General features: G+C 35.1%; 2 protein-coding genes across 21 annotated transcripts; both read right to left on the reverse strand.

Moving 5' to 3' along the window:
- Positions 1–3,400: 3,400 nt before the first annotated feature.
- Positions 3,401–21,635, reverse strand: rap2ab (RAP2A, member of RAS oncogene family b). Of its 2 annotated transcripts, none has more exons than XM_058791881.1 (2): positions 20,863–21,635; positions 3,401–6,808 (listed from the first exon to the last, which is right to left on the reverse strand). In XM_058791881.1, the coding sequence occupies exons 1-2, from the start codon at positions 21,174–21,176 to the stop codon at positions 6,571–6,573; spliced, it is 552 nt and encodes a 183-aa protein (XP_058647864.1). In that variant the 5' UTR covers positions 21,177–21,635; the 3' UTR covers positions 3,401–6,570. The 2 variants fall into 2 exon arrangements, with proteins under 2 accessions (XP_058647864.1, XP_058647872.1); XM_058791889.1 differs by lacking the exon at positions 3,401–6,808 and adding an exon at positions 12,079–12,316.
- A 1,749-nt stretch (positions 21,636–23,384) lies between these two features.
- mbnl2 (muscleblind-like splicing regulator 2) lies at positions 23,385–102,660 on the reverse strand. Of its 19 annotated transcripts, none has more exons than XM_058781743.1 (10): positions 102,396–102,660; positions 86,762–87,445; positions 46,609–46,773; positions 45,610–45,810; positions 44,111–44,365; positions 38,880–38,933; positions 38,397–38,550; positions 36,309–36,344; positions 34,576–34,628; positions 23,385–28,164 (listed from the first exon to the last, which is right to left on the reverse strand). In XM_058781743.1, the coding sequence occupies exons 2-10, from the start codon at positions 86,933–86,935 to the stop codon at positions 28,141–28,143; spliced, it is 1,116 nt and encodes a 371-aa protein (XP_058637726.1). In that variant the 5' UTR covers positions 86,936–87,445; positions 102,396–102,660; the 3' UTR covers positions 23,385–28,140. The 19 variants fall into 19 exon arrangements, with proteins under 19 accessions (XP_058637726.1, XP_058637883.1, XP_058637450.1 ...); XM_058781900.1 differs by having other exon boundaries at positions 23,385–28,155; positions 102,396–102,659; XM_058781467.1 differs by having other exon boundaries at positions 23,385–28,155; positions 34,576–34,670; positions 102,396–102,659.
- Positions 102,661–109,572: the final 6,912 nt, after the last annotated feature.

The following is a 109,572-nucleotide window of genomic DNA, read 5'->3' on the forward strand; positions in this document are numbered from 1 at the left end:
ATATATAATATTTTGCATTTAAAACCCCGAGATGCAGGGAGGAAAAAGCATTTTTAAAAGCTAAACTTGTTTTAACTTGAGCACCATGTTTTTGGCAAAAACATGAGACGCGAGTGCAATGGTCAAACATGTCTGTCTATCGTGAGTTTACATCAATGGAAATGCAAAAACACGATGGAACTCATCAGAGGAACTCATTTTAGTGTTACTTGTATCACATTTGTGCCGACATAATTTAAATTCAAGTAAATGTTTTGGCGGTGCAAATTTTCCTTCTGTTTTGTATGAAAAAAACATTTAAGTCAGAGTATGACCCATGTTCATTTTTGGCGAATGAAAATAAGGCCGCGTCCGTGAGAGGGGTTGACATTGGTGGCACCACACATTTTAAAGAGTATTTTTATAACCAGAATTTGTTTTGTTAAGACATATTTAGACTATTGCGAATTTTATGGAACGTTTCTTTACAACCCCTAAAGAAATATTCTTTTCAGCATTTTGACGGCCCACATAATGACAGTGACATTTAAAAAATTGTGGAGAGATTTCTGACAAGAACACTGAGGCTTTACACGCACATAAAGTCTTTATTGAATAGGACATTTACGCTTTGAAAGTCTAATAGTACAGTTTATGTCAGTTTGGTTTTCTTTGAGGAAGATGGATGTTCTCTTGTACTCTGTGTGAATCGTTCATTTTTTTGCTGTGATTGAATAAACTGCGCTTCTCTTCCCATCAGACACATCCAAACACACACAACCATCTCTTGTGTCCTTGTCTCCATTACTGTACTAACATCCCTGATTTACTGAACGGCATCTCCAGATACCATCACAATCCAGTTTACAAGCCATTACAGTGACCGTTCAATACAAGCACTACTAGAAACTAAGAAAATAGGAGCAATAGCAATATCCAAACTATCCGAAACAAACCTATATCTGCTACTCCTTTTTTAAAACACAGGAGACTTAAAGTCAACATGGAATCAGAATTGACTCATTTTGCTTTCTTATAGCCTACATGTTTCTGGTTTAATCACCAGTGCAATGCTTGTCTTTGTAATCCAGCAGCTCAGATCATGTGAATTTGATTAGAAATGCTTGAGTTCTCTGACTTTTTGAGACATTGTTGAGGAGACTCCATTTAATGCCACTGCTGTGTGGGAGAACAACTGAGACATTAAAGAGCGTTTGAGAGAATGCAGAGCCTCTACAAACACCGTACAGCTCCTTCTTCTATACAAAAAACCCAATTTACCATAAACAGAGATAACGAAAACCATTATGTTATCATCCTGTTTCCATGACACCCAGCGATGTCGCCTCGGGCGAATCTTGTCCTCTATAGACCTGCTTTTCACATGCTGTTCCATCACTGCAGGATCTCAGAGGAGGATGAAAGCCTGCTGTAGTGGGTGGTGTGAAATCTCCTGTCAAACGTCTCACTCACGCCACAAGATAACAGCGCATTCACTCCAAACACCGCTAATGCAACATTAAAGAGAAGCTTTACGTTCGGCTCTGGAGAAATTCAATACCTTAATTCTGTTATGAGGGAAATGTGTGAAGTATATTTACTTATGACGCACATCATTGTTATTGCTAACTAAAACTCATTTCAATTATCATACATTTATCATTTACAAAAATAATTTGGTTAATTACAATAAATATGCCTAGATAGAAAAAATATTAAAAACTCATTTTTAGTAACATTACTAAAACGCAAACTAAAATGAAAACTGACAATATAAAAATAAATGTGAATTCAGAATATTAATAAATACTATAAATATAGTATAATATTAATAAATATAAAGTATGAATAATACGAAAATAACACTGATATATGATTCTTGATTCTGATTGGTTGACAGAAACTCCAAAGTGATACATTAAAGGTTAGATGGAGTTAAATATACCTGCTTGAATGGGAAAATACTACAATCTCAGAAACTGTTTTTCAGCATTATAATAAAACACCATAGATTCAGGAATACAATATGGCAACAATATACTCATAAACTGCGCAGCTTTAGCTGAAATCACACGCATGCATTTCCATGAAAAAGATTGGCTCTAACAGCCAGACAAACTCAAACTTGCGTCTTCAGCTGTGAATAAGATGTCTTTATTGTAGTGTTGAATGAACCCATATTCACAATCCATTTACCATGTGGAAGAGGGTAAATGTTCACTTAAAAAAATATAAGATCAATGATGAAAGTTAAAAAGGCAAACCCTTAGTTCGCATGGCAAGGCATATTCACCCATAAATGATCGTCTGGAGGATCCTTGAGTGATTGTGTATTTTTTGTGTGTGTGTATATTCCTCTTGTTCAGGCTCATCTGCTGTAATATTCACAAACAATGATGTTTTAGCCATGCATATGACCGCTAAATCAACATACTGTAAGTTTGGCATCTTTTATATAAACTACACACAGCCGTCTTGAATTGTTTTCTTTACATTTTTTTTTTTTTTTACACATTTGTACATTTCTGGATTCGTGAACCACATGATCGTATGGATCACAGATGTGATGGTTTAAATAAGAATTGCTCTGTAATACCAAATGACCATAATACCAAAATGACAATATAGATAAAGAAACGTTATTATCTTGTACTCTATGATTAAATAAACAGAAATAAAATGGCAAAACATATCCTCATGAACTTTAATAACAGATTTGGTAGCCTGTAACTCTCCTGAGAAAGGTATGATGAAATGATTTTGCTTATTATTATTTCTTGTCATTTTTGCTCAAGCAGATGAATCGAGGGACGCTTCTATTGATAGTAAAGTGCCCCGCATAAACTATATTTGTTTTCCTCCATGTGTTTCTGTACAACATTCACGTGTTTGTCTGCATTATGATTATTCCTGTTCCAAAATATCGTTAAATTAATAATCACATCTAGTACAGGCTTCAAGATTAAAGGCACTTTCCACAAATAGGGTACAAAATAGAGTTTGAAATGCTGAAAAATCGTGTTCCTCCACCTCAGGTGGTCAAACTAAATATTATATTAAATATTTTATTTTAGTTATTTAATAACTACAATTAATTTTAAATAAATCTTTAATTTAATTTAATTTTTAGACATAAACTACATAAAAATATTTAAACTATTGCCTATTTTAACTAATATTAATAGTATTTTTTTCCTATATTTAACTGAATATCAATTCAACAGATGTTATATGATTTTAACAAGACCTCTGAGATGCAGCAGGCTAAAATCACTGTTTTAAAGGGTTGTACAGACGTTTATGCTTTTAAAACCTTGAAAGAATAGTTTATCTAACTAGTAGTGCTGTCAAATGATTAATCGCATATATATATATATATATATATATGCGATTAATCATTTGATTTGATTATATATATATATATATATATATACACACATAATAAATATATACAGTACACATATACATATATTATGTAAACAAAAACTATTATTTTTAATGCAATTAATCGTGATTAACTGTTTGACAGCACTACTAACTAGTTGTTTTTTTTTTGTCTTTATTATAGTCATTTAAAGCTGCGGTCCGTAAGTTTTGCCTCTTTGTCGCCATCTATGTTTGAAAACCTGGAATTGCAAGCTGCTTGCGGAATTATCTCGCTTGTGTGGGTTGTGCTCCGGCACGGCTCCAGCGCGGATGAATCTAATGTTTTGAAGTGAATGTGTAGCAGTCAGTCACTCACCGGTGTGGATGTTTACTGTACTTCGCAATCACAGATTCTAGCCTATGTCTTGGAATATATGACCCATATAATAATTTTCACCGTATATTGCCATCTAAACAAGTAAGTAACAAGTCTGCCACGTTTGTTCTGACCAACTGAGGAAAAAAGCATTCGAATTTCATATTAAGAAATTCTTTTAACCCAAAAAAGCTAATTATTCTCCCTTCAAACTGGTTTTCTTTAAAATACAAATCGTGTGTAATCCCAGGCTGTAATCAGAAGCACATTAAAAACTGAAATATAATTTCATTTCATTCACATGTGTTTCATAAACACATAATCCTTTCTGGATTACAATCCGCCATCAAAATGATACATTTAATTATTCTAGCTGCTGTGAGAAAAGGCTATAAACGATCCGCCACCTGCAGGATCCTTACATGCCATAGCCTACTAGCCGGGACAACTTCTTTATGTTTACAGACGTGACGTAATGACACAGTGCCATGCTCGAGTTTCCTGCGGAAACCTACCCGTACCACTCAAATTAGAAAACATTATTATAAGATAACCGATGTGAATTGGGCTATAGTAAGGCGATAGTTTTGAACACTGGCTGGATATGTACTTGCTCAAATATTGATTTTGGATCATTTTTAACCAAAAAAAGTTACGGACTGCAGCTTTAATAACTCAATTAAATTGAATAATTTAAATGGAATAAGTCACTTTGGATAAAAGCGTCTGCTAAATGGCTAAATGTAAATAGAACAATTAATATTTAATCATTACAATTAAATTAATTGTATTTATTGTATAAATGTATTTATCACATATTTTTTAAATAATATTAATTAATAATTAATAATAAATAATAATGAATAATTTTCTGCATTTAATCAAATAGTAATTCAACAGATATTGTATGATTTTAACCGCTGTATATAGTCTCTGAGGTGTGACAGGACAAAATCGTCATTTTCAAGGGTTCACATTTGAGATGTTTAAAACTACCTACTTTGAATGTTAGGTTAATTTAACAGTTTATCTAACTAGTTCTTTATGTCTTTATTGCTTCAAATAAAAGTAACAGGACATCTGGACTCTTTTTGTGGAAAGTGCCGATAGCTTTTCATGACAAATACTGTTCCCACCCAATTCAAAGCTATTCTAAAGCAAATCCCATGATTGTTTTACTACATTATTACAAAATACATAATTCAGTATTTGCAACATTCTATATCGAGGTGCTAATTAGAAACCACAACATAATCAGCTGAATATTCCCAGCAGTTTCATAAATCAAAACAGACACGACATTACAAAAGAAAAGTGCTTCTCAGCATCCTATTTGGCTTCCTCAAAGAAAATGTCCCTCAAAGTAAAGCCCCTCATCGCTGCAATGGGACACCGCGCACACATCGATCCCCTCATGAACATTTCAAACCCCGACGTCTGAGAGTCCCTCGGAGGAAACGTCACCTTCGCTGACAGCGGGCCGTTTGGAAGAACAAAACTAGCTCATTCTGGCTCTTTATTAAAGTAATGGCAGTTTAAGACATCAGGTTCTATATGTGCAAACTAAATGGCGAAATCAACGCGATTGAGTCTCTTGCGAACAGCGTCAAACTTAGAATGAAAACATGCGGGGAAAAGAAAGACTCAAGTTTGGTGCATTTTTAACCCCTTTGACCTTTTTTTTTTTTACAGTTTCTTGTTAATTTATTAATCATAATCGTGTTGAATTAAGGCATTTACACACTAGACAAAGCTTTGCACTTTGTGATCCATTTTGGAGGGAAACGTCGGGTCATAAGCGGGAAAACAGCAAACTGGATTTCGCCTCACTTGAGATTCCAAGAGCTGAACGGATGCTAAAAATCATCGCAACATCACTTTTGCAAACCCTCGTGATATACAGTAAGGTTCTCTCAAAGTTGATCACACATTCTTTCCAGTTGCATTAATAGAACATCCATTCAAAGTTGCATGGACTTATTTCTGCAAGTTAGTTTCAGAAATAACTCTTCTTATAAGAGTTATTTTTGAAAGTTAGTTCAATAATGTTTGCAAAATGATAAAATGGAACATTCTATTAATGTTTTCTGTAACATTCGCATAACCAAGAAAAAATGGGGAGCTAACAAAAGTATGTTTTAAGAACGTTTTGAGAACGTTCCCATCACATTGTGAAAACGTTATTTCTGAATGTTATCTGAACGTTCAATAATGTTTGCAAAATGATAAAATGAAATGTTCCCCTAATGTTTTCTGTAACATTCCCATAACCAAGAAAAAACAGGCAGCTAACAAAAAAAGTTGTGAAAAGAATGTTTAGCTAATGTTCCCATTACGTTATGAAAAACTAAAATTCTCAAAGGTCTCTGAACATTCAAAACATTCAGTGTTTTAATGTTTTAAAAATATTCTTTCTTGGTTATGCGAACATTCCATTCTGCAAACATTAAAGGAATGTTAGTTTTGAATGTTCTCTAACATTCCAAATCAAACAGTAACATTTAAACAATGTTAGAGGAACATCCAACTAAAACGTTTCCATGAATGATGCATAAATAATGTTTGTTTTTTTGTGCAAACATTCTGAGAACATTATTAAAGACCAGAGAACTTTGAACGAACATTCTATTAACGTTACTGGATGAACGTTTGTTAATAAAAAACCTTCTGAGAACCTTCCCTGTTAGCTGTGTATGTCTTTGCAATGCATCATTCCCATTCAAACCAATGGATCTGCAGCATTCTCTAGTGTGTAAACGCCGTTCACGTGGGCATGACGTGTATGAACACCGCTCTAGCGATGATCTCCATGTTGAACCCCTCTAAGAACCTCGTGTGATTGTGAGGGGTTATTGTATATTGCAGGAGGAGCAGCACGGGTCTTCCTTATCCGGCTGAGAGGCGTAGTCCATCTGCCTGACTATCTCAGAGAACAGTTCGTCCACCATGGTTTTGCTCTTGGCCGACGTCTCCATGAACGGGCAGCCCCATTCTTCAGCTAGAGCTTGACCCTCGCTCGACGAAACCTCACGCTCGTTGTCCAGGTCCACCTTGTTTCCCACGAGAATCACGGGCACGCGCTCGTACCTGTGAACATAAGAGACACGAGAATGAGCCAAAGCTTCAGCATTACATGACAAGTCCAAGGTGAAATGTGGCATTTCAGCATTAACTGCAGTTGTTTCCGAACAGGTTTCCCTAATAGTTTTACTGCGTCCATTGCCCTCGTCTGCAATTGGTCAGGCAGACAGACAGTCCCGCCCCCAAACTCATGTCATTGGTTGAGTCAACAGCTGACAAAACAGAACAATGTTTTAAAAGAGTAACAATGTTTCACTCTTCAGAAAGTTAAACTACCGGTGACTCACTTAAAGTGTCTGTGGACATTACACTTGAATTTTAATAAAATATTAATTAAAGTATTTAAATTAATATTTTAATGTACATTCATATACATATATATATATATATATATATATATATATATATATATATATATATATATATATATATATATATACACACACAATTTATTATACTAGTAAAAATACTGTATATGCTTAAAAACAGCATATGCTTTTTCATTGTTTACAGTTTTTCATAAACAGTCTTTCTGTTACTACTTTTACAAATTTTAATCAAACTTTACAAAAATGGGGTCAGATGATCTTCAGACCAATAATAACACATACTGGTCAAAAGTTATAATTATAATATTAAAATGACTCATAACATTTTAACTAGAAATAGCACATCTACTCATAATCTCAAAATCTACTCACAATTAATGCTATATATATATATATATTTTTTATAATAATCTATATAGCTACAAAAAAAATTATATTTTAACTACAGTTTAAATTTAGCTTCAAGCAAAGCTGTTACAATATACATCCTATACTGTAAATCACTCCTTAAGAAATAACTAACTAAATAAATTATTTATTTATTTTTTTTAAATCAATCAGTTAATCAATCCTTTAAATTGGAAAAGAAAATGAAAAAAATGAAGACATATTTTTCACCAAATATCAAGTTGACAAAAATTTGAAGAATTTGAAACTGCATTAGCTGATCTAATTTTCTAATAAAAATAACAATATACTGATACAAAAAAAAGTATGGTGTATTTTACACCATTTTCAACCGAAATAAATGTTTAATTACATACCAAAAATAATTAAATAATTATTGGTAAAATATGCCAATGATCAACTAATGAATAATTAGCTCAAGATGAAACAGTTCAATGTGTTTTCTTTATCAAGATTGATTGAGTTCATAAGAGAGCACTTCGCTCCAGTTATTGAACCGCCATCCGATACCTGAGGTCAAAATCATTAAAGACGACGCAAATTTATTTGTCTTCTTCCCAGCGGCACTAGCTGTGTGTCCCTGATCCGCTGTGAATCACTCCCTCCACAGACTCTGAGTCAGAGCTATCGATCTGTCAGCCGAGGCTCTTTAGAGAAGTGTGTGTCCAGCGCTCATCAGAGCAGCTGAGTCATGAGAGCGGAGGAGTATCGGCTTGATATCAGCTCTAATTAAAGGAGGAGGAAGATCTTCAGCGACTGGAGAGACAGATGATGAACATCTCAGTGACTGCCAGAAGAAAACATCACTGCTCTTTTTAATAGCTCCAGACACTTAAAGGGACAGTTCACCCAAAAAATGAGCATTCTTTCATTTACTTCCCTCGTGGCGCTCAAACCTGTTTGCCTTTCTGTCTTCTGTGGAGCACAAAAGAAGATATTTTGAATAATGTTTTAACCGTCTTTGTCAACACAATGAAAATCAATTTAAGACAACACAAGACTTGTATTATATGGACAAGAAATAGAAAAAAAAAAAAAAAAAATATATATATATATAGAATTTATACATAAATAATTTATATATATATATTTTTCAATTGTAAAAAATATTTATAAATATATTGTCATACCGTATATATATATATATATATATATATATATATATATATATATATATATATATTATAATGTAATAATAAATATATTTTAACGTGTACAATTAATTTTAATAATAATTTTGATTTATTTTAAACGTTTATATTATATTATATATTATTATTATTATTTAATTCCTGTGATCAAAGCTGTATTTTCAGCATCATTACTCCAGTCTTCAGTGTCACATTATCCTTCAGAAATCATTCTAATTTGCTGATTTGCTGCTCAAGAAACATATCTAATTATTATCAATGTTGAAAACAGATGTGTTGCTGAATATTTTTGTGGAAACCGTGATGCATTTTATTTTTCAGGATTCACAGATGAATAGTAAGTTCGATAGAACAGCATTTATTTGAAATATAATTTTTTTGTAACATTATAAATGTCTTTACTGTCAGTTTTGGTCAATTTAAATAATGAATTGAGCACATGTCAATAAGAACTGCTCAGCAGCAGACAATCATTAGCATCCTTCACATCATGTTGCTGCATCTAACAGTTGAGCGTCACACAGCGGGCCGTCAGCGAGGGATCGAGGTGTGAATGCTGAGTGGGAGTAAAGCGGCGCACAGATGAAATGTCATCTATTGGTGGAGAGCAGGAGAAACGCTATTTATATCCAGACTGACTCGAAGGAAGTCTGGGTTCAGTTTTGTCATATTCATGACCATATGCTGCTTCAGCTCATGTACTTCACGCCGTTTACAAGATGAGCGTTTAGCAGCGGGAAACCCCGCGATCTGAGAGAGTGCACTGTTACTGTGAATGCTGACATGTCGTACATTCAGTGTGCACGCGCTTTATGTGCCGCTGATGAAGAAGAGCAATAAAGCAGGCTGGAAAAATACTGGCCATTCAGACAGTTAATGAAGCAACAAAACTACTTTCCCATCATTCTCACTATCAGCAGGACTCACGAGAAGGATCTGATCTATTTAATGTGTGCCTTTTGCTCTTCATTTTGTTTCAGAAGTGCTCACATAAGCATTATAAATTATTATTATATATAAATAATTACTATAATTACATTATATATATATATATATATATATATATATATATCACTGTAAAAAGTGATAAGTTGACTTAACTTAAAAGAATTGAGGAAACCCCTTGCCTTAAAATTATTAAGTAAATAATTAAAAAAAAAAAAGTTAAGTGAACTTGACAATTCACTTATTTTTTAATTATAATTTACTTAATTTTTTAAGTTAAGTCAACTTATCACTTTTACAGTGATATATATATATACACACTGTATAAGTATATATTTTAAAATATGATAAAATAAATTTTAATTTAATTAAAGTTTTAATATTATATGCTGTCAAATGATTAATCGCGATTAATCGCATCCGAAATAAAAGTTTTTGTTTACATAATATGTGTGTACTGTGTATATTTATTTTGTATATATAAATACACACATGCACGTATATATTTTGAAAATATTTACATGTATATATATTTATATTCTTATATTTTATATTATATATAAATATATTTAATATATAAATACAATTTTTCTTAAATATATACATGCATGTGTTTGTATTTATATTTATTATATTTATATACACAGTATACAGAAATATATTATGTAAACAAAACTTTTGGATGCGATTAATCGTTTGACAGCACTAAAAATAACACAAACATCTATCTATCTATCTAGTAAAATTAAATATTACAATTAAAAAACATATATACTTAAAAAATTATAAATACATACCCAAAAAATTATATACATATATTTAATTAAATGTGTGTTAATAAAATATGTAATAATATTAAAATATCATATAACAGAAACCAGACGTTTTGTTTGTTGTTGTGATTCACCAGACAAACTGGTTCTCATTCAGCTCATCTAAAGCTGCTTGCCGACATTTTCCAAAATGTCATGCCATGCATTATCATCTTAATTTCTCACTGATTAAAATAATTGAATACAGTGACAAGATAGTAGCAGTAGTTAAGTGAATGTAATTACCTTGGAGTGTAACGAAGCACAAGCCTTCATGACCCACAACAGCTATTAGAGGGTCAGTGAAGCGTGAGCGTCTGAGTGTGTGTCACGACGCAGTGATTGTGATGTAACCGTGAGCTGCACACACATATGACAAGCTGCATGTTCCACTTCAGCATCTGACAGCAGCTCAATAGCTAATTATTCTTTTATGCTGCTGCGCGAATGCTTTCCTTATTGCCTGAAACCACACGCCACAGCACACGCTTTACTGACTCCCAGAGTGAATCCACACGGCTGTGATTCACAATCAATCACATTTAATGCAATGCATCAGATCTATCAGACTACAAACTCACCCTGAGATTAATAATGCACCCTAATGACAGAAACTGCCAAAGTTTATTAGACCACACACACACACACACAAATATAATTATATATATTTAATTTTCTTTATTTTTCAATTAATTTAAATTTTAATAATTTAAAAATAATTATATTTGATGGAAAATAATGGAAACCGCAAAAGAATTCAAAAACATTTAAAATAAGTTAAAAAGTTATAATATTTATATATCAAATAAAATGAGAACATTACTATTTTAATGCATATTAATTATAATAACTGAATAATATGAAAATAATTATATATGATAAAATAATGATGGAAACTGCAAAAAAAAAAAATTAAAAAATCTAAAATTAATTACATTTATATTATAATTTAAATTATTTTTAATCACTCACACATATAATTACAATTATTTAATAATATGAAAATAATTATATATGATAGAAAATAATGAAAGAAACTGAATTAAGCATTAAGCATCTAAAATTAATTAAATTTATAATATTATAATTGTAGTTAATTTTAATCACACACAGAGACACAATTTTAATTTCAATTATTCAGTAATATAAAAATAATTATATATAATAGAAAATAATAATAGAAACTGCAAAAGAATTAAGAACTCAAAAGAATTTTAAATTAATTATAATTAATACAATATATAATACATATATAATTTGAATTAATTATTTGAAAATAATTATGTTTGATAGAAAATAATGATGGAAACTGCAAAAGAATTAAGAATCTAAAATTAATTAAATTTATAATATTATAATTGTAGTTAATTTTAATCACACACACACACACACATTTTTAATTTCAATTATTCAGTAATATAAAAATAATTATATATAATAGAAAACAATAATAGATTTTAAAATGAATTATAATTTATATAATACACATATCATTTGAATTAATATATTATTTGAAAATAATTATGTCTGATAGAAAATGATGGAAACTGCAGAAGTTTATTAATACTATAATATTGTACATATAGAAACAAAAGAAGTAAGTGTAAGAATGAAGTGTTTATTGAGCGTGATTGCTGGAGAACTGGCTGCGGGTGAAAATGTGATGCAGCACTGAGGCACTGAAAAGCTCTGTCCGTCTGTCAGAGAGTGACGTCCGGTGCATTGAAGGCCTCGCCGGCGCTGTTTCCCAGTAACGCTTCGACCCCCGGCGCTCTCCAACACAAAAACAGATGTGAAGTCTCCAGAGACCCTGCTGGAAGCAGTGCATGCTGGGATGCTTTTGGCTGTAAATGCTGGTAGGACCACACGCTGGTTCAGAGCGAAACAAAGGAACCTAGTTGTTAATGAAAACAAAAAGGGGAATGTTTTTTCCAAAGTTTCCCAAAATAAAAAGCTCTGTCAGAAATTAAAAGCAGAGTTGGCTGAATAAAGTCCAAAAACACTGAACAAAACACAGCCTTCAGAAACTAAACTAGAAGAGTAAAGCAGACTAGACAGGATCACAATAACATTAAATATTAAGAATAAACAAAAATGACACAAAAATTTAAATCATTGTTTAGATTTAGAATGACATGAGAGAGAAATTTTTTTATATCGATTATGCTATTTTACTTATTTTCGTGTAAAGTACTGTGTAATGTGCTTAAGTGTAATGCTTTGTTTATTGTAAAGCACTTTGACCTGCATGCCTTATATAAAAACAATAAATAACAATTAAAATGATTTCATATTTAATTATTATTATTAATAATAATAGAAACATAGAAAGTAAATGGGAAAAAGGTAAAATAACTGTGTTATAGAATTTAATTATTATTAAATAATTTATTATTACATTTAATAATAAATATTAGGAAAAATAGAAAAAAAGTAGAAACTAAATGAAAAAAAAGGAAACTAAAGGGAATTACAGAAATAATAATAATAGGTAATATTTATTTTATTTAATACTTAATATTATTAGTATTATTAGAAAAAATAGACAAAATGGGAACTAAATGGAAAAAATGGGAACTAAAAGGCACTACAGAAATAATAATAATAATAATAATAATAATATTTAATAATGATACTATTATTAAGAAAAAAATTAAACAGAAAATGCTACAGAAATAATAAATTATATTTACTTGTATTCAATATTTAATTTTACACTAAAAAGTGCTATAGAAATAACATTATTATTTTGCCTAATATATAATAATAATACTTATTAGGATTTTTTTTTTTTACATTTATTGTCATGCATGTATTGTTCAAAGTCATCTATAGACTTGCACATTATAATAAAGGATAATAAAACACTCTGTTGTGTAAATGATTCGTTCAATTCATCGACAGTCAAAAGACTCTCACTGGTCAAATAATAATCTAGAGAAAGGGTCACTGAACAAATCTTTTTAGTGAAATCTTTGAGTCACTGCAATGAATCAAAATCACCACCACTACATTATCTTCACAGTCATACAGGTTCAACGACACGAGAGCGAACAAATGAGGACAGAATTGTGCTTTTGTGGATGAACTATCACTATAAATACACCTCACAAAAGCAAAAGGCCACTATAAAGGAAGTTACGTGAAAAACAATATAAAGTCCCTGAACTGACATGAAAATACAAGCGTTAGAGCAAGTAAAAGGTCACAACTTGTGCTTGTGCATGTAAAAGGTGGAAAAGTATCAAACCAAACCAATTTTAAAGTCGTACAACATCCATAATCAGCCCGAGTGAACAGAATTAGAGGAAATCTTCTGTTCAGAGTCAAACACAAATGAAGACAGATGACCTGATGTTCATACGCTGCAGCTTCACTCGCGGTCACAGCGGTGCAGTGGAGCGAACAGCAAATTGGACCAGGTTAAAAAGCAATCATTGTCTTCACCAGTCCTCCACACACACACACACACACACACACACACACACTCCATGTGTTTCAGAGCTATAAGAATGTTTTGACAGTAATCTAAGATCCGATTCTTCAGTCCCGACTGTATCAGCAAGAAAGGGATTTGAGATGAGTGTGAAATGTCAATATCTGGCAACACAACCAGCAGGTTTCTCATGATAAACCCTCAGGAAAAAAATCTCATCTTCCATGAAGGAACGTCTCGTGGGAGAAGACAACATCTACTTCCCAAAACCGCTGTTAGACACTGTATGCACTGCATTAAATGAGCATACATTCTATTAGTTATAAAAATGAATTGTAATGACTACAGCAATCCACAGGTGTTAACAACATACTTGTATATACAGTGAGGAAAACAAGTATTTGAACACCCTGCTATTTTGCAAGTTCTCCCACTTAGAAATCATGGAGGGTCTGAAATTGTCATCGAGGTGCATGTCCACTGTGAGAGACATAATCTAAAAAAAAAATCCAGAAATCACAATGTATGATTTTTAACTATTTATTTGTATGATACAGCTGCAAATAAGTATTTGAACACCTGAGAAAATCAATGTTAATATTTGGTACAGTAGCCTTTGTTTGCAATTACAGAGGTCAAACGCTTTCCTGTAGTTTTTCACCAGGTTTGCACACACTGCAGGAGGGATTTTGGCCCACCTCCACACAGATCTTCTCTAGATCAGTCAGGTTTCTGGCCTGTCGCTGAGAAACACGGAGTTTGAGCTCCTCCAAAGATTCTCTATTGGGTTTAGGTCTGAGACTGGCTAGGCCACGCCAGAACCTTGATATGCTTCTTACAGAGCCACTCCTTGGTTATCCTGGCTGTGTGCTTCGGGTCATTGTCATGTTGGAAGACCCAGCCTCGACCCATCTTCAATGCTCTAACTGAGGGAAGGAGGTTGTTCCCCAAAATCTTGCAATACATGGCCCCGGTCATCCTCTCCTTAATACAGTGCAGTCGCCTGTCCCATGTGCAGAAAACACCCCAAAGATGATGCTACCACCCCATGCTTCACAGTAGGGATGGTGTTCTTGGATGGTACTCATCATTCTTCTTCCTCCAAACACGTTTAGTGGAATTATGACCAAAAGTTATATTTTGGTCTCATCTGACCACATGACTTTCTCCCATGACTCCTCTGGATCATCCAAATGGTCATTGGCAAACTTAAGTCGGGCCTGGACATGTGCTGGTTTAAGCAGGGGAACCTTCCGTGCCATGCATGATTTCAAACCATGACGCCTTAGTGTATTACCAACAGTAACCTTGGAAACGGTGGTCCCAGCTCTTTTCAGGTCATTGACCAGCTCCTCCCGTAGTTCTGGGCTGATTTCTCACCTTTCTTAGGATCATTGAGACCCCACGAGGTGAGATCTTGCATGGAGCCCCAGTCCGAGGGAGATTGACAGTCATGTTTAGCTTCTTCCATTTTCTAATGATTGCTCCAACAGTGGACCTTTTTTCACCAAGCTGCTTGGCAATTTCCCCGTAGCCCTTTCCAGCCTTGTGGAGGTGTACAATTTTGTCTCTAGTGTCTTTGGACAGCTCTTTGGTCTTGGCCATGTTAGTAGTTGGATTCTTACTGATTGTATGGGGTGGACAGGTGTCTTTATGCAGCTAACGACCTCAAACAGGTGCATCTAATTTAGGATAATAAATGGAGTGGAGGTGGACATTTTAAAGGCAGACTAACAGGTCTTTGAGGGTCAGAATTCTAGCTGATAGACAGGTGTTCAAATACTTATTTGCAGCTGTATCATACAAATAAATAGTTAAAAAATCATACATTGTGATTTCCGTATTTTTTTTTTTAGATTATGTCTCTCACAGTGGACATGCACCTACGATGACAATTTCAGACCCCTCCATGATTTCTAAGTGGGAGAACTTGCAAAATAGCAGGGTGTTCAAATACTTATTTTCCTCACTGTATATGTGTGTGTACAGTATGTGCAAATGTTTTAGGCCACTATCTTCACCAGCTATAAAATGGTTTTAAGTCAGTTATTTTGCTGTAGTGTGTCAGTAGGACATATATCGGTTTACATTTCCAAACATTCATTTTGCCATTAATTGTAATAATCCAGTGCTCCACACAGAGATCTGATCATCATCAGTCTGTCTGGAATGACATGAAGAAACAGAACAAACCGAGAAGAACTGTGGCAACGTCTCCAAGACGCTTCAAGAAACCTACCTGCAAAGCTCCCTGAAAAAATCTGCGCAAGTGCACCGAGGGCAAAAGGTTCACTTGACACACTGCAGCAAAAGATAGAAAAAACTGACTTTAAAACATTTTTAGCTGTTGAAAATACTAGTGGCCCAAGTCTTTTGCACAGTACTGTATATCAAGTGTTTTGCAAAAACAGATAACTACGTTTTTAACAATTTTCATTGTTCATTCCAATTAATCTCAATCAAACTGCATTGGGTTATTTTGATTAGGTTAAACAAATACAGCTAACTAATGCAATAAAACATAATATAAACAATAAAACAATAAACAATAAAATAAATAACAATAAAAAACATGATTTTTTTAAACTTAAAAAAAATGGAGTTATCTGTTTTTGGAAATAAACACATATACATATATATATATATATATATATATATATATATATATATGCATTACATTGATCAAAAGTGAGAGTAAAGAATGTTACAATGTTACAAAAGGTTTCTATTTCAAATAAGTGCTGTTTTTAAACTTTATTTTCATCAAAGAATCCTGAAAAATAAAATGTATCAGTTTCCACAAAAATATTGTGCAGCACAACTGTTTTTAACATGGATAAAAATCAGAAATGTTTCTTGAGCAGCAAATCAGCATATTAGCATATATATATATTCTGAAGGATCATGTGGCACTGAAGACTGATGATGACTGGGTAATTTTCACTGCAGTGAGATTCATCAAGATTAATTTGAATTGCAAAAAAAACGCCCAAAAAACAAATGATTTGCACACAAATCTTGACAGCACAAAAATATGCTTAATTTACGAGCTATTATTATTATCTGCTTTAGAGGCATTCAGTTAGGTCTGCACGAACTCTGAACGCCTGTCTTTCACATTCATGCATCTCCTGTCGAATTAATGCTTTTAGATAGCAATTAGCATAATTTAACACATTTTACAATAAGTAAATGCTGTTCACAGAACTCCACACTCAGACTATGTGAAACTGCACAGACTGTGTGTGGGCCGCGCTGTATGTATCTGAAACACCTACTGTAGCTAAATTGAATATGACGACGTGCGTTTTGAATCTAAATTGATTATGTGTTTAGCATTTGATATAAAGCAGATGAGCAACGGATCCGCCCACATTTCCTCTTCCCAGGCTCTCGCTGCCAGAAGTCCAGTGTGTCTTTGGGTTAGTGTGCGCTAATGCAGTTGTGATGTTTCTTTGGCTTCCACCGGCACACAATCTCATTTATATTTTGGTGAGTGTGCAAATCTCACCAGAGTTACTGTAGTTATCATCCGCCGGCTCAGCATGTATCTGCCTCCTCCTGCAGATTAACAACCTGTGCCAGAGGTTTAGAGGGCTTTTTGCGGGTTCTGCCATGAAACGGTGCCAATTCAATTCATAGAGAGAGAGATAAAGCTGCACAAAATATAATGTGTCCATCCTGAGTGTGTTTAGTGCTGGGAATTTGGGATTTTATATATTCATTTAATGCATTTTATTGAAGTGATTTTCTACAGAGCTGTGCAAGTTTTATGTCTCATAACTCTCAGCACATTTACTTTACATGCACTAAAATAATTTAAACTCCAATCAATATTAATTTGTTTATTTGGTATCTTGAAGCTGGAAGCTTTTTTTTGCCAATAAATAAATAAATAAATATGTAAATAAATAAATAAATGGTGACTTTTTATGCCACAATCTTGACATTTCAAGTCAGAATTTCAAAATACGAACTCACAATTGTGCGAAAAAGTCAGAATTGTGAGATATAAACTCAGAATTGCGACAAAAAAGTCAGAATTGTGAGAAAAAAGTCAAAATTACAAGAAAAAAGTCTGACTTGCGAGATATAAACTCAAAGTTAAGAGAAAAACTGAGAATTACGAGAAAAGTCTGACTTGCGAGATATAAACTCAGAATTGTGAGAAATAAACTCAGAATTACGAGAAAAAAGTCTGACTTGCGAGATGTAAACTGAGAATTGTGAGAAATAAACTCAGAATTGCGAGAAAAACTCAGAATTACGAGAAAAAAGTCTGACTTGCGAGATATATACTCAGAATTGTGAGAAACTTAGAGTTAAGAGAAAAAGTCTGAAGTTCGAGATATAAACTTAAATCTCAAAAAAAAAAAAAAAAAAATCTCAAAAAAAAAAAAAAAATCTGAATTGTGAGATAAGTCACATTTACCTTTTTTACTTTCTTTTTATACTTTGGCGGAAACAAGCTTCCATAAATTTGGTACATAAAAATAAATATGCACAGTTGCCATAATATCTCAATAAACCCAACATGCATGCGTATAAATCTTGTAGCACCAAATCAGTCCAAGGGCACGTTACAAAAGCCTTAAAGGCTGTTCTGCATGAAACACTGTCAAATTACTGCATTCAAATATGGCAAAAACTCTAAATGACATTTTGTCATGAATGCCTTTGCATTGGTGTGTCATGACTTGATTCACCTGAACAGGTCAACCTCTTCACCAGCTCTACTGTTCATAATCACATCATCATACAACACATAAGAGTGCTTTACTATTCAAATACAACAGTTACTGCACTGGTCACGAAAAACCAGCCAATGCCAAAAGACAATATCAGAAAAATGCATAAATAAGAGCGTTTAATAGCTAAAAGCTTTTCTGATTCAAGATTCTGATGTGTTAATTCAGGCCTTTCAGGTTTTGATGCTGCAGTCATCAATCTTTTGTCTATGTGTGCTTTACCTCACAGTCTGGTTTTAATTGTTCTGTAGGTGTCGTTTATGAAAACAATGTGTTCGAACCTCTTTTAAGAGTTGATCTGGAAAAACAAACAATACAGCATCTGTTTCTAGGCCTTAGGTTAAATTATGGAAAGATTAGAATAGACGCAGCCTCCCATTGGACTTATTATTAACGGCACACTAAAGACAGCATTATATGATTTCACACACACCCAAGTCTTTCCATCTGCTTACAACCCTGCAAACTTGAGCTCACACACAGAAAACAAACTACCTGCTTGTCAGATTGAGCGGTACCATGGTAAAATTATGGTAATGCCATGGCTCTTTAATAGTAGTTACTGTATGTACAACAATATTGAATGATTATTCATATAACACTTACTAATAAAGTAATGTGGCAGTACCATAGTACAACAATCATATCAGATGCTAATACCATGGTGCTTTACTATTTAACATGGTACATGCCTAAATACATCGTAGTACCCCATCAAGTGTGTTTTCACCTTGAATTTACAAAAAAAGTATTATGGCAGTACCATGGTAAAATTATGCTAATACCATGGCAATTTAATAGGCTATTTACCATGGTACATGTCCACAAATTTCTTCCATTGTATTTTAACATTTACTATGGTACAGTACATGACTAAAACATGGCAATATTGTTTTACATAAGTTTATTGTTTTTTTTTTTTTTTGCTTTGAATTTACAAAAAAAAAAAAAAAAGTAATTTGGCAGTACCATGGTAAAAGTATGGTACCACAAGGTAATGCTTCAAAAAATACTATGATGTGTTGATCGTGGAGTCAGATAGCTCCATTACCATCTGGTACTGTGGTAGTACTACGGTAAAATGATGGTATCAGAGGTTAACACCAAGGTACTTCAATATTTACCATGGTACATGTCCAAAAACATTGCAATACCACCATTTTCTGTGAGTTTGTTTTTCACCTTGAATTTACAAAGACATACTGTGACAGTACCATGGTAAAAACTATGGTAATGCCATGGTTCTTTAAAACAGTATGTACTGAATGATTATCAAATTATATAAGACTTCAAAAAGTGATAGCAGTGAATGCTAATACTATGACACTTTAATATGAACCATGTCCAAAAAACATGGCACTATTTCTGTAAGTTTAATGGTTTTCGCCTTTAAGTGACAAAAACACTATGGTAATAGCATTGTAATATTATGGTATGCCATGGTTCTCCAAGGTGCTGCCCATTACGGAGTTCAACCTGCTAAAATGATGGTACCAGATGGTATTACCATGTTAGCCTCAAATAATACCATGGTAGTACCATATGTGACCCTGGAGCACAAAAGCAGTCATAAGCAGAACAGGTATATTTGTAGCAATAGCCAACAATACATTGTTTGGGTCAAAATTATCCATTTTTCTTTTATGTCAAAAATCATAAGGATATTAAGTAAAGATCGTGTTCCATGAAGATATGTTGTAAATTTACTACTGTAAATATATCAAAGCTTAATTTTTGATTAGTAATATGCATTGCTAAGAACTTCATTTGGACAACTTTAAAAGCGATTTTCTCAATATTTAGATTTTTTATTTTTTTTTGCACCCTCAGATTCCAGATTTTCAAATAGTTGTATCTCGGCCAAATATTATGCTATCCTAACAAACCACACATCAATGGAAAATGTATTTATTCAGCTTTCAGACTTCGTTTAAATCTCAATTTCCATTTTGTGGTCCATTGTCACATTTAACTTTTGTTTCACAGGAAAAAAAAAGTCAAAGTCCTTAAGGGAGTTTCCCCCCCTAACCATGGCATGTCCAAAAAAAAAAAAAAAAAAACATGGTACTAGAAACTTAAATTTCTGTAAGTTTATTGGTATTCGCCTAAGTGACAAATGCACTATGATAATAATAGCATTGTAAAATGATGGTATGCCATGGTTCAACCTGCTAAAATTATTGCACATTACCATGTTAGCCTCAAAGAATACCATGGTATTTGCGTCTTACCTCTTCACCCTGATGATCTGGTCTCTCATGGGCTTTATATCTTGGAAGCTCTGCTGGTTGACCAGGCTGTAGACCAGGATGAAGCCCTGGCCGTTCTTGATGTAGAGATCCCGCATGGACGCGAACTGCTCCGTCCCCGCCGTGTCCAGGATCTCCAGCACCGACGGCGACGAATCCACCTCGATCTCCTTGCGGTAGAAGTCTTCGATGGTCGGGTCGTACTTCTCGATGAAGGTCCCGGTCACGAACTGGACCGTGAGAGCGGATTTCCCGACCCCTCCGCTGCCCAGCACCACCACCTTATACTCGCGCATTGCGAACGGATGCGAACCGACGTGACGCGCGTAATGGAGCCAGCTAACAGTGTCCAAACCGATCAGATGCGACGGGAAACTTGCCTTGAATATCGCAGAAGTCGAGCAGACGCGGAGCCATGGCTGGCTGTATTGCAACACTCACCATAGAGACAAATAACAGAGACGCACAAAGAGCCAATGCGCGGACTTCATGGCATCTCTAACCACCTCGAATAACCAGAACCCAACAGCTGTTTGGAGAAGTAATCGTTTAACATGCATTTGCGTGCACTTTAGGTTATAAAAGCGCGTCGCGCCCCGTCAGGGCGAGCATGTGAGGCATCACGCGTCCCCTCCGAGCGTCATTTGGAGATCCTTAAGGACGCTGCTGCATTCCAGAATAGCTATTCTTCTGCATCTTCCAGCATCCTCAACCGCCATACTCTCGGGTGGAGACCTTCTGAAGCCAGCGCACACCGTCTCGGCTCGAGGATAGGAGTTTTGTTGCAGGATTGATGCGCTGGACGACCAATGGGCGCGGAGGAGCGCTGTAAGCCACGCCCGCTTGTCTTAATAAGGCAATGGTGAATGTGGTGGGCGGTACTTCCGCTCTTAACTGCGACACGAATGGTTACAGCGCCAGCTGAGCGACCAATGAAGGACGGCGGCAGTGAGCGTGACGATGAACGATGCTGGGGATGCTGTTCCTATGGCAACAGCGCGTCGCCTGCATCAGCACCTGAAATAGAAAGCAACAGGGATGCGGCCATTGTGTGCGCTGATGGAGGCTGGAGGTCTGCAGTGGTTCTTAAGTATTTGAATGCTTGAATGTCATTCATTAGATCAGTTGATGCTCTTGCATGCTCCACTTGGACAAAGTCACTTAAGTCACATTGTTCATTTTTTTAAACACTGCATTCAGTATTTTAGCATTTCAAACTGATCAGTGTTTTGCTTGAATAGTGTGCTTTCTTAACACAAACAAGTGGCATTTATTTATTTATTTAAAATGTTGTTATCCAATACAATGACATTCATACATTTTTAAGCATTTCTTTATGTAATCTACAGGGTTGTGCAGTTCTTACCTCTTAATAAATTATCCATCTCCACTCGTCAGGCCTACAGCTTTCATTAGAAAGCGACAGCAAACATGACGCTGGCTTGAGTTACATCAGCGGTAAATCATATCTATAATGCATCAGCAGTTCACCGAGTATAAATCCAAGTGAGTCTTGTACAAAGAACAATAAATTCTCCTAATATATCAAATGATGTTACAACAAAGTGCATTGATGTAGGGATTAGTTCAGCCAAAAATACATAAATAAATATTTTTTGAAAAATCAGTCATTATTTATTCACCATAATGTCCTTCCAAACCTGTTTGTTTTATTCCTCCATGCAACACAAATCAGAACTGGCTGGTTGTTTTGCATGCAATTAAAATTAATGTACTTTGGCTTTCAAGCTTCAAAAAGGACCATAAATGTAATGTAAAAATATGTAAACACTATAATACTATTAATATTAATTTTTGCATTGGCTATTCATTTTAATTGTAAGAAGTAATAACCTAAATTCAGAATGATAACTAGAGTGTAGGCTTGCACAACTAAGACCACTTAGTTTTAAATTATTCAAACAATACCATGGTATTCATGTCACAGTAATATTGTACCATGGTATGATGATGGTATCAGATTATGATGGTATAATATTGAATGATAACCATATTCATATACCAAAGTATCACCATTACATACAGCATTTTATCAGTAAAAAAAATATATATTTTTTTTTAAATTTTAAACATTTTCACTGTCAATAATAGGGTTATTATTATTAGTTAACTAAAAAATAAATAAATGCCAACTGAAAAAAAAATAAAAATTTCTCTTTTTATTTTATTTTCAATTATATAAATAAAACTACTAAAAATGACAAGCAACAAAATAATGAAAAACTCCATTACTGAAATTTTAACTGAAATTTAAATGAAGATGGAAAATATAAAATAAATCATTAAAAATATATAAAAAAAAAAAATATATATATATAATGGCACCGGTCGACAACAGAACTGTGCAAAAAGTGGATGGAAACTTGGCTTCTCCAAAAAACACCATGGTACAATCCCAAAACCAATGTATTACCACGGTACTCGTAGTTTCACACATGCTCATGCCAATGAAACACAATCAAGCATTAAAACACACACACCTGTCCTTTTTTTCTTTCTTTATTCATTTTGTCTCAATAGATTTTACACTATTTTTCTGGAACCAAAAACATTTGACTATATGACATAAAATAGCACATAATATATATGCACAAATAAAACATTTAAAATGGTTACATGAAAACTAATATTATCCAAAGAGGGCTTGGTTTATAATTTTCTTCTCGTATTATCTCTTTGAATGTGTGTGTATGTGTGTGGATGGGCTACTGCATTACTGATGGAAGTCAAGCAGCACAGCGTAAATACCCACAATCCCTTGAGAACGGTGTCTCGTCGCAAACAGGAAAGGGCATTGAAAAGCATCAACACCGTCAAACCTTTTGGCCTCTCAGTGACAATGCTTTAAAATAATAATAATCATAAAAAACTCTTACATTAGTTACAGGTATAGTATATATTCATATATAAATGGAGGTGAGAAGTAAGTTCAGTAGACCTGTTGACACCCTAGTACATATTAATAGCTCTGAAACACAAAAGCTTAAACAATGGACTAAAGGTAAGGCAAAGTGTTTGGATACGCTGTGTCTGCTCAGTATATCAACTGATTCCAAAGTGCTTTTTCACCATCAGTCAACAACTGTTTTGTCCCACAACTCTGTACATTTCGTTTGGGGTGTAAAAAATCCCAAATTAAGGACAACCGTTACTTTCATCACATGTGCAGGTTTTTTTTTTTTTTTTAATAGTGTAGATAGAAACATTCAATATATTTCTTTTTTTTATTTTCTCAGGTTAAATTGAAAATAACTTCTTAATTTGACATAAAATACCATGCAAGATGCTTACTGAATATTTAGCTCTCTGGCTTATCTAAAGCAATAAAACAACCGTCATTGATTCGTGTTGCCATACCATATTCATTGTGCATCGGTTTTTGAAATGAACATCCTACGGTTACATGAAATCAAAGTGCAATCGTTAATTCGTTTAAGTTGTTGAACAAACCAGGACAACTTTCATAAATAATATTAAAAAAAACGATCTTCACGAGTACTTGAGATCCTTTGTCAATCTAAAACGGGGAAGGGGACGGGGCGCGGGTTAACCCAACACTAGAGTCGTTTCTTAAGTTACGTCACACTATCGTATCTGTGAGTATTTACTACTATCTTAAATGTTACACCAATAAAGAGGCCGTTAAATGCTACCGAAAAATCTCCTGGTAATATAATCTCGACATAAAATAGGAAATGTTCCAATATCTGCTTTACAATCTAACGTTTTACAGTGCTCTAGGAAAAAAAAAAAAAAAAAAGAAAAAAAAAAAAAATCAACTTAACAATTACATCATTTACAAAAATACCAAAATTTAGTATTCGCAACTTTTTAGGTTGCCACAGCAACAACTTAATATTATTATTATTATTATTATGAAATAACTATCATACTACAGAGTTTTGTTTTGTTTGTTTTTTTGACTTTTTTTTTTACATTTTAGTGTTTTTTTTTTTTTTTTGGTAAAACATTACCTATACAATAAACATTTTTACATAACACAAGCAATTCTATAGCCTCGCTTACGCTACGACGCGGCGTCCCGAACGAGAGAGATCTAGAAGCGGCTCCTGATTGGCCGAGGACCGCTGCGCGTAGCTAAGCCTGGCTTAATAAATTACATTCATTTTTAAAATAGGTTACACCATTGTTCTGTGTTCTAGTATTTAACAAAACAAAATAAAGAATGAACAGAATGACAATAAAATATATTTAAATCACTTTCCACGTCAAAAATTACATTAAAACTGTAACTTTTGCGACAACAGCGAAAAAAACCCTAAAGGAAAAAAAAATGACATGAATTTAAAAACAAAAATGCTAAGACCAGTGCCATATTCCTGCGAAACAAAACGTCTCTTGGTGGATTGTCTGTGTTAATCAAGCACCATGAAAATACATGATGGTTCTGATTGGATCGGTAACACACTCGCACACGCGCGCAGGCATGCAGATACACACGCTTCACCCATCACACATCAGGGAGGAAAAGAAGGCCGTGCGCGCTACTCCAGGTAAAACACCATCCAAATAAAAACTAAACAATGCTGTTAGATGATTTGTTATAGTAAGAAAATGACAGATGTGTTTGTTAAAGGAGCAGTTCACCCCCAAAAATGAAACCTTGCTGCAAATGTCCTCACCCTCAGGCCATCCGAGATGGAGATGAGTTTGTTTCTTCATCAGATTTGGAGAAATGTAGCACTCCATCACTTGCTCACCAACGGATGCTCTGCAGTGAATGGGTGCCGTCAGAATGAGCTGATAAAAGCATCACAATAATCCACACCACTCCAGTCCATCAGTTAACATCTAGAGAAGAAAAAAGCTGTTTTTGAGAAACGAGTCCATTATTAAGACATTTTTAACGTCAAATTAGTGACGGGTCACGATTTTCGAATATTCGATTAATTGACTTAATTATAGAGTATAGAATGGGTTGTTTCCCCATGTTTTCCGTGCTGATGCGGTGGTGACGCGTTCATGTAAGTATCTTCCCATCTTATATCTATTTTTGGAAATGGAAACGTCCCTAGCCTTATGAGCAGTTGATTTATGCTAATCGACAGACTGTTATGTTAATAAGTGCTGTCATTCGGTTATGTTTATTATATTATTTAATATGTTTCAACACTTTACAATCATTATATGGCTTGAGTTAAGGTAGTCTATCTTCTGAATTAAAGAGTTTATCATACAGATTGAAAGCGTGAATCCGTCTCTCTCTCTCTGTTTATGGGTGTTTGTGCATGCATGCGGGGGAGGGGTGCGATTTTCAAATATTATTTTTGCTTAGAATGCCCATCCCTATATCAAAGCATTGCTTTTGGTTAAAATATGACTCCATAATCCATAACAACACTAACTCCAGTGAAAAAGTCCATCTCCTGTTGTCTCTCACAACAAAATCCAGCCACATGTTTGCTTAGAGCTGTTTTGGCTTGTAAATGGTGCTTAATCTGTTCATATTTCTGAAGATGTTAACTGATGAACTGGAGTGGTGTGGATTATTGTGATGTTTTTATCAGCTGTTTGGACTCTCATTCTGACGGCACCCATTCACTGCAGAGGATTCATTGCTGAGACACTGATGCAATGCTACAATTCTCCAAACCTGATGAAGACACAAACTCATCTGCATCTCGGGTTAGTACATTTTCAGCAAATTTTCATTTTTGGGTGAGCCGTCCCTTTAACAGACAGTCCTCAGACTCAACAACATAACTGGTTAAGAACACACCGCAATGACAATCGTTTACCAAACTCAAAACGTCACGTGTGTTACAGACATTGAGCTCCAAGTTCTTACATTTCCAAATGTCAACTACTCCAAGAAAGCATAAAAGCTAACATCGTACAACAAAACAAACATTCCGCCTATGCCGTCTCGCTCCGATTCTAGCAACATCGATATTGTGTAATGAAACAGACCATGATGTGCATGAAATGCATTTAACTTTTTTTTTTTTTGTTTTCATCACTTGTCTGGCCAAAATCATTTCGGGAGCTTCGCTTTGAATGTTTTTATAACCCCCAACCCCACATAAAGTCATCTTCTCAAGATGCTTGCTGTGTAAAATAGATTTTTTTTTTTTTTTTAGGCACTTCTACTGTTTATCAAATAAAACAGGATTATCGGCGAGAGCGCAGCGCTCTCCATTCACAACGCCTCAAAGATCGTCTACTGCAACATTTTCCCCTCGTTGTCCTCCTCGTCGTTTCCGCTCGCTGGGCACCATGTGAGTGGGACTACGAACAGGCCCCAGACAATTTGGAGAAGAAGTCCGTCTCATGTGTGAGTTTGTTTACAGCAGCTCTCCAGTTTAATGTAAGCCCTTGGCACGGGATAGAAGCCAGAGTCGACTCCCTGATGGCCAGTGTTTCCACAGACACATCGAAATCATTCAGCGTCCATTTAAAAACAAAAAAGGAAGGAGTAAAACACAGTCCTTTAGCAGAGACGCAGACAGAAACGTGGTTGCATGGCACGCGGTTTGCCACATTCGCACTTGCGACGCTGACTGGTTTTTTCGACCGGTATGCGCTTTGTGTCCTTGTAAACCTTTCTTTGGCCAGTGGGGATGAAGAATTGGGAATAATATCTTTCCAAAGATAGTGCGTGTCCAAGAAGGGAGGCGCATTTTGACCAGTAGACAATCTTCTGTGTGTCCGTCATGTGACATTCGGTGTTTTTGTGTATTAAAACAAGAAACAAAATCCCTCTTTCCCCTCTCTAGAGGGTGCATGGGGATGTTTAAGACATACTCTGCAGGAGACGTCCTCCCGTTCAAGACAATCAAGCACTTATTATTAAGCACTATTTCCAACAGTGCAAACCATGTGTGTGTGTGTGTGTGTCTTCGCTCGTCGCTCACTCATTGTGCATTTATATTTAAAACAACCATGGGAGAAAAATACACATTATCTGACAGGTGACCGATCATTCAGATGAAATCTCACTTATGCCTCTATGAAACGTGCTGTACATTAACATATATATATATATATATATATATTTATATATATTTTCTAGTCTTGTTTTTTTAAGTTAGAATCCGGTTGAGTCACTTCTCCGAGCATAACAGGTATACGGTGTGTGTTTTTGTGTTGTGTGTGTTACGCTTTAGCATGCAGGTTGCTGTAGTTCTAAAGGGGAGGAGGGCAGGTCGTATATACACGGGGATCTTTTTGGGTTTCTCAAAGCAGCTTCCTGACACCCCGTTGTTCCTCTTCGGTGGTTTACTTCAAGATGATCTGCACAAACAGAGGGGAAAAAAACACAAAACGGCATCTGAATTTTAGTAAAGGATGGTTAAGTATCACAGTCGATCTTAAGTGCTCTGACTGACAGCTCCGTGACGTCTGCATGGCGTAACAGTGCTGTGTGTGTGTGTGTGTGTGGATGCAGACGGCATGAGCGAGGGATGTGCATGCTAATTACTGAGCGTATGCATGTTAATGTAGTGGACATGAGCTCTCGTTTGTACGGTAGTGACTCAAAAGCTCACTAGAAAGTCGTGTTTAGTGTTCTCAGGTGTGGAAAGCAGCGAATGCAAAGGAGTTGGATAAAAAGTAGGCGTCTTGTTTGCAAGCTTCTGTTGAGGAAGAAAGTGGAAAAATACTTCAAAACTTAATATGCACTGTTGTTTAAAAGTTTGGGGGTTTAAAAGTCTCTTATGTTAACCAAGTACAGAAAATGTTAAAAATATTACTACATAAAAAAAAAAAAAAAGTTTTCTATGTGAATATCTGTTAAAATGTAATTTATTTCTGTGATCAAAGCTGAATTTTCAGCATCATTACTCCAGTCTTCAGTGTCACATGATCCTTCAGAAATCATTCTAATATGCTGATTTGCTGCTCAACAAACATTTCTGATTATTACCAATGTTGAAAACAGATGTGTTGCACAATATTTTTGTGGAAACCGTGACACATTTTATTTTTCAGGATTCTTTGATGAATAAAGTTCAATTTATTTGAATCATTTGTAACATTATAAACGTCTTTACTGTTACTTTTGATCAATTTAATGCATCCTTGCTCAATAAAAGTATTTTTTTTTAAAAAGTGTGAAAATATAAAAATACTGACCCTAAACTTTTGCATATATAATTTATGTATCATTTTAATATAATTTTATGCCAAAATATCAACTTTCCCAATCAATGCTCTCAATGCATGCAGAAAACCTGCATACTGTTCACTTTATTATTCATAGTAGTATACTATTCATATTCAATGTCCTTCTCAAGCAGTCTCTGCTCATTTCTGTTTTGTTTCATGTGGTTACGTAACAGCATTTATTAGAGGTGGGAACCGGGTCACAGTACAGTATTTTGGTCTTTTTGTGTGTGGATGCATTATTATTTTCACCGACTGACATCCATCTGCATTCAGTGTCAGGTTTTCATTCTTCTGCACGCATGCTGTTTTAAATACCAGAGTAAAGTAAACCCATCAAATTGCATCATAAACATCATATGTGACCCTGGAGCACAAAAGCAGTCATAAGTAACAGGTATATTTGTAGCAATAGCCAACAATACATTGTTTGGGTCAAAATTATAGATTTTTCTTTTATGCCAAAAATCATTGGGATATTAAGTAAAGATTATGTTCCGTGAAGATATTTTGTAAATTTCTTACCGTAAATATATCAAAACTTGTAATATGCATTGCTAAGAATTTCATTTGGACAACTTTAAAGGTGATTTCTTTCAATATTTAGATTTTTTTGCTCCCTCAGATTCCAGATTTTCAAATAGTTGTATCTCAGCCAGATATTGTCCGATCATAACAAACCATACATCAATGGAAAGATTATTTATTCAGCTGGTGTATAATTGTATAAATCTCAATTTCAAAAAAATGGACCCTTATGACTGGTTTTGTGGTCCAGGGTCACATATCTCATTTATAAATTTATACTGTTTTATGAAAGCTGGTCTAGTTTCCCAATAACACTAATATTTTGCCTGGATCCAAAACGTCTTGATATGTATTACAGAAGTAGCCCAAGCCAAACAGTAGAAGCGCAGTGATCAGGAAGCATGTGGCACCCGAGCGTCACACCCTAGTTTAGTCACAACACGTGGAAAGTTACTATGAAACACTGTCAGCGTTGTGAGCAGAGCACTGAGGCGAGGCGACAATGTGGAAGCTTGATAGCCAGCTGCACCACGGCATGATGGGAAAGCAAGGCCAGAGAGGGTTCATGCAGGTTACACAGAGCCCAATGAGACGATGGTGATGTAGAGAAGCGACTCTGTGTCGTGTTGGATCGTGATGTTGTATGTGATGTCAATCAGGTTCAGCTAATATAAATGTTGATAATATAACGTTTATTTCAGACTACTGTATTTAAAGACCCCATGAAGTATCTGACAAGCTGTTTTCTGTCTTGGTTTGACGTATTCCCTGTTGATCAACAGCAGAGAAAAACACACAAAGCTGCTTCTGACAGATGGGCAACAAATGAATGAAGTATTAATTAAGACATAATGACAAACTATGACATGCTACTTGCTATTGATAATCAGATGGAATATTTATTATATTTACTTTAAATATAATGATATATTAGGATTAATTATTAATTAAGACCATGACAAACTATGATATGCTACTTGCTATTCATAATCAGATGGAATATTTATTATATTTAATTTAAACAATTACATATTAAAATTAATTATTAGAATTTATATTTTTTATTTATAGATACATCATTTATTTATCAACAGTAAACATGTTAATAATGTAAATACATGTTAAAAAACAAATTATGTATTATGTATTTTTGACTATTTATCAGCGGAAAATGTCATTAAATATAATAATCTAAATATATTTAATTATTTCATGTATATATATATATATATATATATATATATATATATATATATATATATATATATATATATATATATGATAATAACACACACAAAATAACTATTGCAATTTATATAATCATAAATACATACTTTAAAACACATTTTAAAAGAATAACAAATACATTATATAAAGAATATATAACAATCATCTTTTAAAATAATTTACCTCTTTTATTATATATTTTATGCAATAAAATAAGTTCTCATAAATTTCTCATAAATAATATAACTATACAATATATGAATAATATAATTACATAATTACATCTTTACATTTTAAATGTGAATATCTTGTAAAAGTTTTTATTTTTTACGATTTAAAAGTATTTTAAATATATTTTGTTTCTTATTAAAATATCATTATATTTATTATATAAATATACATAATAATATTCTCAATTACATTAATAAAAATGTATGTGATTTTTTTTCCTTTAAGGGCAACGTTTGATATTTTACAGCTATGTGGTTATTTTAAATTCCATTATTTCAAATAAGTAATCGCAGAAAGGCTATAGGGACGTAAGTAAATGAAAGGCTTCATATAATTTGACAGTGGTTTAAAGATTTATACGCTCAGAATGAAATCTGTCTAAACGCTCAGTCGCTGCTCTTTGTGTCCAGGAGGCGGCGCTGCTGCTCTGCGTCTGACCCGTGAACTCTTCACAGACAGGCCAGGGACATCCCGTCGCTTCAGGGTCACACTGAACACTGAGAGAGTCAGTTCAGTAGATTATAACGTGACCCACGTTCATCTGCTTCAAGCTAAAGTCGTCACCTCAGAGCTGCAGCAGTCAAGCGTTTGTTTCGCCTGCGGTCCGTCGCTCTCTCTCTGTCTCGGTCTCTGTGTCTCTCTCTCTCTGCATAATTAAAGTCATGTGTGAGATTAGTGCTGGCAGCGATGAGTCAGCGGCTGTCTGTCTGGGTCTGAGACTGACGCAAACAAACACCACAGAAAAGGCCTCTGTGTTCAAAAACCTGTATAACATCACGCCAAAGAACAAACATCAGGAGTCTCAAGCCATTTTGAATGGAAGCATGTATGATATAAATATTAATGTTTGTATTTTGAAAGTCATGCATTGCGTGTTTCAAACCAACATGAAATTTAAATTGGCTATGTTTACTTCCTTAAATTCTATTTTTGGCCTGTTCATGTTTCCTAAAGAAAATAAATATTTCCGTGTGAGCCACCTGTCATTGAGACTTTTTTTTTTTTTTTTTTACTTCATTTCTTCTTGTTGAAAATCTTGTTTGATTAAAAAAAAAAAAAACATAATATAGCAGAATATAAAATATGAATGAGCAATATATAAATGAATAATATCTAGAAATATAAAATATATACAAATATATTATTATTAAATATATAATATAAATTAAATATATTATTATTAAATATATAATGAATTCTTATGATTATCATTATTATTACAGTTTTAACATTTATTTCTCTGGGGTTTTGACATTTACAGTATTTTAAATTCATTAATAATAATAATAATAATAATGTTCATCATCATTTAAATATACGGTTGTTTTTAAATGGGCAAATAATTAAATATTATTTTTAAACCATTACTACTGATAATATGTTAATAATAAACATGAAATTTTCATTTTGTTTTATTAATAATAATTTAATTATTTAAATATTTAAGAATTAGGTTTAAACAAGAATGAGCTCATATGTAAGCAAAACAATTTGTTTAAATATATTTAAGAATTAGTTTAACAGTAGTTAAACGGTAAATAATTCATTATTATTAACGTTATTATAATAATTTACAATGCTGTTGTTATTCAATTACAAAACATTATTAAAATAATAACAACAACAATTATTATTATTAATGAATGAATTTAAAAATACTGTAAATTTCAAAACCACATCAAAATAAATGTGCAAATTTCACACACAGAGAGCACTCTAGGTTAGGAGTGCAAGGCACTCTTGCATTATGCCAGTAAAAACGGCTGATTCATGTTCAACATCAAGATTTGTGACTCTACACTGAAACCTAATTGGTTATGAAAGATAATCTAATCAAATACACTGCATGAACTATGCTCAGTTTAGCCGGTGCTGTAGTTCACTCTCCTGCCAGGTGGCGCTAAAGAGTCTGGCAGCGTCTGGCAGGAGCCCCTCAGGAAACAGGTTCGGTTTCATGTGACAAGACTACAAATAACCCTGGACGTCCCAGTTCCTGATGCAGGCCTGTGAAACAACAGGAAGCGCCGCTCGCTGACAGGAAGGCTCCGTTTAAGAGCGACGGAAGTGGGAAAGCCCTTAAAGTCTCCTTACGTGACCCTCCGGCGAATAATACCCAAAGAACGGGAGCGGCCCGAGTGTGGTGAGAACTGATAAAAAAAAAAAAGATGACAATCTCTTTTAACATCACAGCTATGTTGGGTGCATTTTTTTTTTGTTGTTGCTTAAAAGCAAGTGTTGTTTTTAAATGAGTAAATAATTAAAATAAATGTCATGACATTATTATTATTATTAGCAGATTTAAAAATAATATTAAGTAAAACATTTTTTTTTTACAACTATTACTACTGATAGTATGTTAATATTAAACATTACATTTTCACATTAATTTCTGTGATTTTGAAATTTACTGTATCATTAAAGTATTATTAATAATAACAAGTATAGGCTTATTAAATATTAAATTCTTAAATATTATTTTTAAATCTTTAACTTAAAATAATTATTATATTTTATAATAATAATAATTATTATTATTATTATTATAAAAATATAATTATTTTAAAAAGTTAAAGATTTAAAAATAATATTTAAGAATTTAATATCAGTGGTTAAACTGTAAATAATTTAATAATAATGTAAAATGCTGTTGCTATTCAATTATTCAACATTATTAAAATAATAATAATTCTTAGTTTAATATATTTATGAATTTAATAACAGTGTTGAACAGTAAATAATTATTATTAATATTAATTTAAAATAATGTTGCTATTTAATTATTCAACATTATTATAGTAATAATAATAATAATTATTATTATTTTAATATATTTATGAATTTAATAACGTGTTAAACAGTAAATAATCTATTATTAATATTAATTTAAAATGCTGTTGCAATTCAGTTATTCAACATTATTAAAATAATAATAATTATTATTGTAATATTTATGAATTTAATAACAGTGCTGAACAGTAAATAATTATTATTAATATTAATTTAAAATGCTGTTGCTATTTAATTATTCAACATTATTAAAGTAATAATAACAACAATTATTATTTTAATATATGTATGAATTTAATAACAGTGTAAAACAGGAAATCATCTATTATTACATATTAATTTCAAATGCTGTTGTTATTCAGTTATTAAACATGATTAAACTCCCTCCTACAGCAGCGCTTTCAGTGCAACTCACCTTCCACCTGCTTTCCCGAAGCCCGAGACGGACACAGAGCGGCCGAGTACATGGAAATCAGACTAGAACGGTGTGAGGCGTGTCTATTTTTAGCCGGTGTGTGTGTGTACGTGTAGATGAGGAAGGATATCTTGACATCAAAACAAAGCAAGGACATGCAGAACAAAACGAGAAAATAATGCAACACAACACAACTACTATTTGCCAATGTGCGAGCTCTGAATAAGCACCGATCTGAGCGCAAGTGCGAGATTTTGCCGGGAGATTGTGCGATCGCCATGGCGACCGCGGAATGAATTTGTAGCAAAGTGCTTATTCGGAGCTCAGGGATTCATGAAAGAAAGCTTTTAAAAGGAGCAAACCTGATTGGCTGGTGCTGTTGTTGCGTAGGGGACACTTGTGGCAGGAGTTGTTGCTGCAGAGACAGTAGCAGGCGTAGCACTGTACATCATGGGTACTTTTTCAGGAAGGGAACCATGGAAGCAATGAACAGGTAGGTGGAGCATTATGGAAACAGGTGTTTGGTTGGTTGGTAGGGTTTTTGTAGTTTGTTTTTTGGTGTTGTCGTTTAGCAATGGTGTATATTACAGAGCAGCGAGCCATCGTTAGGTTAAACCAGCAGATGGCATGCAACCACGATGCAAAGCAAGAGAAGCATGGGAAACAAAACAATAAAACAACAAAAGAAGAGGAGAAAGGCTGATTATAATCACCTCAAGGAAATTTAACAGCATAATCAGTTGTACCCAGAGAAGTCTGGCATGAGCGGTTAGTGCAGGTGATAGATTTACACGAGCTGTCAGCCCGCAACGGGCCACACTTCTTCAAGCATTGATCCTGCCATCTACGGCAAACTACACAGAATGGCCGTTTGTGTGCTCGTTTATGATCGAGTGGGCTCTTTCTCTAGGAAACTGATCAAATTTCCCAATCGACTGTACACAAGACAATGCCTATTATTCACAGCCTGTTTGCTTAGATCTGGTGTTTTCACACAAATAAATGACTTTAAAATGACTGCTTCCAACAATTAACTGATAATAATAAATACAATAATAATAGTCACTGTAAAAAAAAAAATTTGAAAAGTAATAATATATATGAATTTATAAATTATATATAAAAATCTAAACTTTAAAAGACCACTGTGAAAAAGTAAATTAATAATAAAATCCACCAAAATTCATTTATAATGAATGATACATGTAAAATACATAAAATATAAAGAATTACACTTTAAAATATATATATATATATATATATATATATATATATATATATATATATATATATATATATATATATATATATATATATATATATATATATATATATATATATATATATATATAATTATAAAATTTATATGAATTTACTAATTATATATAAATATATAAAACTTTAAAATACCACTGTAAAATAATACAAATATATAAAGTGTCTATATAGCTATAGTAGTAAAACAATTATTATTATTTTTTTAATTTTAAAACTTACAATACACTGAATAATATAAATATGTAAAATAGACATTGATAGCCAGTTTTAAAAAAATTAATTTGAAATAAATTTAAAATAAATACGAATAATATATAAATATATAGAATTCCAATAATTAAAAAAATTCTAATTGAAATTGTTTGAGATAAACTGATTAACATGAATATGTAAGATACATACTTACTATAAATAACAACAACAATAATATTAATAATAACTGTAATTAGAAATAAAATCAAAACAAACTGAAATATATGAATAGATAAAATATACAGAACTACAATAATGATAGATTATTGTAAAGTATATTAAATATGCACTTAAAAACATTAAATTGCAAAACCCCAGAAAGAGAAATGTGAATATTTCAAACAAACAGAGCGCGCTCTTGCAGGTGAACAGAAGCAGAATAAAGCAGAAAACAGATGCGTGATGGTGTAACTGATCAGATTCCATCAACAGGTGCTAATTTGGTATTTTGTGTGACGTGAGAGTCTCTGGAGCTTCAAATCACCTGCAAGAGCGACTAGATCTCTACGTGAGGTGGGGAAAACAGACACAGACAGACAGACAGACAGGAAGAGGAGGAACCTACCAATGCTGCTAGCAGGAGCCATGCACAGAACTGACCCTGTGACCATGCAGTGAAGAGTGGAGAGAGGTTAATAGGGAAGAAAAACATATTAGACACAGAGCCAGAAATTCAGTATTCAGCATGCCATACAAATCCAATTAAGCTTGTCATTATAGATCGCTCGCTCCACCGTGTCGTCATTCCGGTAAAAACTCAGCGTATTCCAGGAAGATACACTGGATCAATATTCGCAAAGGGCCGCAATGAGAGGACAGGAGCTTAGCGTTGTGAAATTAGAGCGCAGGGAAACAGTGTAGGAGAAGAGGAAGAGGGCAACAGGGCTAAAAACCAGCCACACACACACACACAAGAGAGTCATGCGGTGAGCCAACATCCACTCCTTTGGTTAAAATAGACATAGTGCTGTTACAAAAGCCCCAGAGCTGGAGAAGAGGGAGGAATGGGGGCACAAGAGGACGGCTAAAAGGAAATACAACCACCATGTGGGTGTGTGATGACAAAATACACCTACGAGGGGATTAGACAGCCGGACTCGCTCTGAGACCCTACGTATGGAGAGAGCTTTTTCTGTGTTTATTGTTATAAAAATACTGCAGTGGGTACGCCTACAGGTACAGAGCCATAGTAGGCGGAATATATATGGCTATTGTTTACTGTAACGCACTGTGATTAATGTACATGTTGGCTATTAAGTCAAATAAATGACTCATATTTTCAAACTTGGATTACATGCAATATTCTGTATGTTTATATATTAAAGGCATCTAAGAAAAAAATGTTTTCAAATTTATAATGTGTTATTAAATGAAATAAAATGTAAAATATAATATTCATATTATTATAATATTATGATCCTATTTTTTAAAATCATTTAAATTAATTATAATCATTTAAATTTTTAAATCTTGAGTAAATATTATACAAAATTTAATATACATATTCAAATGTTATAGCAATTTCATTGGACAGGCTAATTAATTAGACCATATTCAGCTTCTTTTTTTTTTTTTTAACTAAACAAAATTAGCATCTGCAAATTCTATATTTGCAATAAAGAATGTTTTAAAATATTTAAATTATATATACACACACACTTTTTGTGTTTATTTAAATGTATATATATTTATTTATACACACAGAAATTTGTAATTTCTGCAATTTTGATAGACAAATGTCAAAGTTTATTTAAATTAATCAAACAACTGCAGTGTTATTGTAGTATCACTGAGATACTATTATAGCTTTTATTGCTATTCTGATTCAGTATTATTTTATTTTTAATTTTAAAGTTTCAATTATTTTGTATTTGTCATTTTAGTAGTTTTTGTGTTTCATATATATAAAAAAAAATATATATATATATATATATATATATATATATATATATATATATATATATATATATATATATATATATATATATATATTTATAATAATTTTCATTTCAGTTTTAGTTGGAGTTATTTTAGCACATCAAGTTAAACTTAATTAAAATAAGAAATGTTGCCTTGGCCACTAGCTGAAATAATTAGTTTTATACATATATTTGATTTGAATTTAATTCCATTTTATATATATATATATATAGTTTTACTTTTAGATTCAATTTCAGTTTTAGTCAACTACAATATTTGCAATCAAAAACAGCAATACATATATCTGCATTAAGTATAGGCCAGTAATGATGGAAGTCAGATATATATAATCATTGCGCTCTACCTGTACAGATGTAAATGCGTTTCAGCTTGCAGATCAAAGCACTTCTGTGAGTTTTCTAATTTAATCTATGGCCGGCTATCATTTTTAGATCAAAGTATCCCAACAGTACTGTCCAAATTCAAATCAGCAGTGTTCTCTAAATAACGTCTGTATTTTCACTTAAAAAAAAAAAAAAGTTATGCATTAGTATTCCATGCACACGCGCTGCATGCAAAAGGGACACGTGGCTGTTTAAAAGCCTCGATAATGATGTTACGCCGGGATTGGGGAAGAGAAAAGGGGTGTACCGTTTAGAGGGTGAACCAGGGATTAATACAAAGCAGTGCGGGCGGTGTGTGTGTGTGCGTGTGCATGTGTGTTTGCGCTCACCTGTGGGAAAGAACGCAGCGGTGGGCTGCTGGAGCTGTGCGTTGGCCAAAGCCTGTTGGTAGTGCAAGACACTGGGGTTGAAGAGCGTGGCCCCGTTACTCTTTTCTAGTGCCGGTCTCTTTGGTAGCGGCTGCAGGACTCCATGGGGAAATGCCTGAGCGTGAAAGAGTACATCCACGAGTTAAACGAGTTTTGCACCACTTCTGTATCCATGCACATGTTGACTCGAAGCTGCATCGCTCCGTTTTACACAAGGACGACGACAACCGTCGCTAGATACTTAAGCAAGGCACTTATGTTTATTAAATAAAGCTACTTTACTTTGAAAGACCACACAACATTCTTTCTTCAAAATTCACTACAATGTACTTGGTGACTTTTACTGTTTCTATCAAAACAAAGAAGGCAAATTAAAAACTTCTGTGAGTCGCTACAGTACATTAAAAAGCTACATGCAAAGCAAAAGGTGAAAGGTCATAGTACCAGATCTACAGATGCCTCGAGGGGTCGCTTCATTGCTTTGGCAGTCGACTGAGTCTTTTAATAGCAGGCAGCGAGCACATGATGGCAGTGGGCCAATGGGATTCAAGCGTATTAACATACAGGTAACAGCAAGCAGAGGTGCATCATGGGGACAGCATTGCATTGTGGAATAGGTGAGAAGGAAAAAAACAAAAACAAAAATAATCTGAATGCAGTAATACCACATACAAAACAATAGGCATGCACATAAACGAAAAAACTCGTTTCAAAGAAACATTTCACTACGTTCTGAATTAGTACGAAAGCACAAAGCATCTACAATACCTGTGTTAAAAGCGTCAGAAATCAAGAGTCTCACCATTTACCAATCAAAAGTCAAACACGCTAATGGGATTGTAGATATTAGTGTTATGAAAGCTCGCTGCATAAAACACACCCGATATCCGCTATCGAAGGGTTTCGTGTGCGTGTGGCGAATTAAAATCTACTGATGGTAAGAATGCAACGTTACTTAGTTCTGTTCGGATGCAACGTGAAGTTGCACGGCGTCTATCGAGCGCTAATTAAGAATGGAAATGGCTGCAATCTGCACGGGCCAAGTGGGCAAATTTGACCGGGCCGTGCATCGTGTTTCTGTCAATGCAAATCGCAATCTGCCGCGCTCTTTGGCCGATTTTAACGTGCAGTGAAAATGCTGTGACATTTACCACCACTTAGCAAAAAGGAAACAAAAGGACACCGGAACGCCTTCCCTGACATTCGTTTCTGTCACAATATATGTTGCAATTTCTTACCAACTAGCTACATGTAAAACGTAAAGGTCACGGAACCAAAAGAAAACAACTGATGTGAGTGATCACAGAATGTGGAGCTCTGTTTATTCTTATATTTGAGAAAGTCCAATTTATGTACTTTTACGCTGGACCTTTTAAAAGCATTACGAGTTATTTTTTTTATTGTGGCCCATTTTGATGTCTTTTTGCATTTAAATATTTATATGCAACTAACATTGCACACTGCAATATTCCTCACCAATAAAATGCCATGCAAAAGTACTTGTAATAAGTAAAGATGCGGCTCAATGGAATGACGGGCAGCAAAAAAAAGGACGCTTGAAATGAGATGACGCTGAGGGCCATGCAGAAATGCTTGAAATCAGAATAGCCACACACAAAAAAAAATTAAATAAATAAAAGTAGTAGGAAAAAAATAAAAAATGCATGTTTTTCTTTATATATAATAAAGTCACAGATTACAGTAAAAGGGTACGAGGGAAATATAATGCATCATTTAAAGACATTTTACTGACAGGAAAAACATCTACGTCTGGATTCTCTCAAGCTCTGTTCCAAAACCTAGTGAGCTGCATTGTTGTCTACATAGGCTGCTACCTTCTCAAGCATATATGCAACTTAGTGCACTAGGCACACAGCGCTTCTCATGCAAAGTGCACTCGAGTCACAATTATTCGTTCCAAAATAGTCTGAATTTTCATATACAGCATTCACAAATAATAAATAAAATGTTCATTTTTTTTCATTTGATTATTTTAGTGAGTTTCTGTGTTAAAATAGAACTGCATTCCTCTCATTGTCATCTTAAGTTTTTTCGCTGAGCTTATCGCAATACATTTTGGGATTAAACTCTCCCTGAAGGATTTCTGCTGCATGAATTTATGCAAAACAAGGCATCTTGGAAAGCAGCATAATAATGCACAAATCTTTTGGAACAGTCTTGGCGTCATGTTTACGATACAGTCTAGTGCTATCTAGGAAGAAAGATCAGTAGGTTTAGGAACAGAGCTTGCAAGTATACTTTTAATAAACATCAGAATAAGATGCACTTTAATTGTGCATGTTGAAGGTATTCTTGTAACCAAGAGTTGAATGTTTTGCTCCCCTCCGCCAACATAGAGAACCATTAAAATAAATATGCCACCCACGGGGATTTATCATACAGAATTACATAACCTTCCACTGGCGAAAAAACAAAACAAAACAAAAAACAAAACAAAGAGAAACTAAAAAAGGCAAGAAAATGGAGAAACTATAACTGTATCATTGGACTTTTAAACCCTTTCACTGGGGTCGCATTTGGGATTGATTGCTTCAGCGTTCCTACAGTAACTGGCCCGGTCTGAACCCTAGAAAAAAAATCTGTTTTGTTATCTGCATTACATCATAATCAGGAAAGGACATTGCACCTTAAGGCTAACAGCGTTTTAGCCTGTAGCCAAAGCTGGTGGTTTATCTCAGGTCGCTGAATGCTCGGGAAACCTGGGGCTTTATTTTCACTCTTGTTTTATTGTTATGGCTGGTGAGCCGATACTGTCCTCGCGTCACCCTCTGACCCAGACGCCACAGTGGAAAAAGACAAAAGGTTCAGGGCAAAAACAAAAGCGAAAATGGAGTAAACAGCAAAACGAATGAGGTCAAGCGTGTGAGTGCCATGACAGCAAACGCGGCAAACTAAAACCACACCAGCGTGAGATGTGGAAGCGGGAAAGCTTGCTGCCAAATACTGTGTCTACGCCGCAAGCAAGTGATGCGACTAAACTATATTCATATCGACACACTGCGTTGAGATTGTTCACATTTTAAACAGCAAGCTCACCATGTCGCATGCGTTGTGTCGCATTGTAACCTTGCCGGACCAAACTATATCCTTACAGTTATAATCAATGAAATAAGCGTGGCAGTGCAAGGGAACAATATTTTTCCCATGTTAAATGGCAAACTCATGCATGTTGCATTTGTTGCGTCGCGTTGTAAAATTGTTAAGTAGACAATTTCACTGAATACAACAGGAGCGATCAAGTTGCATTCCTTGCAATGTCGAAACAAAGTATCCACTTTCATTATAATTAACAAAGCTATCTACACTGCATGCACACTATGTCAAGCTTTGTCACATCGCATTGTGTTGCTTGCAGTGTATACAGCTTTAGCAGGAGCAAAACAGTTGTCTTGAGTTGCTTTGCTCGTTACAGTTTAAATAAATTTAAATCGCGCATTATAATCAGTGCTAGAACTGTTCACCACAGTCTAGCGATGCGACAAAACTACATCCCGTCGCATTTTGTTACCAGCTTGCAGCTGAATTAATTTTAATGGGAGAAATCTAGTTTTCTTGTAAGCACACTGTTTGTGTGCAGTGTAGAAAAAAAAAAAAAAAACTATATTGCTCTCATTATAATCAAAAAAGCTGCACTGCAATGCAACAATGCACTGCGACAAAATTGGATTAATTATATTTATTATAATAAAAAAAAGCTATCTGTACCACTAACTTGCAAGTTTTCTTACATCTCACCACTCTCTTCTTCTGTTTATTATAATGGGAGTGATCTAGTGTTGTTGCACCACATTCCTTTCATGCAGTGTAAGCAAAACAAGCTCATTCCCATTATACAAAACAAAACCATCTACAAGCATGCAATATCAAGTTCATTGCGTCACACCACTGGAAATATGGACAGTTTTGCTGATTATAACAGGAGCAGTCTAGATTTGTTGTGTTGCATTGCTGTCTTGCAGCGTTGAAAAAAAGATGCAATCAACAAATCCGTCTACACTGCAAATGTGCAATACTGGTTTTGATGCATCACTCTCTTGCAGCACACAGGGTTTCACTGGTTTTTAAGGGAGCACTGTTGCTTTGTTGCATCGCTCGCTTGCAGTGTAGACAAAACTAGAATGCTCCCATAATCACCAAAACGGTCTATAATGCAAGTAAGCAATGCAACAAAATCGAAGTTGCATGCATGCAGAAATTGCGATGCAACAAAACTTGATGGCAGCTGCTATAATCAAAGGCATATACTGTGCGTTGTGATGGTGACAAGACGCAATAAAACTCATTTGCCGCAGTTTTTTGCATCGCTTACTTGCAGTGTAGAAAAAACCTAGTATGCTCCCATCATAAATCAACAAAACGGTCTAGGCTGCAAGTGAGTGATGCATCAAAAATGCACGCATATTGAGGGATTGCAACGAAACAAAACTTGATAGTGCCTGTTATTATAAAAACTCTATATACTTCAAGTAATGCAATGCAATTAACATTGCATGCATGCAAAGACTGCGATGCAACAAAACATGATCGCACCTATTATAATCGAATCCATATACACTGCGAGTGTAAAACACAACAAAACTCTCTCTCCGCTTTCGCATAACGGTCCACAAAACTCTGTGCGTCATTTGCTTGCAGTGTAGACAAAAAGCTAGAATGTCTAGAATGTCTAGAATGCAAGTAAGCGATGCAATAAAATTGCATGCATTTAGAGATTGTGATGCAACAATAACTGTTATAAATCGAAGCAATATAAATTGCAAGATGCAACAAAATTCGACATCTCTTGCTTAAAGCATTGCACACAACTCTGTTGCAATGTGCCGCTCGCTTGCAGCGTAGACATGCGTTAGAACTTACAAACGAGAGCAGTCTGGCATGCGGCCCAAGATACAGTTTCGCTTGGATAATAGATGAACCTGTGCATTCACGTCAGTTTGGCATGAAGATGTCATCCATCTCCTTAATTTAATCTTGACTGATCTGAGGAGAGCAGGCCTCCCATTGGGCAGAGAAATGGGGAAGAAAGCTGCCCCGTGACCTTGTGCAGTCAAGGGTGTGAGCAAAGAAGCTTTTAAGCCATCGTGCTTATTATATTAATATCCTATTCCTAATAATGATCGCATCAGTACAATACTAGATGGATAAGAAGGGAGAGTGATTTTTATCACACAGCAGTCTTCTCAAGCAGCTTGTCTCTTTGTCTCTCTCTCTTTACTCACCCTGTTTAATAGGACTAAAATCCTCCGGGGACGAGATAAAGGAGTCGACACCGATTTGGCACGCAACCCCGCCCAGATTCTAGAGATGGGTCATGGCTATATAATAATAAAGCAGTGCTCCACATTTAATGTGCTAACATCATCAGATATCTCAATCGCAACCTCCGCGGGCACGTCTCAACATGTGTTGTCAATTGATTTTATCGTGCACAGAACCGAAAACGGTTTCACAATTCTAAGCACTGCATTGGTTACGATTCAATGTGTCGTGACAATGCGGTAAATTAAATTCTGCTGTAAATTAAACGCAGCTGGTGAGGCACGGTGGTGTAATTTGAAAACTTTAACACACATTAATGTTTCGCACAACATGACTCTTTAAATGTAGAACTGTATGCATGTCATTTGAAAATCAATTGTGTGTGATTAGCTCACCATGGCTGCAGCGGCGGCCTGTGCTGCGACGGCGGTCTGGTTGGCCTGATGCTGGGCTGCTTTGATCTTGGCCTGCAGGTGCGCCGGAGGGTGGAAGTACTTGCACTTCTCGCGCGAGCAGCGGCTCTTGATGAAGTCCATGCACACGGTGACCGTGTTGTCGCTCGTGTCGATCATCGGGCTGTCGCTAGGATGGGCGAAGCGGCAGTCGGTCTCGCCGCGTGCACAGTTGCCCCGCTGAAACTCACGACACACCTGGACGCAAACCAACACACGCAGACAAAACAAACAGGGAACACAACAGAAATATGCAAACAGAGACGTGAGTCATTGAAGTTTCAAGGCTTTCATGTATGAGCACAGGTACGTAAATAAACACACCGAGCTGAATATTAACAAAGGCAGCAACAGCCTCTCGGTGTGGGAGGGCCGCAGAGGAACCGAGCCTCTTATTATCACAGACATCAGTCAGTTGCTAAGTGATCGCACATTTAGTGACACACACACAACCTTCAACTGTTATTGTTTCAACCACGCTGATCATCTTGCGAGGCAGCGCTGCATTGAAATGCCTCACACTTCTTTCTATCCTCCTTCTCACACTTTTCCGCAATTAATTCAGCTCCGTCTTTAACATACAGATGAAAGCCTTTGGTTTTCACAAACTTTAAATCTACTTTAGCATTGAAGTTTGAAAATATCCCAGTGACCTTGACTTTGTTCAAATGTTTAATGTTCAGAATCTAACCAAAAATGATTAATCTAATATTTACTCAATGAATTATGACAGGCCTTCTTTCTTGCATACATTTGCATACTGACTTATTATTGGTCTTTATTTTAAATTTGGATCAGATTTTTTTTTTACATTTATTTGAATTATGATTGGTCTTTTATTTTCAATTATTATTTGTCTTTTTTAAACATATAATTGCATACTGAATTACTGCATACTGGTCGTTTTTTTGTTTTGTTTTTGGGTCTATGTTCTTTATTTTGAATTATGATCTGTCTTTTTTACATATAATTAGTCTTTTCTTTCTTCATTTCTTTATATTGAATTACGATTGGTCTTTGTAATTATGACTGATACTCTTTCTTGAACACATTCGCATACTGAATTATGATTGGACTTTTCTTTATTTTAAATTCCGATTGGTCATTTTTTCCAATCATTCATGATTGGTGTTTTTTTTTTTTTTTTTTTTTACATGTAACTGCATTTTTACATAAAATTACATACTGACTTGGCCCTTTCTCCCTTACATTTATTTGCATAATGAATTATGACTGATCTTTTTTTTTTTGGCCCTTTCATTACACTGCACTATGATTGGTCCTTTTTTTTTTTTTTTTTTACATACATATTATTTTTATTTTTTTGTTACATATATTTGCATAGTAAAATGGCTTTCCTACATATTATACTGTTCTTTATTTTGTAATTCTTTTGGATGAATGAAATGACGGCCTCATAATGTCTCGGTGTGAGGTGTTACCTCGAGTTTGTCTGTGCGCAAGAGCTTCTGCGTGGAGGACGAGCTCGGCACGTTGACCGGCGGGCTGCCGGGGACAATGACAGGGGTGCTGGGGAGCATCTCTGTGGGGACCAGGCCCATGCCGTGGCTCATGGGAGTCAGATACGGTGCGTAACTCAGTCCATGGTTCGAGCCCAGACCTTGGCTGACAGGAAATGTAGGCTGTGAAGAAGACAATTAATATGAAAGAATCGCAACTTGCTGAAGAAAAAGAAGCAGTTTACCCAAAAATGAAAATTTTATGAAAATTATTCAAGATGTAGATAAGTTTGTTTCTTCATCAGATTTGGAGAAATGTAGCATTGCATCACTTGCTCAGCAATGGATGCTCTGCAGTGAATGGGTGCCGTCAGAATGAGAGTCCAAACATCACAATAATCCACACCACTCCAGTCCATCAGTTAATGTCTTGAAGAAGCCAAGAGCTGCATGTTTGTAAGAAACAAAGCCATCATTAAGACGTTTTTAACTTTAAACTGTAGCTTCCATCTAAAATACGAGTCTATAATCTCCCTATAATCTATAAGCTTCCTCCAGTGAAAAAGTCCATCTCCTGTTGTCTCTCACATCAAAATCCAGCCACATATTTGTTTAGAACTATTTCGGACTGTTTTGGCTTGATTTCTCTCCAGACCAGACCACTTTTTCACTGTAGGAAGCGTTATTATGGATTATGGACTCATATTTTAGTTAAAAACGTTTCTTACAAACACACAGCTTCTTTTTGTCATGTTTTTATCAGTTGTTTGGACTCTCATTCTGATGGCACCCATTCACTGCAGAGCATCCATTGGTGAGCAAGTGATGCAATGCTACATTTCTCCAAATCTGATAAAGAAACAAACCGATCTACATCTTGGATGGCCTAAGAGTGAGTACATTTTCAGACAATTTGAATAACTATTCCTTTAAGTAAAGTAAATATGCATCTAGACAGGAAGACGGATAGACGGTTCTTACCATTGGTTGCATGGTGGTGCCAGGGATCATGAACTGCATCTGCTGCGCCAGCATCGCTGCTGCAGTCTTCTGCTGGATGAGGTTGTTGCGTCCGTTGATTTCCAGCTGCGTCTTCAGATGCGCCGGTGGGTGAAGGTACTTACAGTTCTCTCTCGTACACCGACCCTGCAGCAAGAAAGATCAGGAAAATTAAGTATCTCAGTTGTTTCTACTGGACAGAAATGAAAACTTTTGCTGATCTCTCTTGTGAAAAAGACCCCAATAATCTCGCATTTATCTCAGAAGAGATCTCAAAAGAGTCTCAACTTCAGCAAAAGTCAGAGATCTCAAGTCTTAATGATCTGAACTGCTATTTACATTAACTTCATAGCTCTATACTCTTACTATTTGACAACTCTTGACTCATTGTATACAGTAAACACATGCTGATTACCTGCAAAAAAAAATGTTTTAATCAACATAGAAACGACACTACAACATACATGAAAAACAAGCAGCAATGCAGTGAGGATGTCTGCTTCATACTGCAATATTTATTAAGGAGGCCAAAGTTAGATGAATATTCTGCACAAGGTCAAGCGTGTGTTTGCATTAAACCTCCGCTGCAGGATATCCAGTGACACGGGAGGCCGAACTGATACCGGGATGTGAGAAACAGTGGAGGAGGGGTTAAAAACGCAGCGGAAGCACATACTGCGGACATGCAGAGACACAGAAAGAGAATCTCACTGCCTCTGCAGATGCTGCGTCGCCCTGCATGTGCTCTACAGCATCAGCTGCTCGCTGGAGGTGTGAGATCTCCACGGTAACCTTGAGCACAAATATCACACGCTCATGCTCCTCACAAAACAAGATAACTGTAGCAAACTGAAGAAAACAACTACAGATGTCATCGATTAAAATAATAATTCATGAATTCATTAAAGATCATTTAAATGTTCAGTTTATAAATATTTGTATTTTTTACAAAACACAAATGACACTATTTCTAAATGTATTTTTAAGGTCTCTGCTAAATAAATAAAAAATAAAGAGACATATTTAAATTATGTATGTTTACATTTTTAGATTTACATAATTACAAATTTCTGTTTCTGAATTTTGCATGTTTGGTTTCTGTTTAATGTCTCTGCTAAATTAAAAATACTGAAAGAAATGTTTTTAATTATATTGTTTTAATAATAATAATAATAATATATATATATATATATATATATATATATATATATATATATATATATATATATATATATATATATATATATATATATATATTCTAACTATTTTATTATATTTTATTTCTATTTTTAATATATATATGCTAAATTAAAAAGAAAAACTCCTGGTATATTGCTTTACTTTGCATAAAAGAAATACATATTTAAATCTAATTGCATGAACTTATTTTTGAAATACTACTGTCAATGTTTTTTTTTTTTTTTACATCAGCAGTGCTTGCAGTCAAGCATCACTATTAATATTGCTGTTTTTAATATCTCTGCTAAATTAAAAAAAAAAATTATTAACTGGTAGATTGGTTTACTTTGCATAAAAGTATAAAAATTACCAATTTAAATCAAAAACCATCTTTTTTGTTATTTGTGGTGTTTGCAAAGTCAAGATCACTATTAATATTGCTTATGCTTTAAAAAAAAAAAAAAAAAAAAAAAAAAGGTTTTCAAATTGTTTTCAATCTTTGCCGATAATTCATTGGAGTGCCGCTACCTTTAAAATACATACATACAGCCAATTTGAACATGTTTTGGATGAAGATACGCAGTTTCATCAATATCAAGCACATTTGCTTGAAACTTGTCAAAAGTATTAATATGAAAGTTATGACACAGATAGAGTTGACTCATCTGTGTGCAAGTCTACTCGTATGTAGAAATACAATTTTATGCATGTATTCTAAAGCTGCTAAATTAAACCAAAAATTAATTAACAATGTAAACAAAACACATGCAAAGAGTTTAAAAAAAAGTGTAAAGGACTGATGCCCATGCATGCATGTACAGCAGCTTTTACATCTTTAATTTCTGCTAACTACACACCATTCTAAATGTCAGATCATATACCGTGAAACTATCCTGACACTATAACAAGCTCATTACTAACCAGATACAATGCCTCATAAATGGCTAAAATGAAAAGCAGGACAAAAGTCTCTGTATAAACCACATGCATTCAGAATGTTTCGTGCATATTTCGCTATAATCAAATTGCATAATTTCGTATTTGATTATAATATGTTTGCATCAAGGGTATAAAGCAGAGACATGACCCATATAGGCTTTTGTGTGCTCTCCGCATTGTTGCAGGGAGGTCACAAATCCCTTGAAAGCATCTTCGAAGCATTGTCAGGAATATGCACGGTCAGCTTATCTGAGGTCTTGCTTGCTTACGGTGGTTTATGACAAGGATAAAAGCGCAAGATGTCCAGGTATCCTTCCTTACTCGGATTACAATGGAGATAGTGTGCTATAAATAACACGAAACTAGATCTAAACGGAGCACGGCTGTCTTTTCAACGATCTCCAAACAGTTAAACAATGCTGAATCAGCTCACCGCATGAGCGGTGCAACGGCACGAGCTGAGATATCTGACTTTTGTTAATGCGGTTGAGGCCTTGGGCGATTGATCAGACCCAAAATACGATGTATTTGCAATCATTTAAAAGCTTTACCTTATTGATTGAAAGTCAAAGCTTTGTGTTTTCGCTCAATTATTCATTAACACATCAACATCTATAGAGATGAGCATCTGAACTTGGTGATTCCACCAAATTATTGGTCTAATACTGTGGATGAACTATAAATGATGATAATATCATTCATTATCAACAGATAATCAATTATAGGCCAAGCTGAAGACAGGTCTAGACACTTAACACCCTCAAATTCCCAAATATGCAGCGCTGTAATCCACAGGATCAGGGTGCCGGTGCAAAGGGGCTATCAATATCCCTGCTGGAATAACAGTGTTGCTCAGCCGTCCAGCCAAAAGCTGAGAGGTGTCAAAGCCAATCAGTCCGGGCCAAAAGACGGGACTCTCGCGGCTGCTGATGGAGTGACGGATGGGGAGGAGAAGCGAAAGACATCCGATAGAGGACTTCCACCGCTATCGGGATTTTCAGGGGTTGTGCAAAGGATTGTATTGGAATATGTATGAGAGGTTTGATTTGCTGTGTGCGGCCTGATTGAGAGGAGACTGCTGATTCAATAATGAAGGTCTATTTTTACAGGCGAACTCGGCAGTAATGGTGCTGATGGAGGACGACCAGAAGCTCTGACCAATCTTCAACGTGCTACACAATACTGCATCGCTGCAATTAATGGAGGAATCAGATTTAGAAATCAAAAATGCCCAAAAAAAGCATTATATAGGAGAAAATCTTTTGAGAAACAATAAAAAAAGAAGTTCAAGTTTCATGGCTAATGTTCAAAGCATGCATGCATCAATGTGCATCATGATATGCCATATGTAGTCATGGCTGATGCTTAATCCAGTTTAATTTATCTCGTCTCCTGAAAAAAAAGAAAAAAGAATCTGAATGTAAACTGAATTGAATTCTAGATGTAGCATTATATACGGATATACATAAATTTGTAAATTTATATGTCTGATAAATTGGCATTCTACAGGCTTATATGTAATTTCCCTATTCTTCAAATACAAACTGGATTAAACAAAGGTGTGTTCATACTGACAGTGACTAAACCGCTTCAGTTTGGCAAGATGCTGTATTGTCAGCTCCCATTTGACTGCTGTATTCGACAGTATCAAGTGAAGGATCACGCAATAAATCAGCAACCTTAACTGTAAATGACTGATTCACTTTGCTTTAGGGATGTAACGATTAACCGCGAGCCGGTTGAAAATCAATTCATATATGTGACGATTCAAATCGGTTGAGATGCTAAACAAAACGCAATTCAATAAGGGGTAGGAGTTTATATGAATATGTCTTTAGAAAAGTTTAGATGGTATTTTTTTCTTTTCATCTTGCCTCTGTATAATGCATATTAAAGTTCATAAGTGCAGTGCTGCTTTGTTTACAGCGGAAACTCTTGAAGCGCCACCTGCTGGCAGAAAGTGAATCTGCGTCTCATTCAGCTCATCTGCTGTTTCATTTCATGCAGATATTTTTTATGTATACAGTAGTTTCACAAAACTGAAGTCAGACCATTCTGTTTTTGCTTCAAATTTCGAAATTATAGTCTAATTTAGATTAAAAACTGCTCATGTTGCATGCATGCAGCATCTTTGTTTGGATCATGATTAAAATGCAGTGGTTGCCTCTAATTTTAAATGGAAAGAGCACAGATAAAGCCTTATTTTGTTTATATGAAGAGATTTCTTTTATTTGTGTTACTTATTTATTTGATTTGGAGCTTGTTTTAAAATTTCAATTTAGTTTTGTTATTTACATTTACATTATATTTACATTTTGTTATTTAGCAGAGGCTTTTATCCAAAGCAACTTACAAATGAGGAGAATAGAAGCAATTAAAACCAACAAAAGAGCAATTTCTCAAAGAAACGTGCTGCATTATAATTTGTCTTAAATCTCATTTTGTAAAAAAAAAAAATAATAATAATAATAATTGTAAATCAAATCAAATTGTGAACTCAAAATCAAGAATCGAATCAAATCGTGAGTTGAGTGAATTGTTACATCCCTACTTCGCTTTGTTGCTGCAAACTGTTGTCAGTGATCACTCATTTACATCCATTTACATTGCGTCCTCACACATACCTGACAATGTAGAGCAACAGACAATCAAACTAATTTAACTTTATAGCATTTAGCAACTTGAAAGAAAAAGAAGAACGATTTTACCAAATATAATCTGAATTTAAGTGAACTGGTTCAAAACTGTGCCCCAGGGCTTCAGACAAAAAAAAAAAAATAGAGTAAGGAGCCATTGGCTCCTATAAGAAAAAAACTTAGGCACCAAATTATTTTTTTAGTTGCCACAGAATAAACACATTTTATTTTTTTTAACATTTTGACATTTCAATCATACTGTCATGTGTTTATGTCTAATCTTTTCTTGAATGTATCAGCATTTTAATCCATCTTGTAGATGAGAATTATTACACAGAATCTGTACCAATATCATGGACCATAAGCATCACTTGGTCATTGAGTGTACACTTTTAAGTATTTGCAATTTAATAAATTTAAGTTAGTCCAACTTAACTTAAAATAAAAAGTGAACACATTTTCAAACTGAGGCACTAAAGCGATTGCGTCTGCTGCGTTAAAGAGCACCAAAACCATATTTATTTTATAAATTTTGTTATGAATTTGGCAGAATGTTAAAGCTGATACTTTGTTTATTAAAAAATAAAGCACAAAACTTATTGTGATTACTGGATGGCAAGTGCGCTGCAAACAGGCTAATATGAAGTTCACGCATTAACAGAACAGCATATAGACTAAGATCTTGATAACAAGAAACCATATTAGTAATAAATAATGTGTGCCAATAATCACACAGCTGACAGCTTTACCTGTTGAAGTTTGTTCAAGTTGTGCACGAAATAGACGCTGTTTTTCTGCACTTTCACTTTGCTCGTCATTTTGATCTCTCTCGTGCTGCACAACTGAGCTGCATTTAGCAGGCATTTTGGCAGAGATGGGACTGTTTGAAACTCTTTTTCCATTAAAACTTTGATGTGCATCGTCTCAGTTTAATACGTGAAAATAACAAAAGATGTGATCGCAAAACAATCAAGAAAAATTTAAGTCACAACATGTAAATATACATAGTCGCCAGTGCCGACCTCAGCAAAAACGTAATTCGCAAATTAATATTTTTGGTCACAAATGCGACCGTTTTAGTCGCAGTCTGGAGCCCTGCACCCTATTTAACTATTTTCAAGATCAAACAGTTTTTGATTTGACTGAATGTGTCACTTTATGCTGTACTTTTCATTTAACGAAGACAGAAAGTTTACTTCTCATGCCACGCCTGGTTAGCACATGTACTTTCAAAGACAGTACCAGTCTGTTTTCTGTAAGTGAAATTGAAACGCAGCCCAGATGTTGCCACTCAGATTGCATTCAAACTACTGTTTGTGTGCCAATTCAGTGAAAAATAAATACATCTGGAGTAATTTTGACCTCAAAGGAAATACACAAACATAATAACTGCCAAAGTCCTTGTGTTAACAATGTTAGCGAACAATATAAGTCAATGTTTGGTTTCATATACCTAACAACAATAATGAAAAATGGGTTTATAGTCTCGTGAGCGGTGGCCCCTCGGACCCTACATGTCTGAACGAATGAGTTAGACAACCATTAATGCACAAAATGTAGAAAACAACACAATCTGCTGAGCTCAAGGGACTACTTGACACAAACATATTTTAAAATGGTGATACAATCTCTCTGATTGACATGAAAATCAAGCAAATGTTGATGTGAAAGGCATTGTACCATTCTCGGTGACACTGCAGTGCGCTCAAGCGACGTGAGTGGTCTAGCTAGCGCTGATTGAAAGTACAGTGGGTCACGACGGGCCCGTCACTCTCCCGCACGGCACTTAAATAAATGGGCTTGATTACGAGGGTACAGCACAGTGAGAGAGCAGGATCAAACAGGCTTAACAGGATGAGCTCCTGGGAATGCTGACAAAGACAGTCTTCTGACATGAGTGTCCTTGTCATCATGTTGGGACTTTCGTCGGACTGTCCCTGTGTGGCGCAGAACTGAATTCAGAATGCCTTTCGATTCAAATTCAGTTCCAGCAGTAGCAAACAGGATGCAGAATTGCGATTTAAATGATAAACAGAACAATAGATAGACAGATAGAATGATAGATAGACAGACGGACAAAACAACAGACACAACGATAGATAAACAAAATGATAGATAGAATGACAGACAGATACAGACAAAATGACAGACAGACAGAATGATAGAACGATAGATGGATGGATGGATGGATGGATGATAGATAGATGACAGACAGATACAGACAATGATAGAATGATTGATAGATAGAACGATAGAACGATAGATAGATATAACGATAGATAGATAGAACGATAGATAGATAGAACGATAGATAGATAGAACGATAGATAGATAGAACGATAGATAGATAGATAGAACGATAGATAGATAGATAGAACAATATATAAATAGAACGATAGATAGAACGATAGAACGGTAGATGGATGGATGGATGATAGATAGATGACAGAATGACAGACAGATACAGACAACGATAGAACGATAGATAGAACGATAGATAGAATGATAGAACGATAGATAGATAGAATAATAGATAGAACAATATATAAATAGAACGATAGATAGAACGATGGGATAGACAAATAAACAGATAGACAGATAGAACGATAGAATGACAGATAGACAGACAAAACAACAGACAGAACGATAGATAAACAAAATGATAGATAGAATGACAGACAGATACAGACAAAATGAAAGAGACAGACAGAATGATAGAACGATAGATATAACTATAGAACGATAGATGGATGGATGGATAGATGATAGATAGATGATAGAATGACAGACAGATACAGACAATGATAGAACGATAGATAGATAGATAGATAGATAGATAGATAGATAGATAGATAGATAGATAGATAAATAAATAGACAGATAGATAGATAGATAGTAGTGACCAATCCCTTTAGCTGTGAACAGGTAATAATGGTGATTTGCTGATGATGGTGATGAGATTTGAACCCGTGTCGCCCACATGAGCACCACACACGCGTGCCGCGTCACACCACAGCTGTTTCAGTGCATTAGGAAAAGTCTTTCAATCAGTCGTGAGCACCGTGAGGGTATCAGGTAACCAGAAAGCTTTTAGACAGATTAACTCCACTTACTGTGAATGATTGCTCTGAACCCCTAAAAGCTCTCAGCCGTTTCAAAGCACCGCACCTGAAACATGGCAAACGCAGCACCAATACCATCAGTGACAGCAAACGCTCCATACAGCCTCCCCACACCAATCCCACTGAGAATTGGGAACGCTGATACTCATTTCATGGAGAGATTAGGATTAAAACCACTTAACCCATTTAAATATCCGTGCCTCAGACTCAAGCCAAGCAATTCCCATCACTTGCCCATGTAAATCAAGCGCATTTTTGAGAAAATTAGCGTTTAGGCGAACATGCTAATTAGGGTATAACTGAGGTCAAACGGAAGTTGGCTGGCGGAATTAATGTCTCTAATAATAGATTTACACTGCAGAATAAAATCCCAGAATCTCTGTAAATTCCCAGAGCGTTTTTACTGTCATCTGTCCAAACACTCACAGGTTTCCGGAGGTGAAATGGCCTTTGTCATGCTCTATTATTTGACTACAGCACCATGATTTCCGCTATGTGGAAAACACGGGCGGAATAGCGGAATCCAGTCATAAAAACAGAATTTTCTGTACACTGTGAAAAGTGACGGTGAATTTAACGGTAAAAGACTGTAAAAATGCTACAGTAAAAATATGCTAAATGGTTAACGGTAAGCTCCCCTACTATATACACGGTGAGAAGCTGTATTGGACATTACAAGCAATTTTACAGTAATATGCCATTTTTGGAAGTGAAAAAGAACATAATTTACAGTGAATAACCATAAATTGACATTCCCAGAATTCCCTGCGTTACATTTCAAATTTGATGTTTTGTTCAAAAAAATTTGGTTTCTTCTTAGTTTTTTCTTATCAGTTGTGAACATTAGTGTTGTATGTTACATCTAATGTTGTTAAATGAATGTTTATTGCAATATTTTAGTTTCATGTGTGTTACCATGATGGTGTTTAGTGTTTGTGTGAATGACACCGTGCACAGTAATTTGGTCTTTTTTACAGTGTAACGCGGAATGTCACAGAATTTGTCAAACTTTGGATGAATCAATCAAAAGCAGGTCATTGCACTTAAATTAAATAGTTATATGGACTAGTATCTGAAAATCATAACCCGCAAAAAGACTATTTAAATATGAATTCATGTGCTGTAAATCTCTGTATCTCCAGAACTGTTCAGAAAGTCACTTCCTGAGCATTTTACCATTTAATTTCAGAGAAACTTTATCATATACACTCAGAAATTAAAAAAGGTATTCACAGTAACTCGTCAAAATAAAAGTTTGGTTCAACTTGAAGACATTGTGCCAGAAATATACAGTATTAGCATACTATTGTTCAGTAGAATGTACTACTACTAAAATTATTAAAACTTTACTTTAAGGAATAAATCACAAAGCATATCTTCCATATTTTCATTTTAATAGTAAATTCCCATTGTTTGGCAAAAAAATAAAGTTTGTTCAATTTTTCTGATGACCAGAAAAATTTAAATACACAATTCAGAATTTCTGAGGAAAAAAATAAAATAAAATCATAAGGCTATTGTAAGAATCAATTTTAATAAATTAAGTTGTGTTTATGCATTCAAATCATTAGACATGTTAAAACACAGAATTTGGTAACAATAAAACATATGTTGAGAAAAAATAAAAAATGTCATAGGGCCCCAAACATGTAATTTTTGTTCAACTTAATAAATTGATGTGAAATTATATAAGTTTCATGATTTGAAAGACTTGTTTTTTGATTAATAAAATTTAAATTTAACCATTTAAAAAGTAGTCCAGAAAAAAAAAAAAAAAAAAGAGATCCAGAAATATTCAAACAGAAAAAAAAACTGAATTTGGGAAAAAATCTAATGGATTTCATAGGGCCCTATTTGACCTCGAATTGTGGCGCATCGGACTCGACTCCGGTTTCCTCGATGTTCCGGCTCACAGTCAAAAGTAACCCGACTGAGCTGGTGGGTGGGAGACAAACACAAGGGCCATTTTCAGAGCAGAAGGAGAATCGAGCCTCAGTTGTGGCCTTCAACACCCAAACATGCATTTGCATTCGGCTCTCAATGGGCCTCTATTCCAGCGGCACAGTCGGCGAGCTGCATTGCTTCTGATGAGGGCGGCACTCAAAACGCCGTCCTGATGGCTCAGCAAGTATTTACAGCTAAATAAAGGCTAGTTTCTCTCATTGTACACACACAAACATTTCTCACAGTCATGAACAAGACATCAGCTGACTGCAAGTCATTTACCAAGCACTTTTATCCAAATAGATTCACAGTACACTTATTGCTGGGATGAACGACATTCGCGAAACATTTATCTTTTGTAGTGTCATGCATTCCAAAGTAAAACTGAATATTCAATGAATGCATTTCTGAATGGAAACCAACATGATTGAAGTTCACCCATCCGATCCACTTACGTTTCCTATTTATAACAGTTGTATTTATTGTTGTATTTATGTCAGTAAATTAACATTAACCAGCATTATCTTACTGCAGGGATTCCCAAACTTTTGTCAGCTGAGATTTTAAGTTAATATTTCAATAACACGCTGCATTTCCATAATGTTGGTTAATGGTCACACGACGTGCAGGTAAACAAATCAAATATTTAATCTTTTTATTAAGTGTTTTTGTTTAGTTTATTTTAAAATGATTTATTTTAATGAATTAATTTATTTATAATTTAACACCATATCAGCATCAGGCTAAATTCATGGCAAACTCAAGAGTGATACAATTAAAAATAATTATAAAAACAATAATACTTGAATTCTATACAATAATTGAACAATAAATAAATAAATAATATAAAAATTAAAACGATAACTATATAAAATATTTTAATTTGATATTGATTATATTTCTAGTATTTCCTCAGAATAAATAAATAAATAAATAACAAATATATATCTTAAAATTCTAGTATTTTCTCATGAGAAAGAAAGAATGAATGAATAACAAACCAAACAAATACATAAATATATATTACCTAATATTATTATAAAAATTATTATTAAATAATATCTTACAATTTTATATTTGAATAAAATTCTAGTATTTCTCAAGAGAATGAATGAATGAATGAATGAATGAGTGAATGAATAACAGCTATATAAAATCTGTCAATTTGATAAAAATTCTAATATTTTCCCAAGAAAAAAAAGAAAGATGTTTTATATCTTCAATGACTTCCTGGTCACTATTTCTGTGCTTTAGCCACTAAAGTGTGAATTTTTATACTTATCTTAACCACAAAACAAAGGTACTATCATTACTCCATCACGACCACGAGGCCTCCACAGTGAACCATCACAAGAAACAGAGACACATGGTCATGCCCTAGTTATCTGGCTATCAGCCTGGAAATATATCTGTCAGTTTATGTTGCTGAAGAGCAACCGGGAAAATTGGATTCAGCAGCAATTGATGGAGTCTAGCTTCCCTTTCATGCCTTCTTGCACACAGACAGCTGAAAAACAGCTCAAAACTGTTCAGAAACGGGTGGAGCAGTGAACCCATGAAGGTGTCTTGTGTCTGTGGCACGTTTTGGGTGGCTGCTCGTCCACAGACCACCAATGAGTCTGCCCTCGCGGTCAAAGGAAACTGAACTAAGTGAACCTGCCTGCAAACAGAACCAACAGGGCTGACGATGAGAAAGTAGGAATGGGAATAAACTTTCCCGGTTCCTCTTCCGGAGTTCTGATCCATTTCACCAGCTCCATTTCCCAACGCATCATATGGAATACGACCTACACGAGCGCTGTTCACCGACATCACTTCCTGCTTTCACATGAGGGGTAACGTATAGAGTGAAACCGAATCTAATGCAGGAATTGAAACATTACACTAATTCTTCAGTCTCATACAGACTACTGGTCTGTAAGCCAGATCGAGCAACTCATTTCCACATAAAACATATATCAGCCCATAAATAAAAGCATAACGCAATTATTAAATTATATTTTGCATAAAACAAATTCATATTCTCATAGCACTAATGTGTCGAAATTTTATGCAAAAATAATCCCCATTATTCACAATGTTTACTCTCATTAGATCATAATTAAAAAACAAATTTTTATTTAAATCAGTGAAAAAGCTGTACAACTAACTACCATACATGCATACTTTAAATATTAATAAATATTGAATAAAATTATATAAATTATATACTAATTTAAACATAATATATTTACATAATAAAATATTATTTTAAATGAATAAATAAATATAATTATTTATTTAAAAAGCAATAAAATAAAAATACCTTTAAAATACTATTAAAATTAATTGTGCTAAAATTGAATTAATATCTTTTTAAATAAAACAACAAATATTAAACTTATTTTATTCTTAAGGTGCATTGGACATAGACAGATTTATATACAGATCTATATACAATCAGGGCCTAGAATTAACATGTGAAAAGCACCATCAATAGCAAGTATGTATATACGCATGTATGTATAAATAAATAAATACATACGTACATACATACACACATACATAAATGTCACAGGGCAGTTGACCATTAACTTTAAGGAACTGCGACATTATGCATTATGTCTGCAATATGCAATAGGTCTGCATGCACCACTGGAACAATGGCTTTACCTGTTTTTATTCTGATATTAACAATAAATGAAAGAGAAATCAAAATAACGCAAAAGACAGTTTGGAAATATTTATGGCCTGTTAATTTCCTCTGCAGCTGAGACAAAAAAGCTGTCAGATTGTCTGCTGAGATGTTTGTATTACTCCAGTTATCTGCAGATGTGTGAAGTGAGAGTTTATTAGACTCGATGCAGGATCAGCTGCTTCCAGATCACTGCTTCCCCAAAGTGAGCTTCACTGTAGCGGAAAAGGCAATTACAAATAATGAGGTGAGAGAGACTTATGGGGAAATACAGCCTGACGCTGATGGTTTAGTTAATATTACTAATGCACATAAGTCAATCTTACATCTATCTAATATACTAGTCTGCATTGCTGTTTACAATACAAAGTGGTCTAATTTTAAATATTCAATGCATGAATAATAAGCTCTGCAGATTTGTAACTTTAAAAAAAAAACATTAAAATTCAAAATTAAATATTAAAAATACATTAAAATTATATAAACAATAAGTACAGCTAAACACTAAACAATACAGACTTGTAATTAAAAAAAAAAAACATTGATATATAAAATATTAAAAAACTGCAAACTAAAAGCTCAACTAAACAATTTTAAATATTTTATAAAGTATTTTTATATTTTAAATATTATTTTTGCCATGAGTTTGTAACAAATTTGTAGCTTTAAAGAAAATATAAAAAAAATTTAAATAAATACATCAATAAGGTCATTTGCGAGCAGTGAATTTTTGTATTTTAATTATCATTGTTAGTTACATTGTTGTAACTTATAAAACATTTATAAATAAAATATTTAAATAAACAAATAAATAAATGCATTTGCGTGCATTTGTTTTTTTTTGCAGTAATATTTTACCAAAATATTTATATTTTAAATATTGTTGCTATGAGTTTTTGATCTGAATGCAAACCGCCGTGTCGTTTATCTTTGCATGCACCTGCAGCTTTGACAAAAAAATATACAAATGAGTGCAATAAACAAAGCGATAAAATGCACAGACTATGACATCATGTGAACACGCCTGAAATGCATTCAAAGCCGTTTCTCCTGCCGGTAATTATGCATGCATTGCACTCCACCGCAATAATCCCACAGACGGGCAGCCGGCTCTGACACATCAGAGATTAATGCGCAAGAAAGACTAGATCCTGAGCTCCTGAGCCTGAGAGAGACATTCAGAAAGACATCTGCTTTTTAAAACACCCTTTCTCACACAACCTGTCCTCCGCAGGGTCACGTCACGCAGGGAATCTGCACGTGCTCAATTCCGACGCAAAGCTCCTCAGATTTCACCTTTACACACGGATTGGACATGGACGTCCTCTGCTCCGTGTAGGAGTTGCAGTGGAAAGCGGAGGCTGAATAAAAGAGTAACAAAAGCTTCATGTGCTACTCGTTTAGTGCATCTCAACTCGCTCACTTTTAAGTATGCTGATGCATCAAAGCACAAGCTGAAGTCTAAAGGTCTGGAAAAACACGCACGCCTGTGTGATGACAGTCAACCTTGTGTTGAGCCGGAGCGAGCGAATGCCAGAAGACTATATTAGCACTGATTAAAGGAGTGCAAAGCAAAGAATGAGAATTCTGGCATCATTTACTCACTCTCGTGTCTTGGCCACTCTTTGCAATATAATCAAAGCCAATGAACTCCAAAACAACCGCAATACTGGAGCAAACTAAAGCAGCATTGTGGTGATTCTGGCGGGCAAAAGGTGACGCTTGTTTCCAGTCCTCCAGCCTAAAAGGAGTCTTTTCTGATAAATTGTCAGTTACAAAAATGATAAATATTCTGAGCATGTTTGCATGCAATGTGAATGAGAAATGTACAAATGAGTGAATGAATGAATTAACGATTCAATGAACAAATGAATGAATGCATGACTAAACAAATGACTACATTAAATTATAAACAAAAAAATATGACTGAAAGCATGAATGCACAAATGCATTAAGCAAATGAACTCAAATTAATGAATACATCAATAAATGAATGCATCTACAGTATGAGCAAATACAAAATAAAATGCATATTAAATGATGATTAAATTAAATCAAAATTAATCAAATCATGAAAAATGTATGAAGACACAAAGGACACAAATGAACTGAAATGGGTGAATAAATAAATAGTATATTAATGAATTAATAAATACACAAATAAAAAATAAATGAATGCACAAATAAAAAATGATTCAATTAATTCAAAAATAATAAAAATCATTAAACAAATGCATAACACAAGAAAAAAGGCATTAATGTATAAATGAACTGAAATGAGTCAATAAATGAGTAAATTCAAGTATAAATTGTTGAACGAATAAATGAACAAATAACAAATCAACAAAAATGAAAGAATGCATGACTAAAAAACGATTTAATGAATTAAAATAACATTTTAAAATGAATTAAAATAAAAGCATTAACCACTTGAAAAAACAAATGTATGAATGCAAAAATGAACTGAAATGAATGAATGAATTTGTTTATTAATTGTATGCATTTTAGAATTTATGAATAAATCAACAAAATTAATTAATGCCCGACTAAAAAAAAAAAAAAAAGATTAAATTAGTTCAAAAATAATAAAAGCATGAAAATAATGACAATGCATGAACACACTAATGCATTAATAAGCAAATGAACTTCAAACAGCATGAACAAATGAATGAATGGTGAGCGAGTGCTAGAGGAGCCCATCTGATCCAGCACACTGTAAATCTGATCATCTGTGAAGTGCTGAGATGTGACGCCCACCCAGGAGAGCCACAGTAATCCAACACACAAATAAACTCTCTAACACATGCAAAACAGCTACTATAGAAATTATCCGTTTCAGATGGATGCAGAAAATGTCAATTTTGGCCGATATGGAAATTGTTATCCATAAATTGTGCATTGCCAGAATTGATCTCTATGCATCTCTCAGCATGGATCATGACGAACCTGGGTGAGAAAATCTGTGATGCACATGATGCATTTTGCCGATGGGTGGGTGTCAGAGCTGCGAATCTGTCACAGATGAACATTGACAACACTTCTGACAGGAGGCTTTTATAATGGAAACAGCAGTTTGTGGATGTAAACGAGTCATGTGTCGAGTGCCTCACTTCACTGCAGTTCACTGGAATTAAGTAGTTAGGCGTAAACTAACAACGTTTTGCAAATTTGCGAGGGCTTACGGGGTAAATTGTGATGACTGAGACAGTGTCTAAAAACAGCCTCAAATGCAAGGACCGAAGCTGCATGTCACTCAATAAACATCAGTAGAATGGGTAAATTACACAAAAACTGCTACTGTATATAAATTTTTTTGGATGATGAGTTGAACAGAGACATAAAATGATTTCATTTAAGATGTTTGGAGAAATAAAAATGGCTGGAGCAGATCTGCAGCAGGCCAAAAATAGGAAAGCAGGCGCCTCCAGTGTAGAGTTACAACAGCAATCATTATAGACAGCGTTAAAAAACGAAATTAATCAAAGGATAAATTTAAATTAAATGTAATTAAAATCATACAAAAACTATATTTTGGGTACTTAATTTGGGTAAAATAAAATGTAGAAATATTAAATTAAATGGAGGTTGTTCTATAAATGATATATATATGTATAGATATATGTGTGTGTGTGTGTGTGTGTGTGTGTATATATATATATATATATATATACACACACACACACATATAGGTCTCAAGATAATCATAAATCTAATGTGCTAGATTTAATTTGTTTGCTTTCAAGCTTTCTTTAAAAGAATGAACAAAATTATTTGTCTTTGTGTTTTCAAAATTTGGAAAATTAGGGACTGTTTTTTTACCATTAAAAATAACTAAAATATATTATAATAAATAAAAATGTGTTTTAATTACTACTACTACTACTACTACTACTACTACTAATAATAATAATAATTTAATACATTATTATTATTATTAACTAATACATTAAAATATATATATTTTTTTATTAATGCAATAATATTTTGAATAATTTATTAAACATTACGTAAATAAATAACTTTTATATAAACTTAAATAACTACTTTTTATAATTATTATTAATTGATAATACATTTTATTATGATTAAATATTTAATAAATTATTATTAATTTTCCTAATAAATTTAAAAATATGTTGTAATTATTATTAATCAAACTGTATTTTTGAATCATTTAATATATATTATTCAAATAATTAATAAAAACAATAAAATAAAATATTACATAATTTTTTAAATCATTATTATTAATAATATAAATAATAATAAGGTCATTTCAATATGGAAAATATAATATTTTCAGTAGATGTAAAAAAAAAAAAAAAACTAGAAGTGAGGAAAAGAGCAGCATGAACATCCTGCCTGGTATCTCCATTTGTGTTTTACAGCAGAAAGAAAATCATACGAGTGTGGAACGACAGGAAGATGAGTAAATGATGATAAAGTTGGGTGGGCTATCCCTTTAATGCATTCACAAAAGGTCCATCCCACGCATTTCTAATCAATGCTTTTATCCCTGACAGACAGTGTTTTCAACTGGAACAACAGTATATCACAGCGAACGCGTCAGCAGCATGAATACAACATGTATCTCCTGACATTTTATGGCCTTCATCACCATATTCTGCTGTGTTTTTGCTGATGAGTCTCACGTCACACGGACAGAGCGAGGCCAACAGCAGTCTCTTAACACGACTGAAGTGCCTGCAAATGATAGGAAGCGTGCAACAGGCCATGCGCATCGGTATGACTCATCCGCTTCAAGAGCTTCACTGTCACATCAGCGGCTCTCACCAACGTCAATACACGGCCACATGATCATATCAAAATACATCACAAACAGAGTTTAGGAAAGACTAGTACAACAGTATATACTGTCCACCTGCTAGAGATTGAACTGCAGCTATCGGGACCATTTTACAAAGAAACATGGAAAAATTTGAAATATATTAAAAAAGAATATAAATAGTATTATTAATAAAAAACAACAAAAATAATTTATTAAATAATAATAATAATAAAAATAAAAAATAAATTATTTTATTATTAATAATGACAAAACAACAACAAATAGTTGTTGTTAGTATTATTGTTAAATAATTTATGTGTATTTTTTTTTTTAGTATTTGTATTATTTTACAATAGTGAAATCACTGTTGATTAATCATTTATTGAAACTGCCAAATTTTTATTACATTTTTAAAAGATTTTAACGTATTTTATTCAATGTGTTACACACACGCACACAAAAAATGTTATAGAAACAATTTTTACTCAGAAATTGCTAGTAAATTGCACAATTATTAAAGAAATGGCAAGTAACACATTGAAATGAATGTGAAACTTTGATATAGAAAGATTAAAAAAATATTAGTGCTGTCAATCGATTAAAAAATTTAAATCGCGTTAATCACAGTCATGGACTGTGTTTAATCATGATTAATCACAAATTTTAAATACTAGGATTTACCTGTAAATGTGTTGAAATCAAGAAATGCATGACAAACTAGTTTAAGGAAACAGAACCTTTCACACTTCCTCCAGGTATGAGACATAATCCTTATTATTCTTTTATCATTATTCTTTTGTTTTTATTCAGCCATTATCAGCCTTTAAACTGGCAATAAAACGTTTACCAAGCCACATCGCTTCAATCCCAGTATACATTTACCCAACTATTATCAAAAGTATTTCTAAATAAATACAACAAAACATTTTCTTTCGACCTCACGTGAAGTATTATGACAAAATGCATTATGAAGAAGAATTGGACCTGTTCTGCAGCTGCATTAGAGCTAATATTAGCATCATGCTTCATAAGACAATTTATGAGATTAATAGTACACTTTTACTCAGAACTCACTTCAAACCACCATCGAGTGTTTGTAATAACTTCCTTTTGCGATCACATGTGGAATTTGGTCGTTTACTGTTGTTAAAATATGCTATTTATAGCCTTTCATATCCCTGCACAAATTAGCATTGCAGATGTACACATTCTCCTCAAGAAAATCACATACAAATATCCTATCGTAATCGTGTGTTTATTATCTTATATAATCTATAGTGGCTGTTGTCATGTTTATTTCTGCTGCTCTGCTGAAACTCACGTTGTTTGTGATGTTACCGCCTCTCCGTTCTTAAGTTGCCATGGATACATTCCAAGTATAATACACATTAGCAAAAGGATCTATTTTCATTTTCACTTGTCTATATACACTTTGGGCGGCTGTGGTACACTATAAAAGTAGCCCAAAAAAACCACAACCCACGTCTGTAATTTTTTCCCGCGACTCTATTTTCAAAACAGCCCCCTCAAGCCGTTACCCAGGCAACCTGGTTCGCTGTAACTTACCCTCATCACACAATGATAGATGACCATCCGCGCTGCGATGACGGCAAGAAGTTGGGGTCAAACCTTATCAAACGATTAATTTACATATTATATTATTATTATAATATTATTATATATATAAAAAAATAAAATAATAATAATTTATTAGCGTACTAGCCATTCATTTGTAAGTAATTGTGAAATTTACTAGCAATTTATGTATTTTTGCAACATTATAAATGTCCTAAATGTCACTTTTGATCAATTGATTGCATCCTTGCTGAATAAAAGTATTGCTTTCTTAAAAAAATATATATATATATTTTTTTTTTCATTTCAATGTTTGAGTGATAATTGTTTATAATTTCTTTCGGTGTAACGCTCGTGTTAAAATCCCAAAATAAACTTTTATAGTGGGAGTATCTCGTGCACAACTCGCGCTCTTCCTCACGCTGACAGCTCTGTGTCTGTAACGCTATACACACGCTGCCAATTAGCATCCCGCACCTGTCGAGCCGGTTCAGGGGTGCGGGCATCTGTTGGGTGAGAAATTGGCCACAGTCGACCCGGCTTTCATCCTTGAACCTGCCAAACCCCTGCTGCGTCCCAAGGCCGGCCGCGACCTCCAGAGCTCTGCTCCACACACCAATTCTCAATGGACACAGTCACATCCCGTTTCCCCGTTCGTTGGGCGATGTGACGTGATACGCCGCTTACGGACTGCTGTGCGATCAGAAGCGGATGAGAACTGGTTTTAATGCATGTTGAATGTATTTGTAATGTAACCTGCTGCCTACATAGACAGCTGCAAGTGTTCTAACTGATAAGACACGGTCAGATTCAGATCAAAAATACTGTTAAATCAGTAATATTATTACAATTTAAAATAGGTGTTTTCTATGTGAATATATTGTAAAATATAGTTTATTGCTGTGATCAAATCTGAATTTTCAGCATCATTGCTCCAGTCTTCAGTGTCACATGATCCTTCAGAAATCATTCTAATATACTGATTTGCTGCTCAACAAACATTTCTGATTATTATCAGTGCTGAAAACAGTTGTGCTGCTGAATATGTTTGTGGAAACCTTAAAAAGATCAGCATTTATTTAAAATAGAAATATACTGACACTTTTGATCAACTTAATGTGTCCTTGATGAATAAAAGTATTACTTATACAATAAATGACAATGAATAATATATATATATATATATATATATATATATATATATATATATATATATATATATATATATATATATATATATATATATATATATATATATATATATAAAATCACAATAAATAATAAAAATTCTAAACATTAATGTATATAACTTGAAATGTTAAAAATGTATGTAAGCAATAAGGTACTCGAGGCCGCGTCGTGTCGCGCCTAACAACGCCCTTCAGCCGTGATTTATTCACGATACAGCACGGCCTCGAGTACCTTATTGCTTTTATAAAACGGTTACCACACAATAAAAAAAAAAATAGTAAAACCAAAAATGTATGTTTTGAAATGTTACTTTTTTGAAGGAAGTTTGTTAAATGCTGTCCTTCTGCTAAAAAATAGTTTCTGACAGCAATTATTAGTAAACGGCAAGAGAATGTTTCGAACATGCCTCTCATCTAATGGAGCTTAAATAAAAACAGAGGGGTCTTATCATCCACTGTGTCGTTTATTGTTTTAACAGCATATATGATATCTTCTCAACAACATCTGCTTATCTCTCAGCATGAGGAAACGTCTGTTTTCTGTCTTTTAGTTTAAAACAGACGGCACAGCACGAGTTTGCAAGCGTCATTACAGTGTAAACTGATGTACATACAGAATCATACCTGAAACAGAAAACTAGTAAATACAGTAATATTCCCTCCTCACTTCGGAAACTGTAGGCTTCCACACAGACGCACACACATCAACATATCTCCGCATGAGTTAATTCTGCCGAAATACATAATACATGGAACAGTTTTGATGCTATATTATTGATTGTTTATGTTGCTAAGGGTGTTGCTCAGTGATACACAGAACTGTTGGGTGAAGCGGTCATAGCCCTGCTGTATAGTGAATAAAACACAGCTGCTGACCAATCAGAATCGAGGAATGGAACTAACCGTTTTATAAATGTAAATATGTAACATAAATGAAATTAACATTAAGCATTGTTAATCAATCTATCTATCTCTACTATTTTTTCATAAATTATTTGACCAATCAATCATGCACAGAATATTTATTATCATAATAAACAGCAGCAGCTGCCCTCATTTCAAGTGTGTCTTCTATCAAAATCAAATGCAAGATTGACGCTAAAAACAAACATCTTCAATAGGTCTAAGACCAATGAGATGACGTTATGAAGGTAAGATGACTGCCAGAAAGCGCTTTGTGCTATTTCTGTAATGCATCTGTCTGCATTGCTAATAATTCCTCAGCGGCCGTGACTTCAGTATAATGAATGAAATGAGCAGCCATTAAACAACAGACCTTGTTTATACTTGTTTTTAAGCGAAGGCTCATATCTATTAACATTTCAAGCAAATCCTGCTGCATTTTGCGTATTTGCATTGTTTTTGAGTTTTAATGGTAGCACATAGATGTAGATGTAAATGACTTGAATGAGACATTAGAAAAGATCTCAGGCTGTCCATTCCGACAGCCATTAACATTGCATGAAATAAACAACCGATAAATGTCTGAACGCTTCAACAATGAATCTCAGAAAGGCATCTCTCACACAGTGTTCAGGTGACAGGCTCGTTTCCCAGCTTTTCCCAGAGGAGGAGACATTTCTCAGCCATGTCAAGCACGAAACATTGCATCCGACAGATATCCGCGGCTGACAAACTAGCCAATCATGAAGATTTCAGTTATGACATCATAAAACACTCGGCATACAAGCGTGAAGCATATTGAACCATCAATCCTGCAATCAAAGCATGAAGTCATTTTTTGCGCTGAAGCTGCACACACACACACCGCTGATGCTTGTTCAGAGCTTGTTACACTAATAACCAGATTTTTACATTTTCAGAAGAAAATAAGAGTGATGTTTGCATATGCAAAAATGCTGCAGTGATGCTTAATTGCTATGTGTGGTTGCTAAGGTGTCAATAAAAACGATATTATCAATAAGTCATGGCAACATCTATTTTTCCATTACTTTAACTCATTAAAGTAACCAAAGTTGAAATGGCTTGTAAAGATTATACTGATTATATTTCAAATGTAAAGCAGCAACTGAACTCAGTTTTTAAGATGAAGAAGTTTTAAATTAATTAAAAGGAATTTTTTTTTACAGTGTAAAAATCAGAGAATTCTTTTTTTATGACTGATATGGATAAAGAATATTTTTTTCATTTTTATATGGTGTTGACACAATAACTAAATGATGATTATTCTAGGACAAAGATATCAAATAAAACCAAAAATATAAAATATGATTAAAATTACAGCCATTTATTCACAAAATATGACTTAACTGAACAACCTTAAAGATGATAACAAATGTGTGAGATAGTGAACAACTTGAATTAAATACAATGATGAATTAAAGAAATACATGCTTTACTACTATTTTTAAGCCATTACATTTATTCAGCATTTTTACATTTATCGGTAAATTAAGTTGAAAAGTATGGAAACCCATTTCCACCAGAAATAGTAGAAATGGTATGGTATAGAAAAAGGTTTCCATAGAAAATGTTGAATGTCAATAAAAAAATAAAATAAATAAAATTAAATAAAAAGTATTGTTCAAACCGATTATTAACCTATGTCCACTTGCTAAATGGTTGCTTACTAAACCAAACAGGTCTGTGAGATTTTTTGACCAGTTTTACCATAGCAATAGTTTTAGAAAGCGGTGCAAGGTTACTCAATTGTTAACTTAGGTATTTGTAATAACTATTATTGAAATAATTAGTATTCAATACAAATTTGATTATTTATCCAAAAAATATACACATTAAATGTGAATACCATCGTTAGGTGGCTTTCTTCAGTTATACACCAAATTAAACCTTAACCCCAAGTGAACAATTGCACTCGTCTTAGCAAACAGCACACTTACTAATCACTAGTGAACTAAATATGCTGACCTAAACATCTGGATCTTCCTGAGCTTGCGGATGCATTATCCCATGTCACATAAGCTGGAATACTGCCACTCGGCTAAACGATATTCACAAAGCGGCTTCCAATTGGGAGTCCAACAGTAACTTAAAGGTTACAGCCTAATTAGACGAGGCTTCTGATTTCAAAGGCTCTCGGCTCATTAAAGCATCTCGGCCTCTCAACGGCAGCTGTGGCATCGTGGTCTATCACTGCCGGTCTCTGGCGAGGGAGACACGCCACAGGATCGGATCTAATCGCAGGAACATTCGGATCTACAACATGGCCTGTTTTGCTGCTCGACGCCTCATTATGCTTCCTAAATATGGCAGGGGATACAGTGGGAAATCAATCATGATTGCAGATTTGATATGTTTTGCTCTGGAATATTTTGGAAATTCATCCGAAATTGCCATAATGTTTTGAGGTCATGCAAGTAATATAAAAGTTGCGTGAAATGGTAACAAGTTCTTGGTCATCTCCATCTAGTCATCAGTTTTGTTTTTTAAATGTAAATAACAAATTAAAAATTTTGCAATTACATTGTAAGTTTGGATGCTGTGCTCGGCACTGCTATTAATTTTTAATCGTCTCTCTAATTAGTATTTTTATCCAATTTAACTTCTTAAAGAAATGTTTAGCATTATTTCCAAATAGATAACTTTTGACCCCAAACTACATATTTATGATACTTTAACTGGTAAATAACTGGAAAATAAATGTTTTGAAGTCATGAATGTAATATAAAAACTGGTCAAAACTGCAATGAGATGCTTCAGGATATTACTTTAAAAAAAATAAAAAAATCTGCTTTACATTCTGAAGCCGTTATGCTTTGCACATCTCTAAATTTCGTTTAACCCAATTTGACTTGTCTATTTAAATGTCTTGTTTTGCATTATTTGCAAACAGGTAACTTTTGACACCAAACAACAAATTTATGAATCATTAACTTAAATTAAATAACTGATAAAAATATATAAATACTGACTGCTATTGAACCGAAACCATAACAAGAGCATTCCAGGAATATTTTGGTCTTGACATCTTTGAACTGAGATTTTTTAAAGATGTAAATAATAAACAGAAGCAACACAAAAGTCAATTCTGCTTTATGTTTTGAAGTGGTTATGCTTTCTTTACACATCAGATTTTATTGTCTCTCCATGTTTAGCCAATTTAACTTCTCAAAGAAATATCTTGTTCAGCATTCATAAGTTCATCTTGTTCATAAGATTAACTGGTAAATAATGTTTCAAGGTTGCGTAAGTAATATAAAACCTGACCGTTTTAATCGCCACTGGATCAAATCCGTAACGAGAGCCTTCAGGAATATTTTGATTTTGATTTATGCTTTGCATATCTCATTAGTTTTTACTGTTTCTACAATTATATTTTTGATCTAATTCATCTTCTCAAATAAATCTCAGAAAGAGTCAACTTTTGACCCCAAACTGCACTTTCGTCCAGAAAAGTTGTCTTTGTTGGAGTCTAACAATGCAATCGTCTCTTCTTGGAAAAAACAAAAACATAAAGAAACTCCCTGAATTGTTCAGTGGATGAAAGGGATGTTTTTCCTGGAAAACCTTGATGTTGACGCCTTTACAGACTTGAAATGTCCAGGTTCAATACAACTAGCAACAGCATTTGGTGCATAAAGTTCATTATCACAGAAAATAATTACCTGAACCTACATTAAAATGTCATGTACAGTAACACACTTACAAGTACACAAGTTCAGCGCTCCGCTGACATGAACTAACAATGAGCAAAACACACAGCATTTATTAATCGTAATTAATGTTAATGTTTATTTAATCTTAGTTACTTTCAACCTTTCCTAATACATTTGTTAATGCACGGTGAATATTAACTAACTGCGTTTATATTAACTAACATTAATTACTGAAAATAAATATTGCTCATTGTTAATTTATTCTAGCTAATGCATAACTGTTAACAAATGAGACCTTGTTTCTGTATTAATCATGCAACTGGAAAAATCACAATACTTTTAAATACTTCTAAAGTGGATAACTTTTGGATAAAATTATTTCTAAATCTGTATAATTTGGTAATTATTTCATAATTCCAGTGAGCTTGCTCTTTGCTCCATGTAAACACAATTTTCTTAGTCACAGGCTTTTGCTCTTATTTACAACAAAGATGAAATAAAAAATAGCTAAATTGTGATAATTAATAAATGCAAAGAATATTAAGAAAATAATTGGAGGAAAAGATGCAACATTGCTAGGTGATTTTTGCTTTGGAACCTTCAGAAAACTGTAACTTGATCTTTCTCGAAATGGACTTTGCTGACTCTATTGACTTCAAACAGGTGGAGCTCAGTCATTGTTTGTCCAACAACTCATACATTATTTTGAAGGTCTTTTAATGGAAAATGTAAAAATAAAAATGACAAATTTTTGGAAAATTTGCTCATTGCGACTCATTTTGCCAGCACAGGTCACAAATAATGTGTTATCTTCTTTATAATTTAGCTTAAAAGTCTAACTTGCTGTCTGAAATCTCATGTAAAGTTTGACAAATGTGACCCTGCACCACAAAACCAGTCATAAGGGTCAATTTTTTCAAATTGAGATTTATACATAATCTGAGTAAATAAGCTTTTTTTTTATTGATGTATGGTTTGTTAGGATAGAATAATATTTGGCTGAGATGCAACTATTTGAAAATCTGGAATCTGAGGGTGCAAAAAAATCACCTTTAAAGCTGTCCAAATAAAGTTCTTAGCAATGCATATTACTAATCAAAAAATAAGTTTTGATACATTTATGTCAATAATTTTGACCCATACAATGTATTGTTGGCTATTACTACAAATATACCTGCTTAAGACTGCTACTTAAGACTGGTTTTGTGGTCCAGGGTCACAAAAAAAAAAAAAAACAAGATCATGCACCAAGCAAAAAAAGGTAGCGTGTTATTAGAAACAGTCCTGAAGCACTTGAAAGAATGTTGACACAGAAGCCAAGAGCCGCTCCAAGGTCTGTTTCTAATATCCTGATATTCCACAACAGATCCTGGCTCCGCGTGGATCACTATGTGAAAGAAACACACACGCAGGTGCACTGCAGCATTAACCAGCAGCAGCTGACAGTGAGAGCAACCAGCAGCGCTAACCAGCTGCAGCTGACGCGAGCGGCTACCGGCTCAGACCGCTTCACGAGTCACTAGGGATGCAACGACATCAAAATCTCACGATACTATAATACTGCGATATGACGTCTCAGTCTTAATTACATTCACACTGGTGTTTTAAGAAGCCAAACAAATTAGAATACAATGATAATAATAACAACTATGACAGTAATAGCCATATACTGTCAATTGCACTGTAAAATAAACGAAAATGAACATTTCATAGGTATGTTATTTTTGCTTTGCACTACAGTAGGGAATTACAATACTACTTTCCTAATTTCTACACTTGAAAGAGAATTTGAATTGAATTTGGAGTGCATTTAAACCGCTAGCTGTCAGCTATTCATATTGCACTTTTAAGCTTTTATTAAACGACAGTAGAGCTTTTATTTTGAAGGAAAACTCCAGCTTCAGCGAAAACGCGTCTCGCTACAATTTTAGTGAAATGCTGTAATCATATGCCACGAAAATAAAGCCTAGCTGGTGGCCTTGCATTCCTAAACTCACAGCACGTGCAATAAACCAGTTCGCTGCATTCATTCACTGTGAACAGAGCCGTTCTGATGCGTGGGAAACACCGGATCACCAGCTGATCGCATGAACGAAGTGTACGCTTCGCTTTGAAACACGCAGCAAAAAAGAACTTGATGAAGGGATCAGTGAAGGATTTTTTTGTTCTCTGATTAACATTAATGACAGGCAGCGAGTTTATTAGGCGGCTGTCTCTTTAACACCGAACGCACACAGATCTAAAAATACTTTTTACACGTGCGTTTTCTTTCTCATCGTTTTACGTTCACTCAAGACAAAAACGGCTGTGTTTATGATGATATACTGATGTAGTTTTCTGCATAATGGTCGATAAATATGAAAATACCTTTTCTGCACGGAACGGTTGGAGAAACCTGCACCGAGACCGCTGTTCTCTGTGCTCGCGCTTGTGCTTCATTTTTGTGCGCTGCACGCAAACAAGGCGCAAGTTCTTTCTGTCCCTGCACTTAAATCGTTTTAAAGTGCCTATATTATGGGTAATGAAAGGTTCATATTTTGGTTTTGGGAGTCAGGTTGGCATGCATGCAAGGTCAAAATACACTTTCATTGTCTTATAATATGCATTTATTTTTAGCTTACTTGCTCAACGACTCGCAAACGATTTGTTTCAACAATTCATTTCATTTTCCAAACCCCTCCTTTACGTGACGCTAATATGCGGTGATTGGTCGATTGGTCTCATTTTCATTTCATCTCGCCTATAATGCCTGATAAAGCAGTGTTTGTGAGCGCAGTGCTGCTTTGTGTACAGCGTTACCAGGGAAACCGCTATTTTTAACGCTCAAAAAGCTGCACCTAGTGGCAAAGAATGAATTTGCATTTTCATTCAGACCAACAAGTGGGTGAGCAATATGTTAATGTTTCATGTTGACGTCAACATGAAACGGATTGGGATTCGTTTTAAAAACGACTCGTTTCAATGATTCAGAGTCGACTCTTTCTTTTGAGAGACAGTATCTTTATACACGGTGCACTTTCGGATTTAAAACTTTGCAGGATGTTTTCATTCACTTAGAGCTGTGTTACACACTGCATGAAAGGTCATTTTCAAAAATCCATAATAGGGGCATTTTAAATCACATTAAAATGCGAACGCAGGAGTCGTTAAGCAGAATCGAAATGCACGTGTCTTATCAGATACCCGCTTCTCTGAAATGTAGAATGTAGGGTTCTCGATACCCAACCCTACCTAGGAGTCATGAGTCTGAGCAGAAAGCGCATTGATGTGGACGCCTCTCCACCCCCACGGCAGAGCAGGAGTGAAGTCACACGGACCAAATGCAGGCCGACGCGTCGGAGGCCCGGCTGCAGAACTCATCAAAGTCTCTCCCCAGCAGAGGCCCGACGTTAAGCTCAAGTCAGCAGTTCATTGTTTTGTGAATGACCCGGGGGGATGGACACCCTGCCGCGCCGAACACATTCCCCCGCATGTTTGCTCTGCCGAGGGTGCGGCTCGCTGCACTGGGAAAAAACACACAACAGGTCCTTCTCAAGTGAAGTCAGACAACTTCAAAAGAGTGACTGTGAAATCAACCCATCTCAAACTGTAGTTGAAATACAGTGAATCTGACCATTTGAATAAGTAGTTAGAAACACTACAAATCATCTATTTAGGAAAATGTTATATTTATTATTAATACAGTTTAATTTACTATTATTTATTTAAAAACAGAACAGTCATTGTCTGTTAAGTTTAAATAGCATTAAAAATTAAAACATACATGAAGAAAACGTTATATATTATAATACACATTATTATATTTTACATTATAAATATACTGAATAATAAAAAAAGTTTTATTTTACATTCATTTACATTTCTTATAATAACTTAATTGGATGCAAATGTAAAATATGAACATTAAATTTACACAAATACAAAAAGCAAACAAGTTATTAATAGAACAGAACCAAAAGACACAATGATAATTTAAGATGTATAAAAATATTCTGATACAAAACTTTATTAAATTATTAAAATAAAGCAGCTAACTGCATTGAATTTGTCTTAATATTAATCAAATAAATAAAAGGTATTGTTTATTTGGTAACACTTTACAATAAGGTGTCATTTGTTAACATTAGTTAATGTATTAATTAACATGAATGAACGATGAACACTACATTTATTACACTCTTTATTAATCTTTGTTAATAAAAACACAGTTGTTCATTGTTTATTCATGTTAGTTCACCGTGCATTAACTAATGTTAACAAACACAAATTGTGATTTTAATGATGCATTAGTAAATGCTGAAATTAACATTAACTAAGATTAATAAATGCTGTAGAAGTATTGTTCATTCTTAGTTCATGTTTACTAATGTAGTTAACTAATGAACCTTACTGTAAAGTGTTACCGTTTATTTATTTCTCATCATATTTATACAATTCATTATTATAAAACATTTTAACGTATTATTATTTATATATACAACAGCGAAGTCCTTATGTATTATAAACAACAGGAGAAATCAATGTAAAAAGCACTAAATGTGAAAATCTAAATTGATAATAATTAATATAAAACAAATTACTTTATAAATGAACAAAAAAAGTTATATTGATATGCTGAACAATAGACATTACAAGCCGTGTAGATAAATATGTATTGTTGTGGTTAATAGCAGATTAAGTACATAATTAAAAAAAAAAAAAATCCTGAAAGTGAAAATGCTTCATAATATATAAATAAATAAATAACTACGGCTAGTCAGGAGAAAAACACAGATTACAATTTACGAGATTTATCACTTGTTGCTTTGTTACACCATTCCAGGACAAGACATGCAATATATCTGGCAAAATAATGAATTCTTCTAGATATCTCTCAAAGAGCAATACACTTGTGTGTACTGATCATGGCACCGATGCTGCACACCCGGCAGGGTCAGAACCAGACAAAACTGTTGATGTTGGCTAGGCAGGCCAGGTTTGAGCCGCCGTGTGTTCAGCTGATGACATGTGAGCTGTTATTAGGACATTTGTGCCTGGACTGTCTCGCTGACGGCTGCAAGCCATGCAAGTGCCTTGTCAAGCGCAGACATCATCACTCCAGAATGAGAAACAACAACGGCCTATTCAGTGTCAGGCTCACCATCACATGACTCTGGCATTTGTATATTATCTAGGAAGATGGGAACGACTCTCCTTTCCATCCCCCACAATTCACAGCACTTCCTGCCTCTGTCAATAGTGTGGACCAGCTGCAGCTCAACCGGCTTCTCAGTAACTAGGTTAGAGAGGACAAATGCATCGAAGTCGGGTACAACGCTGGGAAACTAATCTGCAATTGAAGTTTGCCACGAGCAACTCATAAAATCAAGCAGCCCCTAAAAAATAAATAAATAAATAAATAATAAAAGTTAACTTTCCAATAGTTATCTACCCTAAAAGTGAACTACCTTAAGTAGTTTTTAAATATGCCAATTTATACATCAAAGCAGTATGTGACAAAAAAAAAAAAAAAAAAATGATGACAAATAAAGTGTATAAAATCAAATTAAAATATTAATTCATGAAAATACTCATAATACATACATTTAATTAACCTAAACTAAAAATTAAAAATATACATACTAAATAAAAATTTTAAAAAGTATGCTAAATAAACAAAGGTTATATTTGAAATGTATTTTTTTTTTTTTTAATAATCTTTGGTTAAAGAAAAACAGGACAAATTTAATTAGATTAAAATGCATTAAATATAAAAATTATAACGTGCACAGTTAAATACTTTTAAAATGTTATTGTAATATATCTGAAGTAGGAATGTAAACTGTATAAATATATATGTATTTAAAAAACACAACAAATTATTCAAATAAAGCACACAATTTACTATTATGAAACATTTTAATGCATTATTATTATTTGTTTAAAACATTTATATTTTATTTTTTAAAAGTCATTTTATATTACAAACAAAAGGACAAATGAATGTAAATAGCATTATATATTTTTAAAATCTATATTACTAAATGTACTATAATAGATAATAGTAGCTACATTTTATAATTCAAAAATATCCTGAAAATGAAAATACAAAATAAAGATACATTTAAAAAAATGTAAATAAAGTTTATATATAAATAAATAAATAATAAAAGTTAACTTTCCAATAGTTATCTACCCTAAAAGTGAACTACCTTAAGTAGTTTTTAAATATGCCAATTTATACATCAAAGCAGTATGTGACAAAAAAAAAAAAAAAAAAAATCCTGAAAGTGAAAATGCTTCATAATATATAAATAAATAAATAACTACGGCTAGTCAGGAGAAAAACACAGATTACAATTTACGAGATTTATCACTTGTTGCTTTGTTACACCATTCCAGGACAAGACATGCAATATATCTGGCAAAATAATGAATTCTTCTAGATATCTCTCAAAGAGCAATACACTTGTGTGTACTGATCATGGCACCGATGCTGCACACCCGGCAGGGTCAGAACCAGACAAAACTGTTGATGTTGGCTAGGCAGGCCAGGTTTGAGCCGCCGTGTGTTCAGCTGATGACATGTGAGCTGTTATTAGGACATTTGTGCCTGGACTGTCTCGCTGACGGCTGCAAGCCATGCAAGTGCCTTGTCAAGCGCAGACATCATCACTCCAGAATGAGAAACAACAACGGCCTATTCAGTGTCAGGCTCACCATCACATGACTCTGGCATTTGTATATTATCTAGGAAGATGGGAACGACTCTCCTTTCCATCCCCCACAATTCACAGCACTTCCTGCCTCTGTCAATAGTGTGGACCAGCTGCAGCTCAACCGGCTTCTCAGTAACTAGGTTAGAGAGGACAAATGCATCGAAGTCGGGTACAACGCTGGGAAACTAATCTGCAATTGAAGTTTGCCACGAGCAACTCATAAAATCAAGCAGCCCCTAAAAATAAATAAATAAATAAATAATAAAAGTTAACTTTCCAATAGTTATCTACCCTAAAAGTGAACTACCTTAAGTAGTTTTTAAATATGCCAATTTATACATCAAAGCAGTATGTGACAAAAAAAAAAAAAAAATGATGACAAATAAAGTGTATAAAATCAAATTAAAATATTAATTCATGAAAATACTCATAATACATACATTTAATTAACCTAAACTAAAAATTAAAAATATACATACTAAATAAAAATTTTAAAAAGTATGCTAAATAAACAAAGGTTATATTTGAAATGTATTTTTTTTTTTTTAATAATCTTTGGTTAAAGAAAAACAGGACAAATTTAATTAGATTAAAATGCATTAAATATAAAAATTATAACGTGCACAGTTAAATACTTTTAAAATGTTATTGTAATATATCTGAAGTAGGAATGTAAACTGTATAAATATATATGTATTTAAAAAACACAACAAATTATTCAAATAAAGCACACAATTTACTATTATGAAACATTTTAATGCATTATTATTATTTGTTTAAAACATTTATATTTTATTTTTTAAAAGTCATTTTATATTACAAACAAAAGGACAAATGAATGTAAATAGCATTATATATTTTTAAAATCTATATTACTAAATGTACTATAATAGATAATAGTAGCTACATTTTATAATTCAAAAATATCCTGAAAATGAAAATACAAAATAAAGATACATTTAAAAAAAATGTAAATAAAGTTTATATATAAATAAATACATTTTACATTTATAAAAAATATAAAATCACAGCAGTATTTGTCTCGCACGAAAAAAAAAAAAAAAACACTGTCAATTAATGCAACAATTATATTCATTCAATACAAAAAAGCACAATAAAATGTGAGAAAAAACACTGATGTAACTGGAAAAGACGCAAGTTTTAACTCCCCAAGTTACTCCCAAGAGTGATTCTTTGTTCTTGGATTCAAAAGTCACGGCCTTGAACATGCTGCGGTCAAGCAGGAAATTCGCTGTGCTGTACGTCTATAAAAATGGAACGTGTAGTTCATGGCAGCAGACTCTGGGCCGGATCACGCAGCACAATGCAGCACACACCTGCATTTCCACAGGACACACAGCAGAATCTGTGCAAATGCTGAGGGCAGCAGGACGGCGTCACAATGAGAGCTTGAACGGTACAAATGAGCCCACTGACCAGATTCATTATCAGCTAATGCAGAGCACATGGCTGATTGGAAAACAACTCTGCCTTTTGTGCATCTTCGCAAGGTCATCGCAGTCGGAGGAGCTCACGAGTCTGCGCAGCACCTCCGGCTGCGAGTCAATGAGACAATCTGATGACCGTCGACTCCCAGGGGCCAACGACAGCAGCTCAATGGGCCCCTGTGTTTGAGACTGAATTAATACAGAAAACGCAATCTTCAAGATGCATATACTCGGTTTTAGAGGTCAGAGGACCGAGCCAAACACAACAGCACCCGACTAATGATTGGATTTTGATCTGCAAGCTTTCAAATAACAGGGATAAGAATTATGAAAAATTACTATTAAATATATATTGCAATATCTATGTATTTAAAACTATTTAAATAAAAGAGTAAAATTGAAGTTAAAATGTCAAGGCATGTTATTTTCCACAATTTTTTTTTTTTTAATCAATGAATGGAAGGAAGGATTATTAACAATTATTTTCATTTATATGCACCAATATAACAATATACCTGGAAAAAATTAAAAAAAAACAATTTTCACTAAAACATTTTGATTTAGATAAATTTAGCTAAAATATTCATAGGTACATTGTTTAAATAGTTTTTCCATTAAATGAAAAAAAGGGAGGGATAATTACTAATTATTTATGGAAAAATTATAATTTAATTATTTTTATTTATATGCACCACTATAACAATATACGGGGGGAAAAAAACATTTTCCGATAAAAAAAAAAGTTGATTTAGTTCAATTTAGTTACAATATTCAAGGTATGTTTTCCAAATTGTTTTTTTTTTTTTTTTTCATTAAATGAATGAGGGAAGAATGATTAATACTTGTTTATTTAATAATTATTATTTAATTAATGATTTACATACACAAATATAACCATATGTAATTCAGTAAATTATATTTGAGTATCTGAATCAATTCATTAAGAAAGTGAATCAGAGTTTTGAATCAGTTCATTAACATGGACTATTTGAACTGATTCAATGAAGCGCTAAAACTCTAACGTCTTCACACTTTCATACTATAAATGTCTAATGGCATGTTTTGGGAAACTTAATAAACAAGAAAAAAATAATGTTAAATTCATTGTTGCTTTTTTTTTTATTCCAGTAAAAATATCACAAAACAATATATTGTGAATATTTAATACATTGCCAAGCCCTATTAATTAATGGGAAAATAAACTATAAATATTATAAATAAAATGATACATTATTAGAATTTAGAAAGTATCGATTGTAAATATATTCATTAAATTTTTAACTATTTTTAGACTGGGAATCCAAATGTCTGGGTGTGATTTCTAAAGACAAGACCAAGAAAGAGAGTTGGCAATTTAAGGCTCAGATTTGTTTCAGTCACATGAAGGCCACATAGCAACCACCCAGAAAACCCTAACAACAATATGATGTACAGAACGGTTTGGTCGATTGTGCAAAGATGACAGACTCACAAATGGATCCTAACTGAAGGCGGTTGTTATTGCATTAGGCAGCCGTCATCTCTGACAGACCTCAACAGCTGTAATAGACCGTAAGTCGATGGCAAATTACAGTAATTCACTAGATCTTTGACTCACCTCTGAATAACAGAGAAGAGACGACACTAAAACAGTTTTACAGGCTGACGTTGCCAAAATAAATTAAACTTCCGTCCGGCGAACCGAAACCCCGAGCACGAACGACCATGGGTTAATATGATTTCACAAGCTTTGGCTTATTTAAACGCAGAGAGAAAAACAATACAAGTCAAAGTACTTCATTAAATCCTTTTAAACTGTCACATATCAGCTTTAGGCCTGCCATAAATCAACAAATACTGGCACAATCAGCCAAAAGCGCATAATGCAATGCATCGTTCAAATATCCAGCTTTATGCATAAGTAACTCTAGAGGAAGAAATGATCTCACAGGTCGACTGCATTGATACCAAACTCATGCCTCGTGGCCTAAATGCTCGTAACACTATCCTCTGACACTGACCTACATAGTGACCTTGCCTAATTTGCACGATAAACGACAAAGCGCATGCAAGCTATTAATCTATATATATATATATATATATATATATATATATTTATTTATTTTTTTTTGTGAAGGACTGCAGTGCACATGAAGGTAAGTACCATCTTAAGTCTATTATTCCTGTGAGAGATGGACCTGCTCCAGTTTTACTGCACATTTGTCAATGTCACCGGCGCTGTGTTTTCCTGCATTAAAACATGCGAGCTGCCGTATCGCTCACCTCATGACCATCTGTGTCGGGAAACATTACGTGACCCAGATTAAACCAAAAGATCACTTTGTGATCACTATAAAGCACAGTGTCATGGTTTACTGGAAGAATACAATAAAATACATCAATGTTTAATAAATAATTCATGTTATTATTAATAATATTTGTCATTACATTATGTATTGTTAAAAAAAAAGGTGCTTACCCATGCAAAACTGGCAGGGTTATTAAACTAAAACAAAAACCATATTAATTTGTTGCTAAATAATCATTACCTGCAATTACACACACATATATATATATTTTTTTAATTTAACTGATTTTATTCCAGCTAGTTGCCAAGGCAATGTCTCATTTTCATTTAGTTTAACCTGATGTCCTAAAAAATTTAAACAAACTAATATTAAGCAAAATAAAAAAAATATATATAAAAGATGTAAAAAATAAATAGCTAATAAAAAAAACAAGTAAGAACTAAACAAGTAAGAAAATTACTGAAACTACCTAAAATTTAAATTAAAATGGAAATTATAAAAACTAATTCAAAACACTGGTTGAAAACTATAATGGAATCTTAATTTTTTTTTTTAAGAATTTAGAGTGGTTTACAGTGGATGCAACTCGTTATTCAGTGAAATTAATTGTTTAAAAATACTGCATAAAAATGTTTTTTTCTTAAGTCACATATTGTAAGTTCTTTTAAAAAATATTTTAGCGATGCTTTAAATCTCTATTCAAAAAGTTGCATCTTTAAATTTGCCACAGTCATGCACATGCAAACATGCACCTGTTTTTGAACGTAATTTAAGTGCATCTCCATAAGCATTGTGTTTCATCTTAGAATAGACCAGCGGTTCTCAATTCCAGTCCTTTGCATGTCTCTCTTAGTTAACACACCTGATGCAGATAAATCAGCTCATTAGAAGTGAGCTCCGTGCATGAACTGTGTTCCGATTGACATGCTCCCTACACAGTGTTCATTGCTCCCTGCTCCCTGAGAAGGGAAATCCGTTGAAGTTTACTTCTTCAGAACATTCATTCACGGAATTGACCTATCGGTAAGCCCCGCCCCCCCTTAGTAACTGTTGCTCCCTCGGACAAACAAACGGAGTTGCTCACTGTCTTTCAATGACAGCTGCAGTGTGAAAACCTCGTCCCACGATGTTTTTGCACAATTTTGGACACAGAAGGCCACCAAATGGGAATTAAATATTCCATGGAGTGATTTATAAAATATTTAAAAATAAATCTGGTGGGTAACTCGAAGCGAGGGTTTACAAGATTACAATGTAAGCGGGAGAAGTCTCATATTACGGTCGGTAATGACGATCGCGGATGACAACATGCAGGATCAACACGGTTCATGTATTGCAGGCTACGATTAAATTAATGTACATTTAACCAGTTTAATATGGAGAGGCACTGAAATGTAGATCTACGTTTGTGTGTTTTTGACCTACACTGTACAAGACGCGAGAACAGTCCGCTATTTAGGTTTGTACGTTAGCATCACTAACTTTACCGTTAGCTAGTTTTAGCCAGAGATACGTTGCTAAAGCACAAGATAACATTAACGTTCTGCTTGAACAGATGAAAACTGTAACTTAATGAGTGCATGACAACCAGAAAACGAACTTTTTGTCTTCATTTGTATTGGGGTGAATACTTGGGGACATTTTGCTGTTTTATTTGGATTCAAGAAATGTAATAAAATAAATTCCTTTGCCCATCCTCTCCGGATATCTCGAATCAGTATTACAAGTGCCCCAGGCACATCGTTTTACCATTTTTGCTGCACAATCACCACAAAACCGACGAGAACTCGTGATCTTCCAATGCTTTTCTATGGCGCTGAAACCTAAAGATGTCCGAGTTCCGGTCCCCGTGCAACTGATACTCGACTGCTATTGGCTCATCAACATTCTAGGAGAGGGGCTTACCGATAGGTCAATTGCGCTGCACTGCTCCCTGCAGCGTCTTCACACATAGACAAAACTTACTAGAGTGTGACAAAAATGCATATGTAAATAAATACAATTTAAATTCACGTCTCATACACTTAATGACCTTTAAATGGAACATATACGCTCGCTTTGATCTGGAATCATGGCAGAATTTCACAGGGCACTTATGTTCGAATGGAACAAACGTCAAAAAGCAATAAGAGATGCACACAAAATGTGCAGGGGGGGGGGGACTGGAATTGAGAACCGCTGGAATAGACTATCCTTCAATAAATTCAGTAGCTTTACTGGATATGTGCACTACAACATTTTAATGCATGAAAAATATCCTGTTTGGACTGTAAATAATGTTTGAGATTTAAATCAGTTCAAGAGTTCTTCTAATTCTGAAATTAGACATGCTTTTAACATATATTAATGAAAACTTACCGTCCAAAAAAAAATTAAAAATACAGTTATGTGCAAGTGCATCGTCCAGTTTCTATTTTAAAACACACAGCACGGGCTAACATCTGATGCTTTAATTATCGGTCACTGCGTTTGTGTTTTTGTTTGTTTTGCACATGGTCAAGGTTCTAAAAACAGCATCGACGTTCACGGAAACCCAATGGCAGGCCGTATAGATGACAGACGTGGCATGGTAACGTTAGATGGAAAGATATAAAACAGGCTGGATGAGAGAGCAGCGCTGCCCTTTCGCTCTCTACAGGTCAGCTTTATTTGAAGTGTGCAGTATGCAGTGTGGCAGAGCTGACACATGCACTCTAATTTCAGAGTGCTGCACTAAGGCAAGCTATTTGCCAGCAACACAAAAAGTATCCTCAAAAAATTGTTGACGTTCGCTCAGTTCCCGTGCTTCATTTACATAATAATTATTGCCTAGAAATTGATCAACAATCAAAAACGATGTTTATGCACAATGATCAATGTGAAATTACATATAAAACAAGCAATTCCAGCTCTAAAAGTTGTTAATATACACAACTAGAGCACGACCGTCAGGTTTCCAGAAGTAAAAATTCAATGCATTTTCTCCTTAGAGGAATTGATTTTCAACAATAATTGATAACTTATAAACTGTTAAAGACAGACCTACTGTGAGCTAAAAGGTTGTTATTCGATGGTATATGCTTTTGTTGAAGCCATCCGCCCACACTTTTCCAACTTATCTTTAAAAGAATCATGTTTAACAGAGGAATTCCTGATGAAAAACTACATTAATTTACCCATAATTCTGCAGAGAAATCTCCACCAATCATATATATATATATATATCCAACATCTTTAACTCAACGGCTTTATATTTCTCCATCGTTTTTAATTCGATCATGTCATTCACAATGCTTCATGTGGTTGTAGTTCCTCATTAAGGTCATCAAGTACACGTCTTTTACGTCTTCTTACACGTCTTTTGTCGATTTTCAAATACTTTTTTGCTTTAACTAGAAGTTTGTAGTGTTGCGAATGGTTTGCTGCATGGCTAACAATTCTAATAGACATTTAAAAATCTTAGGGGAAAATACTTAAAGTGGATGGGAAATAATCCATTCTATATATTATTTGGTGAAAGAATTGCCATTGTTCCAGAATATAAGTCGCTATGTTTCATTCTGATTGGCTAATTTGAAGACATAAAATGCATATAAATGCACATTTGGGACCGCAATTCTGCAGTAATGAGCCAAGTTGCTATGATGGAATTATTATTATTGTTAATAAATGTAATCATTTATTGAATATTGGTATAATTTATCATAGAAAAGAAAAAGGTCCTGAAAGACCAATTTTACCATAGTTGTCGCCAAAAACATCCGTTAACCATGCTAAATGTTATTTGAATAAATATGTGACTCTGGAGCACGAATCCAGTCATAAGTCGCATGGATATATTTGTAGCAAAAGCCAATAATACATTGTATGGGTCAATTATTTATTTATTAACTTTTTTTATTATTATTTATTTATTTATTTATTTATTTATTCACATGCCAGCATCAAGACTATTTTCATGGCGATCTCTGAGTAAATTATACAATGTAATATGCATTGCTAAGAACTTCATTTGGACAACTTTAAGTGCCTCTATTGTGCCTTTTCGAATATTACCTTTCATGCATCGTGTCATGTAGCTGTATGTGAACATAAACTATCTGCAAAGTTGTGAATCTGACAGTGTACGATAAATAAAGTTATTGTCTATCAAATAAAAGAGTCAGGTTCGCAATCACCTAAACGAGTCGTCAGGAATTCGAATCTTATTCTGTTTTATGGCTGTACGTCACAAAGTAACACATTTGCATAATGTCCGCCCACATTCTTGCGAACAACTTGCCCGCACACAAACACAGTAAAATTTCCATGTGGTTAACATCATGTCGAGAAGACATGTATCCTACGCTGAGAGTGTAAATTTGTTTTATCACATCTTATAAATTACCACAAACTTGTTAACGTGTGACACTTACCACTGAGAAACCTGAGAAAATCCTGCCACAATCGTGCTTGCGAATCAGTCGAATCAGCTTCATCATAAGACTCCGGCTCGAATTGGTAAGGTACAACTGATACCATCTTTTCTATGTATTGACAAGTCTCCAGGGCTGTCATTTACGGCAATGGGCGTTTCGTTTCCGACACACGCTGTACGTGGTAGACCAATCACAAAGGACTGTGCTATTTGACCAATCACAGCAGTGAGGGCTCACGGAAAGGAGGGGTTTAGAGAGACTGATTCTTCGAACTGCTTCGCACGAATCGTTTACGAATTATTTAGAAATTAGATCAAATTCAGTCTATTTTTTGAGAAAACTACAGTGTTTTTTGACCTTGGATGCATGTAAACCTGTTTTGGGAGACTCATAGAACAATATTAGCAACCTTAAAAATGGCATAATAGGGGCACTTTAAAGGCGATTTTCTCAATATTCGGATTTTGTTTTTTTGCACTCTCAGATTACAGATTTTCAAATAGTTGTATCTCAGCCAAATATTGCCCTATCCTAAAAAAAAAGCTCAAAACATTACTCAATATAAATCTTTACTCAAAAAAGGACTAATTAACGAGCTATTTAACAAACATACAGCAAGACCCAAGTCCACTGTCATGCGTAATCCCAAAAACCACATCAAGTAAGCGGCAGGCCTTACCTTCAGCGAGTCGAAGCAGGCGATCACCCGTCCGTTCTCCACCTGGCAGCTCTTGGGCGGGTGTGCGAATTTGCATTCCTCGTCGCTGCGCGAGCACGTCCCTCTCTGAAACTGCCGGCACACCTCGAGCGTCAGCCATTTCGTGTCTCGCATCGATGCGATGTTTAAAGCCATAGTTGTTTGAGAACCTGCAGGCTCTATGGTGTCGGTTGCGGGATTGTTGCTTCGGGTTCAAATAGTCTGCGAATGTATTTCTGTGTTGTTTTGCGTCTAGTTTTGAGGTTTGTCGGTGAGGCCCTTTAAATAGAGACGTCACATTCAGACCCCCGCTGGCTGTCGCATGGGAGATGGTGGCTATCAGTGAAGCTGTCAATCTCGTTCATCAGTCATTTAGTCCCAGGTGCACAACAACGGGGCGACAATAAGTACATGCTCCAGGTCTCCAAATGGTCTTGAGCTCGACTGCTGTCGATGGCAATATCTGAAGGCAACGGCTCTCCTTGGAACGATATCTAATAATGTCCGTGAATGGAAAAAGCGTGTCGTTTCCTTGTGCTTTGGCAAGTCTGAGGAATTGAGATCTTTTCAGAGGCCAAGCCAGTGTTGTTTACAGTGTAGAATGGGAGTGGCGAGCAGCTTCAAGTAGGAACGTCGTCAGAGAAGGCACTTTCTTCTGTCTGGGATCTGGAAAAGACGGACAAGATTTGGGTAAGAAACATGGACATTAGAAACTTTCCACATCAATCTGGCACAGAACTGAATTTACTACATTCATGTATTACTTTAAATATTTCAAAACCACCTATTATGAACCTTGCAGTAACCTAAAGTAAGAACAGAAATGTTTTAAATAAAGGAGTGCATTTAATTGCATATTAAACCAACAATATCCACCTAAAAGAAACAATAGACGGATGTTTTTCTGGAAAGCATTGGTGTTACCTAATCAGAGACCATCATTTAGTCATTTAAGCAACACTTTTATCCAAAGGGACTTACAAACGAGGGACATCACAAGCAAAGCATATCAAATGTCGCCTCAAAGCATGCTGGGAAAAAACAGTGATATCGATTAAGCGCAGTGCCACGTTTGGTCAAACGCCGAGATGCAGAAGCACCACAGGAAAACAACTCCCCTTCCTAAACCATTTAAGACTGCCTAACTTGTTGAGTAATGCCAGAGATTTTAGCCAATAGAAAACACGCAGTGGTGCAATATTCCTGGCAGGAGTTCAAATGCCAGAAAAGGACCGAAACAGATGCGTATTCCAGACGCGATCCTGTCAGCGACGGGTGCCACAACACCTCGACTGGCTCACATTAATCACAGAGTAAGAAAGGATGGACAGACAGAAAGAAATAGAGAGACAGACACACAGAGGCAGAGACAAACAATGAAAAATAGAGAGAGACAAAGAGAGAGATAGACAGACATAGGTAGACAAATAGAGACAGACAGACAGATAGATAGAAACAGAGAATGATAGAAAGAATGAATGGACGACATTAGATAGATAGATAGATAGATAGATAGATAGATAGATAGATAGATAGATAGATAGATAGATAGATAGATAGATAGATAGATAGAATGGACAACAGAACGATATAGAGCGTGAAAGAACAATAGACAAAACGATAGATAGATAGATAAAATTAAAGACAGATAGCGAGACAAAGATACACAGATAGAACAATAATTCATAGATAATAACACATAATAACAGACAGAACAATAATTCATAAAGACAGACTGATAGGCGCAGATCATTCCGTTATCAATTCATCACTAACCCCCGGCAGAAAAACTAGTCATTTCTGTTGGATTTGCAGCAGCTTATAACGTAACTACCACCGCAGGACTCAATCGTCCAATAATACGCCACCTCTGGCAGGACTCAGGAACCTCACACAGACCTCACCGCTGAAATAGAGCTCTTTTCTTGGAACATCTGGAAATATTTTCTTGTGCAAACTGTAGGAGAGGAGGGGTGGGGAAGGGTGGGGTGGTGCAGCAGACGAAACAAGGCCATAAAAATCTGCAGCTGCCGTTTAAGATTCCCTTTGCTGTGTAATGATGGCCACGTCCCCTCCACTTAGAGCAAAGCCAACAGACAAGTGCCAAACAATAACTACTGTGTGTATGGAACCCAACACTATAGTGCTTTGAACCTTTTTAGGGTGATCGCATGCATTAAATAAACAAGTCTTAACAAACATGTTCTGAGGTGCGTTATAGAGGGAACGTGAAGCCTGGGATTGTCCTGAATGGAACATCACCATACTAAATAATACTAATTAAATAATACTAATTATTTAGTATGCAACATGTAGGCTAACATTTTGTGCAAGCATGAAACACCAGGATGAGCTACAATATTTGCTAAAATGTGAAGTTTACAAACACTGCAGTGAATACCATATCCCACAATGCAATGCACTAAACTTGATCTTGTATTTGAAGAAATATCAACTGCATCTCTTTCTTGACTCAAACTTAATCTTTAAATAAATCTTTAAAACAAGAAACATAGTGAAAGCATGACACAATGATACAGTACGCAGAAGGCAAAACATTAGTATTCCATTCAGACCGCAGCCACCTTGATCGATTCAGTTTTTTTATTAAGACTTGTGGTGATCTGGACCTTCTTTTTGTCTTTCACCAATAACACACAGTGAATATTAGTGTAATCTAATGAGCTCGAGTGTTTCTTTCATTTTCCACTCTTGTTGCTAAGGGCCGGCTTCTTCTTTCTATTTCCCATAATGCCTAGCAACCACAAGAGTGCACCTACAAAAAAAGAAAAATGTAATTGAGGCGTAATGAGAGAAATCGACCCTTTAAGAAGAATGCAACAGGTGTAGTACAACAGAAATACATGCTGATCTGCATAATGCAGACAGTGCAATCATGAAATAATGACACAGCAACAACAAAACAACAAACAGGGTATTTAAAAAGAGCATGCACTTAATTTGAGTGAGATAGAAAAAAATTATAGCCACTAGGAAACATAATGGGCCCTATCATACACCCGGCGCAAGGAACTGAAAATAGACTGCACCATAGACCAATTCAACCCTGGTCTAAAGTCAATGGCGCAATATTTATTTGTTATTTAAACAACATTTCTTTCGTTAGTAGAAAATGCGCCTTTGGGCGGGTCCACAACGCGCGTTCACTTTGCTTATTACACACAGGGACGCGCAGCAGCACACAAACATGCCAAATTATTAAAAATTAAAGGATTACAGTGTAAAAGAATATTATTGTGTAGGCTACATAAATATAAAAATGCACACATTTATGATACATGTCATAATGGATAGTCATTGCGTGCATCAGAATTAGCCTACCTATTTGCTCGCGCATGAGCAGATCCGTTTGCTCTCTGGAGACGCGTTCAGTCTGTGCGCCTTAAAATTCCGCCATTTAAATAGTGAATCCGCCATGGCGCGAGCACAACTCGCTCTTAAAGAGAATGGGAGATGAGACTCTGATTGGCTTATTGCACGTTACGCCCAAAAAACACCCATTACTCATTAAGAGAACAGGGACAACCTGTTTAGACCATGTACCTGGGCGTGCCGACCGTTTTCCTGTCATTAAACTACCAAAAGTGGATTTGGACACGCCCTGAGTGCACTTGTGCCGTGCGCTTTAGACCATGCGCTTAGATCGTTAAAATATGGCCCAATATCTTCTCTTCTTGCATTAGTTAAGCTAGCATTGCCTCTATTTGATATGAGCTTTAAAGTAACTGATAAAATAACAAGATAAAAATATAACAATATATAATGAATAGTAAAATCAAACCTTAACATTATCTGCAATGCTTTTCTGGTAGAACCCAAAATAAAATAAAATAAAATAATACTATCTGCAATGGTTGTTGAAGAACCAAAAACCGATTTTAAAACCATTCAGGCAACCTACCAGCTGGCTGATTTTTTAATATACAGTTTTGCATATCCCTAGTTGAAATGTGCATTGAAGCCTTGAGTCAAGAGCACTGAATGCATCATATGGCTTTATGACAAACCAAGATGACAAGGAACCACAGTCAAATAACTGGTCCAAACTGTCAAGAAGTCATTTTAAAAAAGCATTCTGGTGTAGCTGTAATTTGAGATTCTTGTGCGCGGCACTATTTGAGCTCTTGAAAAACACATTAGCAAAGCTTCCTTTTTGGCAGCACTTCGGGACCTAAGAGAGGCCGATTTCCAGCCCTGGAAAGGCAAAAACCCTGGTGTTAGAAGTTGATTCAGAAAGAGTCATTTGGACCCCTCAATCTACGCTCCACCATCGTACACTCCCAGCGCCCGCTGCGCCTTTCCATTTTACGATTATAAAATTAAATGGCCTGCCATACTCATCGCACACGTAGTCTCTACGGCACGATTTAATTTCATAGCTTTACCCCCGAGAGTCAAACCATAAAAAAATGGGATAGAAACCATGTCAGATGTGACCTCATGCAATTAATCCTCTTGTATTTTTAGAACTCAGAAACCCGATGGTCTAATTTATGAGGTGAATGACAGTTAAAGGGTGCTTCAGTAATACAATCTGTCAGCTAGTAGAAGTGCTTAAAGCTTGTAAACTGACATAATGGGCCACCAAAGTCTTTGGATATGCAGGCCTGTTCGGTTCTCTTTTTGAGGTGCAATCATACATTTCATGAAGCGCAGCAAACACGGGGTTTATAAAACGGTGCACCAGGGATGCACCCCAAGCCAAATAAAAATCAATGAAAATGTGACAATTCAAGTTGGTTGAGTTGTTAAACGAATCACGATACGATTGGGGTGGGCTTTTATATCAGTTTTTTTTTTTTTTTTAAATCAGGCCTCTGTATAATGCATATTAAAATAATATTTATAAGCGCCACCTACTGTCAGAAAGTGATTTTGCATTCTCATTCAGCAAGTATGCTTTTATGTTGTTTTATGTAGCATAATTTCACAGCTAATTCTGTTCTTGCTTCAAATGTATTTTCTGTAAGAAGTGCATTTTATGCTGATGATATATAAAAAAGATTTTTTTTAATTATTTTTGTATATGAAAAGATTATATGTATTATTCATTTATTTAATTAGGTATTTGTTTTAAAATTATAATTTATTTTAGTTATTTGACATAAGATATTTCAATTTGACAAAGAAATGTGCAGCATTTTGTAATAACACCTTTTCTTTTATAATTTGTCTATTATCTCATTTTGTCAAAAAAATAAAATAAAATAGTGAGAAAATCATATTGTGAAACCAGTATCATAAATCATATTGCATCGTGAGTTGAGCGAATCTTTACATCCACACAGTGCATGTGTAAAAAAAAATTATTGTGTAAAAACACAATCAAAGCAATGCTGCAAACCAAAATTTGCTTCTCCCTTAAAGCAACTGCGATTCCAGTCAAATCAATGCAAATGTCTCCCTGTCAACTGTTCGCACAAATGAGGACAAAACACTGGGTAGGTTTCTCCAGATGACAAGATAATATAAGTGAAGGATTTTAAAGTTCAAGTGTGTATTTTTTTCATGTTAAAATACCTTCTACTTTCTCTTAGTCTCTTAATATGCAGAGTCAACCATTTGTAGGTTAACGCCTCTAAAAAGTGCAAACAATGCAGTTCTGCGGTGCTTGAGTATCTGACACAACAACACTCTCACTCAACTAATTCCATTTAGTAGCACAAGAATTAAAAGAAAAAAAGCTCATCAAAGAGTAAGCCTAGACAAAAAAATTACAAGATCTTGCCAAGTCCTAAAAGGTTACTCTGACTCTTTGAAAACCAAGAACTTTAGTTGATCAAAACTATCAAAGTCAACTTGCAGTAAAAAAAAAGGTTACTTCTGTCTAAATGGCACCGAATAGATATCAAATTGAAGAAGAGTGGCCAATGAACTGCTAGATACTGCCAAGTCACCAGATCCCCTGCAGTTACTCTGGGTTTCAGAGAAGCGAGAGCTTTGACAGATAGTTGTAACTGAGTAGGAATGGCTGCAAGTCAGAGGCTGATGAGGACGGACAGATGGTGTGCAGGTAGGAAGGTGGCTACGCTATCCTTGTTGTGACCTGCAGAGATTAGCGCTGTCTGTACGCCCCCGCCCTTCCCCACAATGATTAGTGGTTCCAGAGGAGAACGCCTGGCTGAACAGCAAAGCCGGGCATTCCACAGATGCAATTATCTATTATCACAAAAAAAGAAAATGATCAGATCTTACATCATCGTAGGGAAGAGTATCTCAGCAATTAAAGTTACCCAAACTAAGTCAACAGGGAGTCAACATTACGAACTGTATACATAAGTTTGTCTCTGAAACAACTTTCCTTTTCAGATGACATCATCAAGCCCTCTTATTTTTAGCCCCTCCCCCTCTAACCACCATATAAAGCCTACTTTTCACAAACCATTTCAGATGGATAAAATCAATTTTTGCCCCATTTTTGCTTTGAACGCAGAAGTTGAACACACAGAAGTTAATTGGGTTGTGGAAAACTTTCCCTTTCAGATGACATCAATCAAGCCCTCTTTTTTAGCCCCTCCCCCTCTAACCACCATATAGAGCCCACTTTTCACAGTCCAATCCATTTCAGATGGATACAATTAATTTATGCCCCATTTTTTGATCTCAAACACAGAAGTAAAACGGGTTGTGACTTTCCTTTTCAGATGACATCATCAAGCCCTCTTATGTTTAGCCCCTCCCCCTGTAACCACCATATAGGGCCTACTTTTCACAATCCAGTCCATTTCAGGTAGATAAAATCAATTTCTGTCCCATTTTTTTGCTTTGAAAAACAGCAGAAAAATGGAATGTGAACAACTCTCTTTTTCAGATGACATCATCAAGTCCTCTTACGATTTAGCCCCTCCCCCTCTGACCATCATAAAAAGGCCGCTTTTCACAATCCAGTCCATTTCAGATAGATAAAATCAATTTCTGCCCCATTTTTTGCTCACAAACACCAAAGTAAAATAGGTTGTGAACAACTTTCCTTTTCAGATGACATCAACAAGTCTCCTTACAATTCAGCCCCTCCCCCTGTAACCACCATAAACCCCTTTCACACTGCACGTTGGTCCCGGAAAATTGTCGGAGTGCCTTCTGTGTGAACGCAAACATGGCCCAGGATTAATTTCAGGATCGATCCCGGGTTGGGGACCTAGTAACATTGCCGGGTTCAGTCCCGGAACGACCGCTGTGTGAACAAAAGCCAGAACCAATGCCGTAAAGGGTGTGTCGTAGTGATGACACACGTTATTTTCTTTTACCGGGTGTTTTGAAGGAAGATCAACGTATCATGACGAAAAAGTGTGCGCAAACTGCAATGAAGCAGAGATCAGGGAGCTCCTCACTATCCACGCTGAAGCGGAGATTGTTCGCCAGCTTAGTGAAACGGAATGCATCACATTACACGTCACATCGCAATGTCACGTGTCTTTAGGGGATCTTTATGGGATTTGTGTGAACGCACACACAAATTGCGGAAAATCACTGGCAGTGTGAATGAACCACAATCAAATGATCCTGGGAAAAATCACGGGACACATTATCCGTGTATCTTCCAGAATTTCTGTGTGATAGAGTCTATTTAGAGCCAACTTTTCACAATCCAATTCAGATAAAAAATAAATAAATAAATAAAAATCAATTTCTGTCCCATTTTTTTTCACTTTGAAACAAAAGTAAAATGGGTTGTGAACAACGTAACCTTTTGGGATACTTGTGTGGTACATAACTAGGTTTCTAATTAATTTGTGATGAATTAGGTAAACTGGTAATACAAAGTCTGCCACTTCAATCCAACCATTTAGCGTGTCTTGAAAGAGTTTGAGACCCCTTGAGAAAGAAACATGACCCTTTGATTAAAGGGATCTGCAAATTAACAAGCAGGCAAACCAATACAAATTCCCCATCTATGATGAAACATATGAACAATCCCATTTACAACTTTAGTTGAGCAGTTCAAAATTACAGTATAACCAACGAACTTGCATTGGGGCCACAAGAGCAGGCTTTTCCAAACTGGTTCTGCCCATTCAAACAGCCTCTTTTGTTATAATAATAACGGTTCCAAACCCAGAGGATGAATGTCGGGTAATCCTCCATGGCATCAGATCAGGATTTGGGTTGCCTAAGCCAGCTGGCAGTACATAATACTGGTCATCTCTTCATTTTCACAGGAGGTGGATGCTGAATTGTTAGACATTTTCATAATTTTTGGACTTCACCGTATCTAATTAGCCTCCTGCTAACCATCATGTCATGCATTAAGTTATTGGTTTTCATTGACGTGATTCGGTATCCCAACCCTGTTAAGCGCAAACCCCAACACTGAAATAAATACTAAACGTAAAGCCTAACCAAACCCCAACCTTAACCTCAATATAGCATTGGTAGCACATGATGGATACTGTTTGTAGCAATTGCATCCATCCATTTTTCTTAACTCTGAACAGAATCCAAGAAGTCAGAACTTTTTTTGACAATGAAATTGGCTGCAGGGGTTTAGACTGAACTGTTCTAGGAAAAACATGCTTTTCATTGCTGATGATTTTGTACAATGCCATGATCATATCATAGAGGCCAAGGACAAAGTCAAGGCGATAGTTGTTTTGGAAGTAACGGCTTCATCACAAGAACAAAACTAGGCCACATTTTCTACAGCTGGACCTGCAAATTAAAAAGAGCTTAATATCTTCATAGTCAAGAGCTGAATGACAGTAAGCATTCATTAAAGTCATATGTTTCAGTAATTAGATCACGCACTGCCATCATTCCTTTCAGCTAAATGAATATAAAGCGATCATGGAAAAGTCTTCTGATAAACAATCACACAATAATGTAATTAAAAACAAATGATCATATTTAAAACAATCCACAACTCTGCAAGACTTGATATGAGACCGTAATCGCTGCACATGCAGTTTGGAAAGGGCTGCAGCCTCGATTCAATGTGGTCAGCAAAAATGGGTGTGTCATATGATAATAGCCTTAATGTAAAACTGAATCTCGGTGACCCAAGCTATTATCTTCATAACACCAAGGCTGCTTTTATCCCCCAGATCATCGTCTCTAGTTATTTATAGAGTCGTGGACGGCAGCCATGCCTGGCTGGTACGGCGCTCATATCCTCGGGCTGTGTGAAGCTGATGTGCAATTTAATTAAGAAGATCATTTAGACACAGATCTGATCTACTTAGTGACTGACAGGCATTTGCATTGTGTTTTCAAAAACTAGATATCCCACAACTTACCAAAGGAAAAAGCTAATTATGATTCTAACTTACCTTTAAAGGCTGGTGAAGGAGGATAAAATCTTGCCCCAGTTATGAAAACACAACATGAGCTTGAGTTTAAATACTCACTCCCTTCTACAACAAACTTTCGCCTTGACGTGAAAATGTTGGCACAAAGTCTCGGTTCTCTTTACAAGTGCGCAATACGGCGCCCCCGCAAAAATAGTCTCGTAATAAAGGGTAATTTGTTCTTGAAACACGCCTGGCAGTTGTAAAGCCTTAAAAGGTGCAGGCTAATTACCTTTCGGAGTCTGTCTAAACGTGTTTCGGATCGATTCAGAAAGGTGCTGTTGCTCTCAAAGCTTTAGCTAATAAAGAGTCAGTGGACTGTTTTCATGCTTTTTTTAACGGGAAGGGCAGAGTCAGTCTCTCTCTTTAAAAAAAAAAAAAAACACGCTCTTCCTCCCAACACGTTTGCCAAATGTTTTACACAAACGCAGCCTTTTCCTGCCACGGCGCAGGTCCTGCTCTTTTAAAGTCTGGACTGTAGTAAAAACCGGAGGTCTGATCAGGCCAACAAGAAAGATTCTGGCGTTCATTAAATTTGCATAAAGCCCTTGCTAATTCGACTGGACCATTACCTTCGGTAATAGCAGAAAACCAAAATATCTGTAAACTGCATAAATATGCCTTCGGTTTAAGACACAAATCAGTCCGAATTGTACTGAAACTACTTTACAGATGTTCCTACGGAAAGAAACCGGAAAGACTTGGGATTTGGGATACACAAGGGTTAAAGGCAGAGTAACTTACTGACAACTCCACACCTCCTCTCAGATTTCCCTCCCTCTCTTTCCACACCCCTGCCCGCATGCAGCATATTGCAGCAAAATTCCTCTTGTTGGGAAAAACAGACGGAACTTTAAAAGGATAAAATGTTCCCTACTCCTCCCACTTTGCTGGAATATCGAAGCCTCCTTCCTCTCCACGTCTCACTCTCTCTCTCCTGCTCACCTGATGCGGAGATCGGACTCCTTCACTTCACGCTCTCCTGGTATATTACGACCACATGAACCGTTGTCATTCCCTGCGCGAATGGCCCATGCCGAGACAGGGATTTTCTCTCAGCAACAGCGCAGAAAGCACCAGCACGTCTGCTCGTTGCTCAACTATCTGGCTGAAACATTTCCAGCCATTCCCACACCCCTCCCCTCCTCTCCTGCAACCAACCCCTTCCTGCCAGACTGCCTCCGGCAAGAGGCCGCCCATCCGTGGTCTAGCCAATAGCATCCCGCATTCCCTCTCTGAGGCTCTGTTGTTGGCCGAGTTTCCCCGAACTGGCAGGCTGACCTCAGAGCTTCCTATGACAGGCTCCTGAATGCTGAACTTAGAGGTATTCCCCCATTTTTATGCCCTGGCAACAGAGGATTGATATCTTTTCCCCGACTTTCCCAAACTCCACACTGGAGATGACTGGAAATGTTTTATAAACAGCAATGTGCACAAATTTGGCACTTTGAAGTAATAGTTGCTCCAACCCCGGTTTTCTTTCTTCAGTGGAATACAAATCTGAATGCATACTGTATGCTCCAAAAAGGACAAAAACACAATAAAAAAAAAACTTAATCATTGGCACTTAAAAATGTTCAATAAACATGAGAAGCAGGATATTGGTCCAATTAATTTTCGGTGTGGACGGGCTATGCAATGTGATGCCAAAGAAATATAAAAACCAAGTCGTGGACAAAGAAATTGGGGTTTTCATCATTTGCACAGCTAAAAACTTGACTTAACATATCACTAAGGTTATTAGTTAAACTAAATCTAAAAGCATAAAAAATATATTTTTGTAACTTAATGTAAATGTTAACTGAAATAAAAATAAAAACATTTTATATAATAAAACATTTTATATTACACTTTATATTTTATGTATTTTACATATTTTATACAAAAACAATAAAATATTTCAGCTAGATGCCAAGGCAATACTTCTCATTTTAATTTAGTTTAAGTTAAATGCATTTTTTTTTTTTTTTAAACAATAAAAATAGCTAAACAGAAAAAAAAAAAAATCTAAAACAGAAATAAAAATTAATAAAAACTACACAGACATTAAAAAATAAATAAATAAAAATTAACTAAAACAAAACTGGAAAATATAAAAATAAATAAAAACTATCCTAGTGTAGCAAAACTGCTCATTAATGGTTAGGTGTCATTTTTACATATTTTATAAAAAAAAATAAAAGATAAAAATCAGCCAGCTGCCAAAGCAACATTTATCATTTTATTTTAGTTTAAATTGATATACTAAAATAACTAAAACAGAAATAAAAATTAATAAAAACTACTTACTAAAAAAGAAACTACTAAAAAAAACATCTCCAGTCCCCATTCAAAACTTGAGTGATACGTTTAAAGAAGCATTTTTGAGTTTAACACAAGAATAAGATTTAAGAGCTCCAGCAAAGAGGACGGTTATCATTGAGCATCTGCATTAATTTTGAAATTAATTTAAATCTATCATGTGATTTCAGAAGACTTTTCAATTTATGCTGCTTATTTGTCCTTTTGAACTTGACAGGTTCAATCACACCATGCACTTTGATGCATGGAAAAGAGCAGCATGAACTTTCTTCCCACTGTCGTCTTCTGTGTTTCACAAAAGAACGCAAATATCACAAGTTGGGAATGCTACGGGGGTAAGTAAATGATGACAAAATCTGCATTTATCAGTGAACTATTCCTTCAAGGCCGTTTCAAAGCGCATCTGCCCTCAAGGAAGTGTTTGTGTTGTCGCAACAAAGAAAGACTTTGAATTCTCTCGCACGTCTAACACCTCCGTCAAACGCAGCAGCTCTGCCTGCCTCCAAGGTCTCTGCATCCCCTGGCAACCCATCGCTATGACAATGAGCATCGTTACCGTAGGGCGACGAGGACACGTCCTCCCCTCCCTACCTTCGTGACAGGAAGCCTCTCGGCGTCACGTGAGGGATGATGCAGTGGGGTAGAAGTGATGAGTCAGACGCCGCTTCACAATGTTTCCATCCCAATCAATAGAACAGCTGTAGCCTCATGCTTTTAGGGGCTCACGTTCCCGCAAGCGCACTGCAATTATGTGACAGCCAAAGTGCTTTTACAAAAGCAGCGGCAAACGATGTTAAAACAATGCACTGCCTAAACATCAATGAGGCGAGACACACGCTCGCACTCAATGCGGCTGCCAACTAACCCTGATAACCCTGACAGTCAACTCTGTGTGATTACACTAAACAACCCAACTGGTTTAATACTGTTTATTGCTAAAATTGCTCATTTGACATGTGGGTTCAAGGCTGAACGATTCGATCAAATAATTAACGCATCTGCATCTCGCTAAGGAAGTTAACTTAGCCAAGAAATTATACAGGTTTATTTGTTTGCCAAAGCAAACAAATAAACCTGTATAATTTCTTGGCTAAGTTAACTTTCCATTTTAGAGAGGCCAACCAATTTTAGCAATAAACAAAGACCAAAGTCCACTAGTACAATTTAGGCAATGCTATTTTACCAAAGAAAGGAATTTAATGGAAGAAAATCAATTGCATGCATCTTTCAGGAAACTTGAGGAAATTAAATTGTGCAATGTTGACATTATTTACAATTTAAGGTTCAGCATCGTTTACCGTCACTAGTAAATAATTCAACCCATGACATCATTGCTGATATAAAGCCAAAACCCATGGATTCCCTTCAGAGGACGTTAAGCTTATCTAATTGTTTACAGATTGAGACATTAAGCCTAAATATTTGATATACAAGTTCTAGATTTCCTCATTTATTCGAGCAGCTCTGACTAATACAGCTATTTTATTACATATCGCCATTTCAAGTTTGTTTAATGATTACTTTATCAAATGTGTCACACTGTTAATGTTCTACAGAAATGTAAACCACCTCTGAGCTTCCCGTTTCACACTATAATCGATTCCTAGCAGCATGCCGATCTGTCATGATGAAGCTATTTGACAGATTTTAGAGAGGCCAACCAAATGAAGGCCTGATGTATTAACAGTAACTGTCCTTAAAGCTCCTTGCAATTAATTGCTTGCATTTTTCCTTTGCAAGCAGCTTTGGGTAAATTCAGACAAAAGCATGCTAAATTAATAATGGAAATGCAAAAAGACAATTCACATCAGTAAGCATTCATTTAAAGGTTTTTGCATGGGACAAGCCTGATGCAAATGCATCTGCATTTAACTTCCACTACATTTGCATTCAAAATTGTAGGTCAGGGATCTCCCAAGTGCTGCATTTCAAACCTGGCCTACAACAGCATACTGTCCCAAATTTATGCAATTACATACAGTAGTTTGCATCAGAATACTTATTTTTAATAGCGTTGGAATGTAAACACCATTACATTTTAATCATACTTAACACTTTTTAAATGCGAGAGAGACATTGAATAATTTTGCATAACTTAAGCCCCTTTAAACGCAATAATTAACATTTTCATATTTTACAGGGCTTATTGAAGATCTCCGCTCTTTGTGTTTTTAAAACATGTCTAAAGTAAACTGATCATTACACTGCGATGCAAAACTAAATAACGCAGGTTACTAAAACCCAAAGGTAACTAATTACCCCCATTAGACATCCTCACTGAACACGAACCATTATCCTGAGTTGAACCACCAGGATGCGCAGACTATCAGACAGAGGCTTAATTTACTAAAACAACGAGAAAGGTGCGGTACCTGCTGCGAGGGCAAATAAAAAGGAGATCATGGAATTAGATTGCTATGTGGGTCATACTTGCATTATGCTTATTGAGATTTAGTAAAGCATCTTAGCATATATCCTCTTCCATATCTATGTCTCTCAGCACTTTCTCAGGTAACTCACCTTTCATCTGCATGTCTCAGCTATCTAATGATCCTTGTTTGGACACTGTACCATGATAAGACCATGTTATTTCAACAGATACCATGACAACGATGGCATGATGCTATGGATTACGTTACATTATGGTGATCAAAGTACTATGGTATATGTAAAAAAATAAATAATAATAAATAATAACTACCATGGCATTCATATCCAATACTATTACTGTACCATGATATAGGCCTACTTTTTCTCATCCCGTCTTCAGAAACCGGCCGACGCAACGCCACGCAACTAAATCAGGACGTGACGCATAGACAGCTGCGTTCATAATGGAAGCGTTCTAGTGGTTGCGTGCTGGTGGTGATGAAGATTATGATGATAATGCACTAGTTGTTGGGCTCTCACGTGCTCAGCGCGCGCACGGGGTGTGGCGCGGGATTTGGGAGCGGTTTCATGAAGGGACTAGTCTTGATGGGTGAACCGTATGTCAATCTGTGCATACCAAGTAGCCTAACTGTTCCAGACAGAAACGATCCAGGGTTATTTATCGACTGACGTTCTTTATTCGATTTCATTCTCCTCTCGCAGCGATGACGCGGGAAAAAGACCGACTTAAGCACGTGAAGTCTGAAATATTGCTCAACTCATCGTCATCATTTGTGTTCTCTCTCAATCTGCGTGTGCGTTAAAGCAAGAAAAAAAGAACTGTTCTTAAAGTCATTATTTTAAATAAAATCAAACCGATTATTTCTTAGCTCCGCCGATTTATAACCTGACGCGAAAAATTCAAATACACAAAGAACGATGACGCGAACGCTATTAATTTCAACACTAACAAGTGTGAAATATGAGCTATCAACGCTGATTTTCTTTTTTTAGCTATGCTAACGAATGCAGCGACTAAGCCATCATCATTTATATTCGGTTTTACGCTCAGAAACAAACTCTTACGTCTTTTACTTAATCGTTCGCGTCAGAACTCGGCGAACGATTTATAAACTGACGCGATTTATATACGAATTAATTCCCATCACGAAGTAACGGGGCGATGACGCGTGGGGGAAAGGCAACAGCTGTCAACTAAAACAATCGTCAGGAATGAGCTGTCAACGCGTATTTTTCATCGATTTTAAAAAATTCAATGTCACGGTGATTTTACGACGGCCCAGTACGCGAGCGTTGCGTTCCCGTTGTAGCTCGTGGGCATTTTACGCAAACCTGGAAACTTCTCGCGCTCTATCGCGTAACGTTAGTTTTTTATTTTCCTTAACTATTTATTATCTGTCGCTCTGAAACAACAAGGAAACACACAGCATTTACTAAACCCGTGTCGACATCACTGAGCGACGAACCCAACGCTAGCAAAACACGCTCTCTCTGCAATGACAAACATTGTATTGACATTTGACACTCTGTATCGACAATAAACCGCCTGCGCTTTACAAATAACCTATAGCGCTACTTTGTCGACACCTTAAAACGCTTGAATTGAACCTGCCGCTTACCTGGTTACCATGACCTGCCGCTGCTGTGCCGTTTCTTGACCACAAATCACGCAGACGGCAAAAGAGCTCGATGGAAACTGCGGCAAATGACTCGTTAAGTCAAAGGAATTAAGGCTTGTTTTTTAACCGAAGCGAACATTCTCGTCGGTCCACGCGAAGCGCGATTTGTCAGGCAGCTGGCTTAGATTTTAACGCCGAACTCAAGTTAGTTTACCAAAAAGCTGGTCGTGCAACAAGCTGCTCTGACAGCTCGTGGGAGGAGGGACCAGGTCATGTGACTGGGAAAGGGGGGAGGTTGCTACTTTGAAACAATAATTATACCATAAATGTATTCCATATAACTACTTTTATCATTTATAGGTCTTAAGGAATTTAAAAAGCTGCTGTTAATTGTAGTTTATCATATCTAGTCGGAAACCTTGGCATGGTGGTTGTGTTAATTTCCCCCTATTTACAGTCTGAGGTGGTTTAGCCCAAATGAATGTCAGGAGCCCTGGGAAGGGCAAGGGTCTGCTTGTTGCCGTGGAAACAACAGTGAATCTCCCGAGGGTACAATGGATGTGGGCTACAGTGCTGTTAAATCAACAAGCTGAAGGCCTGTTGTTCATTTTAGATGGTGACGATTAGATTCAGACGGCTGAATCCGCAACAGTTTACATGTCAAGATAGTGAGTGAGAGCCCTGTGTGCCCAGAGGCCCCTGTGCCATGATATTATGAAAGTTATTACTTTTAGGATGAAACTGCATAATTGAAAAGCAATGACGACAATTAGAATAATCCATAATGATAAATAATAGACATTAAGGGTGGGTTAATGTGAGATAGATCATACAACGACAATGTAAAATGTAAAGCGATTAAATAATGGTGCAGCAGTACAAAAAAGAGGGAAAATGTGTAGAGAAAATATTATGCAGACTATTTCAACAAAACTGAAAACAAAGCACAAATTTACATTTACTTGCTATTAAATGCCACAAACAAAACTAGGAATATTTTTTCAAAGATTCGATGTCACTAACCATTCCTAGTCTGATGTTTTAGCTCTTAACTTTGAGATTAACATCTGTATTTTTCTAAAAGTTTAAATGTGGATATACATGTGTAATGGAAAATGGAGCAAATATATTAGTCATAAAATGTAAAATAATTTCTATTATTCGAGTAGAATTGTTATCACTAGAATGTTATCACTGTAGCGTAACTGGAAAACATTTTAATAGCGTAGTCAAACAAGAACTGCATGAAGTAATAAAAGTTAATCTCTTAGGAGCATAATAAAGAACACTAATAATTGAACATGGTGACTGCATTGTGTTTTGTGTTTTGTTTGCCATTCCCTGTTGGAAAGTGAAGGACTCCAAATAGATGTAGGGTATAAAGATGTATTTGTTTTCCAGCTCATCTCTTTCCTCTTGAAATACAGTAAAAATACCTCACTTTAATTGGGACAACTCATGACTCTAAGAACAATACAAGGCATGTAATCACCTCAAAGGTTTTGCATTTGATAAATTCCTATCTGAACACTTTCCCATGCTGGAACCTGAGAAAGTCGTCTACTTTAGAAGAAAAAAACTGCAGAAACAATCCAAAATGATGAATATGTCATTCATTAAGACATCTGAACTAGCAATTGTGATGTATTAGCACTTGGGCAAACCCTTAATCGAGACTTTCTGCATTGAAATAATTGATGTGCCAACATTTCTGTCCCAGAGGAAAGTCATTATGTTGGCAGATCATCAATTAACGTCGACTTAAAGGTGACTGAATGGCAACCTTTAAGAAATAAATGATTGCATATATGTATTGATAGGCATTACGAGGATGGTCGTTTATCATATAGCAGTTGTATGCCTAAACACACTAAATAACCTAATGGACTGAAGAATATTGATTTGATGACAATTCACTGGTTAGAGCACAGGATTTTCTTGGGGGAGTGTGTCAGAAACATTCCTAGAATGAATCGGAACTCACTGATACTATTATTTTCTCCAGTGCACATGCCATGAGCAAATTAAATTATTAGAAGTCAGAACCCAGTCACCTCATCACTGGCTGCCGGGTTTGGAGTGCTGTGGAAAATTACTGTCAACACTCTCAAAAATAAAGCTTCTAAAAGGTTTTTCGCAGCAATGCCATAGAAGAACCATTTTGGCTTCTCCAAAAAATCTTTCAGTCAACGGTTTGTAAAAGAAGCCCTTTTTTTTCTTATAGTTTTAATAACCTTTTTCCACGATAAAGAACCTTTTGTTGAATTGAAAGTTCCATGGATGTTAAATGTTCTTCATGGAACCATCGATGCCAGTAAAGACCTTTATTGTTAGTTATATTACCCTTTATTTATATCAACCTTTGTTATTTATATCAACTTTTATTTTTAAGGGGCTGTTCACACAGAATGCGTCTCTGTCTAAAATCACGAGACGCAGCGTTCAGGAATTTTTTTTAAAGCACAGCACAGAATGCCTCCTTCACCATGTTAGTGTAAAATAAAGCATTTGAATAAAATATTACTTGAATAAAACTGGTTTATCTAAATCAGGCATCCTCAAATCTGGCCCACTCCTGAAGAGTTTAGCTCTAACACTAATCAAACACACCTGAGCATGCTAATCAGAGTCTTCAAGATCATTAGAAAATCACAGGTAGGTGAGTTTGATCAGGGTTGGAGCTAAACTCTGCAGCAGATTGGCCCTCCAGGGAAAGAGTTGAGGAACCCTGATCTAAATGTTACTACAGTGAACATTCACTCTTAGGGGCCGTTCACACAGAACATGTTTTTCCATTCCAATGTGCTACTTTTCCATTGTTTTTCTATGTAAACACGCTAGATGGACTGTTGGATGACTGTTGTGCTCGCGTCTTGCATCTCTTGCAGCATCTTGCACATGAACGTGCATTTTTAAGACGCTGTGTCAAGTTAAAAGAATTTCAACTTTTTCCTGCAGCACTGCTCATCAATGTCAGTTCCAAACCAGTGGACCAATCAGAAGACCCCGGAGGTGGGGTAAACGTTGTAAGCCTTTGTTTAAGGTTGCAAGCTGGCAGTAGCATACCAACTTGCTATCGAAAACAAAAGCTCACAACTGGTTTGGAACTGACTTTGATGAGCGGTGTTGCGTGTAAAAGTAGATTTTTTTTTTAACCTGACACGATGTCTTAAAAACGCAAAGCTCATGTGCAAGATGATGCAAAAGACGCGAGCGCAACAGTCATAGACGTCCGACTAGTGCGTTTACATAGAAAAACGATGGAAAAGTAGCGCGTTGGAATGGAAAAATATGTTCCGTGTGAATGGCCCCTAAGAGTAAATGTTCACTTAGGTAACATTTAGATAAACCAATTTTATTCAAGTAATATTTGGCAAATTGTCTAAATTTGGTACATTTTTGGTTTTTCAATTGGCAATGAAAATATTTGTTTACTTGCACTCTTAAAAATAAACATTCATTGGCATCTATGGTTCCATGAAGAACATTTAACACTCATGGAACCTTTTTTAATGCACAAAAGGTTCTTTAGATTATAAAATGTTCTTCACACTAAGAAAAGAAAATGGTTCACTGATCACTGAAAGGTTCTTTGGGTAACCAGAAATGGCTCTTCCATAGTATCACTGCCAAAAAAAAAAAAAAAAAACCTTTTTGGAACTTTAAGAGTGTAATACAGAAATTCAACACTTCATTATTATATAGGTTGGAAAGTAACAAACACTATGGGAGGATCTTCAATTCATGTCAGTTTTCATGCTTCCAATATTTCACATCCGTCCAATTAGCACATTGTGCCACTGCGTTTGGCTTTATATATGTCATGCTTATTTTAAACTGAAGCAACAACAGCATTGCGATTGTGCAAAAGATCTCAATCAGCATTCCTCAAACCCATAACTGCTGAGCGCGACTTCCTCCCAAACCCTTCCCAGCGTTCGCCAGACATCCGCAAACATAAACATCATCACCGCGATCTCCTCCGGGATTAGCCGAGTTACACAAGCGTACAGTTTGCCAATCACCAAAAGTTGAAAACAATTCTTGGCGAAACATTCCTTCCGTTCGACCCAGGGTTGGTAGGGAGCTGTTGAATGCGGACATAATGACCTAAGTGTCTCTCTCACCGTCATGTGAAATGACATTATTCAAGGAGGTGCGGAGAGACAAACTGCGGCTTATTATGTTGAGTAAGAGTCTAAATAGACCTCTAGAGATGAGTGCTAATTCCAGATTTGTGCATCATCTCCATTTTGGCAAAGTGCATCAGACGCTCCACCTTGAATGATCAACAGGACCTGGAATAGCATTGTGTTGCTAAATTTAAGGTCCATTAAATTTCAACACAGCACATCGAACGCCAAAAACAGTCATCTGAAAATGAATAGCCATTAGTAAGAGACTCAGAATGCGATTCAAATGGCCATTTCGGGAGTTGTTTTGATGTGAGTCAAAGCTTCGCTGGCGGTGAGATGTAAAGAAGGTTCACTGGTTAAGCTTCTCTGTTGAAAGGTCACCTGTCCGTGGCTTTGAGCTTTAAACGGTCACTAAACCCCACCACATCGATTCATAAAAATCCTACTACATTACACTCTGTGTGTGAATTTCATTTCAAACATAGAGTGACCTTTTAATACTCTCCCCGTGGTTGTCATTTTAAGTGACAGTCACAGTCTAAGCTTTTTATACTAATCCAATAGTAAATAAAGGTAAATATTTTAAAAGTATTTTTTTAAATTAGACCAAAACATCTTCAACACAAATATTTTTAGAATGCTTCTTATATTCCAGCTCAATTTTGTGCATTGTTATGTTTCGAAACGTAAATAAGGCAACACATTGCATTGTCAGCATTGCTAGAAGAGGTGGGGCTGCTTTATCAACCAAGCATTCGTGCATGTGTGTGTAAAGAATGTTTCTGGCTTTTAAGAAGCAGGGCACAGTTGTCAAATCTATGTTTAAATCTACTTAAAATCACAGTCCTGCTGTCCTTTGTTTCATGCCAAATACATTGCACAAGTAAATTTTATGTAATTTTTTTTTTTTTTTTTATGATGATGTATTAGATTTTAAAGCTTATTCAACTCAGGCTCATTGGAAAAATGTGCCTCTGGTGAAATTTCTGCAAAAATTTCTTGCACATTTCATGACATGTTCAAAGTGAAATGTGGTGCCAAAAGCCCAAAACAGATGAACATGAATCTTGTAACATTTTATGTTGGTTGTTGTACGTATTGCAGTAGTTTGGAAATGAAATGTCTGGTGAGGGGTGCTAAAAGGTTAATGCACATTTAAAAATAACACACAAGCTACACTAAACCCGACTTAAACCTAACTGATAGTTTAACAAAAGCAAATATGATAAAAACACACCTTGTAAAGCAACCGTGGCATTTTTGCTTGCCTCTATACAAGTCTTTAAGCTCTTTTATGTTTGCTTGTTTTTCACGCCACTCGTACCCGAGCGCTGCGCATCACAAAAGCAAATTGCACCTGGTGCGCTGCCGAGAAAGTTTACTTTGTTGGAAAAGACATACATATGGAGTTGATTATGTGATTCAAACATCAAAATTACAAATCATGCACTATGGTGAAAGCATTTTGAAGTTAAAACCATGCAAACATAAGTCTTTATTAACCATTAATCTGCCTAGTTATCACAATTGGTGTGAAAAGGAATAAAACTTGTTGATGTTTTACTGTCTCTATAGTGTTTATTTCAGCTGGAAACTACAGTAAAATAGGTACATTTTAGAGTTTGGCAAAAATTTGAATGCATGTTTTCCTAATCATCCTATGTTACAATACAGTATTCGTCCACAAATCTTATGTGAGCAAATCAGCGTCAACTCTAGCAAGGAACTATTTTAATAGTACATTTTTTTTAAGAGTTTGGTGAACTCAATATATGAAACTAAATTATATTGATTGCACTATGTCACTGTCTTGCGTAACTATATTTATTATTTGATCTCAATTCATTCTCAATGTTCTTGGCCTCTCACATTAATAACTGAAAATAATGGAGTAAATATTCTGTAAATTTGCATCCAAATCTTTCTCATTTTCATCTGAATTGTATAAATAATACGGAAGACCAGGAAAGAGGCAGCATGCAATCTGCCCTCCATAACCTCTCATGGCAAAAACGAGACCCTGAGCGTCTCCAAGAGAAAAATGGCACCGCTTCACTTGAACCTCAATGTCGACATTACCCTTTCCAAGGAGCTGATGCAGAAAGCGTGACAGACGGCTGAGAGGTTTCAAGACGCCGAATGGTATTCATTAAAATGATAATTCCAATGGTATTCATTAAAAACAAAATCCCAAAACTATGCCAATATGCTTGTGCTTGTTTCTGTGCAATGTTAGCAGTAGACACAGAAATTCTCCTGCATATGAAGTGCACTTATCAGTAAAGGTTTAATGGCCATCATGTGCGGGACGATTCTCAAGAGATGAACGGATCGATTGAGTTGCAGAGGAGAAGAACAGAGACTCCAGGAGAACATTAAAGGAATAGTTCACCTCGTCATCATTTACTCACCCGTGTGTCGTTTCAAACCAATTTCCTGGAGAAATCGAGGAATCTTCATGCAGTTATTTTTCCTACAATGACAGTCAATGGTGACCACATCTGCCAAGGTTCAAAAGGGACAAAAAGCAAATGTTTTCACAAATACGAGTGAACAAATAAATCACAGAATTTCCATTTTGGTATGAACTATTCCTTTAAACATCTCGCTCTCTATTTCCGCGCAACCTAAGTAGTGTGTTATGAAGACAATTGTTCTCCAGTGTATTATTTCCCCTTCTAGAACCCGGCGGTAATATGTTGATTGGGGTTTGTTGCCAAGTTAATGGTGCCTGCATCTAAGTCTTATATATTGTTTTTTACATCTGCATGGGAAAACAGCTTGACCTTTGTGATCCAGCTGGCAGCGTTTGAGACAAAACTGCTTCTACACTCCTAAACTAAAAGCCTAAGCTAACCCACGCACACTGACAGCAAATATGCATCCTTAGGGTCATCTTATTCATTTTATCCAAAGAAAGTCTACTTTTAATGAGTTGCATCATTTGCGAATGAACACGTCTTGCCTCTAACTCTAATCCTCTTGGTTGTGGACCAGGTCGCTCGGGTAAAGATGTTTCCGTTCATCTGAATAATTTGTCT

This window comes from Onychostoma macrolepis, chromosome 01 (assembly GCF_012432095.1).
Source record: "Onychostoma macrolepis isolate SWU-2019 chromosome 01, ASM1243209v1, whole genome shotgun sequence".
In the NCBI taxonomy this organism is placed as follows: domain Eukaryota; kingdom Metazoa; phylum Chordata; class Actinopteri; order Cypriniformes; family Cyprinidae; genus Onychostoma; species Onychostoma macrolepis.

Coding starts and splice junctions, on each gene's coding strand:
- mbnl2 (XM_058780871.1), bottom strand. CDS start 86,935: ATGGCTTTAAACATCGCATCGATGCGAGACACGAAATGGCTGACGCTC. Junction 38,551..38,879: donor TCGAGGCATCTGTAGATCTG/GTACTATGACCT, acceptor TTTCACGCTCAG/GCATTTCCCCATGGAGTCCT. Junction 36,345..38,396: donor CGCTGCGTTCTTTCCCACAG/GTGAGCGCAAAC, acceptor GCATGGTCACAG/GGTCAGTTCTGTGCATGGCT.
- rap2ab (XM_058791881.1), bottom strand. CDS start 21,176: ATGCGCGAGTATAAGGTGGTGGTGCTGGGCAGCGGAGGGGTCGGGAAA. Junction 6,809..20,862: donor CAGATCATCAGGGTGAAGAG/GTAAGACGCAAA, acceptor TTATGTTCACAG/GTACGAGCGCGTGCCCGTGA.